General features: G+C 39.3%; 6 protein-coding genes across 9 annotated transcripts; 5 read left to right on the forward strand and 1 right to left on the reverse strand.

Annotated features, from left to right (window-relative positions):
• Nucleotides 1–9,725: 9,725 nt before the first annotated feature.
• On the reverse strand, nt 9,726–54,008 carry LOC121910233 (replication protein A 70 kDa DNA-binding subunit-like). Of its 2 annotated transcripts, XM_042431340.1 has the most exons (18): nt 53,902–53,940; nt 53,452–53,499; nt 53,260–53,285; nt 52,188–52,266; nt 51,959–52,067; nt 51,756–51,847; nt 51,565–51,663; nt 44,325–44,712; nt 42,240–42,342; nt 42,043–42,111; nt 38,412–38,604; nt 34,865–35,001; nt 33,995–34,143; nt 31,941–32,070; nt 22,930–23,106; nt 22,652–22,759; nt 22,403–22,489; nt 9,726–10,464 (listed from the first exon to the last, which is right to left on the reverse strand). In XM_042431340.1, exons 4-18 carry the CDS (start codon nt 52,216–52,218, stop codon nt 10,363–10,365), a joined length of 1,974 nt encoding a protein of 657 aa, XP_042287274.1. In that variant the 5' UTR covers nt 52,219–52,266; nt 53,260–53,285; nt 53,452–53,499; nt 53,902–53,940; the 3' UTR covers nt 9,726–10,362. The 2 variants fall into 2 exon arrangements, with proteins under 2 accessions (XP_042287274.1, XP_042287273.1); XM_042431339.1 differs by lacking the exon at nt 53,260–53,285 and having other exon boundaries at nt 53,902–54,008.
• A 713-nt stretch (nt 54,009–54,721) lies between these two features.
• Nucleotides 54,722–61,184, forward strand: smyd4 (SET and MYND domain containing 4). 2 transcript variants are annotated; one of them, XM_042431107.1, is made up of 10 exons: nt 54,722–54,938; nt 55,281–55,425; nt 56,125–56,214; nt 57,342–58,383; nt 58,560–58,826; nt 59,104–59,312; nt 59,463–59,610; nt 59,710–59,826; nt 60,617–60,740; nt 60,976–61,184. In XM_042431107.1, the coding sequence occupies exons 1-10, from the start codon at nt 54,805–54,807 to the stop codon at nt 61,097–61,099; spliced, it is 2,400 nt and encodes a 799-aa protein (XP_042287041.1). In that variant the 5' UTR covers nt 54,722–54,804; the 3' UTR covers nt 61,100–61,184. The 2 variants fall into 2 exon arrangements, with proteins under 2 accessions (XP_042287041.1, XP_042287042.1); XM_042431108.1 differs by having other exon boundaries at nt 54,847–54,938; nt 55,281–55,369.
• A 12,826-nt stretch (nt 61,185–74,010) lies between these two features.
• Nucleotides 74,011–76,195, forward strand: waif2 (Wnt-activated inhibitory factor 2). Its single transcript, XM_042431743.1, has one exon. It carries the CDS (start codon nt 74,257–74,259, stop codon nt 75,328–75,330), a length of 1,074 nt encoding a protein of 357 aa, XP_042287677.1. The 5' UTR covers nt 74,011–74,256; the 3' UTR covers nt 75,331–76,195.
• A 14,260-nt stretch (nt 76,196–90,455) lies between these two features.
• LOC121910532 (olfactory receptor 1M1-like) lies at nt 90,456–91,418 on the forward strand. Its single transcript, XM_042431774.1, has one exon. The coding sequence runs from the start codon at nt 90,456–90,458 to the stop codon at nt 91,416–91,418; it is 963 nt and encodes a 320-aa protein (XP_042287708.1).
• A 3,385-nt stretch (nt 91,419–94,803) lies between these two features.
• Nucleotides 94,804–95,924, forward strand: LOC121910533 (olfactory receptor 24-like). Its single transcript, XM_042431776.1, has one exon. It carries the CDS (start codon nt 94,890–94,892, stop codon nt 95,922–95,924), a length of 1,035 nt encoding a protein of 344 aa, XP_042287710.1. The 5' UTR covers nt 94,804–94,889.
• Nucleotides 95,925–97,706: 1,782 nt separating this feature from the next.
• LOC121910321 (cytochrome c oxidase assembly factor 4 homolog, mitochondrial) lies at nt 97,707–99,755 on the forward strand. Of its 2 annotated transcripts, none has more exons than XM_042431498.1 (2): nt 97,707–97,852; nt 99,205–99,755. In XM_042431498.1, the coding sequence occupies exon 2, from the start codon at nt 99,241–99,243 to the stop codon at nt 99,490–99,492; it is 252 nt and encodes an 83-aa protein (XP_042287432.1). In that variant the 5' UTR covers nt 97,707–97,852; nt 99,205–99,240; the 3' UTR covers nt 99,493–99,755. The 2 variants fall into 2 exon arrangements, with proteins under 2 accessions (XP_042287432.1, XP_042287431.1); XM_042431497.1 differs by having other exon boundaries at nt 99,208–99,755.
• The last annotated feature ends 1,996 nt before the right edge of the window (nt 99,756–101,751 follow it).

The following is a 101,751-nucleotide window of genomic DNA, read 5'->3' on the forward strand; positions in this document are numbered from 1 at the left end:
TCATACAGTTATACTAGCTATACACTAGTCTGGATGTGATATGAATAATTGTCATCCAACATGCTGCATTGCATACTCTGACATCCATCTGTCAGAGTGTGACATTAAACATGGACTGTGGTTTATGAACACTCACTGAATACAGGAAGTCAAACTGTACTTTTGCCACTAGTTCTGTTCGCCCAAATATCATCAAACTGTTCTTTATAACAGTTGTCCTTGAACATTAATGTATTATCTAAACTAATTTAATTTAAGGTGCCACATATTCACTAACAGCAGTTCTTCACCTCCCACACAAAGACTTCAGTTTCCTCTGGAGAGAGCTTTTTTTAGTGAATCCACTCCCAGCTGTTCTCTCTATGACTGAGCTCCATAATGCAGAGACCAATCCTTCAGAAAAGAAAGAAAAAAAAATGTAAATTGATTGATGATGACTGACATGAGCCCCTACCACCTCCTGCTAACATATTTATCATCTAATCTGCATTGGAGAAGCTGCTCTGCATTACGAGAGAACACTGGCGCATACCGGCTGCCGCTCTTCTTAGCTAAAGAGACAATTCACTGTGAACTTCACTGCTCGTGTGATTAACGTGGCCTTTCTGCATTTTGCTTGCGTTTTTCATGTTTTTCCGTTTTTCTACCTGTGTGTTTTGATTACTCCCTGAGTTGAAATATGTACTATCTAACTGATTTTTTAACCCGCTGCCAAGAGTTTAGGATTTTAAGAAACAGACCTCATGACATCCATAGAGACTCATGCCGTGGTTTCAATGTGGAATACGGATGCAAAACAAACTTGGGCGTCATCGTTGGAAACATTGCAAGACTACCCTATACCAGGCAAGATGCAAAATATGGAGTGGAGTGGACACAGTGTACCACGAAGTTTGCAGAGACTTCCATTCTCAGCTCCATCTCCTGCCACCATGGAACTATTTAATACACAGTCTCTCACTGATAAATCCCTCCTCATACATGACCACATCTTGGATAAGGGGCTTGATTTCATGTGCCTAACTGAAACCTGGCATAAACCAGGGTACTACTTGCTTAGTGAGTCCTGCCTTCCTGGCTGTAGTTACATGGAAAAGCCCACAGCTCTGGTTGTGGTGGTGGTTCAGCAGTCATACACCAAGCTGAACTGAAACTGTCTCCCCTGCCAATGCCTGATCTTTTTAAAATTGAACGCCTTGCTCCAAAATGTAAACCTCCAACTCCATGACGGTGCTTCTCATCTATGTCCCCCCCAAACCAAACTCATCTTTCCTCCCTGAGATACACGACCTCCTCACCTCACTCTGCTCAACAACATTGTCATTGTTGGTGGTCTCAATGGATTTGACATTGAGCATGGACCTCCAGCACATCACCTGCTGAGCTTCTGCATCAGTGGATGAACTAGTGGCACTCTACAATACATCTCTAAGCAGTGTCTTTGGTCCTCATGCCCCTGTCAAGACGTGTGAGGTCAATTTTTCATGCTCTGCTCCCTGGTTCACTGCCCTGCAAAAAATAAAAACAGCTGGACGTGTCCTGGAACAATGTTTCAGATGCTCTGGGCTCACTGTCCATAAACTGGCCTTCAGTGAACATCAAAGGACTTACTCAATGTCCCTTAAAGATACTTGGGTCACAGTTCTACTCCAACCTAATTAATTACAATCCTCGCAACCCTAAGCATCTTTTTTCTACCATGAATCATCTCCTGAAGCCACTATTATCTTCCCCAATTGAGGCCACAGAAGAGCAATGTAACAGCTTCATTGACTTTTTTTAAGAGCTGAGGTCAACAACATCCGCTCCTCTGATGTCCAGCTCTTCCTCTCTGCCTCCCCCTGTCATTGACACTCTGTCTGGGAGTATGCCGTCTCTACTTCATTTTACTGGCGTCAGGCAGAGCCACATTGAGGTAATCCTCGGGAAGATGAAACCCTGTACTTGTGCCCTGGACCCCATTCCCACAGCTCTACTCAAATCATACATCCCCATTCTCACCCCCCTGATCACCCAAACTACCAACCTCTCCCTTCAAACCAGTAGTGTTCCATCTGCCCTCAAGGTCGCAGTCATCCGCCCCCTCCTCAAGAAGCTCACCCTGGACCCAGAAGTTCTTGCCAGCTACAGACCTATCGCCAACCTACCTTTCCTGTCCAAGGTGTTGGAGAAGGTGGTAACTTCTGAGCTTCAGGACCACATTAAACACAACAACCTATTTGAAAAATTTCAGTCAGGTTTTTGTTTAGCACACAGCACTAAAACAGCTCTGCTCGGGGTTGTGAATGACCTGCTGATGGCACCTGAAGCAGGGTCCCATTCTCTCCTGATTCTCCTTGACCTGAGTGCCTCATTTGAAGCTGTGGATCATATTATCCTCTTAGAGTGCTTCCACACTACCCGTGAGGCTCTGCACTTGTGGTTTCAGTCCTACCTTTCTGGTAGGACTGAGTATGTCTCACTGGGACGATGCACGTCTAGATCACTCCCTCTCACTTGTGGTGTTCCGCAAGGATCAGTTCTCAGCCCCATCCTGTTTACCTTCTACATGCTCCCCCATGGATATGTCATCAGCAGATATGGGATGTCTTTTCATTGCTATGCTGATGATACCCAGCTGTACATCAAAACTGCCCCCAAACCCTGCAGCCATGTCACGCCTCAGCACCTAACTTGAGGAGGTAAAGGCCTGGATGAGCACAAATTTCCTCCAGTTAAACAGCAGCAAAACTGAGGCTCTCCTTATTGGCACTCCACACCAGATTCAGTTATCCCCCCATACCCCATCTCACCTTTGATGGCCAGGACATCCCCCTTTTCTCCTCAGTCACTAATCTGGGTGTTAGGTTTGATCCTCAGCTGACTTTTGATGACCATATAAGACATCTATGCAAAACCTCTTTCTACCATCTCAAAAACATCTCTAAACTCCGCCCCTCACTAATCCTGTTAGATGCAGAGAAACTTGTCCATGTCTTTATCTCCTCAAGACTGGACTACTGCAATGCGCTCTTCAAAGGGATCTCTGGCAGAAGCATCCAGAAGCGCCAGTACATTCACAACAGCACTGCCAGGATCCTGATGAGAGTGCGAAAACACAAACATACAACACCAATTCTGTTTTCACTGCACTGGCTCCCTGTCTTCTTCAGGATTGACTACAAAGTCCTGCTACTCACATACAAATCCATCAATATACATGCACCTCCCTACCTACGGGAACTGATCATACCACAAACCTCCACCTGCACCCTCAGATCTGCCAGCAGCTTGCTCCAGGCCCCTGGTACTAAGCTCCGCACTATGGGGGATAGAGCCTTCTGCTCTGCTGCACCACGCTTGTGGAACAGCCTTCCTAACCATCTGAGGGCAGCACAGACCCAAGACTCTATTAAAAAAAGGCCTTAAAACCTTTCTATTCAGGAAGTCTTTTTCATCTTAACTCTTATTACTATTTTCTTTATCACTATGAATGGAAAGTGCAGCACAAATTAAATGTATTATTATTTTATTTATTATTCATAATCGCACCCTGTTTCTAACTGCACTTCAATTGTGCCACATGCCTCCAGCAATGAAATTTCCAAAAGTCAGCCGCCACAGCGGGTGTGCAGCACTCCGCACCATTGATTCTTGAGAACAGAGCCCAGAGACACCAATTTGTCTGTCGACAGCAGCCACAAAAGACCAAAATATAATGCAGTATTTTGAGTAATGTCTGCTATTATTCACACATTTTTCTCATTCTGTTGCTTAAATTTCTGATTATCTTTCTCTCTTGATGTTGCCATTGATCTGTTCACCGGCATCATCAGGGCAACAAGTTCTCATCCTATCTCTGAGAGGTGCTGAAAGGCATTATGGGAAATCATTAACCAACACTGTGTCTCAGTTCCGTACTATCAACCTAAACTATAAGACACTGCACAATTCTTGACAGTGCATGATTTTGGCAATTAGTTGAGTATGAAAGACATGTGCCACCGAGGAACTGTATAGGTAAGCGAGCTGTCTGGAGAATAGTCATAATCACTACCAACTCAAAAAAGAGATTATAAGTGCATATTTTCCACTAAAAAAAGTGATTTTCTTATTGTTACTTGTTTGTTTGACCTTCACCGTGCAGAATGATGTAACACTAGAGGGCTGTTTTCACATTCCTCTGCTGAAGGGGGAAATTTTCTCTGTGCTCACCTTAATAATAATGTATTTTCCAATTTCCCAGTACAAAACTGGAAACATAAGACACAAGAAACACAACACAAGGTAATAACACCCTTCAGTACGAAATAATAGCTGCTGATCATAACAGAATAACAATATACAAATATCTAACCCCAAATTCACACTCTGACATGAACGGGATGAAAGCAGCACGGACTGCACCTTGACTTTTTCTTCAAACACAATCAAGAAGATGCTTCAATATTGTATATGTGATAAATATTCAACCTATTATGCCATAACAAGAGGTTGAATATTTTTTCTGATAAATATATAATAATGTTTGATGTATCTAACAGTGTCATTTTTCATTTCCAGTGAAGCCTGTGCCACTGTGACATTTAATCTAATGCTCCGACTCCCTCTGACGCCACTCACGCCCTTCCTGGGAGTGCTCTGTAATGTAATCATCCACCTATTAGGTATGCACACCATAGAAACATGCCAATGTCAGTTGAATCTGCCAGTTATACTGTACTTACAGGGATGGACCACTAATGTGTGCCTAAAACCTAATATGTCATTACCACATCCAATAATTTCACCATTTATGTTACAATCCATCCTCACCATTTTATAAACTGGTTTATATTGGCAATTCAAATCTTTCCATCTATGAAGAGTTATCATGCATTAGTGCAGGCGCATAGCGTACAGTACACTGTGCATGCTGGCCTTGGTTTTGGCATGGCCTCTGGCTCTCCAAGTAGAGCAGAAAAAAAAAAAAACGTACATAAATGCCCTCCGGCCAAATCTGTTTATGATGGAGAGAGAGAGGGCAAGAGGGAAGGTTTATTTAACTGGTGGTGGTGGTGGTGGTGGGTAGGAGAGAAACAAAGACAGGAGAAGATGAGAGGCAGCATGGAGTGGAGAAAGAAATCGATGAGGAGCTCAGAGAGAAATGATGATGGTGCTGTGGAAACAGCATGAAAAAACATCAGATACTGTAGGTGGACAGGAAGGCAGAGGAAAAGACAGATGAGGAGTATAATGGAAAGAGTAGGGTGTTGAAGGGGGATTGGGTAATTTATGTAAAGAGTGGAAGGAGGCATGAAGGGAGGGCTGAACAAAAGAAAGAATGTCCTCCTACAAGAGAGGAAAGTTAAGAGAGTTACTGAGAAAAATCTGTACCTGCGGGTCCCCACTATGAACAAGTAACATGAAAGACCACCGGAGAATGCTGCAGAGTACTTGTGCTGCTGCCTTGAGATCGCTCTTTAACTGGGAGATCATACATACATTCATACATCAGCACACACATACACACTCACACACGCATACAGAGCCTATAAATACCCTTGTGAGAGTGAAGTGTCCTTGATAACACTGTGATAACGCTGTGAAATCCTTGAGCAGAAAGAGGCAGTCAAACTGTCTATTAAAATGTTCTGTAAGACCAGCAGAGATGAAGTTGGAAAACAGACGATCACAGTCCTTGCTGAGCTTTGGGGAAAACACAATTTCTCCTTCCTGCCAGTAGATGCATGTTCTGGATTAAACAAGAATTTTTAAGTTATGCACATCAAAGCACAACATGTAGATAGCTGATGGGATGCTGTGTGCTGGCTGAATTCAGTTCTTCACAAACTTGAATGTGACCCCCCGGAGCACTTTTATGTTCACACATGTGTTTGAGTCTTTTCAGATATGAAAACAAAATATAAAGAGATGCGATATTTTCTAAAAGAACCAAGCCTGTGATATTTGCAGTTCACATCCTTTCTTTTTAGTGCGGACAAAGAAACATTCACATCAACTTCATTTACTCCTAACACCGCTGATTCAAGTTTTGACTTTATAGTCAAATATTTGATTACTGTCTTTTTTAATATTTTATTTCAATGCCTGTGCTTTGTAAATGCACTTTGTGGTGTTTATGTTTTGTCTTTTTAAGAGTTTATACCTTGTCTGAGTTAACATTTTTCTATGTATCAGATAATTACTTGGATTTTGGCTAGTGATCAATGGAATAAGAACAACTTAAATATGTGTTTGATTCAGTGGCTCAAACCGGCCGTTTACTGTGTTATAATACAAATGTCCTTGCTGCCATGAACCCGCAGTAAGCTATACTTCTGGTACAGACACCAATCTTTAAATGAAAACTATCCAAGAGAAGCCACATGTGGTTTCAACAGACTTCTGCCTTGGAGTATCTGTGGTGTGGCTGTGGGAAGACCGAAAGGAATCATTTCTCTAATGATGATTGCTTTAGATTCATGTGTAAGGTAGCTGAGGCAAAATACATTATGAAAACACATGAGGGGAATCATTGCAGTGCCAATCTTTGCCACTTAAAATTAAAGAGAACTGCACAGTCACTCATCATCATCAGTTTCTAGTATATATTTTAGCCTTTATTACTGAGTAAGTCCACTGAGCAGTCTTTCTCTTTTCCAGCAATGCGAGAGAAATTAATTAACATGGGAAACAAACGGCACAACATTAGATTTACACAAACATAATGAGCACATGGCTAAATAGGCCACTATAGCATCTATAACATCCATGAACTAGATTCCTTTTTCCAGCTGATTTCATATTGCATATGCATACTTAAAAATGAAATTAGGACACTGAACCTGGTGAGCCACTCCAGCCAGCTATTTTAATGCAATCATAAAGCTGTGCAGACTTTTCAAACGAATAACCATTCACTGTGGCATTATCATTCTGCACATGAATAGTGTGCGTCATACATTTTGTGCACTGTGTACAGTAAAAGCCCCTACAGACCCATAGTCCCCATTTACACACAGTCACTGCATGCATCTTGGGTGGTCAGATAGTTACCGGGAATCAAAAAAGCGTAAAAAGTGTAAATGGATCCAAGAAGCACTCGAGATGGCTGGAAATCCAATTTTTCAAGATGCATTCTAGCCAGATGTTGAAAAGGTGTAAATGCATCTGTCTCTCCAAGATGTAGGCATAATCATTACTATCTCTCCCAAGGGTACAGTACCCACATCAGTAAGCTGAAATAGCCTGCACAGGGTCTGTCCCCATGATGACATGACAGCAGCTAAAATTACACTGAAATTAGCTGTTGTTTTCCTTGTCTGATGAAAGCCACAGGAAAAACCGTCTCGCACGACTCCAACAGGTAAAACATACTGATTTAACTTTTATCTGATCCCTCATCAGTTGAATGATCTATGGGGATGAGAGAGCAGTGTGAATGAGAGCCTGTGAAGATAAGAAACCCATTGTTTTGCTTGTAGTTCATTAATATGGTGCATTCATGTTGTGAATGCTGTTTCTGAAATCACTCCCTTGTTCACTCATTCACTACTCCCTATAACAGACACTCAGTGGTTTACTCAGTAGTGAGAAGCACATTGAGATTTCGGACAATCACTAATCATCATCATCTAAAAAATGCATTAATTATGCGATTGTTTGCAGAGAATGGTGCACGTCATGGGCGTTACTTTTTTCGTTCCGTTGTGGAGTTTTTGATCTATTTAGTGCATAAATACAAACTCAGAATTCAGACACTCAAAATGTTGTATGGTAAGTAGAGTGAAATTATAGCAAAATTGTACTATAAATGCACTATATAGTAAATAGGGAGCGATTTTTGCACACAGCCTGGTATTGTTGTAACTAAACTGCTCAAGTGCATAAGTTATTCTCCTACTGGCGTTTCTGGTTGTTACCAAACAGCTCCAGGTGACAAGTGTAAATGGGGCCTTAGTGCAACCACCCAGGTGTCTCCACTTAAGCTGTCAGCTGTTAAAGCTGATCAGATCTCTTCTCAAGATCACGCGGGTGTGTGCAGACTCTGCTTGATTGACAGGTCCCTCATTCTCCTGTTAGTTTTGATGCATCGAGTGTGGGACAATTTACACTATTATTACTAGTCCATAGAGTTTTGGTGAGATCACAGTTTCCTGCACGACTTCCACCTGATCTGAGGTCTTGAATAGCAAGTAATTAAAAACACCTTTGTGAGTGTGCAGGGCCTTTAACTGCAAGCGTCTTTTACATTCTAAGCAAATACTATTTGAATGCCACATGTCAAGTCGAGTCAATTTAATTCATATAGCGCCAAATCACAGCAGAAGTTATCTCAGGGCACATGTACACAATGCCTCAATGAAAGGCATTATTCCAGTGTTACGCCTACGATACATGTCTCCGGTGTACGATAGATGTTTGTAAAGCGTTGGTCAGGTCAGGTGTGACTCTCTGTAGGCGTTGCAAATACCGGTTCTCTGGAAATGCCTGTCTCTTGCAAAGTCTCAGTCACACACACACACACACACACACACACACAAACACACACAGGAGGGCTTGAGTGAACTACAGTGTGTTTTAAGATAAGACTGCGGACAGATAGACTGTGATCAGGGCTATGACCTCTGCGATAACTGCAGCTCATTTCCATTTGCTGTCCTTTTAGCCTCACAAACACTCTGCAGATAGAGACCGACTGCACATTCACCAGACTGAAGGTCCCACATTCCCAGAGAGAAGATATGACAACGTTACCAGCAATTTAGTCCACTACTGCTTAGCATGTCACATTTAGATAAAGTTCTCCAAGGATAATACAAAAAAATGTATTTCTCTTAATCTCTTCACTATGTCCTCCTCTGTCCCACAATGCCTTGGGCTGCAGACTGACGTGTCTTAAGTCTCAATCACCAGCAAGGCTTTAAGTTGGAAATGACTTTCTGATCTCATGGACTCCCTTTTAGATTTGCTGAGCAGAATACGCTCACTGCATCTGCGCATGCCAGCTAATTAAAAAATGTCCCGATTAGATTTTGGACCTGGCAACGTTTCGGAGTAAAGCAAACCTCAAAAGCGGGCGTCAGTTCAGTTGTTAGTGGTTTGAATTGTGTGGTTTGTTCATCAGTGACACATGAATCTAAAGCATCCTTTAATCATTCACTTAATTCCTTTTTATAATTTTCACTTCAGATTTTAAAATGCTGGCTGATTTAGTAAATTTTGTGCCACTACTTTTAATGTATTAGGTCAGATTGTGTTGTTATTCAAATTAAAGGATGATTAGAGACTGCGGCCTCAGAACGTACTGAACAAAAGGAAGAGAAGGAAGAAAGAGATAATGGGGGAAAAAGTTGAGGGAAAGGTGACACTGGGATGAAAAGATCAGTGTGTGTGCACGTTTAATCTCCCAAACCTCCACACACAGCGTGCGGCTGGCAGCAGGCAGGAGGATGGTCGTGATGGTGCTCGAAGTGAGGGGAGCAGGTGGCATCGCTGCCAACATAAATCAGTGTCATGCCCTTGAGCCACACCTTTCTAGAGGAGCACATCACTGTCCTTGATTTCCAGTGTCTGAATGTTTACTCACAGCGAACATAAAGTAGTTTGAACTGCTGAGCTGTAGACATTTCATTTGAAAGTGAAACTGCTATGCATGGTGCATCTACAGTAAGAGCAGTAAAATGCATGATTTATCAGTGATATGCGATTCTGCTTGATTCTTAAAACAACATAACAAGGATGGATGAGAAAAACAAACACTGTTTTTATCTTTACATGCTTTTAATCAGTCTTTGCTTCTTTTCTTGGAAGCCCAGAAAGCAAAACCAGCATTTTTTTTCTTTAACTCAAAGAGTAATTTTAACAAGCAATAAACCCTGTGAAAACAGTTAAAACAAATGCCAACACGTGCATATCCCACGCACTTCTGCCACACTTTCAATTTAACATAAAACAAAGAAAATTTAAATCAATCAGACTCATCTCAGTCTTCTTAAAACAAACACTGCACAGATTTGACACCAAAGAAATTAATCACTTATTTAAAAAGAGAAAAATGCTTGAGCTTGTATATGATACATGAGATGTAAGCAGGTCTAAGCCACAGTTCTATGTAATCACAGTCAAACCGCTTTGTTAAAATGTAATTAAATTAAAAGGTTAAAGCAATTTCCATCACATTCGCAGTGTTTCACAACTGGCCTGTTGAAGGAAGTGAACAACTAAATATCAGTCTTTTGTTGGGCTGCCATTTAGTCCGATGAATCACTGGCAACCCCTCTGCTGCCTCAGTCAGATATGCTGTTATCTCGCTGAGTCGGAAAGAGTCGGACACCGGTAAGAGATCAGTTGAAGACACGTTTAATCACCAGGCAGCCATTTGGATGACTGGGATCGAGCTCAGCTGGCCAATTTGTGGATGTTACTGAGGAGTCTCCTGCTGTATTCCCTGTGGTCGACTGGCTGGACTTCCATTACGGTTACCTTCACTCTGGACTCATCCTGAGGAGGAAAAAGAATAGTCTTGAGTCGAGTGCAGAAACATCAGCATCATTCAAGTGTTGGCTCTCTAAAACAAAATAACAAATACCATAAGAAACATATGAAACAAGCAGACATCTCAGTGGGTTTAAATTTCAACCAAACCTAAATCTGTATGAAACCTGACGTCTAGTGGTGGAGTACAGAACTGTTCATCTGCTCTTGGCTGGTCTTTGATGCCAGCTGACGTCACTTTAGTCAGACCTGATGTTAAAGGATAGGGGTTCACGCTTTTCTTTGAAGTCTGTCTTAAAACAATACTCACATAGCAATATGTAAATTGAAAGAGCTTTTGTTTACTGGCCTCAAAGAGATCACTTCTTTCAGTGATCCACAGCCCTTGTTGTTTGCAAAAATGCAATCTCAAGTTCAGCTGAACTAATATGAGGCTTCAGCAGTCCGTGCTCCTTGTCAAGTGATTATCTTCCAAAGTCTACACGACTCAGTTGGTCTGATTATAATTTGGACTTGAACCGACTCATTTCCCAGGTTGAAGCCAAAAATGTATTTCCATTATTTCCACTGTCACTATAAGAAGAGTTAATCCTGAGAAAATTCATTAATCAATTAACAATTCAGACAGCATAACCAGCATCTGTGATTTACCATTTGCCCATTATCTCATATGTGATTCAACACCTCTATTAGTACTTTCAATTTGCATTTACCTGAGGACAGCAGGTAAATTAAATAGAGGGGGCCGTCAAGGCAAAGGTTCCACTTGACATAAGGTGACAGCTTATTTAAAATAATGGCCTTCTAAAGGACGGGGTACTGTGAGAACGGAGGCTTGTTAATTTAATGTGGGGAGACTAATATTCTAATCACAGTCACATCTGGAGAAAACAATTACTTAGTGGTCTAACATTCACCCCATTCTCAAACTCAATTTCAGATGGGGTGGGAATTTGGGTTATTCCCAGAAGAACTAAACAACATAATGTCTGGAGGACCGTATACTGACAAAACATGTAGACAGACACACCTTGCATGCAACAGACAACTAACTGACACACACCTCTTACAGACGCCACAACATGACTGAGAATAATTGAGACAATAAAATCAGATAAAGTGAGGATCCCTGCGGTAGAGCTGGACGATTAATCGAATTTTATTTTCAATTACAACTTTGGCTTCCAACGATTATGAAAACAAGATAATATGATTATTTTGCTGCATTCTGTTTCGCTCTCGTTGATGCTCTCGTTTTGTTTGATGTTATAAATCCAGCGCATCGTGTGTTGGAACAGCCGGACAGCGCAGTGAGAGACAGACAGAACGGAGTCTTACTCACAGCGTAAATGTATCTGAATTTAACAGCCAACTGTTCAGCGGTGGAAACTGACTTATTTAGACATCTACAGGTTACTTTGTCTTAGTTTCAGTCAGACTTTGGTTTCTATTATTTTAGATACGAAGACGCTTCAGTGCGTGTAATGATCCCTCCTTTCATCCAGCCGCTTGGCACTGTGCTTTCTCTGTCTGCAGTCTGTTATTGTGAACGTGCTTACTTGTAAAAAGCTGATTAGAAAAGAATTAGATTGGTTACATGGCAGAGAAATCGGTGTTCTGCAGGCAGTAAAATCCACCTGTGGGAACCAGGTTTCTCTAATCCCATACTCCGATTACTCTGATTACAGAAAGCAGGTTTATTGTTCACATGACAGTTAAGAAATCAGCTTTCTGGAGAAAACCGACTGTAACCTTGTTACTTAAGTGCATGTAAACACACTGCAGGATAATATAAGTCAGTGATTTCTGTCAAACCTTTTGTTTCTCAAAGTGCCATTATGAATCATCATTTTAGTATTGATCACTCTCCACACAACATGCATTCAACAATTACTATGTATCACAGTCTATCAGACTTTCATCGGAGCAGACATGATTCAATAATGAACAGGCAGGTAAAAATAACTAATCCCATTCTTATCATTGGCAGTATGCACTACACCTGTGTACACCCTGGTGGTAGAAGCTCCACCTCTTGGGAATTGTAGTTTTTAAGCGAGGCATACAAATGGAAGCCATACTTGTTATAGAGCACAAAAAGGGGTGGAACACAGTGAATATAGAAAAAACACATAATAATAACTTTATTTATATAGCACCTTTAAAAACAGAGTTTACAACATGCTTTGACAGACAAAGCAAAGTCAGTACAATACAAAAGCAAAGACACATGACACAGAAGGCAATAACAAGACTGACATTAAGAGGATGACATTAGACAAACAATAAAGAGATGACAAAAAGATGACAGAAAGACAAAACTACATAAAAGCAAGTCTGTAGAAAGGAGTTTTAAGAAGTGATTTAAAAGAAGTTACTGATTCTGTGAACCTTATCTCCTCAGGCAGGTCATTCCAAAGCCGAGGGGCCCTGATGGCAAAAGCATGGTCACCTTTAGATTTAAGCCTCGACTTTGGAATAGCCAGAAGGGCCCCACCTGAGGTCCTAGAGGCTGGGCTGGCTCGTACAGGGTCAGCATTTCTGCAGCTTGCAGCCAGACCCAGATGTGCTTTCTAAGTGATCAGTAAAATCTTAAAATCAATTCTAAAACGAACAGGGAGCCAATGGAGAGAGGCCAAGATTGGAGTGATGTGAGTGTGAATGTCGTCTGTTAAAACCAGTAAGAAGCCCAGCTGCTGCTTTCTGAACTAGTTGGAGGTGAGAAAGGGACTTTGTTTTATGCCAGAAAGGAGTAACAGTAGTCTAGTCTGGAGAAAATGAGAGCATGAATGATTTTTTCCAGGTCAGCTCACATATACAATCAGGAAGCACCTTATAGTAGTACCATACATAGATACTCCATCAATCAGTGATCCCCAGATCTATAGGAAAATAAGCAACATGCAGCACATCTATCAAAATGCCCATGTGATAAGATTAATATTGCTAAAACTGCACGCATGATGAAGCAAAGGATTAGTGAGCACAAGATCTCCGTCAGACGCAATGATGTGAACTAGCCTGTTGCCCGTCATTTCAATGAATTCTCACACCCTATCACCCCTCTATGATTCCAGGGTATTGAACACATTGAATTGCTAAGAGGGGGAGATATGGAAAGAAAGATATGCTAAAAGGAGCTCTAATGGATTGAAACTTTAGATACACTTCAGCCTATGGGCTTCAATGAGGATGTTGATATGAGTGTTATGCTGTAATTTCTAGTGTAGAATTTGGGGTCCATGGTTCATGATGACCCTTGCCTGATACCCTTCCATAGCTCTTTGTTCTATTTTTGTTTTGAGATGTTTTTTTCTTATAGATCTCGGATTTATGAATTATATATGTATGGTAGTGCTATAAGGTACTTCCTGATTGTATATGTTTTTTCTATATTCACTGTGTTCCACCCCTTTTTTGTGTTCTATAACAAGTATGGCTTCATTTTGTATGCCTCACTTAAAAACTACATACTGTATACAGTATTTTACATTTAAATGGATAATGTAAATGATCATATTATTAAGGCTTTGAATGGCAGCTTCTTGGAACATTTGTGTTGATGTGCAGCATCAACACCTTCAGCCACATAAGAATCTCCTCAAACCTCTTTCACATGCTCAGGGACAGTGAAAATACCTGACAAGACATCCCAAGACTGTGGTGTCTTGATGATATGAAGTGAGTGTGTTAAGTATGTGTGTGTGTGGCTCTCAATGGCCTGTCTCTTAATATAAGGCAGGAAAAACAGGTCTCCTCTGACACTAATGTATTCAATGAAAAAAAATCAATTCATTGACTTCAGACAGACAGATGCAGGCACACACAGATGCAACTGCACCAAGACACAAGCATATACACTCATCGGTCACTTTATTAGGAACACCTGTGCAATCCAATACAACACTTCTGCCATGAATTCTACATTTATGAAGCTTATACATTTTCAGTTTTTGTTGACATTGTCAGAAAGGTGATAATTCTGTACTGAACTGGAGTGTGTTATATTGAAAAGTGTTCCTAATATTTTGCCCTCCTCATGTACGTTAATTGAGTGGACAAAATATTAGGAACACCATTGAATATAATACACTCCAGTAGACCGCCAAACTTAAAAATGTATAAGCTTCATAAAAGAATTGATGGCAGAGCTGTTGTATTGGATTGCATTAGATTGCACAGGTGTACCTAATAAAGTGACCAGTGAGTGTATATGCACACACACGTTTGAGGCCCTCCTGCAGACAACCACACACTCATCTTTTTATACCTTTATGAACTACTAATACAGTATAATATCACAGATTCAACACGAACAACCATCCAGGCTTGAAGACTCCCTAAGATTTGGACTCAATATACTTCATCTAGTTACAGGGTGGAAATCAGATACACTTCCCAAATTCTCAGTGCATCAGTAATCTTGTATTTCCTTTTAAACGAATGCAAATGAGATGTTTATATGAAAAATGCACTCGTCTGCGCTCAGTAATCCTGCAGGCCAAATCTGATTTTCAGTATCATCTGAATTCCATTAACTTCACCTGTGGCAGAGTGAGAAGGACCTCTACTATACTGAAGTCTGCAGCACAAGTGTCTGATTCACTGCACACTCTCCTGCCTCTGTGGGACTCCACTTTAATCTGACACGGCACACAGTTAAGATGGAATTTTACTCAAATACAATAAAGTGGTTTTTGTCTGCTGGTTTAGACTTTCATCTCCCTCCTCCTAAGACTATTTGTTCCTTTTCCTGTTTAAGGTATAAACACGAGCAGCCTGTGAGGTGGCAATGCGCAGGCTAAAAAAAACCAAAGTGTGGATGGATAAACCAAAGTGTTGGAAAAACAGATATTTTGACCATATGATGGAGCTACATGAAGATTACTGTTGTGCACAAAGACCATGAATGTCTGCATTAAATTGTATGGTAATTGATACAATAGTTCATTAAAAACTAAGTAAAAATTTCACTCTGAACCACAGTGTCAACCTCATGGTAGATGAAAAGTCAGGGGATCATCAGAGTCATCCTCTGAATGTCCGTAACAATGTTCATGGGTATCTATCCAATATTTAATTAGATATTTCAGTCTGGACCAAAGTGGGTGACTGACTGACAGACCGAACCAGACTGCCATCCAGAGGACCACGCCACTAGCTAAAAACCTCAGCTACCATTACTACTGGCATCGCAATGGGAATTTTTCACCACATAAACTTTTCCAAGGAAACAAAACGAAAAAAAATGTAAAAATAAAGAGTTTTGACCAGAGGAAACCGAGTAAATTTAGATGCTGTAGGATAGTCCCAGTTGTTAAAATGTCCTCGCTCCAGGGTTAGTACTTTCCAAAGTTTCAGGAACATGGGATTTGCAGGGTTGATAGTTGCTCATAATTGTGTTTGCCCTTTTTAAATCATAATGATGACTGAAATCACCAAAATGGCCCTGATCAAAAGTTTACATACCCTTGAATGTTTGGCCTGATAATAAACACACAAGTTGACACACACAGGTTTAAATGGCTATGAAGAGTAAGTTTCCACACCTGTGACTTGTTTGATTGTAATTAGTGTCTGCATATAAATAGTCAATGAGTTTCTCAGCTCTTGAGAGACCCTGCACATTTCATCCACGGCTGCACTGACTGTACTGGATATTGAGCCATGGGGAAAGCAAAAGAACTGTCAAAGGACCTCCGAGAAAAGGGAGTTGAACTTTATAAATCAGGAAAAGGATATAAAAAGATTTGAAAATACCAATCAAGCTCTGATGAAGAAGTGGAAAATTAAGGGTTCTGTTGATACCAAGCCACGGACAGGTAGAACAAAGATTTCAGCCACATGTGCCAGGAAAATTGTTCAGATTGCAAAGAAAAACCCACATGCAACTTCAGCTGAAAGTTGTTTCAAGATGCACAATAAGGAGGTACTTGAACAAAAATGGGCTCCGCGGTCAACTTGCCAGAAAAAAGCCCTTACTGTGCCAAAGCCACAAAACAGCCCACTTACAATATACCAAACAGCACCTAGACAGGCCTCAAAACTTCTGGAACAAAGTTATTTGGAGTGATGAGACCAAAATTGAGTTTTATGGTCACAACTATAGACACTATGAATGGTACACTTCTTGCAGATTCTGCCAGGGTATGTAAACTTATGAGCACAACTCCTCTCAAGACCAAGAAAAGACTCATCTATGGAAGGGGGTTAGCCTTGAAGTTAGCAACAATGCATTAGCCTAACCTGACCAGGTTCACTTAAGGTGGACTGACCTCTAAGGTGGAGTAGCGATTCTCATTTTAGTGTCAATCTCAGCCGCTCTATCTGGCTGCTGAGTGTCTTCTGAGTTTTTGATCAGCCACAAACCCCGCCCACGCCCCAACCTACTGGAAACACTTAAAAATGAGAACGTGAACGAACTGAGAGCATGAGCGAGTTAGAATTAATGAGAAAGAGAGGGAGAGAGAGAGAGAGAGAGAGAGAGGGAGAGAGAGAGAGAGAGAGAGAGAGAGAGAGAGAGAGAGAGGGAGTGACGGTAAAGAGAACAAAGCGAGTGAATGAGAAAAATAAAACTTTATTTTCTGATGGTTTCACAGCTGTTATATTCTAAACCAGGAAAAAATAACCTTCAAACAGCAGATCATCTACTGTGGAGACAGATGCTCTGGAGTTTTCAGTCTCATCTTCCTTCTCTGCACTTCTCCTTTTTATTGATTCATTAAATACAAATCTGACAACAGTAAATACAAAGAAACACAGGATGAATATGTTGTTGTTTCTACATGTTCCTACGTTTTTAAAGTGCCATGGGCGTCATTTTCCTAATCTTCACTTTTCTTTGGATGTGGTGGAAACACAAACGGGAATGAACAAAAGGGACTTTTAGTTTCTAGTTTAGTTCCTATAATTGATTCTTCTGGTTCCTTCAGTTATGGGACTATTTGGTCAAAAAGGGCTAAAAGTATGAAATGCGACATGTTTATTTTTCTGGCAACATTATTGGATATTAATGGTCATTGCTGTGGTTATTGTACTAAATCTTCCTCTATCCTATTCTTTCTAAATGAAACAACGCTGCTGTTACCTTTGCTGCTGCTCCTTCCTGAATGGAAGAACATTTTATCAAAGAACGATGTACCTGGTAAACATTAACATTAGACATAAAACCTCTCCAACCTCCAAAGCTCACACAGAATACAACACCCTTAGCTAAGCAGTACTAACTGTTGACTATTGACTGTTATAAACTGAAACTGACACTTTTACATATTTTCTTCTTTAGTCTATGTTTACATAGATAAATACATAGGTAGGTATCTATCTATACCTATAGTTAGGTAGGTAGCAGGCAAGCTAGCTAGAAAGATAATAAATACCTCAAAAATGATCCATAAATTACATATAACACTTCTGTATATTCCATACATTTTGTATTTTTAGTATGTATATATCATATAAACTACAAACACTAAAGTTATCCTTCAGTATCTCTTTAACGAGTCACAATTTTACCTCAATAAGGCCTGTGGAGTTACACTACTAGACTCATTACTGCACATATATGTATGTATATAATGTATATAGCTTTGAATGTTATTCCTATAATGTCTTATTTTGTCGAATTTATTTATTTTAAATAGCTCTTCTCTGTTTTCTGTGTTAGCTCTTAAAACTGTTGTTTGTGCTGCTGTCATATGTGAATTTCCCCTATAAGGATCAATACAGTTGTATCTGTTGAATCACTATATCAGCAATTGAGAAGAAAACTGCCGTTTGCATGAAAATGTTGACTACTTTCAAGTCGAACAAATATGTCATAAACTATAGGCCGACAATTACAGATTGTCACGTTTTAAAATTGCAAAATTAAGTCATAACCTGAAAATAAAGAGTGGAGGCTAAAACTGCTGCGCTGCTAGAATCAGCAACAGCTCGTGTGGTTTAATAGCACAGAAAACTTTTGGGGATTTGAGTGCATTGTGCTTGTTAAGTCTAAAAGGTGGTAGTTTATCATTTCTGCTCTGCCCTAAAATAATACAAACTTGAGTTTATGTGCAAGAGAAGCGACTTTAAAATACAATCCTAAGCACGGTTGTTTTTTTCCCTGTGTGTTCTTGTTATGAAAAATGACAAAGCACAAATTTTGTTAGTTCATTAATCTTTTTAAGCTCTGACATTTCATTACATTGTTCTATTTTTATGAAAACGTGGTGGTAGATGTCTGATCTTTTCATCTTGTGTAACACTCAAAATTCATAGGAACGAACTGAGGCTGAGGTAGAAAGACGCACTGAACAAATGATTCATAGACTCTGTTCTCTGCACTCGTCTCTTTAGATCATGAGCTTTGAAATAAAACCAGTAAACTTTGACTAACAACCACTGAATATAAATTCTGAATACATTGATAAGTCTTGTGTAGAATATGTATCTGCTCAGAGCTCATTATCTCTACTTTGTGGAATACTTAAATCATCCATTTTACATTATGTTCTTGGGCTTTCAATCCTTGCCACTTCCTACAACACTACAAAATGTGTCAAACAATGAATCAATTAAAAAGGTTTTTCACTTCAATGCTGTTTCATGCACTTCTACCCCTCCCTTATGTAGGTACAACATCACCTCTGATGTGTGATTAACAGCTTATACATACAGGTGAGTTTTTACAAGAGTTTTTTTATAATAACATTTGTTAATTAGACAACTAAAACAACACATTTTTATGGTTAGAGCTGCAGGTTTGGGTGGGTGTAACATTAAATCTATGCACCTGTCTCACTCTGTCTGCTTCAAATACAGGTATGAGCTGCAAAACACAGGTTTTAATGACTAGAGCGAATTGTGCCTCATTATGCAATTCATTAATGGGTTGTTGTGTTAACCTCTTCCACTCCCATTACTGTCTTTCAGGGGCAGTTTTAAAGCTACAGTGAAGATACTGGTATCATATAAAATTAGATGATCTAAGGTATCCATTGGTTACGAAAGGTCCAAAGTTAGGCTAAACTTTGGTGAGGGAAAAACTGGCAAGGCCATTTTCAAAGGGGTCCCTTGACCTCTCACCTCAATATATCTGAATGAAAATGTGTTCTTTGGGTACCCACAAGTCTCCCCTTACAGACATGCCCACTTTATGCTAATCCCATGCAGTATTTGGCAAGAACTATGCCGTTTTTTGCATGCAGTATAAATGTGATATTTTTGCCTATTCTAAAAAGGGTGTATTTGAATATTTCTGCATACTGGGGTCCCTAAAGAGTCTTGGAATTGCATAAATTTGGTATGACTGGAAAGCTGAGACTCTTGTGTATTCAATGAGCCCAACCTTACTCTATAAAATGACCTATTGTGACCTCTAGGATACTCATAGCCTCATGAAACTTTACAATCACAAACTTGAGACCTTGGCAATACAGGGGATGTATGGCTTTCCAAAGTACATTGACAATAAGGGGATTTCTAAGCAATTTCCAGAACAGAAGTCCTCACCATCCAATCGCTCAAAAATGCAGTTCTTGCAGAAATCTGTAAGATTTTTGACCATTTTTATCAATTCTCGAATGGTCAAAAAATGGTTACATTGTGCACAAAATCTGTGTAACAAATGGTATCAACCCAAAAATTGCTGCAACAACTTATGAGACATAATTGAGCATGGGAATGGCCATCATATACTTCCATCTAAGCCCTTATACACTCTAAACTTTCAAAATTTGAATAGGCACCTAACCAAAAAACAATGTTTATTACAGATTTATGACTAGAACAACTTGACACACAGTGCTGAACTGCATCTCAAATTAATCTTCAGGTTCCCAGCTTTCAGATGATGTATACCACTTCTATGTAGCATATACTGTTGACCTATCATCTCCCCCTAAAGATCCCCTGCCTCCCCCCCAAAAAATGATCAATGGTATGTGGCGGGAGTGGAAGAGGTTAAATTAATTTGGTGCAGGTAATCTAAAGCTGGTCTTATTTCTAAAATGCATTCATAGTCAGTGAACAAAGTGATCACTCAGTTAATTGGTTTGAACGTGAGGTGGCTGCTTAATTGCACAGTCGTTGACTTTTAAACAGACGCTATACCATTGCTGACATGTTTTCCACTTCTTGCCAGACGGCGCCTACAGATTGTGTTGAAAGTTAGTCTGCACTTTATGTTCAGCTTTCCATGAAACTTGCTGTGTATATTCATAGTCCTCAGAGGATGCTTTGTTGTGCTTTTAGTGACTCCCTGACTTCTTCTCCTCTATTGTCTTTATCAGGGCAGATTTACACAAAAGGACTATCAGATCTAATGGGCAGATGTCTAATTTTGATGATTAACTTTACATTTGTGCTCCCAAAGTGATTAAACATTTATTTTAAATGACACCTTAATCTTTCCTGTAATGCAGCTGCGGGGAAAAAACTTGCCCTGCTACTGGCAGAGCTCTAATAAAAGCAAAATCATTAGTATGTTGTTTGTTCTTTCCATCAGTGCTGTATTGTGGGCTGTAATGAAAATTGCAGCCTCCAGCATCTGCTTGTGGAGCATTAGGCTTTTTTTCTTGTGGCATCATAAATGGCAGCAGTATGCTGACATTTACTGTAAACACAGTTAAGCTCATTTCGTTCCATAAGTGAAGATTCCTCTTCACTGCTTTGAACATCATCATATGTTAAATTAGTCTATAGCTATAGAGGGTGTGCACTAAGGACTATGTGGACTGAATTTCAGTACTTTCCCTTGACTTTGTGTAAGTCCTTATCAGAAACGTTTTACATTATTTTCCAGTCTATGAAGAAAGGCTTATAAACTCTGTGTAGCGTTCCATGTAGGTTTTCTTGAGGTTGGGACATAGGACCGCTCAGAGCTCATCCTACATCTCAATCACTCCACTCAGACTCTTGATATGTGCCCCCAGTAGCAAATTAGCTTCTAAATAATTAAGCTAATTAGGCTTAGACAGACAATAGCAAAATGCTAATTAGTGCCTAATTAAGAGAAATTAATCCACAGCTGTATTTGTTTTCTGTTATCCAAAGTGTACTGGCTACACAAGTCCCTCGTCACTGTGATACTAATTGAAATGATGTTGGAATCATGTTGTGTGACTGACAGTATGTTGTGATTATATTGCATTTTACGCATCTTGTTTTGTGGCTTTACATGCTTGGGTCTGCAGTTCAGTGGAAGATAATAACCGACGACAAGTCTGATCATTACAAATTCACGGATGACATGCAGCCAATTAATTAAAATAACACATTGCGATGTATCATGCTTTAACGTCAGGGGGAGATTTTATCAAGCTAGTTCCTTTACAACTTTTATTTCCACTATTTGGAAAGCATCCTTAACATCTCTGCCTGGAGCCAGCTCATCATAAAGATTTCAGCAAGCCAGTAAATACTTTGAGCCCATGAAAATACTAAATCTGTCAATCAAGTATCGCCGTCTCATCATTTTGTAATCTAGATACATATGTGACTAATCTATTGTATATGTTGAAATAAAAATATTTCACCATTAAAGTAGGAAGCGCTACTTGGATCTAAAAACAAAAAAACGACAAAAAATTACTCACGCACACCCACACATTCAGCCTACTTTTTGGTTTAATTGTGAAATAGACACAGATCATTTACTGTTTTTGCAACAATACCACTTGTTTGCAATCTAGTTATTTTGAAAGCCCATTTATCCAGAACCATTATTAGTGTACGGGAGAAATAAAATGCCTGCTGGTGTATTTATTCATAACAGACATGTGCCAGCCAATCAGTGTCGAGCATTCCTGCAAGGCAGAGATCAGTGAAAAAATTCTCACTGCTTGCAGGACAATGATGAGCACCATTGCACGTCATTATATACCGCTCCTTTTATTCCTGGGAAACTAAATTGCATTGCATTGTATCAAAATCTATTGTGCTCCCATTTATAGGTACTTACATTGTACGTCTCCAGCTTGACTCTGTTTTTAAAGATGTGAGTTGTGAAGCTGACTTTCTGGAAGACTTCATCGAACGCAGCCTCGTCCTAAGGAAGACACACACACACACACACACACACACACACACACACACACACACACACACAAAACAAGGTAATTACAAGGTCAGGGCCACTGGTTTACAGGAGGTAGTCTGTTAAAGAACTATGAGAGTTAGAGAGAAGTGTGTGTGTGTGTGTGTGTCTTACTGTATCTCTGAGCTGTCCCAGTGTTTCTGCACTGTGACCCAACAAGACCTCAGCTGTCTCCTGGAAACATGTCACCCACTGGTTATCCCCGAAGTCTCCTAAGTTAGCCTGAGAGTCAGACAGTCAGAGATGATGAAGGGGTGAGAGATTACTTGTGTGTGTAAGTTTGAGTGTGTGTATGTGTGATCACACAAATTTCAATATTCGTCAAAGTCAGCGGCACTTTATGTGTGACAAACAAGCATTAATGATGTACACTGTATATCCTTTGCACTTACAGAAAGTAGGAATCTGTATTTAAAGTCGGGGAACTCCTTGTTACACTTTTCACAGCGGTACAGCCCGTTCTGTTGGTCTATGACCTTCTTGTTGCAGTCTGCAGATGGACAGGCCTGGTACAGACAATTCTCTTTACGAATGTACAGCACTGTCGCCACGCAGCTGAAATAGTCCGCCTGAGAAGAGATAACATAAATGGGAGAGGAAGACATCAAATTGTGGGCACAGAGCTGCAAGATCGATAAAAACTACCAAATCACATCAAAGTGCTGCAATTTGAACGTCTGAGAGGCTGCAATTAATTTGCAGGTGCTGCCCCTTTACACAATGTTGTGCTGTGGACAAATTCAACCAGCAAATCAAGTAACATAGTGGAAAAACCAAGTGAACCTTAAGCACTATCATTTAAACACTGAACACTTGTGCAGCATTTTGTATATTTCATCTTACACTTTATGAAACTTGGTTGTTGCTGCGGAGGAAATGTAAATGATGCTGTCTGGTCAAATGTCATGCCACCCCAACTAAATCCTGACCAGACATATTTTAAGAGCATCGCATGAAATGTATCACTGTGACGACTGTAACGGCAACAGCAAAATCACTGGAGCTGGAGCTGGCAGAGCAGACTTTGTAGAAGTATTATTCGCCAGCTAAACAGCACTAGCCACTAAAAGCAAAATTCACATCCCTACAAACATGGTGACTTGACAGAATACAGAAAAACTGCTGCAGGAGAAAACAACTGAGGAGACAGAAAGAGTCAGAGTATGTGTAGATCATCTAGTTTCCCTGTTTAACTGGGAGCTTTCTCCTGTGAATGTGTTGGTGGTTGCTTGTAGTATTGGCAGATGTTGAAAACATGAAAGTAAAATTTAGAGGTCCTTGTGATTGCATTATTGTTGCATTGTTTCGTTAAAATTTCAAAACATACCCATCAGATGCTTTTTCTGGAGTCTTGAATGAAACTGAGACAAAGACGTTTCATGTACTGGCAACAGATGATTTTGGGCTTCTCCTCTTCAAGATTATTCTTAGTAAATTGCAATTTATGTAAAATGAGCCCCTTTACTGTTTACATTAAAACAACCTGTCATTTTTTAATGAGAGAGTCTTCACTGGCACTTCCTTTGGCAGGACACAAAGATGGATTATGGCACATCTGCTTAGAACCTGGTACACATTTTATTTTATTTTATTTATTTTCCTATTACAAATCAATAAATATTCAGTAGGTCATGGTTGAGGTACTATCTCTGTCTCATTTTGTGCCAAGAAAATGCAGAAGTGGATCCTCTCCGCCCATCTGTTCATGTCATTACATTACACCTTTCTCTCAGTTGCTTTGGGACAACCATTAATTGAAAATCATGAATCTCGAAACACTGTGTGCAATTCTCAAATTTATGGTTCCTTTTCTCATTACAGTTAATGCATTTTTCCTCAAATGTATAAATCCTGATATCAGATGACCTAGTGTTGCCTTTAAGATCAAAATGGATTAAGCTGCTTTTCTAACGGCATGTATAACTATCAGACATGTTCCTCATTATGTTTATTGTGTAAATACTCTCATGTAAAATATTAAAGCAAACTGTCACAACCTTTCAAACATGAATATTTTGTACATTTCAAAAAAATCTAGAGCACCATGTCGAATTTATCTTGCAGGTACAACTCTTCACCTATCATTTCTCAAACACATTCACACATACTTACATAGACAGGTATCACAGTCATTGAACATGGAGCAGACAGACATCAGGGAAGAACAAAAGACCATTCATACAGAGGGAAGATGTGAAAGCAAACCCTATATGATGTGTCTGGTCAGAGGAGGAGGTGGATCCAGAGGAAGAGAGACAACATGTTGCTGTATGAACATCACAGCAGAGACATGTGGGTGAGGGTTGAACTATGCGAAAAGATTTTTTGTGTATTGTAAAGAAACATTTTGGATGAAATGCTGTGACCAGATAGAAAGGAGGCCAATAAGGTGCTGGAAGATACTTCTATTTAGTTTTGGATTTCTACAGTAAATAGCTCCTAATTTACATGAATTTGAGATTTGCTTTTTTTTCTCCTTTCATTTGTGTATTTTCTATTTTCCATTACTGTTACATAAGGTACTTATAGTGGCTGAGGGACATGCCAGTAAAGTGAACACTGACCATGAGAAACCTCAAAATAGACTGTTCAAACTAGTATTTCTATGACATGAGTTTATTCAGTTTGTTGTAGAGGATACTTAAGATCCTCCTCCTGATGAGCTGATGGTTGGTCTGACTGGCTAGCCCCCGGAAGCTGCGTCTCAGCTGACTTCCGGCCGCATGAGAGGCTACATCAACAAACCATAAAACTAACTATAGTAGTAGGATTTCACTACTTTTTCTCATTCTTTACTTAAAATATCAACTCCTCAAATACATCTGGACCTGTTCAAGATGAAATCCATTCCAAAATATGAGTGTGAACAATGCAAACAACACATGGAAAAACTTCAGCAACAACCTTAGCAACAAATGCTACGGAACTGACGGCCGTAAATGGATTGTTGTGCTGCACAGTGTAAAATGATGCAGTGCTGTTTTAAGTGTTCTGGGAAATGCAGCGGTGTTTCAAAAAAATGTGCTTAACCAATTGACAAAAACCATAGCAGGATATAAAAGTGTGATTTTACAGACTTTAAAAAAGAAATGCTTTGGTGTTCCAGCCAGGAGAACAAGTCTGAGCATTGCAAAGACTGTCGCTTAGCTTTTCAAAAGCAGCAATCTTAAAGGTGTACAATGAATAGACCAGAACAAAACACCTCATCAAAGCGTTTGTTATGTAGGAGGCTGCACTTGGTATATGAACAAGACGCCAGATGGCTCTGGCTGTAAGAACACAATGAGTAATCACTAGTCCACAGTACAAGAGTTAAAATCACAAAACAGTGGCGGGGTACGATGACCAATTTCAGAGCACACAATGCTTCAAGCTCTTTCCTGCTGGGGTACAACAGCACATGACTTTGAAGGGTAGCTCTTATGACCACCAAAACTAACAAAGATGTTTCCAGAGGGCTAAGAAGCATCACCTACATGAAGTAATGCAATCATCAGCTAGCAGAAAGTATGCAAGAATGGCTAAAGGGTCATTCAGGTGAACTGTCCTTCCTATCAAACAGTGTTGGGATCAAGCCAAACACAGAAACATTCACTCATCAAAACTGAGCGTCAATAATCTTGGGTGGATGCTCTGTTCTCATCCAAATGGTACGACTACTCTATTGGCATTCTCTTGTGTTATCATTATTGGCATAACTGTGCCACACATAGCAAATGTCATAAACTAAAGCCCATCAGTCTGAAGTGAGAAAAAAAAACCCTGCAAGAAACAAAGTGGGGCAAAAATGCTCCTTTTAGTGCAGGCAGGACATCCTTCACTGTTTTAAGAATGCAAATAAGCTGCTTAGGGTGAAAAGAGAGGCATTAAGTAAAATAAAAATAAACTCAGATCAAACTTGGCATCATCAGTGAAACGGTTGCCAACAACTCAGTCCAGCTGGTAGATGCACGCTGTTTACACATCTCTATTTGACTTCCAAACAATCTTGGAACAGTTTAAAAAGAGAGCAAAGGGAGTGTGAGAATTCTATGCATAATAGATGTAAGATGAGAGCAACCTCTCTCTCCCTCTCTAATACATAAATTGTGTTAATGTACACACACACACACACACACGCACACACACATGCAACTAACATGCAAGGTTATATGCAAAGACCCAAACTTACACATTTGCAATACAGATACAATGAGCTAAACTTCTTTCAGTTATGAATTTAAATTAAAGTGTACACAGTCAAACAGAATCAAATTAAAATGCAGCGATGTTGCAGTAATTTAAACAGATATTAGCACCTTAGGCGGCAGAACTCACACTGGTAAAATCAACAGCTAAAAAGGAAAGAAATGCTAATTCTGGGGGAAAAAGGCTATTCTCTCATCCTGTGGAGAAGCACAGCATTGGATTTCCATAAATATAAATATAAAGAATGCACACAGCAGATGAACTGTGTCTCATTGGGAAGAGACACACACACACGTGTACACGCCTGCAAGCAAACAGACACACATGGATATAAATGGGCGCACATGTGCAAGCACAAGGCAATAAATACGTTATACATTCACATGTAACAAACCACAGAAAAAAAATCTGTTTCCCCAGCACCACCAGAGGGTATATCTTCTACCAGGAGAGCAGGCCTTAAACAAGATGTTGGAATTACAGCCAGAATTTAAAATGAAATGCTTTAAAATGCATTCTAAACAACAACTACAAGCTAGAGCCGGGCCAGACTCATTACTAATGTTGGCCTAAATGAGTCTATCAAAGACTCTCTCTAGGATGCAAGCCAAATTCACACACACACTGAGCAATGCAATGCTGTTCCTTCGTCATACAAACAAAATCCACAAAATAGAATCGGGAGTCCTGTTCCATTATTCCTAGTTGTGGTATTCAGGCGACCAGGCCTGCTTTGAACACTAATTTTTTGAAAGTAAACACTTCAGACCCCGGGGGACACTCAGCTAAGAGCATTGAGGGGTCATACACTTTCTGTAAAGTGTTCAGTAAAAGCACTGAATGTGAAAAGGCCATTATGTTCATCTTTTTTTTTTGAGATGCTTGATGTTGTCCTGTGTCCCCTCCGACCTCTACGGATACTGTCAGTCAGACTTAGAGCTCTCTGACACTTTCTTCCCCCTAGCTAACACTGAGTCACAGCCTCATAATCTGTCCACCCATCCATCTACTCACTACTCATGCCACACAGCAAGAACCCCTCCAAAACACTTACTAAGAAGGTTTTTTTAATTAGGAGAGTTTCTCCCGTTAGCAACAGCCCTCTCCCCCTCAACACTCCACTCCCATGTTTCCGCCCGTGTGCCTGCCTCATCACATTTTGCAGACTTGGGCAGATTGGAGCGCTGGAAGGCTGGAGAGGTGGGAAGGCGATGGGTGGGGAAGGTGGTGGGAGGGTGGTTATGGCGGGAAGAGAAGAACAGGATGCTTTCTTTGGGGCCTTGTTGAGGGTTTGTGATGTTGGCAGATGCTACAGTGAATGTGAGCATAGAGGTCAGCAGGATCTGGACCATAGCAATTCCATCACAACTAGTCCACTCTAAATGAATCCCCCCTTGTCATCATCGCTTCCTTTCTCCTTCTGTGTGTCTTTTTTTCTTTCCTTCAGTATTCCAGTATGTACACAGAAGCCTTGGGGCAAAGTCTTAACCTTAAGCACACTGAGGAGAACCTAGAGGAGCAGCATGACTAACTCTGCACAAGAAGACAGATACACAAAAACACTCACAGACATACAAACACAAAAATATAGGAGTGCAGACTTACCTAAAGATTCATACACACACACACACACACCAACCCAACATTCTGAAAATAGTTTTCATTCTTATCACACCAAATCCTTGTGTCACCTTCTGGCACCTAAATGCAATTAAAATTTGTATGTGGAAGGGCAACCAAGTGAAAATCTACTTCACATAATTGACGTGGCTGCACATGCCAACTTTAATGCTTTTCCCAAAACCCCAACACACACACACACACACACACACTCACACACACACACAAAGCTACATTAATTAGAAATGGTTTGAACACTTACATCCACACACACACAGGTACACAACCAGAGTCTCGGTCACGAACATACGTACAGGGAGGCAAACAGGTAGAATGTCAAATTAGATTCCTTCAAACTATAAGCTTATGATTGGGATTCCATTATTATTACCAAAGCTGCAGCCTTAGAGTATGTTATAGACAATCTCCTTAAAGCCATTCAATTACAGAGACAGTTGGAGGTACTTATGGCAGAGAATAGAAAGAGAAGACAAAGAGGAATAAACAGAAAAAGAGAATAAAAAACCCTTGAATTATTTACACATTCTCACCTTTCAACTCCTTTCCCCACATCTGCCAGTTAACTGTTCCTGTCTGTATCCTTTTCTCAATACCACCTTGTCACTTCACTCTTAGTCACCACACTCTTCACTCCTTTTTTTTTTTTTTTCTTTTTTGCTGTGGCCTTGTTCCCCTCCATCCTTCAATGCAGGTTTATAAGTGACATGAAGTCTAAGTGGCTCTGCCTGGCTTTTCTACCCGTCTCTCACTCTCCCACGTTCTCCGTCCTCGCTACTTCCCTTCTGCTAATGTTATGCCCTATAGGCTTCCTCCACCTCCAACACATAATTAGAATTTTTTATTAGAAACGACATTGATCTTGAAGCTACCCGTAAACGTGAGGGATGAGGGAGACTAGCTGGAGATAAACCTAATTAATAAGATTGAAAGTTTGTCAGTGGCACATACCACTTCCATGCACTCTTTTAGTCAAAAGCATGATATTTCTGTGCGATGGAGCTTCTTAAAATGGTTCACGGTCCAATTTGAGACTTCTCACATGTTCCTCTAATGGTGGAGTTCAGCAGTTCAATCAGTACTGCTAATATATGATCATCACTATCTCCCTCCTACAGCTAAAACAAGAGAACCATGACTCTAATCCATGAAGTCATACGTAGCAAGGCATAGCCTAAAGCTGCTCTATTTACAATGAATGGAAGACTAACTGTGGATTTGTGTTTGTCGAAACGCTTACATTCAAATGAGACTAAGCAGTCGGTTTTAAAAATCATTAAATCCATGCCTTTTCACAGAAAATCACAATTGATAGTTTTAAATAAAGGGCCTCCAGTGTAATCACTATATGGCTAAACACACAAAAAATAAACATTTAACTGTTATGTATCATAAGTCTGTAATGTTTAGTAATAAAAGGTATTTCTCATAACTTCCTTTCATGACAATCCACTGTGAACAAGCAACTGAGTTTACTGTATTTGTAGCTAGAAAAACCATAACCCTTACTAACAATTGTGCAGTAAGAGCAAATAAATGAACGAAGTCTAGAAAATGTGAGTCGTGCTCCCGACATCAAAGTCTGTCAACATGATGGATTCGTCCCTGTGTGACTGCTAAACTTCGCTGCAAAAACAGCGAGGCTCTAACCCTTTGATTCTCAGGGACTGACACCAAAACCTGGTGTTTACTGTGCTTGTCGTACATCACTAAAAGATCTTCTGCTCTATTGTTCTGTAGCCTTGCTGATGTTACGTCATCTGTAGGGGTTTCTTTCATTTTTCTTTAAACAACGGCCAGCTGCCCGAGTGAGAGAAAGATTTTCTGACTCACATATCAATCTGCTTCCAGACAAAGTTTTCACAAAGAAATATCCAACTAAAACTGCAACACATATAATATTTACTTTTTACTGTTAACACAACTCATGGCTTCATTTCAACCTGACATACTGTATATCACCTCTTTTGTGACTCAGGACATTAAACCAATATAAAACTCAAAAACCAAAACTTAAACCAGTAATTCGTTTTTTTTTTTTTGTTGGGAGCAGCGGAAACAAATTGTGAGCATGACACTGTCATATCATCACTTTTTAGGCTGATATGGGGAACTTGTTAGCAAACACTTGCTTATTTACACATCTAGCAGTTATGGAGCTGCATTATCATTCATTTGGAGTCGTGTCTCTGGCCACCTGATTAAGTCCAATATTCACTCTCCCTTAGCTCTGTTTTTGCTCTACACCAACTCCTTAGGGAAATATCTGGCTCTTAAACTGCTAAATGCTCCACTGTGTTCACCAGCCAGTGTCTTATAACTTTGTCAGTTTGTCGTTTGGTGCTGAGCAGGTAGTGTACAGTGGGGTTAGGGTTAGAGCTTTTTTTTTTTTTTTTTCGCAGAAAACAGCTGCCTGCTACAGCCGAAAATGACGCTGTGAGAGTGAACCATAACAGTAATGTTCCAGCTGGACAGCTAAACAATGAGTTGCAACTCGTTATAAAGCTCTGTAAAGCTGAGGGGAGCTGCAGAGTCACAATTCAGGGTGACAATTCTCTGTAGGTTCACCACGACAAGCAACCCCTCTCAAATTACACATTATTATTTGATTCATTGTTATTATAAAAATATTGAGTACAGATGCCCTGAGTTATTCATCCACACAAAAAAACATGAAGCAAAATAATGAGCATCAAAGCAGCTTGTAGTTCTCATGATGGTTCTTACATTCTGGTCCTTTATTGTGGACTACACTGAATCATACACATGCCAAAATGTATGCCAGTGAAACACAACTGCTGTATATGAAACACATTTAATAAAATGGAGACATAAACTAAGGCTCACTTTGTGCATTCCCACCACTTCCATGAGCTATTCTGTTTTTGAAGACCAAGTAATAGTGTATTCATAATGTGTTAATAATAAACTTGGACTTCTAACTCAGGAATAAAAAATACACCTGACTTATAGATAGATAGAACCATAGTTTTATTGTTAAGACAAAATTATAGTAGATTAATAAATTAGTCGATCAACAGAAACTTAATCAGTAACTATTCCCCGTTTATAGCTTCCCAGTTGTGAGTATCTGCATCATTTCTCTGTTTCATATCACTGTACACTGAATATTCTCCACACATTTTACAGACCAATCGATCAATCTATTGGCCAAGAAAATAATTGTCAGATCAGTCAATAATGAAAATAATCGTTAGTTGCAGCCTTACTTCATTGTGAGGCCACTTATCATCAAGAATACAGCTCCTAACACCAAATAACAAACCAAATTAAAAAAAGATGAAAATCTGTTTTTTTCCAGATTTTTCCTTCAAGGGTCATTTCATCCAAATTACACACCTCTAGTGATATTCAGTCATGGAAATATGTTTGGTTTAATTGTCCCGATTTCTATCTCCAATATTTATTTTAATTTGGGTGAACCAACCCTTCAAGAGGCAAATACAATTTTCTCTGTGATTTGAATATCAGTGTGTTTAATATTGAACTCTTTTTTTTTCTCTTTTATGGTTTATGTATGTATGTATGTATGCATGTAGGTATGTGTGTACTGCACCTTCTCTCCGTGTCCCATGTGTTCATTCTTAACATCACTCAGTGTTTTCCAGTTCGCCTTTGCTCCGCTGCCCGCTGATCGCGTCTCTGTCAGGGATTGGCTGTTCAGCGCATAGCCTTTCTGGTCATACCTATAGTGTGGACATTAACACACGACATACATTATTTAAGAGTGTAGGGAGATAGAAAGAAAGTAGAGAAAAAGAAAAGGAGGGTTTGTTGAGTCAAATGAAAAACACACAGAGCATACCTGAGGATGCAACTAATGATCCCTGGATACTGAGGTGATGAAACTACACAAGATACACCATCAATATTAGTCATCTGCGAACATGTACAAGAGTGTATCTATCTCTTTGTAAAGAGGGAGTAAATGTAAGCGTGTCAGCTTGTTTACATGTATGAACATGTTTTATTAAAAGGCTTTGATTTTTCCTGTGAAAGAGATACTGCACTGTATCTGTTATTATCTAAAGAAACCATCTTCTGCCATCACTGAATTACTCCCTTAATCTCTTAACTGATTTACAGTCACTGCATCTGTATCCCGCAATCTATTTGATCTGACATATGGCTGCCCATCATGGATGAATGCTTTCATACATCAATCAGCCTTTTATATCCACATATATCTATTCATACACACTGTGTCAAAAACAAAATTTGTCTAGCTCTCTTTTTGTCTAGCCCCTCCAATTATTCATTTATGTACCTTTTTAATATTCTTTTTAAAATCTTAATGCATCAGTGTGACTCCTGCTCTGTATTCTAGCAGAGCAGAGCGATCTAATCAAGGCATCATCCAAATTCATCAGTTTCCTTCAATTATGCAAGCAACCCTGGTCAAAACAATCCCACAAAGCACCACATCGCCACAGGAACTGGAGTCAGACAAACACTGTCTTTGTAAAGCACAGACCTAAATGTTAAAACGGAATGAAAAACACTGTCTGCTCCTTGAATAACATTCATTGTCATTCGTTCACTGCCGTCAGCATGTAAACTGGAGACAGGACCTAACAGCAGCAGAGATCAGGGGGGGAAAGCCAGGGATAAGAGAAGAATGGAAGGAGGAATGAAAGGAAGGAGGGGCACCGTTTTTTAGTTATTTAGCCCTTTGAATGTCAGGATGAGATGGTGTATTGACCGGAGACTAATAAGACCAAGATTAAAGCCGGCGCAATGGAGCCTGCCCCTCCTCTCTGTCCCTCTCTAACACACACAAGTAACTGGTATAACTAATGCAGTGCACACACAAAAAATGGCTAAAGCTACTGTTCATGGAGCAATTAGCCAAATTTATAAACCAGACGTTAACGACTGAAAGAGTGAGCAGAATAATGCCCACAGGTACCGACAAACACACCCCTGTATTTATTGTATTCTCACTTTGAAGCTGCGATTACACCATTTGACGCAATTTTCTGCCTAAAAATAGCTGTCAGTGTAACACTCAGGCAATCATATGCACACTGAAGCATTGTTATGTACACACTCAGAAATCAAAAAAAACACATTTATATTTCAGCCGCGGCCAGACTTGGGAACAGCCTTAATGAGTGAATGAGTCATAATTCAAAATCCCTCCACAGGAGCTGCTAATAAGAATCCAGTTTGATGCAGCTCACTGTGTCAGAGCTGGAATCCAGAAATATATCCGTGTTCTGCTTTTCTGTTATTCCCTCCATCCAATCCTGTCTAAAGTCCCTCTGGGATCGAGGAGGGACACGCCACCAGTCTCCTGACACGTGATCACTGGGGCTTTGCACTTAGTTTAGTTCATCGTGTGCATGTGTATGTGCAACATTGTTTAACATGAACACTGGGCTTCCATAGGAATGCTCAACTTTAGGCACATTTCACTGTGTATTGATAACTAACTAACTGTCTTTTTATACATACCGTGTCTTGTGTGGTGCTTGTGTGAGAACTGATCGGATGTCTATGTGCGCTTGTAAACATGCCAGCATGACCACAATAGTGTGAACAATTCTGTATTTGTTTATGAATGTGTGTATGAGTGCTGGTTGTTGCGTGGAAACCAGTGTGACTCACCAGGCCCTCAGTCTGAAGGCCTCTGGTATGTCTGGGTTGACCATGACGGTTGAGCTAAACAAAGCAGAGAGAGATCTGCCCCCAAAATCAGACAAGCGAGCTCCTTTGATGGCGACCACAGGCTGCCCAGAGCTGTCAAACTTCTCTGCCTGGAGAAAGAAGAAAAAAAAAAAGGATCCAAGACAGTAATTGAGGAGATAATGATGGCAAACAAGAGATGGCAAAAGTAGTTGTGTTATTGTCTGTTATATGTTCAGTCTGTGTCTGCAGCTTGGGGAGACCAGAAAGTAATATGTGGTATAGTTTGCTTTTATAATTGGACAACCTACAAGTTAATTTGAAAGTCGTTTTTGGATTTTGGCAAAGAGGAGGGATTAGCTCCTGCAGATTGAATGAGCTTAGAGAAGAATAGTGCCATTTCATGCACATTCGAGAGTTATTTAGCCTGCCGTCTCAAATCAGGGACTTTGGTCCAAAACACTCCTGAAGGTCACAGGAATGATTTGACCAATCCAAATTTTACAGCCCAGAAAACCTAATCAAACTGCTCAGCACGGAAGAGCAAACACAAAGATATGCGATGTGCACACGTTCGCTGACACGGATGCACAAGCACATACACGCATGGGCACCTTCATAAACACACGATTAATTACAGCCTGCTCAACATGTTTTTATGTTAAACTGCAAATCCATCCCTGGGTACAGAGGAAAAGCAAGGCGAGGGGGAGAGAAAGAGAGAGAGAGAGAGAGAGAAAGAGAAAGAGAAAGAGAAAGAGAGAGAGAGAGAGAGAGAGAGAGAGAGAGAGAGAGAGAGAGAGAGAGAGAGAGAGAGAGAGAGAAGAGAGAGAGAGAGATTATAATTATTACCTCCTCTCCCCACAGTGTGGCTGTCACCACTTTTCCAGTTGTGTCTATTAAGTTGAGGGCCCTCTTGGTGACTTCCCTGCTGGTCTTTGTGGTGATGCGGGTTGCTTCCTCTGCACTCTTGCACACTCCAATCACATCTACATGGAGAAAGAACAATTTCACATCTCCATCTATAGATATCTCATGCATACAGGTAGACAAATAGAGAAATGAAGCAATAGTATGTTATGCGAAGTGACACTTTTGAAATGTCTCTGCATGGTATAAAGTGTGAAAATGGCCCCTTGATGTACTCGACATATCATATCGTATCATATCATAAGTAGTAGAGATCCAACACAGCAGAGTGTTGACACCCCTCTGATACTGCCAAGTCACAGCAGACTGACACATAAATGCCATAACAGGCTAGCTAACACCAAGGCCCACAATCCAAATCACAACAAACACACTCATTCCTCATTTATGTTTCCTGTCATGCTCAAGGCCTAAACACTTCATTCGGGATCACTGCACTGAAGAGCAGTTACTGCTGAGCTCTAAGAAGGTGAAGGTCCTGGCCTACCATGACCAAAATTAAAAACTAAATCTGAACAAGTCGAATAATTCATAAAGCAGTTATTGTACAAGAAATAGGAATTTTCACACACAAGGTTAGAGAGAACAAATGAAGAAACAGATTACATCAAGTAAAAGTGTAAAAAGACAAAAATAATACACCTCAATGTTATGCTGCAGGTTTTAAAACACAGTCTATAAAACATAAAAACCACTAACAAATGTCCATCACATGATGGGCATTGATGTTTTAAAACACCTCTTGTTCTAGTGAATTGTTTTAAAATAAAAAAAGAATTTCACTGATATGAAAGAAGACAAAAGCAACCAAATTGGAGAAGCTAGGTTTGGTATTTTTACTTGATTTATAACATAAATGGCTCAAAAATTATTCATATTTATGGTTGGTTAATTGTCTGTTAAATATTTAATGGTGCCAAGACTAGTGCCCGTGCATTAAACAAAATGAATGAACAGAATTTCAATATAGATTTTGAGAACCAGTCATTCTGCGGACTTCATCCTCCTGTCTGCTATGTCTGCTAACCTTTTTCTAAACTCGCCCTTCCTCCTCCCTTCCTCTTTTGCTCTCTGTCTGTGCTCTCTCAGCCCTCCTTAATTCCATTATGATTGAGACGATGTCATCCACCTCTGAACTCCATTATCACCACAGGAACAGGCTGACAGTTCTCATTACCATGTTATAATCCCCTATTTAACAAAGGAGCAGAGAGAGAGGAGTGGAAAGAGAGTGAATGGAGAGACAACAGATGACACACAGGACATGTAACGATGCCCCTCTGCGACCGACGCAAACACAGTCCTCCAGGTAAACCACTCAGTGCATCTCTGAACTGTGTAGTGTTTATGTGCTAGCTTACATTGCTCATAGTTTACACTGATGTAATCATGCAATATTGCCACTGTGAATGTCTGTCCAAGTATGTTGTCTTAATGACCATTAATTTGTCGTCTAACATGGTGTGTCCAACACTAAAAGAGTGTATAGCCCTGCTTGTACTGATATCCAGCAATTGTTGCATAGCCTGTAAGCAGTTCGGCACTTCCCAATGCTACATCACAATTACAACAGACCTGACTGCACCTGAACTCATCCACCTGTGCTGGGTGTGGTCAGAAATACAACAGACTTGAACCTTTCAGTGTAGAGATGCCTTTCATCCAACATTTAGAGTGAATTTAGTGAGGAGACTATGTTCACCAGCTTGTCGCTACTAGGGATGCCACAGTGAGGAAATTTTCCCACCAACTAATAAATATTCGTCAATGACGCTCATCCGTAGAGTGCTTACTTTAAACTTCAACATTAGATTTTTAGTTTATATCTTCCCCTTATTTAAGAGTTAGTGACGGCAGGCTTCACAATGCTATGAGAGCTGCAAGAGTGTACCAAAACAGTAAAGTTGTGGGCCAGAAAGCCAAAACAATGAGCTGAAATTCACTGTAAAGCTCAGTAGAAGGGAACTGCAGAGTCAGGTTCATCATTACGAGTGACACCCCTCATGTGATCCATTGTCAATATAAAAACATTGATTATAGCTGCTTTTAAGTTCTTGTGCAGCACATTCCAATATTTTAGACATTTTGTTAAATTAAAACAAGGAATTTTGTAGAAATATATTTTTATATTTCTCAAAAGTAAATTATTGAAAAAATTATTTTTGTTGGTACCGAAACTCATGTATCAAACAGGCACTAGTATTGAAAACTTGTAAATGATACCCAGCCCTGCTACAAGTAAGAACAGTTATTGATAAATGTGATTCTTAAATGGTGACCAAACAACAGATAAAAGTCACCTGCAAATGGTAACATGCAATGTTATTCCCTAACTCTCCCACTTGCAGTGCAGACCAAAAGCAATCAATTAAAATTCCATCCTCATTGTCATAACTTCACAAACTTTTGTGTCACACCTGTACATCATCTTCCTAATAAGATTGAGTGACATGCTGAGAGAACACTCTTGAATTGCTAATTTCAACCCCAATCTACACTCGGATCATCCCAATTTACCTGTCAAAGAGATAAGACATTCATGTCAGGAACAGAGGGCAGCCACCGCAAGTAACCTTTCTAAAAACGGTGGAATGAACACTATTCTCTTTTTATCTCTCCTCTTTACTGTAGGCCTGAATTAACCTTCCCTCTGACCCCGTCATAATGTATTATTCCAGGACATCTGGTACACAATTGACTGACATGTGCTTGTCTATTAGGTCAGTTTTTTTAACCATCTATATCTATAGCCTTGAATCGCCTGGGTTGACTGAACAGTTGGAGGGATTATCCGGTTGATAATCCACATGTTCAAATCCTGACAACAGCTAGCACGGCAACGTCAAACCACACCTTTTCGGTTCTGTCATTGCGGACATGGCAGAGACATCGGTCGAAGTAACATGTACTGCAAAACATTACTGACAGTTCTTTTCTTCACAAATATCAACATGAACCTTGTCCTAACTATCCTGGACTAACACGTCGCTCTCTCTCAGACATACTTTACACGGCAGCCCTTCATGAATGTTGTCAAATTTCTCCATAGCTATCCACAAAAATCACTATCTGAACACATTTGTAGCTAAAATATGCCACATGATTGCTGAGTCACATGTAATTTTCTATCTTTAATATCTTGTTTCAGTAGCTGCTCACAAAGTTTGGAGAGGCGGTGAGTCATCTTAACACTCCAGTTTGCTGATTGGTTTGACATGTATCTGTCGAGATCAGGTGATTATTAGTCATGTTTTACAGCCTTGATTGCAAAAACTGAGTATGTGATATGTAGTCTGCCTCTATAAGGCAAAAAAACTCGAGCAGCTACGTCTCTTGCCTTTGCTTCCCGTCCTTTCCCAACTGTCCTTGGAACTGAAGCGCTACCTGCTCACTCACTGCTAAGTTGTTCTTTTATTGGTTAAATGGCAGAAATGTACAAATAGTCGAATTGGCAAACTTCTTCTCTTACCAATGATGGAGTCCGGGTCTCTGTTCTCCAGCTCTGCGATGGGCACAAAGTCACAGTGCAGTGTGGGGACGTCCTGAGTGTCATCACATGGCACAATGGAGGAATGAGCATGGAGGGTCATCTCGTAGTCATTCTTCAGTGTGGTGTACTGTTTGTTGGCCACCTTCAGTGTAGCTTTAGAGATGTAGTACACCTACAGAGAATGGGCGAGCAAAGTGTGCTGGCGTTATAAAATTAAACCTAATCAAACTGGTCATTTCCTGTAAATCTGAAGCAACTAAGACTGATCATAACCATGTTATTGATCCTGCTAAGGAAATTATTATTACAATACAACATGTTAAACCAAAACCTCATAATAACAATGTAAAAATCTTCAGGTCCAGCTAAGATGTGGTGTCATATCAGCGCCATCACTTCTCTAATTCACCAGAAAATAAGAAGCAGCTGAGAGCGAGTCTGCTAAACAGCACAATTTAAACCCAATCTGCAAGGCCCACTTCTTCATTTACTCCCCCAACTCTCCAATATCTTCTACTGAGTTTGTCTCAGTGGCTTACTCTCTATTCTTTCCTTACTCCCTATCTCTCTCTGATTTACCCCACACAGAGATAGGAGCATGAAACTAATGTGATAAGCATTCTGGCCGCTCGGAGCCAGTCACACCCACTCACTGTTCTGTCAATACTCAGATCACGAAGGGAAGACGGATTCATTCCTTTATTTATCTTTAGAGGGCAGAGGGCACAAATTGGATCTGGGGCTGTGTTGGGAGTCACTAACAGTGGCTGATACCTGAGCCAGTGTGACTAGCAAAATGATGGCTGGGGTTAATTGAGTTATTAAGCTCTGCGGGCCAGACTGAGCTGAGCAAGAGCTTCGACATGTGTTCTACCTGTCTGTAATTGCATAGGTGTACAGGGACATGCAAAGGGCATGTTCTCGCTGTTTAGACGGGGGCACCAACCATTTCTGCACAATAATAAGAGTTTTACCTCAAATAAACAATGGCTTGTTGATTGTTCCTCCAGCTGGTCCATGAGACTGGAGCTAAATGGTGCCAACACTCTCCTAGGAAAATGTTGATATCTCTTGCAGTCTGTCATCATGCATCTGTACACTTTATCTGACATTTTACTTTTTAATAACTTTTCTAATTATGGAGTTTAACACATGAATGCTGTACATATTTAATACTTGACTTCCCATGTGGAAAAACTGAACTTACAAGTCCCAACTGAGGGCAGCACGAACTCAGTGTCCTCAATAGTATTGATAAGGAATTTCTAAATGAATTATTCCTTTATATTCATGATTATTTTCAAAGATACTACTGTATATACTTAAATCCTTGTAATAATCCTGTTTGCAGCCCTCCAGTGAGGTCAGAGGTCAGCATCAGTTGTGTAACAGAAGCTGGAGCTGGTGGCCGCTATATATTTCTTACTAAAGGACAGTGAAGCAGCTTGTTGACACAGGGTCTTGAACCAGGGCCCACTGGTTAAAAGATGATCTTATTAACAAATGCTGCCTCCAAGGTTCTTTTAGACCAACAGGTTTGGCAAATAGATTCATATGTATTAGTGCTTGACTGACTTTCATTCTTGTATTACTATCTATAATAAAATGCAAGAATATATTACAGGATAGTTTAGGATTTTTCAAGTTCATCTTAATGCAATATTCACATACTAATATGTACAATTATAGAGTTATTGGTCACTAGGATCATTCCTCCTCTCCATATATCCCCTTGTGCTGCCACTAAGAGATGAGGGACAAAATCCAAAGTCCTCATTCTGTGCAAAAAGGGATTCTGAATTTCAGCCAAAGGTAATATGAGGCTTCAGCAGTCTGACTTAGCCAGTCTCTTGTGGTTCTCTGGACAGCATTTCCTTGCTCAGTCTCAGTTGAAGCCTCATATTAGTTTTGGACAAAGTACAGAATGCATTTTTGCACAGAACAAGGACTGTGTGGATTTTGTTTCCCCATTTCTTACAGTATAGTTTCACTACAAAGGGATAGGAAGAATGATTACAACGACTCATAACTGTCTAATCATACACACAGTAGGAGAGTATTGTATAAGGATAGATTTGGAAAGATGTGAACCTATCCTTTAATATCTTACAGGAATACTTACCCAAAAATTACTAATATTGTAAACATTTGCACATTCCTGGTCAATTTTTTGTGCATTCCCTTTCCAGTGTTTCCCCTGTATTCATCCTGAAGCAGCGCAATCATAAGCACCGCTGCTAAAATTTTCACACAATCATTAATATCAATGGGCTACTAATGATTTTCACTCGCACACTGTACAAGCACGATAACATCCTACATTATCGTGGAATTTTTTGAGTCATCGACTAGTGTATCAAATCCCAGAATCCTCCCTCTCCTCATTCTTCAAAGGACATCTACGTGAACTGTACTGTTATAAGAATAGGGTATCTGCCTTAAGAAACAGGGCAGTGCATAATGTGTGTGTATAGCGAGTGGAGAGAACAAGCGGCAGAAAAATGACAGTGAATGCGAGGGGAGCAGAGGAAAAGGTTAGCAGGCTGCAGTGTGTCAGTTAATAAATGCTACAGCTTGTCGAGAACAAGAAAAGTCTCGCCTGTTGTTTCCCCAACTGCTGGAAAAGTGAAGGGGATTAGCCCTGAAGTTAGCGACAATGGGTTAGCCTAACCTGACCAAGCTCACTTAAGGTGGACTGACCTTTAAGGTGGACCAGCTATTCTAATTTTAGTGTCAATCTCAGCTACTCCTGAACAGAGAAATGTTCAAACACTACTCTCCATGTGCTTTTCACTTAATATTGTAAATGTCTTTAAGATTACTTGACTTTCGTGGTATTTACTTACTTATGTATGTTTTAATCATTATACACCACAAGGCAAACTCTACTTAGCAAAAAAACCTGTTACTGATTCTGAATATAATCTCTGTATTACTTAAGCCCCATAGCCTGAAACGCCAGAAGAGAAACTTCATTCACGTATCATCTGTGGAGAACGCAGCCTGCACGACTGGCAGCCATCTCTGATGCAATTAAGATAACCAGAAAACCAGAAACCAATAAAACAATATAAAAAAAAAAGTTTTCACAAGCTGTAGTCAGCTAGATACAGTATTCCCATTTCCATATATCCACCTAAATGCTCAGTACGAAATATATATATTTCAGTAAAATATGACTTCATAAAATCCTCCACAAAATCCTCTAATACTTGCCTCTGGCTCATTCATTGGCCAGAAGTCCTGCAGGTATGAGAGGATTTTGCAGGGGGGTTTTATTGGGCAAAATTTTTACCAATGATACATTTGTGTGACGTACTCTGCGCATACAAAATGGATACCTGAGACTGTGCTTCGCAAGCAGTCAATGAACTTCTTATAGCCTTTAGATATTGTCTTGCTGTTGTCAAAATCAGTCTACTTTAATGAAGAAATCAAATTACAACCACATTAAGAGACTAAAAAGGACATCAGTACTAACATTTACTTGCAGCATTCCAGGTCTGGTTGATGTGGAGTACATACAAAAGTTATCATTTTTGACTGAAATTTCCAAGAAGCTCTTATCACTTTAAGTGTGGTTGGATATGGGTGAGTGGGATCTGCTCACCTTGCCTTGCTCCACTAGAGAGAAAAACTTGTCCACTTCGTTGTTGAAGGCTGTGATCTTGATTTCTCCCTGTTGACCAGCACATTCCCATTAAACAACATTTCATTTCATGGATAAAATGAAAAGCAGCCATGTGTGACATACTGTATGTTGACATGCACGCACATGTCAGACAGATATTCAGGCTTTTTACTCACACTTTCATCCACTATATCAAAAGAGAAAAGCTTTCCCTCTCCTTTAGAGTTACTCCACGTACGGACATTGGACTTGTTGGTGACTCGGGCTCTGATAGTCCACCTAGGGATAAAAATATATACTTGTAATAATAAATCAGCACTGACAGAAGTACAGTGTATATCAACAAAACTAGAGTAATTTGATAACATAATATACTGAACATGGAAACAATTTCACCTTAAATAGTAAAAGAAAAAACTTCCTGATAAAGAAAACATCCCCAAAATCTAAGCGTTGCAAATGTTTTACTTGAAAATGTTACATTAAGGCCTTCCATCATGTTTTCATCTTCAATTACCATCAACAACTTTCCATCATGTGGATTAAGAGGATTTAATGTATCAATTATAAAGAAAAAAAAAAATTACAGAAAAGTTTTCTTTGACCAGCAGTTATGTGCAACTTAACTAAAGGAGTTGCAGTCTAAAGGTCGGCACAAACAGTGAAGAATGCTGCAGACACACTTCAAAAAGCTTCCTCTTTTTGTTAATGAGCATCCCGACTCAGCTCACATCAGTCACCAAAGTGAAACACAACTGTGCAAAAGAACAATTCCCAAGGAAACTGGATGAGTGTCTTTTTAGTCTTTTTAAAGTTCCATGAAAGAAAAAAAAAAAAAAAGGCATCCAGCAACTTTCTTTTCTAAGACTGAACTAGGTGTTGTACATCTGCCAACTCCTGGATGCGTTTAAAAAGTGCTACTTGTTCTGTTTTTAACAACAGTCAGCCAAGCTCGGCAGTTTATGCAGCAGTGAGCTTTTTGACTGAGTTGATAATTGTGCAGTGGAGGATATTCATACCATAACTTTGCCTGCAATTAAATCCCCTATCATGAGAGCAGCTGCTGGCCCAGAGTGAACCCCATTTCCTGCTCAGTATGGATAAGACTGCTACACAAAGGTTTATGGCAGCCAAAAGCCAATTATAGTATGCTCTAGATGCTATTACTTAACACCAGCAGAATGGGATGAGAAAGCCATGCAGACGACCATAAAAAGACGATGTGCACATATACTGGATCCCTATATAATCTGCAGTACGTAACACTTAGCGCCACACGGACGCACATGCACACGCTCGCACTTTTTCGTTTCGTGCAAACATACGTAGAAGAACTACAGCTGCTGAAGTCATCGGTTTTACTCACTGTAGGTACTCCCCAACTTCAAAGTTAGAACAGTCATCAGTTTATTACAACACCTAGAGGCACAGTTATCTTTACAGCTTGCAATTTCAAACAGGGCTACATTATCAGAGCCCAAACATGGAGTGAGAGCTGACAGGGTACCTTTACTCCAATCTGGACAACTACATCTTGCTATTCTGTGCTCTCGTCTTTTTGTGGTCAACTTTAAGGTCAGAGACAGAGACTTAAGCCTAATGAAATGATAAGAAACGAGAGGGGAAAAAACAGCGGTAACATGGCACCCTGGAGGAGGTAAAGAAATTGTGAGAGGGAATGAAGAGGGGGAAAAAAAACGAGGTTGGCCAAATCCCCACTGGGCCAAATAACAGAATCAAAACCGCAGCAGCAGATCATAAAGACCCAGCAGTACCTGCCACCACAGTGTCTGTTTCTGAGGCAAGATCGGTCATTTCATTTCCATGCAAATGGGCTGACTAACATGCACATGCACATATCCACACAGACACACTCATTGATACAGAAAAAAAAAAAAGAATGCCCACACACGCATGCACACACCCACAAACACATATACACACACACACACACACATTTCCAAACATGCCCCAAAGTGCTACTCAGGAATGGCAGCAAAACAGGGAAGTGGAATCACAGCATGAGAGGAAATAGTTAAGCTGATGAATGAGCAGGAGCAGTAAGAGAAAAAAAAAACCATAAATATGTATAGTACAGGCTTTGCTTGGAATTTGAGAGGAAATACATGCAAGTCAGGTTCAGTGCTTTGTAACCGTCCACTGCAAAGTTTGGATTCTTATGTTTAAATTCTCTTATGGATATGTGTATATGAATGCATGTGAATGCAGATGGGGTGACAGACACACACACTTAAACTCACTTGCTTTGGTAGGGGTTGAGGCTAGAAATAGGAATCATTTTAGTTGAAGAACCCGGAGAAGCGCTGGCACCCTTCGTAGGTGAAGCCTTCCACGGTGACGTCTTCATGGGTGAACCCTTCGTGGGTGAAGCCTTCCACGGTGACGTCTTCATGGGTGATGCGTTCGTGGGTGAAGCCTTCCACGGTGACGTCTTCATGGGTGAACCCTTCATGGGTGAAGGGTTCCATGGCGTCTTCGCGGGTGAAGCCTTCATGGGTGAAGGGTTCCATGGCGTCTTCGCGGGTGAAGCCTTCATGGGTGAAGAGTTCCATGGCGTCTTCGTGGGTGACGTCTTCATGGGTGATTTTCCCACAAAACCTCTTCCACGGCCTCGGGAAGGAGAAAAGGCTATTGGGAAACAAAGTTAGATACTTTCAAATTAACAAGATTAATAGTGCAATTCAGTAGAGCTGAAAAGATCAATAAATTAACTGATTAGTTGGTCAACAGAAATTGACAACAATTTTGATGATAGATTTATTGCTGAAGTCCTTTATCAAGAAAAAAATATCAAAGATTTGCTGGTTCCACCATCTTAAATGTCAGGATTTGCTGTTTTTCTCTGTTATATCTCACTGTAAACTGAATATCTTTGGATTTTGGACTATTGATTAAGTGTGTGACAATGTCTTCTTATGCTCTGGTAATGATCTTACAGACTCACTATTTGTTGTCTGACATCTTTTCTTTTTAAGTAGAATCAGTAGTCAATGGTGAAAAGAATTGTGAGCCGCAGCCCTACAATTAAACCACTTCAGCTAGTGTGTATATGTAATAACAATACCATTTTTTGTCAGAACTAAATACTTAGTCATTCACGCCATTGTCCAATATACCATTTAATTAAACAAGTACATGAATGTTCCTTCATTATTACCTCAAAGTACAAAGTTGCCATTATCTGATGCTGACAAATTTATAAGAGCTGATAGTAATACATGCCTGGCAGAACACCTACCAGTTTGCCATTAGGCAGTACAAACTTAATTAAACACCCTGACAAAAATATTTAAGCAGTTATAAAACATTAGTGGTACTATTATCTGATCATGCAGGCAGCTGCCAAAATAATAAAATGCCTGAGAATAGCTGTTTTTCCTCACAAATTAAACTGTCCCCATGGACCTCTCTGTCGAGTTATTCATTTCCCCTAAACATCAGTTTGTGCCAATGAATAAAACTGTGTTTTTCTTGGGTAAGACTGCCAATCAATTATTAATTTCATAATTACTGTACTTATGCCTTTCAGCCATAAGGAAAAGAAATTAATTTAAGAAAGTAATTAGAATCAGTTATCAGAATCTAAGTCTCTTTGGCCACGACACAAACCCAAAAGACCAGTCTGTAAATAATCATATTCATGCATCACAACCACATTACATTTAGTTTGAGTCAGAGTTTAATGGCTGTTTTCAAAGGAAATGTGATTCTTTTGAATGTGCAGCACAGTATATATAGGAAGGAAGCTTATGATTACAGGTTGTCTCTCACAGTTGCTCCTATGAATTAATTGTTATATTTATTATATATCATATACGCTGAACTTATTACATGATCACCTGAAGGCTAATGTGTAAGTATTTAAGCTGTTAAATTTATATACATAGTATAGTGTGCTTTGTTGAATTGGATTACTGTGTTGACATTATTTGCCATGGTTACGTGCGCACTTACTTAACTCAGACCTAATATGAAATCTCACATATAAATGAATCAACACGACTAATGAAAAAGTTAGGAAAAACCTCCCTTTGTTTTTAAAACAACATAGTTCAGTTTTTATGTGTTGTTTTACAACTGACAATGACTGCTTGAACAGTTTGGACCAGCCCACAGAATCACTAGGTGTTAACTCACCTCCCACAATAAAGTAGCATCAGAGCCATCAGCAGTGATTCAAGCTAGATAGTTGTGTGCTGTCAAAATAAATTTCATGCAATGCTTCATTTTGGCATGGATGATCTGCCATATTGAGCAGCAGCATTTGGGGGAAGAATTGTCAAGCATAAAAAGAGGCAATTCCACAAAGACCATTCCTCTGATTTAAGCTCCTGTTCTGGAGCACAACAAATACTTACCTCTATGATACCCTCCTTTGCGGGTGTGTACTTCTGCGCGCGTGTGTATGTATATGTATATGCCTGTGTGTGTGTGTGTGTGTGTCATGAGAAAATTCCTCAGGGAAATCACAGATTGAACAGCTATTTTCAGGCGAGGGGTAATTAACATCAATATTCATACACACGCTATCCGGATGGAGTGTTAAAAGGAAGAAGCTGGTAGCGAAAGAAGAAAACGGGAGATGATAGGTGTGTGTGTGTGTGTGTGTGTGTGTGTGTCTGTGTGTGCAGGGAGGGGGTCTGAAGAACAGAGCAAAGAGAGGGGCATAGAGGTTTATCAAGGATCCTCATTTTTTGTGATTAAGATCAGTACAGGCTCCTTATATTTATGCCAATAACATATTTAACAGCCCCTGTTTATGACAAGTGCTTGATGATGAGGACGTAGGAAGAGAAAAAGAGAGAAACATATAGACAGGAAAAAAAAACAATATATAGAGAAATTTAACAAGAAAATGAGTGTGTGTTTATAATAACAATAATAATAGTAATAATAATAACTTTAATCTATATAGCGCCTTTCAAGGGATCCAAAGACGCTTTACACATAGTGAGGCAGACAAAACAAAAAGAGAGAGACAGAGAGAGAGGAGAAGAAGGGAAGAGCTGTGAGGACAAAGGAAACCTGCAGAGAATGGTTACTGATGAATAATGAATTTTTTTTTTTTTAACTGCACTTCAGCGAGTGCAGATCTCTTTTTGGAATTTAAATATCTGCAAAGCAGTTTGAAGGTAGTCTATTTCAAGTGATAGCTGCTGATGAATATTTAACTGGAAACACAGATCTGTCTGTGTCATGACCTCTGACTCTCCACCTACTGCTCAAGAACGACTACTTTTTTCTTTTAATTGTAGACTGTTAATAATAAAATTGCGACTCATATTTTGATGCTTTTCCATTGACGAGAGTTTGGAATGCTCAAACAATAGTCAATGCTTTTGACTATTTGAAACAAACATTTGAAATTTCCTGTGTTTTGTGAAACTCTGCTGATACCAGAGGAAAAATGCTCTCTGACCACATCTTCCCACTCCAGGGATGCCAGAGGTCAGCGCTCACAACAGAGGAGAACGCCTGGAGCTGATAGTGGATGCTTTCCATTCTGCTAATTATGCTTCATTCTGGCCTCACTCCTCCATCCTCCAGCCCGTGACCTGGAAATTGATCAAGGTCTGCCATCATCGAGGATGTTTCAATTCCTTAAATGCATCTCAGAGGAGAAGAAGAGCGAGGAGGCCTCCAATTGAGCGAGGAGACACGGGTTTATCCTAGGAGGAGGTTTTTTTTTTTTTTACAGGTCTGCTGATCTGATAGGACAGTAAAGAAGCAGCCGCACAAGCTCCTGTGGAAAACAGTTTTACTATAATATTTAATAGCATTATTATACTATTAATATAATATTAATTAGCACCGGTCATCCAGTGCCATGTCCACAAACAATGTATGATGAGAACTGTTCTCTGGAGAGCTTCTGCTGCCTGGAGTCTGCTCCTTACAGACATACAAAATCTTTTAGTTATTGTGGTTTTGAAACATTTTTCATTATTTTTATTCTGTTTTTGTTTCTATCTTGACAATTTTGATTTTATTGTTATTATTTAAATTTGTATTGTCTACCTTTTCAGGGTTATTTCACTTATTTTCTGATCTCTATATTTGGCTTGTTTGGGCCTTTCTTGTTTTATTGGTCAATGTGATTTTAAATCTCTGTTTGTTTTGTTGTTGCTGATGTTGTCTGGATGCCAGGAACATGACGACCACTTTGTGGAAGCTAATGGGGATCCAAATAAAGAATATAATATTTAATATTACTGCATGATTGTTAATACTGTACTATTACCCATAAAACAAATAACAGCACAACATTTTTCATGTTTATTCATGAATTAAAAATTATGAGATGTGGGTTTAATCTGAATCATGAATAAATCATAAAAACCTTTTCTATTTTCTTCATCTTTTCTTCCTTTTTTTTTTTAAATTTCTGTTCCAAGTGTACCTTGGCTCAATCTGTAAGAATGTTTGTCCTAAACAGCTGTACAATCATAGTTGTTATTAGTCCTGTAATATCCAGTCTGAGCCTGAAAAGGACCAACTTGCGATACGTGCAGCCGTTCACAGACATATTATAGATTTTGTTAAGAAAGATTTCATTTATAGCTGATTTTATTGCGCCCTCATGTCTGTTCTATTCTTTCAGTTATAAAGTATTTTTATTTGTCTATTGGTGTTATTTCTATTATTCTCTGATGCAGCAATAGACCAATAATCAGAATTGGAGCAGCAGTCATCAGACAGCAGGTGTTTTTCTTTGAAACAGTTTTATACTGTTATTATTTCTAGACATTATGAGACAGCTGCACAAGATGCCGTGCATCATGAGTAATTGCTGTAACCTCAAAATGAGGCCGCAGTGAGCAAGGTCCCATTTGGTAAATACAATTCCTCCGTCTTTGCTTCTCTTGTGACATCTCTCTGTCACATCCCTGTTTGGAGGAGCTAAAACTCGAGGAGGAGTTGTGAGTGAAGGACGCAAGGAGCCACATTAGCCAAATGGAAGCACCCAAGGGTGAAGTGTGTTACTCAAGGGCACGTCAGCAGGAGATGCATTTCTGCACAGGAGCTTGAACTCAGACCCTCTATAAAACAGCAGCCTCCCTAGTCATTACACCACCCACTGCTCATTGGAAACACTCCATTTGTAGCATTTAGCTATCTGGTGAACGCGCTCACATTTATCGACATACTGAAAATGCAATTTACAAAAATATTGGAAAGTAATCAAACACTTAACTACATTCAGTACGATAGACCACTTGAAGCCTTTACTCAGAAGGCTTGTTTTGGGCTCTAAAGATGAATGCAGGACCATTTCATCAACAGAACAATTAAAGAGCAGCAGGTTTTCTATATCTTGCTGAATCTCTGAGGTAACACAGATCAAAGGATCTAACGAGAAAAGAGTCTGACAAACTACTTAGAGCAGAGCCTCGTCTTTGCTGAGTCAAGTTAGTTGACTTTCTCTCTCTCTCTTCCCCTCCGCATGTATATCGCTACGAGGGGATTCAGTCCACAACACAATATTCATGAAGCCATGAACTGGAGGAGCCATCAGCCCACACAATCTCCCTCAGTCACAACACACACATACAGACACACACCTACACACACACACACACACACACACACACAATATATACCAAGCACTCATTATCCACCCACATGCCTACATCCTCCACTGAGGACTATTGGGTATGTTTCTGCCACATAACAAAATCAATGTCAATGCTGAGAGCAGTTGGTGGTATAAAACAACTGAGTGAAACAAAGACTAAGCTAATAAAAGAAGATCTGATAAAACAAAGGCTACTTTAGACATGATACATGGTACCAGCTCCTTTGGCAAGAAACCAAACGTCATTTGGAGGTCCTACTCTGTTATAAAAATCTGGTTGGTGGTAAAACAGTGAAAGGGGTGAGTTATAGACTCCACTAGCCGCAGTGGCCAGTGGGCAACAAGATAGTTTCCTGCTCTGTTAGCTGGGCAGTAAATATGATAAAAGTGCACAATGTGATTTGAAAAAAAGGCACTTGAGCTGAAGGAACTGCACTCTTTCATTAATTTAGCATTTCCTGTGGCTACCTTCAGCTGGTTGAAACCCAAGCTGTGCCTCATGATACTGTTTCATCTAATTCTTCACCCTCTCTCAGAATACAACCTTTGAACACTTGAGTGCTGTGAATATCAAAGGGATGGAAAGCGGGTTTTATTTTTGTAGTCCGTAGTGCTGGTTTAAAGTGTGGTATAGGCTAGTGCTAAATTAGATTGATAAAAAGAACAACAAAGACTCTGTTGGTGCCAAATTATGGCTGCGGAACAACGGTTTTGAGGAAGAAAATCAGTGAGATGACTGCAAATCATTTATCAGTGCATGGCTCCCTCTGCTGGTGACGTGGAGTCTTTTTCAAAATACTCAAATTCTCTCTAAAATATCTGGGCCAAAACTCACAGCAATCTGACAAACTCTCACAGTTTCCTGTTAATCTAAAACTATCATTAAATGTGCATAGCTGACAATGACTGTAAATAATCAACAAAATACAAATGTAGAGTTCTCTGATTAAATAATTGAGAAGAAGCAAAAGGTAATTTAAAATAAAGACACTAACTCCTCATTTAACAAAGAAGATAACATTTTATAAAGTGCAAAATGATGTTGAATTAGTTGAATTACTTGAAAATGATCACATGTATCCCTGACATCATATTCTTACTCATAGATATGGTTTGGTCCTCTACGGGCACCACATTTTAAGAGTTCCTCCTGTGTGACTGCACTCATTTGCTGGCAAAGAAATTCAGTGATGTCTGGTTGACAGAACTGTTTAGGATGAGTAAAGACCTGCTCAGTACATTCAACTTCGCTAAATGAAAAAACTTGAACTTGTTTATATTACTCAGGTACTTAATTACTGTTAATTACTTTAATCAGCTAAGTAAATAACTTACTACAGTATTTATCTATATGACATGTAATATCCATGAACAGAAAGCCTGAGGGCCTTTGTCTGAATTGTTTTAGTGTGTTTAAAAATGATTTTATTTCAAAATCTCTTCAGTGCATACAGTAGCATCCACATATATTTTTTGTATTACTCTCAATATTCCATAATTGCTGCTGGTTTCAAAAACATAGACCAGAGATTTTATATTGGCTCTGATAGCTGTATCAGCCGCATGCTGCTCACTTGTGTATTGACAAGCACAGGTTTCGCTGTAATATATTCTTGCTATATGCAAAATATCAGCGCTGTATTCAATAACGGCCTGTTTGAGAGATACCAATCAAATTTATCAAATTTGCTGGCTATCGCATGCCGTTTTTGTGCTTTAGTTGGGGAATATTTAGGTCAAATGCTGTTAAGAATCCATCACCTTTTCATAGCAAAATATGAAATTTGTTTTTGTCACTGCTGCTGAGAGTGAGGAGTCAACGACATGCAAATCTACGTCTAGACTGGATAATTGTATATACAGAAGTATGAAATCATAAACAAAATCTTTGACATGACACTCACTGCTATTGCTCTTATAGGAGGGTCCAGGTACTGCAGCAGATGGAGGGGATGCTGGGACAGAGGTGCTTGAGGCTGACTTCTCTGGAGATGAAGTCTTACCTGCGAGTTGAACAAACAGCGTTAAGGGGATTGGTGGAGGCTGCTTATTACTGTTTCTCAATTCATGCATGCGCATTTTAAGAGAACCATACCATCTGTATTATATGGGGTGGGATTTCCAATCTTCTCTCCAGTTTCCTCGGCCGACTTCAATATCTCCATGTCCATCACAATCACCACGCGCCTGGAACACAAGAAGAAGAAAGAAAATAAGGCCAAAGGGGGATTTCATGCAGCAAATAGAGAAGAGGCAAAGGGAAGAAAGAAAGGCAGGAAACAAAGAAGAAACACATACCTGCCGTCTGACAATGTGTTTGTGACGATCTTCTTCAACATACACACACAGTTCGGTACCAAGAGGTTCTCTTCTTGCAGGTTGTTTAGCTGGGTGGCCAACAGGAAGGCTGTATACACAAAAGCATTTACCTGATTAACTTGTTTGACTGTCAGCCATCAGTCAAAAGACGAGAGACCATGTGTACCTTTGGAAACTGAAAGTTTTCTGGCTACTTGAAGATACTCACAAGAGAAAGAGTTCAGACCATCACTCATCATAAGCCGGAACCTGGGTGGACCTGAGGCATTACTGATCTGAGCGATTTTCTAACAGAGAGGGAAGGAAGGATTATACAAGCAAAATGACAAAAAGTGAAGTCTCAGGATCATCATGTTTGATACTGGATAGTGGACAGTTCCATGAGGCCAATTTTAATTTTTATTTATTTATTTGAAAAAGGGATAATGTGCATTAATCAACATTCAAACAAATCTAATGTACCCGAGTTAACCAAAAGGCTAGTTTTCATCAGCAGTAATTGCTGGATATTAGTAATGATTTTCATATTAACATCTCTCACCAGAAGACCACAACATTTTTCAAATTCTGAGACTGACATTACTTTTTGAGCTGCAATCAGGATCCAAAATTTTTCGTCTGCCAGCCAAATGACTAGTGAACTTTCAAATTTTACCAGCCACTCAGTAGATTACCATTGTTTTTTTTTGGCTGATGAGTGAAGCAAATCTACCAGCCACTTACATATTTTACTGACATTTGGCTGGTGGCTGGTGCTAATTTGCTAGTTTTGTGCCCTGGCTGCAATGATTAATTGATTGGTTCCCAACTACTCTGGTAATCAATTCATCTTTTTGAGTAATTTTTTAAGAAGACATTTTGAAATTTTCTGGTTCCAGCTTCTCAAATATGGATATTTTTCTGGGGTTTTTTGTCCTGTATGATGGTAAACTTAATGTCTTTGAGTTGTGGACTGTTGATTAGGACAAAGCACAACATCTGAAGACATCACATTGAGCTTAGGGAAACAGTGATTGAGATTTTTCACCATTTTATGACATTTTATGGGTCAAACAACTAATCGATTAATCAAGAAGATAATCAACAGATTAAATCAAATCAATAATGATAATAATCATTAGCTGCAGCCCCAATTACTTCAATAATACTTGGTATTTTATAGAGTGGAATACCATGAGACAATACAAGCTTGTCTACTTTCAGAGGGTTTATGGAGGCAGCTTAGCAAATCAGACTGTGTTATGGCACTATTTTATTTTTGAAACAATGTGAAAAAATACCTTGATTTGTCATGAATTCAGTTCACCTGATTGACAAAAAACAGACATCCCCATGTACTTATATTATCCATAACCAGCTTCTAAAGTTAACATTATATGATAGATGATGTTCCACATCACATTCTCTTCTGGTGGTGTTTGAAATACAATATAGATGGATTGGTTGGTCAAGGACTCCTTAAATTCACTTACCAGAAGCTGCAGCACGGGGTTTTTCACCTCTGAGCCTTTGTATAGGGCCTGGACAGTGACATGGACATGCATGGACATGTTATTAACCACTTCCTGGCCCCTATCTCATCACATTACCATACTGCTACTACAAGGGTGCAAAGGTACAGAAATGCCAAAAAATGCGTTGTTCTGCGTCACTATTTGGATAACTTAAGCAACATGTATGTATTTAATCACAACATAAACACATGATCTCATTATTAGGCTTCTAATAATTAGCTCAGAAGCAAGGTTTTCAAAGTCGATCTGTTTGTGTTGATGCTGCTGTGAGGCTGTAACTTCAGTCTCCTTAGCTCACACTGCTAGCAACTGCAGCTAGTAGTCATGCACTGCTAAATGTCAGCCTCGAGAAACACAGTCAGCCAGAAGTAAAAACATTCATTCACTTGAATAAATAGTCATGCTTACTTCAACCGCCCCCCGTGAGAGTTGTACACTCATGTCTCTGATAAAGTTGTTCTCAAAGCCTGTGGACTAGCTTATTGCATACGTATTTAGGGTAATGGTATCGCGAGAAGAGCGAGGCAAACGATACTTTGGTAATTATGTCAATTGAATACGAACCACATCGGATATAGAACATTTATAGTTTCAACATAAAATAATGATGTTACCGATATCTCGGCATGGATGAAAGAACGCCACTGCATCAAATTCAAAGCCCTGACACTTGCTTACAAAACAGCAGCTAAAACAGCTCCCACCTACCTGAACTCCCTCATTCAGGTCTAAGCTCCCTCCTACTCACTACACCCAATGAAAGGCGCCTGGTACCACCACCACAACAGGGCCCTAAGTTGCTCTTCTCTTCTGTTGTTCCCCAGTGGTGGAACAAGTTACCCAACTTCATCCAATCTGCTCAGTCTCTCTCAATCTTTAATAAAAGACTAAAGACCAAGCTCTTTTGTGAACACCTCTGCACTTGATGGACTGAAAAAAATCTGCTTCTATGCACTTCATACAATCTATGCATTGCCTCTGTGCACTGCCTGTTGGCACATATGTCCTTTTGGACTCGAACTTAGCTTTATGGCACTTACTTGCATTGTTTTCTCCTGACTAGATCCTTCCTTGTGTTGTATCAACTCTAAGACACACGTCGCTTTGGATAAAAGCGTCTGCTAAATGAAATTAAATTGTAAAATTGTAATTGAGTAGCAATGTGCTTAGACGTAAAAGTTTTATTCTGAAGGCTCCTGGCGGAAACTATTCTGATGCACGCTTCCTTGACACCGGTGATCTGAAACTCAAAACAAACCCAGAAGTACCCTCAAGGTGCTCACTGCCCATGAGGTTTTGTTGTGCTTCAGAATGGATCTTCCGTGCGTCCAGTGGCAGGATCACGTCGCACAGAAATGGACCAGGCTCGATCCCGAGTTAAAGGATCGTTTTATATCCCTGCAGCAAATAGATGATGTTTTTAAATGCGCCCTAACTCTGACAACGTGAGTAGCTAGCTAACTACCTTACTACACTGCCTCTATCTTAGTCTTTATTATCTAAATGGAGGTCTTTGGAGGCCATATAAGTATATTAAACTTAGTATTTTGATCAACCATTGTAGGTCATAGCTTTATTTTTGACTGGATCATTTGAAAATATTTTCCTTTTCATCACTCAGTGTTGCAAAGTCTCCACTGACTTGTCTAAATGTAATTTGTAAATAAACTCTAACTTCCTTGATAATGCTGCTGTGGAAGTTTTTGAACAGAGAGGGAACTCGTTTAATTGTTAATCAAGGAAAACGTATTTGTTATGTGTCTGTGGTCTGTGTCTCTGTTTTCCAGCCAAGATGATCTGGACTTTGTGCAGTGCATGTCTGCAGGATACTCTTTACAGAAGGACCCAGAGCAAGCAACCAAAAGCAGGGAGAGGGGTAATGCTAGCTTCAAGACCAGAGACTACACCGCAGCTGCTCTGCACTACTCACAGGTGACATGAAAACAATCTCCCACAGTTCAGATGTTTCAGAAAATAGAAACTTTGATCCACGGATCCAATGGATCAATCATTCTATTCAAAATCCTAACTAGCTTTTGATTATGTCATGCAGTAATGGCAGTGTATCAGTTCACAGTACAAAAAAGTAACCAACTGTATTAATCAGAGAAAGTTGTCTAAAGTTATAGTCATGATATCAATCAATCAATCAAGTTCACATGCAGTTATTCAGGCACAATCAGTAAAATGCAATCGTGTCAGTTCCTTCAAATTGTGCAATAAAAATAAATTAAAAAGTAAGGATTATTAATAATTTAAAAAAGTTCCTATGATCCTAGTGGCCTGATTGTATTTCTGAGCCTCTCAGTTTTGGCCTGGTGTATCCAGTACCTTCTTTCCCAACCGCAGCAGGGAGAAAAGGCCACTATCCGGATGGTTGGGAACTTTAATGACTCCTCTAGCTTTATTCTTGCAGCACCTGGTGTAAATATCCTTTAGGCAGGGTAGAGCACCACCTATTGTTAATAACAATACAGATAAATATAGTATCTCTGTGAACTGGTTCAAAATCAAACATAGACATGAAGTTATGTCTTCTGTATTACAAACTGCAGTGTAAAAATCCATTATATCACTGCATGCCTCCCAGTACTAATTAATATGCGGCCTCTCTGTCTCTTGTCATGACAGGGCATATGTTTTGCTCCCCAAACTTCGGAGCAGCTGTCTATGTGCTATGCCAACCGCTCTGCTGCGCTCTACCATCTGCAGCACTACCAGGTGAGATGCCACCGTCTACAACAATGAAATAATGAGGTAGTGTAGTCCTTGCGGTATCATTAAAACTTTGTTTAAACCAACACTGCTTCTCATTTGCTGGCTGAAAATTTGCCTGTAGATGTTTAACAGATTGTGTTGCCATTGTTTGATCATTTTGAATAGAGCTTGATTTCAGGAATCCTGCAGAGAATCTTTTTGAAATTCATATGTAAGCAGGACCCACTCATGCTTGACATGCTGTCAAGTCCACACGAATATCAGATGATTTACAAGAGCACATAACGCCACCCTGGTGAGCCTGGAAATGCGACCAGTCCATTTAGCTCTAACCCGAATCTGTCACCCCCCCTCACACTGCATAAACTGACGCGCCAGATGGTTTGTGTGATCTCGTGAATCCTGCTGCCTCGTGAGGTAACACACTGCAGACATGTGGTCAGAAAGCAGCCTTCACCCCTGGGGACACCCGTCTCTCCCTTGTTTAGATGGTTTATACTGCAGGAACTTTTCCAAGAACCCAGGAAATATATAGACATAACTATAGATATTAATGGACCTTTAAAACCAGGGGCATCTGCTTCTATAATACCTCATTTAATTGAAGCCTATCAACCTTATGATTGCTAATTGACCTAATAATTCATTTTGACACTAAAAAAGCAAGTCAGACATATTCTAGACTATTTTTGTTACTTTTATACTACTACTAATAAAGCTCAGAGTCTAAATTCTTATATATGCTGCAATGACCACCCGGTTTAGAAGCACCAGCTGAGTCCAGTGTTGTAGCTGTCCCACTTAGAAAGGAAACCTGCATCATGGTTAGAGTCTGTCTGCTTAGAACCCAGAACAAGAGCTACTTCCTAAGATACTACTTTAAGATGTGTTGTTCCAACTTATCTGTATATATGTAGTCTTCGAAGCATACTTAAGTGTCCTCAAGTCTCAAGTGTCGCAAGTCAACATCTCCTGGTATATATTTAGAGCCATACTCGACTTGTTTCAACATTTTACAGCCAAAATGTTGACTTTAATAAGTTAGTAAAAATGTCAGGCATCTTTATGCTTTGCTCACAATCTTAGATTTTGTAGTGTTATACACTCCAGTGTTTTCTTTTTTTCCCCAGGAATCTCTTGCTGACATTGATAAAGCCCTGGAGAACAGCTACCCCTCCCATCTTGTACACAAACTAGAGAGCCGCCGCACACAGTGCCTCAAACACCTCTCTGTGGGTCAAAAGGCAAAACTGGATCATCACAGTCCTGCCTCAAAGAACCATCAAAGTCCAGACGCAACAAATGGACCATCTGTTGGACCCCTCACATTTGGGATTTGTCCTCAAGTCGCTGTCGGCTTCAGCCTGGAGAAAGGTCGACACCTGGTGGCTGCAGAGAGAATAGCAGCTGGAGAGGTGATCCTTAATGACAGGCCGTACAGTTATGTCCTCATACCAGGGAGGAAGGAGGTGAAAGTGAAGGGAGGAAGGCAGGAAACGGAGAAGGGAGTGCTGTTTGGAACAGAGCAAAGGCGCTGTCACAGGTGTTTGACTGAAACACTGTGTCCTGTGCCGTGTGAGGGGTGTAGTTACAGCCAATACTGTTCAACTGGCTGTCAGCGAGATGCCTGGGAGGAACATCACTGCTGGGAGTGTCCACTCGGAGCAGATCTGATGGCGATGGGTGTGATGTCACAACTCGCTCTGAGGGTCACACTAAAGGCCGGGTTAAAAAACATCCGAATGGCCAATGAGGCTAAGGAGGAGAACATAAAGTCCGAGTTAAGCTGTTTAAACAGTGACTGCAGTGAGTCCAGTAATTCCAATCAGCATCATACATATCAACCCAATCCTACATTATACCGTGGTGACTCTTACCTGAGCGTGTTTCACTTGCTGCACCACCTCAATCGCCATAGCCCTGGTATGCGTTTCCTGTGTGCCGTTACCGCCGCAACCCTGTACCTGAGGCTCAGCAAGGCTGGACCTCCTCCTGCATCTTGGAACCCCAGTGGATATTCAAGGGCAACTGGCCAATCACCTGATGGAGCAGAAGAGGAGGGCGGTAGCAGTGATTGGAGCCCGGAGCTGTGGTTGCTGGGAAGTGCAGTTCTGAGGCACATCCTGCAGCTGAGGTGTAACGCCCAGGCTATCCTCATGCTGCAAGATACAGGTGACTCTCAGTTTCAGTTTTCACAAGTGTTGTAGTTGTTCAGCGTTCACATCTTAGGCCCTTTAAATTCTGATTGTGCTTTTAATTTAGGTAGTAATTGCAAGGCTTTAACTGAGAGAAAGAATTTAAGAGTTGCATCTTCTTGACCTTTCCTTATCGGCTTTTGCATTTCACAGGAGTAGCAAACTCGCCAGTGCAGTCCAGCCAGGAAATACGCATTGCTACAGCAATATTCCCAACTCTTAGTCTTCTGAATCACTCCTGCTGTCCCAACACCAGCCTGGTGTTCAGCACTGGAGCTAGTGCTGATCCCTCTGGTTCAGATCTGCCTGCAGACTTCTGTGGAAATGTAGCTGAGTACAGTGGCTCGGCCCGTGGGGTCACTGTAACTGTCAGAGCAGCCAAAGCTATCGCTGCTGAACAAGAGATCCTGCACTGCTATGGTAAGAAAATGATGATGCGCCCATTGTATGAATCAGAATCACTTTGATTTGAGAACAAAAGGGTGCAAAGAAAACAGAAAGACAGTATAGCTATACATTCTGAAGGATAGAGGTGAGCAATGTTTAAATATAATATTGATACTGTGATATAAGAGTCCTGTTTTATTTTTTAAATAACTTAACATAGCTTAAATGTTATCTTAAAAGGATTCATCATATTGCAGTGTTGTTCTATAACCATCTTGTCATCTATCACTATCTATCCTCCTTCTTTCAGGTCCTCACAGCAGTAGGATGGCGACCCAACAACGCAAGCGTCTCCTGCAGGAACAGTACTACTTCCTGTGTCAGTGTGAGGCCTGTACCCAGCAGCAGGAGGAGGAGGAGGAGGAAGAGGAGGGCGGGTCAGAGGACAGACAGCAGCGGTCAGGTGTTAGTCAACACAAGTCTGGACTCCTGTGTGTCAAGTGCAAAGCATCTCTCAAAGTAAGCGTTCTTTAGTGTTTTTGTTGTCTAACAATTATAGAAGATGAATTGCACTACTACTTTTAAGGAAATCCTCTGTCAATATTTTCTCACTATTGTTTACATGTCAGTCCTACTCATTTGACACATCATCTATCATATGATTTTCAGAAATGCAGTAAGGACAGAGGAACAGGATTTATATGTCAACAGTCATGTTGTGGTCATCATATTACTTCCTCTGAAGTGAGCCACAGACTGCAGGAGATCAGGCTGGACCTTGAGGAGGCTGTGGACCTCATGGAGAGAGAGAGACCAGGTGCTTTTGAAAAACTATATCCAAATCCAAATGTATCATTGTCATTTGTTAAGTCTTTGGAACATCTTCATGTTACATTTCTGCCCTTCCTTCCCCTAGATGAAGCTCTGAGATTGTTGAAAAGTACTCAGCGTCAGTCTGGACTGATCCTTGCAGAGACACACCCACTACAAGGGGAGCTGGCAGATGCTATGGCCAGAGCGTACGCTACAATGGGTGGGAATAATAATGCATGTGTATTTGAATGTGAGCTTTGTGGTTAATACATTCCTGCTGTCTCATGTGGTGCTCGAACTGCCCATCCATTTAGGTACATATCTGTGCATATCTGTATTGTTTTAAGATACACTTGAAAAATGTGAATCTATCTTTTAATGGACATTTCCATAAATTGGTATAAATGCACTTTTACCATTAATGAACATCTCTACCTATCAGCTGAGTTTTATAACAATAACTTCCTGGATGGAAGCCACCTGAAAAGGTCTTGATCTAAAACCACAGTGCACCCTGGGAATTTGTTTTCGGCAGACATAGTTCAACAAAGTGCTATAGATGACTCAGCAAATTTTTCAACAAGATGTCACAATTGTCACAATTTTCATACCACTGTGTCCTTGATAGTAGTGGTTTCTTGGGAACAGTGTCACTTTGTGTGCTTTTCAGCAGACATGAGAACATTATTGGCCCTGGCAACAATATGGCAATGGAAAGCTTACTTTTAAGTCAGAAATAAGCATGCTGACACCCCTCAAAAAACCTTTTCCAGACTTGAATAGAAGAGTAGTCCTAACAGCTACTGAACAAGCACAGTGCTGATTAGCCACATCGTGTCAGAATAATCAGCTGAAGTGCTTAATAGTATCATTTAATTTCACAAAGCCAAGAAACCAGTAACAGAATATGCAAGAGAATCTGACTTGACTTGTGACGTTACTTAGAGCTCTGGGTAGAAATGATTTTGCAGTCCTCTTACTGCTTTGTTTCCTGTCTGCTGCTGTTGTAGGTGACTGGAATAATGCAGCTATTCATCTGAAGCATAGTGCTGTAGCTACTGGCTCTCAGTATGGAGAAGACAGTATTGAAATGGGTCGACAGCTCTTCAAATTAGCGCAGCTACACTTCAACGGGTGAGTAAGAGTTGCACAGACAGGAGGGAACATTTTTCAGACTTTTTTCAACATCTGATGTTAAATGTGTAGTCACAGTGCAAATAAATGCCCAAACATGGGACACTAAGTTTAATAAGATGAAGACTCTACGTGAGTCTATAAGGTAACAATCTTAAAACTCCCACTATTTTATTATTTTGACTGATAGGAATAGTTTTAACAGTTGTGTGACTTTTTCCTCTCCTTCTCCCAGTGGTGCCAGAGGCCCGGCCCTCTCTGTCATCCCCAAGGTCAGACGTCTCCTCTGCCTTCACTGTGGCCCTCACTGTCATGAATTACAGGAGCTGCAAGTCATGGAGGACTGTCTACGACAGTAGTCCTACACATATACCAGAATGTAATTCTTTAACATATGTATATAGTTTTGTACTCAGTGAAACTGAATAAAATCGATAAAATGTTCTCACTGTGGGCTTTGTTGGCTTTTGTATGCATTAAGGAATTGATTTTTTACTGTGTGTGTGTATATACTGATATACAGTTTATAAAAATACTGTTTTTGAAGCAACACACTGATCTGCACAGCTACCAAATATCCACAGGTATACATGGAGTTTATCGTAGCTCTCTGACCTCTTGGTATCGGACTGTATCCATCAATAATTTCAATTTCATGCTTCAGTGGTAGACTTTCAATGTGAGGCAACTTATCCACCAGGTACTTCCAGGTTACATGTACCTCTCTAAACAAAACTGTAAAAGAAAATATGTGCGTTTTTTTCATTATTCGGCTTGTCCACTTTTTATTTATAGCCCGTCAGGAGCAGCTTTATACTGTAGCAAGTTAATCAATCTATAAAATCTGCTCATACCCTCAGCTACCACATACAAGTAGCCCTCTGACCTTTAGGTGGCAGCAGTTATCCTCTGACAAATTCAATTTCATGCTTGGATGGCTGGAAAGCAAGATGTGGCTCTGACTCTTGAACCTACAGTACCCACTCTTGTGTCCTCCAAGACCTCTGTACCCTCAACTTAAAAGTCTTTATGGATCAGTCCTATTAAAGCTTTATGATACTGTAATTAGATTTTTTTTTTTACTTTCTCAACTAGATAATCTTTTATTTTGATGAGGAATAAAGGCTATAGTGCCACACAAACAGCTAGAAGATAAGGGTTCCACATGACTGTAAACTCTGCTGAGGAGGTTCATGGGTTTTCAGAGATGAGGGTGGGCTCCTGTTGAGCAGGGACAATAAAATCTTGATCACAGCTGGAACCCCTGAGGCATCTGCTAGTTAGACATCACCAGTATCTGTAGGGCAGCCAATCCAACAGACATGAATGCATGCAGAAAGTCAAGGTCACGGCAAAAACTTTGAGAGGCAGCTGGTGAAATGAGCTAAGGAGACGTAAAACGGTGAACCCAAAAGGCATCACGGGGCTTGTTCTTACTGATTATTGCAGTGATAAGGTTGCTGCAGGTCCAGGGGCAAAAAAAGACACAGTGATGGAATTAAACTGAGGTCAACTTTGAGTGACAGAATATGGCAATATCACAGGTTACTCCAAGACTTTGTTTTACTGTACATACACATACTGTATGTGATCTAACAGTCAGTCAGTGACTGAAGTACAGTCTGTAGACACACTGACAATGAATTCTTAAATTCAAATGAACTTGATATACAGTAGTAATTCCACTCCACCACTCAGATCCTTAGAAAATCATGAACCCATAAAATCTTGTCCTCTAATGAGCTACTGTATATCAAGAAAACGTCAGGGAAAGTCTTCCTACAGTGGGAGAGTCACTGATGCAGCTTAAAATCTGCATAGAGCCAGAGATAACATTGCTTACACAGACATAAAGTCTTACAGCAAACAGTAGGAGATGTTCACTAATGCAGAATGTAATGTGATCTGAGAGATACAGTATTTGAACGTGAAAATCCTGTAACGTTCCCCTCTAAACACCTTAATGAAAGACTGCTGATATGAAAAGGCCCACATTTCTCAAACTTTGAATTTTTACCACAAAGGTATATCATCAATCAGCTCAGGTTCCAAGTGTTTGTGTTTACACTCCACACGTCCCTGACAAAGTCTGCTCAGCTCGAGATTCAAAATAACACATGCTGCTCATTCTGTTTTCGGAGTTATTTCTGTTTGTTTGCTTGCTTGTTCTTCATTTTTGTAAACTAAGCTACTTCTATATCAGCCAGGAGTCCCTGTAGAAAATGTGAATGCAGATTCAAAAGGAGTAACAGTAAACTAAATATCGTGAAGAAGGGAGGGCTACAGTCAACAGGACAGAGAAATGAGAAACTGAGGGAAAAAAAGAAGCTGGAGATAAAGAGCACAGCCAAGATGAATGAGTCTGCAGACATCTCCCTGTTGCTCCAGTATCACATCACAGGTTTCTTTTTCCTTTTTTTTAACTGTCCAGTGCCATTTGAGGCCATTTACAGAGGCTGTGATCATGGGCTTATCAGATGTCTTGCTATACATAATGCAATCAAAATTGGCCAGACCACAAACAAAAAGCTGTTGCGTTTGTCCTGCGTCAATATCTGTAACACAGACCGACAGAGTTACTAACAGCTGAGTCAGCCTGACTTAATTCGTCTCCTGTAAGCCGCTGGTCATCACCATTACAACCACCCCCACATGAATTATACACACAGCTGTAACCATAACAATGAACTCTGACCTTCAGTCAGAAGGTGTGGCTGGAACGGTAAAGATGAAAGAAAATACCAACTGGCACATTTTAAATACTTGCTAACACCAGCAGTAATAATAGTAAAGTCACCAGCTGTCTCTATCACAATTTGGAAAACAGCAAGTAGCTAAACCTTGATCTATACAGAAATTGAGTAAATTATGTAAAATGCAACAAAATGTATGATAACAAACCAAGCTGCATTAACACCAATTTGAAACTATTAAAACTGTTAAAAACAGCTAAATATTTGAGAGTAAAGAAACTGGATTGACATCACAGTTTAAAAGGTTATTTCAGTAATTTGCACACTCATTAAGTTGGGTTTAAAAAGAGAAAAGTCAAAATTGATGCAGCAGATATCCTGATTTTTAGTCTCCAACATGGGTCGAGCTCCAAAAAGGACAGTTTCCACATTTTCCATGATAGTTCAATAGCTTTTTAGCTATGCTAGTGGAGTTTCTATGGATTGCAATGTCGGTCAGGTGGTCTATCCACCCCTTTGGTCCAGATATACCTAAACAACTATTAGATTAATTGTCATGAAATTTGGATGAATTATAATAACCTTTGCGAGCTCTTAACTTTTAATCTAGTGCCATCATCAGGTCAAATTTTTAATTTGTCTATGACTATATACCAATGACATTCCTGCAGCCTCAGCTGTACTTTGTGTTTACTGCTGAATACCAAATGTTAGCTGACTTTCTTTGAGTTTTTCTCTTTTTTTTTTTTTGCTTTGGAGTTTAGTGTTACAGGCATAAATGTCAATTTGTCTGACCAATATGAACAAATTCCCAATACTTAAAAACACTGCCCCTTGATCATTTGTCCAAGAAACACAAAGGTCAAGCTCAAAAACAACCAATAAGACAGCCCAAAACTAAAAGGCAAGCAATTCAGTCATGCTCGAACCTGTTCACCTTTATGCTTCCTCGTGTTTTTACAGCTTTTAAAGTTGTGAGTTGCTGTTCTAGTTTTTTGGTTTGTAATTTAATTTCTTTGCATTTTGGTACTTTCACCACTCTTCCATCAACCTGCACCTTGAATTCTCCCATGCTGACCCCTTTGGAGGGTCTCATCTTTTTTAGACAATATATCCCTCTTGCTGCCTACAGCACACGAACCCCTCACTCCTCACTCTGAGAGCTCGGACCCCCTCTAGCTCTCCGATGTCTGCATCTTGCCTTTAAGTGGATTTGTTCCTTCAGTCAGTTTCTTCCGATGCTCTATCTTTCAGCCCCTCTCCCCACAGCCGAGGACATCTGATACATGATGCAGACTATGGTAATGTGGCTGGTGCTCATGTAAAAATAAAATCCTCATCACTCTCTCACACTGGCAAGGTTATTACCAACTATTATGGAAATGGCTGACAGTAAATCATAGTCACTCAAGACTGAATGTGAAATGCAACGATGCATTTTAAAACAGACGACAATTTGTTCTAAATTTCAGAGCAAAAAATAGAAACATTCATTAGTTTTTACTCGCACTTGGAGAATATAGTTCCAACATCCAAATCATTATTGGAAAGAGAGAGAAAAGGCTTGTACGAATGAGAATCACGATCTATGTGTTTGAGGGCTGGTGTAATTTCAGCTGCAGACAGTGAGGCTTACTAAATTTGGCACATGTGTATGAGAGGTGTGTACACCACTGGACAAGGTGAGGGTCAGCTGGGCTGGCAGACCCACTGGCAATCACTCTGCTAAAACAGTCTGTTCACCTTGCTGGAACACAGTCACACGCCTATGACTAAGCAGCTCAAACCATGCAAGGTTGGAGTTTGATTAATCCAGCTTTTTTTTTTCCCCCCTTTGTTTTTGAGTTTGAGAAGTAAAGTTTGACCCGGTTTTTGTCATTTAAATCTTCGACGAGACTTGTATTTACATGAGTGGAGTTTTTATTTAGCATAATTTTAGTGTCAGTCTTATCACATTATCTTCCACAATGAGAGGAGTTGCTGTTGACAAAATCTACAGAGGAATGCTTCATCCCGTCCCCTAAATAGTGTCTGCTTTCTTGTTATGATGTTCCCAGATATGAAAGCGGAATATTGCTGGCATTATTCATCCCACTCCAGGGAACAATAACCCAGGTGACATACTTCGAACCTCAAAAAGCAAATAAAAAATATTGAGGAAAAGTCGCTCTTGCTGAAATTTATCTATTTACTTAGTTTATATTCTGTGGTGTCAGCATAGCCTTCTGCTGCCTGCGGTTCTAAATATGTTAACTGAAGAATGAAAGGTCTGCAGTTATTTCTTTTTTCATAACTGCCATAGAAGTGTATTCATCTGACAAACTGGTAATATAAGAGGATGTTTTCTTCTCTTTTGTGTGCATTTTATGAAGCAGTAATTTAACAGAGTTCTAAAACAGGCTCACATAAAACTGTAGATCCATCTTGTCCACAAGCCATAGGGGTAAAAGCTAAGAATAGGTCTCTGTCACTTGCTCTCTACTTTCCAGATAAAAATAATGACCTCCCCTTTTTAATTTGCTCCACTATAATAAATGTAAGATAATCTCCTCCTCCTCTTTGTCCATCTATCCACGCCTCCTTTTCTTTGCAAATGTCCCCCCTCTGTTCTCAGCTTTAATGGTATTGGAGTATTTTCAGCACTACGCTGTAACGTGGATGGATGATGAGGACATTTACCCCTATGACTGCTCACACTTCTCATTCATCAGTTATCCCTCCCTGTAATGTAATGTGATCCTTATTACTCTCCTTAGAGAAATTTTCTTTTCACTTTCTCCTCTCTCAAGAAGAGCCAAGGATCAGCTGCAGAACAGGTAGAGATTCGGTGTCTTGTTCAAGGACATTTCGGTAGGGATAATGCTTGCTGGTCTTGCTGTTGATAAGTGGTCCCCCTACCACCTCTCTTGTTATATAGCTCACATATCAACACCAGATTACACACACATGTGATGTGATTGCTTGAGGTTTTTTAAAGTCAAATGCGTCTGTCCTCGGTGTGACAATAATTTCTACAAAGATGGCATGAGTCCTAATGAGCTTTGTAAGTTGACTAACTTTTGTTAATGACCATCTTTCAACACACACAGTCCTGCAGTCCAGTCTCACATGGCACATCTCTCAGCAGCTACACAGACATTAATTATTGAATAAATGAGAGGCGAGAGCACTGGCCTCTGGTCGCTGGTCGTCCATCTCCACAGTGTCCTGCTGCCTGGGGTGCAGAGCAGAACAGCAGCAGTTTGCCCTGCAAAGTTCACCCTGTCTGTGGGTAGAAGTGATGAGTAGTCTAGCTACTGATGGATGGAGGGTGCTACGTCTCTGATTGCCTTGCCCTGCCAAACATAAATATCGTCTCTTATTTTGGCCTTCAGGACAGCCTGACAGCACAGAGGTTTATTGGGAGATGCTGAGGGAGTGGTGTCAGGATGGCTAGACCACAATCAGCATGCACATGTACACATACAGTATGACCTTTCTTCAAAACTGTGGAAGATATCCACTTTATTCGAGTAACTCAGACAGCTGAAGCCTCATGTTAACTTCAGTTGACTTTAAAATACATTTTTGCTCAAAATGAGGACTGTAGACTTTGTCCCTCATCACCTACATTGTAAGCACAGTATGAACAGGAGGAATGATTACAGCAAGTAATCTAACCCTAACCTGACTGATATTTTAAGACAGACCTGAACCTAGCCTATAATCTAGATCAAATATCTGTTGAATGCTTATCGCAATAATGTATCACTTTAAAGAAGACAGACATACTACTGACACCTTGTGGTTGCAAGTTGAGCATCAGCGCTGTTCTGCTGTATCTAAATATCATGTGACAAAGAGTTAATTTTTGCTCTTGTATTATATGGGACCATATTATTGAGCTCAAACGAGGGACTGACCACATTTTGTAACAAAAAAAGTGAGGACAATACAGTATTTATAGCGCAATTATCTAATAGACAAATGGAAGTAAATGCCTTTTTTCCAAAACATCCGTATAGTGAAACGGAAACAGGATCACCTACCACTGGGGCTGATTAACCCCTTCTAACAGGACTGGCGGCAGACAGGCGGTGTTGCCCTGACTCGAGCAGCTGGTTGACTTTCCAAGGTGTCACTGATACACTTCACCCTTCAGTATGAATGCCTTAACTGCCATAAGGGCTTTGGTATCATCGGCCAATGACAGCCAGAAGGACAAATAGCGGTCACCCAAACATCAGATATCAACCGTTTTGTAATTCAATCTAAACAGACACATTGCGAGTCAAGTATCCATATCATTTGTTTGTTACATGACCGTTAGAAACGTAATGTTCTTTATGGACTGAGAGGAGACATAAACTAATCCAACAGACAACTGGAGGAGTCGTTATTGTGTAATACTAAATGTTTAAAGACTTTTGGGGGTGAAAAACACACAGAAGAAGTCATTAGTATCTGTTTCTATGTACATCATCTCTTATCACCCCTGATTGGGTATAATTTGTGGTCAAATAGACAGGATGAATAAACAAAGTGGTAGCAGAGGAACTACAAAAACCTTTTTGACCAAGGTTTTGTTATAATCTTTAAAGTCAATATAATACAAGTACTCCTGGATGGCTCTTATACACTTTGTAAATCAATCTAAATATTCTCTTGGCAGGTCAAGTATATTACATGGTCATAACAAAACCAGTCTTCTTTAACTTACAGAGATCTCAAACATGAAAAAAACACTTGTTGAGGGAGACAATGAACCAATGACCCTGTTGGAATTGAATCAATTAACTTGTCACTACTGATACTGAATTACCTATATACGTAATGAATGTGAAGAGCCTCATATCTATTTAAAGAGGAAACCGTGTGAATGTGATCTTCAGCACTTTAGTGAACTGGATCATATTGCATTCAGACTCCAAATCAAGATGACGTTGGATTAGTTAATGTGATACATGACATTAAAGCACATAATCCCCAATCAAAACTGTAATGATCAATTTGTACATCACTGATTTAAAGATTCAAAAACATCCTTCATCTGAAAAATTGAGATGGAATATTGACTTTTCATTATATGCAGGATATTTGGTGGGAAAGTAAAATAGTTAATGGAATATTATATGATATGTCATTATATTCTTAAAATATTACACATAATATATATATATAAGATAATATATAATTAATTTACCTAGAAAAAAGTTATGACCTTATTTATCTTATATATCACGTTATCACCAGATTTACTTTATTTTTAATATTCTGTTTTATCCTGTTTTTTTTGTTTGTTTTCATGTATACTGTGTCTAAATTATTGTCAATTACTGCTGATGTTTTATAGTATCTTATATTTTGTTTTTTGCTCCTTGCTTTGAAAATTCTATACACAAATTAATGTACTATTATTATTATTATTATTATTATTATCCTAAATATGATCCTTTGTGTGTTTCAGAATCCAGTAGATTTTCCAGAAGAGAATATGTGCATCTGAATCTGTGTCATCACGGTATGTGTTTATGATCTGTTACAACATCTATTGTTTTCTACACTGGGCACACAGAGCGATCAGCAGCCACAGCTATCTCCTCTGACTGAGTGACTTAGCTTTTGTTTGGCAGGTTGTGTCTGTCTGGCCGCGGCTCACTCCATTACAACTCTAAATGACTAATTAATGGTCCTGAGACAGGTGACACCAGCTCCTCAAGATCCATTTACACCCTCATCCCCATAGGGATCTAACTGGACTCCACTGAACCAACTGCTGCACTTCTTCACTTCTTCCTCTCACTTCATCCCTTATTCCGTACCTCACTGTTTCAATCTCTTATTTTCACAAAAGCCTTTTTAGGTACAGGTGTTGCAAATTAGCATCTGCTATAAACACTATGATACTTGATTTGGATAGCTGTTTTCAATTTGTCTATGTACACTATTATCTGTCCCTATCAAATAAAAATAAATGAATGAATAATTAATCTGGTGGTGGAGTACTGTTTAAGGAGCAGGTCTGCGGATAGACAGATGGACAGATTGAGAGACAAGTGGACCAGACAGATAGAGGTGCAGACTGCTTTTGGGCTGGGAGGGAAGGAGAGGGAGAGATAGAAAGAGTGAGGTGGGTGATGTGTTACTATCTTTACTGGTCTAGTTTGACTGGAGGGGAGATAGATGAACTATGATCTCCACCTTCCTACGAGCACATTGCACCCACACTCCTCTCTGAAGAGTTAGATAGTGTGTTTGTGTGTGTGTGTGTGTGTGTGTGTGTGTAAACCGCATTATTAGCAGTCGCTACAGAGTCCTTCAATTTCTCACCCCACTTCCTTTTTTTAAGTGGACACTATCAAACACACACACACACACATACACACAAAGTGAAAGGAGAAAGATGAAGGAAGATTTTAGGTGGAACTGTTGTTACCTATGAGCATGCTGGTGTACAGTATCTCCCCTGGCACCCATTTAACAGACAGCAGCAGTATAAGCTTATGTGTGTTTCTAGCCAATAATGATCCTGTACAGCAATGCATACAAAGATCCTAGAGTCACTTTCTTAGCTCACAGACTTTTTTTTACTAAGAAAATAATTTTCTAACTTTTATTAAGGTCACTCCTCATCTTTAAGTTCTTTTCATGCAAAACTTAAGTGAACACTGCTAATCCGCCAAAGGCAAGAAGAAGGGCAGAATCCAGTCAAGATGTAAAACAGCAAGTTATGGCAGGGAGAAAGCAGTTTGACACAGTAACAAGACCAGTCTGTTATTTTAAGGTTGTGATTTTGGGATGGCTTTCTGAGCACAGCATGGATTTGAGCAAATATCTATAGACAAGAGCGTATCTCACTTTCCCCTCACAGCTATGCTCATTTCAAACAGCTCCAGCTACTGTAGGAGAAAATGGCAATAATGTAAATGTGCACTCCAGCACCCTTTGCCAACATACGTAAATGTGAGCCCTATCAATAAAGGTTTAGCGTAATTTCTCTGCTGCAGAATTGTCAAGTGTTGCATCTTCTCATAGTTTTCTCTCTGTGTGAAATAGTGCCAGAGAGATCATCAGGGTGCAGGTAATGCGTTTGCTGTACATAGACATTGTGTTGAGTCATGTTGGGAGATGTAAGCTTACACTGACCAAATATTTTGTGCACTGTAATTCCCTTAGGCTCTGCAGGATTTTTTTTCCTCCACTGTCTTTACATGGTGCTTGTGTCCTTTTCTTGGGTCGTGTTTAATTATGACTGCATGTGTCAGTGGTATGCCAGCTGCAGGGAGGATGATGGAAAAGACCAGGTTGGCTGGTAAAACAAGGTTAATGAATGACGAATGACGCAGAAAGGATGAAGGAGGGGATGAACCCAAAAATCTGGGAGCGGAACGCAGGAGCATTGCACCCAGGATTTGCAGTGAATATATAATTGTGCCCACAGTACAAATCAAATCATGCATACATACTGAACAGTACACACACACGCACACACACACACACACAAACGCAATAAGCCTCTGCTAATTTAGCATGTGCACTAGAGCTGTTAGAAGTAACGACACACCTGAGGATAGGAGGAAAACTCGCCTGCCAAGGTTACAGGCAACTGGTCACTCAGCCACAAGTGTACACGCAAACACACACACAAACTGTAGTGAGGAGATAGGGATGGGCAGCCTTGGGTAAATCAATTACGAGGTTCAGTGTCAAGTTGAAGGCCACGAGGAGGGCACCATAACAATATCCCAGCAACAGCCCATGAATAGTAGCCGCCACTAAATCAGCTCTCTGCAGCGGTAGATAGAACAGGCGCAGGGGTTCTGAGCGGAGAAGAGGAGGACTGAGCAGATGTCCTTGTGTGTTTGGAGGAAGAAATACTATCCCATATGCCTTAATAGGCAAAAACAACCTGATGTTAATATGGCCCTTTGTGCTTATCAGGAACACCAGCAGCGAGCCCATTTTCCATCACTCTTTATCTCTTCCTGTGTTGTTGTCTCTTGGCCTCAGCTTCTCTTTGTCTCCTCCTCCCAGTGTCCATATTTATATCCACACCACAGCACTTTCTGTCCAAACGCTCCTGATGGAGTGCTCTTGAGCATGACAGTGAACTGCAATCAGCTTCAGGTGCTCCAGTGCCTTAATCCGTGTAATAAATCATCAAAGCAGCAAAAATAAAATAAGACAACAATGTGCCTCCACCTTTGTGGCAACAGTTTGTTGAAGGATCTCTCCTGTCAAGAATTTCACTGCCCTGCACAAAGCCCTGACCTCTACAGCATCCAACACTTTTGGGATGAACTGAAACACTGCTGCGAGCCAGGTCTTATCACCCATCATCAGTAGCCGACCTCACTAATGCTCTTGTGGCTGGGTGTGAGCAAATCCCCGCAGCAGTTTCCAAAATCTTGTGGAAAGCCTTCTTAGAGGAGTGGAGACTGTTATTTGAGCACATTAATGCCTACGGTTTTGGGATGTTCAACTAACCCTGCAGTATGGGTGTAATGTTTGAGTGTCTGAACACTTTGAACTAAGTAGTGTAGCTGGCTCTGTGAGACTAGCATGTAGGCTCAATATAGCAAAATTTGTTTCAGTATTGTGGGTCTAAATTGTTGAAATAAAGAATAGCAATGTAAAATTTCCATGAACACAGCAATTAGGTATTCACCTGGATGATATTAAAGAATAATTCAAAAACTTCCTTATGAACCTGAAGAAAACTGACACGGTTGTCACTTCAGTACATGGCAGACTGTAGGTAAACTTTTGCTTTTCATGTATGTTATGTTCGCTTTATCAGGATAGACACCATGGTCTGGTCTCTTTGTCTGGATGTTTGCTTTCACCCACTCAGTAAACACACTCACACACATGCATAGAAAGAAAAAAAGAGCAGCTCATTGTTGTGTTCATTGTAACTGTGACTAGGTGTCAGTAAGGACGGTCAGCACAGTTTACTGTTACTCTGCAGCTGCTTCAATTCAGTAAACCCTCAATGGTGATTTGAACTTGGTTTGTTAAGGACAGGTCATCCTGAAAGTTATTTTTGTATTCAATGCGTATCTATATATATATATGTTTAAAAAGGGGCTGCATGTGACTGCACATGAAAGTAAGGAATAGATACTGTCTGTCTTTCTTTCTTTCATTCATTATTTCTTTAATCAACTATTTCCTGTAGAGTAGTGTAGTGCAATGGTTCTGAGTTTCTCAATCTGTGTCTTTAACAGACTTTCTTCCATTAGAGGAATTAAATCTTTCTTTCTGTCTTTCTTTCTTTCTTTCTTTCTTTCTTTCTTTCTCACTAACTGCATTGCACCGCTATTTAGAGCTATCAATGGTGCTCAACCTTTTACTGCCTCTGACTTTCCTTGACCCCTTCTTTCATTTATTTTTCTTCCTCAGCTCATGTTGTGTTTGTTGTTGGACTCAAAAAACTGTTTACGTCCTTTCATCTCTACTTCATTCCTTTCCTCCTTCATCTTTTTTTCAAGACTCAAAACTAAACAGGTTTCTTCAGGGCTAACTACAGAAGAAACGCAGTTAGCTCTGAAGCTAACGGAGCTGTCCATGGTTCTGAACCTTCTCAGTCCTTTTGGCTAATTTAGTGTATGTGTTGTTCACAAGCCTAATTGTTTACATTCAAGAATTATGTGGGTTGGTAGAGGAGTAGGCCAAATAAAGTCACTTAAGACAAAAGATGCATTAAACTTTTACTGTGTACTGTGCCAGCTTAGTGCTTAATTGGAGTATTATTCACTTCACTCTCATTATTTCCAGCCCACATTTAAAACGCCTTTGTTACATCTCCTTGTTTCTGAGAAAGTAATGAACAGAGACAAAATGACAGACTAGTCCCACAGCGGAGCAGCACCGTACGCCAATGCAAATCTCCGAGTTAGAAGCGGCTTATTTATTCAAGCGTATTGATTTGTTTGCCAACTCCTTACTGTAGACGTGGAGAGCGTGACCAACTCTCCAAAAGCGAGTTTTCTTTCAGTAGAGAAGGGATCTATCGGAAAGCATTGACCCTGATTTCACAGGCTTCACTGCTTCACTGTAATTACAGCTGCTAATTTGCAGCAAACAAGACAAATCCAAGCTATAATAATGAAAACATGATTTGGAAAGGAAACGAGCAACTGAACAACAGGGCGTTAAATTATCCTACAACCATCTATTAAATGATGCTCCTTTGTTGTTCAAACTGGGAGGGACAGGGTTTCACAATTTACTTTTCACACAACAGTGAACACTTTTTACTGCATCGCTTATTAGTCATTGGTATTGAGGGTTTTCCAAAGGCAGAGTGAAGCCACGATAACTCAAGAGACGATTTCTTCAGGCAACCCAACAGCACGAGAACAGTAAAAACTATTTCACTCTCAATAACTTTCCTGTGTCAATGTATCCATAGTTAATGACTCCCTGCCGACTATAAATTTGGAGTTCTTGTACTGCAGCGCGCATCTCTCTCTCTCTCTCTCTCTCTCCTCTCTCTCTCTCTCTCTCTCTCTCTCTCTCTCTCTCTCTCTCTCTCTCTCTCTCTCTCAGTGACAGGCGTCAAAAATACCACCAAGGGAGCGCGGATCAGCAGCTTTGCACGCAGCCACACTCGGCTTTTGTCCACCTTTCCGATGCGTAAATATCCCAAAGAAAACTCATCTATTCTCAAGACAGAGATACGGACCACCGACATGATAGTGGATGGAGCATTTTTTCTATTCTGATGGTTCAAAGTAGTATCCGATACCGAACTGATTTCGAATTTACATGCCTGAAAGGATTGCAGTAGGTCACCTTCTTTGCGAGACGCATCGGTACACACCTGCTTTGAGACTGAAATGAGGGAGAAGATGTGGATATTTTACAGTGCCGACAATTCAAAGTGTCTTTTTGCTATTTGGAATCAGTGGTGTTTGTATTACGCAGCGGTGGTGTGTTTGTTGTTTTCGCCTGTCAGGACGGATGATGCTTGTCCGTCGTCCTGCATTTGTGCCAGAGACTCGGGGACAGTAACCTGCAGTGATGGGGAGGACACCGAGGTACCGGGAGACATACCGGAGTGGACGTCCACCTTGATACTCAAGGGGAGAAACATTTCAACTTTACAGCGAGGTGCGTTCATGAGCAACGACACGGAATTGGAAATGACGACTCTCTCGCTGTCTTATAACGGGATACAGATTATTGAACCTTACGCCTTCCTGGGACTCCCCCGTTTGCATTTGCTGGATCTGAGCCACAATCGATTGGAGTCTATCTCAGCCAGGGCTTTCCACGGGTTACTAGACCTGCGCTCTCTTTACCTAAATCACTCTATTTTGCCTGAGGCCACGGCGCAGCTTTCAAATGCGCTCGGCACACAAAGTTTACGCAACCTCCACAGACTGGAGTTGGCGGGAAACAATTTGAAGTCCATGCCTCTGATGAGATTAGATATATATAATCTCCACGCGTTAGTGCTGATAAATAACTCCATAGAGAGCATCACAGGGGAAAACGTAACCAGTTTGTACCAGCAAAGGCGCTTACGCGTCTACTTGTCTTTAAACCCGTTTCGGTGCAATTGTGAACTGGTGGCGTTTTACTACTGGTTGAAGAACTCATCCCAGTGTCCGGATGCAGGGCGTCTCCTGTGCAGCGAGCCGGAGGCCAAGAGAGGGATTCCTGTGGAGAAACTCAGAGGAGAGGACATGGATTGTATGAACGAGAACCTTGAGGCTGTTTCGTACGTGTTCCTCGGTATAGTGCTGGCTCTGATCGGGGTGGTGTTCCTCATGGTGCTTTATCTGAACCGGGGAGGCATCAAACGGTGGCTCAACAACATCAGAGAGGCGTGCCGAGACCAGATGGAGGTCTACCATTACCGCTACGAGCAGGACTCAGACCCGAGACTGGCTAACGTGGCTGTTTAAGTTCCTGAAACATCAGGCCGGTGCTGTGTAGTGAATGAGAGGACAGGGGAGGATGGTGAGCTGGAGAAGACTGAGTCAGTGCCCTCATATCAACATCAATGAATAGTTTTTAAAACCAGTTTCATCATTTTCAGGAACTGAAGTGGTATTCCTCTCACACTGAGATATGCACACAGCCAAAGCCAGTTAAATGACTATAAAAGACTAATAAGTGTTCATCATGCCAGGTGAATATTGCAACTTCTAAGCAGTATTGTATATGTTGTAAATATATATCTCCTCAAGAGAGGAATGCTTTTCACGCATCATGTGGACACCGTCTACAGCAGCTTGTCAGACTAACCTAGTATTACTTTATTAGCTTATTAATCAAGTGACAAATATACTGTAAAGGTATATAATTTCTGATTTTAAAAAGAGCTGAAAGGAAACAATGAATCAATGTAACTACTGAAAACTGCAGCCTTTTCAAACTGTTTAATAGTCTACATTCAGTTTTCCCAGCAGGGAGTATTTCTGCTTATAATTTACCGAGGGACTCCATACTGAGAGAGAGCAGTGTTTGGGAGGGAGGCTGGGGGAGGTAAGACAAGGCAAAGAAGCTGACATGTTGGTTGGAGTGCCATGTTCGTGCGAGCAGGGGATGCTGAAGTAAACTGTCACATTTCATCATCAACCCCATGGGACACGTTATCAACCCTGTCTTTGTGAACAGCCTTTGATCTCTGAAAAAAAAAAATAAGACACACACACTTGTATCATTTCACACCAGGTCAGTTTATCAGTAAAGGGCAGCAGAGGAAGAGACAGAATCTAACCATGCATGTGATTGTTGTAGGCATAGACAAACCAACCAAAACATTAATAAAAGGTCAAATAAAAATGGTGAGTAAGCAGTGTTCTTTACATCAGCACATTTTATCATCGCTGTCAAGAAATGTTGACTTCACGCAGCAGTGTGCGAGCCAGAAACAGTGAAAATGTTTCCTTGTTGTATATTTATTCTCAATTTTTGTTGTTATTGTAAATTTTAACACAATCACAAGAAGCAGATGTGAGTGAGTGCATTCTCCCTGTGAAAATTTTAGAAAGTGTAACTCATAACTCTGGACTACAGTAAAAGGTCATATTGTCACCACCCGCTGAATTCATCAGAAAAGGTCGAGACTGTCTCGTCTGCTTCTTTCTAAAGCACCAAAGGGTGAAGGCTGGCAGAGGTCTGCATGGGGAGATACGACAGAAAGGCATGGCAGTGTTAATCTCCTCAGCAGCGTGACTAATAAACCGCGGAGAATGACGAACGACCTGTGAAGTCAGTATCTATGGCCCGTAGCTCATCAACCGTCTTAACTAAAGGTCTGCATTACGATCACAGTAATTTTGGAACCAAGGTCGAACACAAAAAGCTGAGAAAAAAGCTAGAAACAGTAGTGTGTATGTGTTAATGTAAGTCATGTGTAAATTTGTAGTAGCAGAGCTCAACTGATGCAAGTTAGGCAAAAAAATTCAAAACAACACCATCAGGGCTTTTTGTTGACAATAATTCGTTTCATAAACAAGAAATTGATCATTTGTTCATGACAAAATTATCCAGAATCAGTGTGATTCCCACCTGCTTTCACTCTCCTGTGGATCATAATAAACATGATTACAGTAATACACTAGACAGAGGCAAACAATTAATCATTTAGTGTTGATGTACAGTGGCTTGAAAAAGCCCATGAAGATGATTAGCACTGGACACTTTCAGCTGCAAAGACATATTAAATAAATAAATAACTAAAATTAAAGGAATACTTTTGAAAGAAAAACTCGCTAAAAATAAGCATTTCTGTTTCATGTAACAGTCTGCATTGTGAGTATTTCACTATGTCAGCAGTCTAGGAGCCACCTTCACATGACAATGACATGAAAATGTGACACACTGTCACTCGTTATGTCAGGCGACATGACAGTGTACCATGCACTGTCATGTTGTATATGGAGGCTGTAGAGATCAACCTAATCATTGGGACAGCAGTCTTCGAGGAAAAATGTATGTTGCATTAACTCATTTTGACATAATTTTTGTTGACGGCTCCATATATTTCCAGGACTGTTTTTAGTTTGAGTTTTAAGATATACACACAAAGACATCCATGAAACTGAAAACAACAACTGAAGCATTAACGTATATAATTAAATTGCAGGTTAAACTTAAGGTAACGTTGTAAGTTAAGGTAAGGTAAGGTAGGGTCTCCAGAAAATTAATGTAAGTCAATGTAATGTCCTCTGAAGTGATGGAAACATGACTGTGTGTGTGTGTGTGTGTGTGTGTGTACTGTATATGCATGTCCTAGTGGAAAAAAATAAGTCTATACACTTTATTTAAAAAGTCCAATGTTGATATGCGACTTCCTACAAAGTGTCTATAATGCGGCACATACTGTACTAACCCTAACCCTAAATCTTAAGAGTTTGGGGTTAATCACAACTTTTTGTCATCAACCTTCTTCACGGCATTTTAACATGTCATACCAGAGTAGCATAGGTGTAACTGATAACATGAATCATGGTTGCATTCAATTTATATGTGCAGGTTTCAAGGCCCTTAAATTGTGCATTGTATCTTACTGGAACACCTAAATGGAACAAAGCCATTGTTAATGTTATTAGTAACACCTGTGCTTTTATGACAAGTCAAGATTTCAGCTGTAAAAAAAGATCTTTTAATGGAGTGGGAAAAACTCATGACATATGGCTGATAATGTTTATGTTGTACAGACAGAGAGAATGAAACAAAGGGATCTCAACTTATATGCTCTTGTTATGATTGATTTCAGCATGAGTCCTGGGATTCTTGCTTCTGTTCTGTGCTTAAAACCTGGAAATACAAGCCTCAAAGACACTAAAAACACACAGATACTTGAAGCCATAACCTCTCCCCTGCACAGCTTGGGATCAAGTCTTTCCAGAATATTCTCTGGTGTCTCCCCCTCTGTCTAAAACAAGTTTATTGTCAAAAAAACACAATCTCTTAAGCAATTTTGCACCCTATGTTCAATTAAATGGACACTACTGTATATAACTGATATTTAATTATAGTTCCTTTGTTTCTTAATACTTCAACCTGTCTTTGCTGCCCTCTCCTCTCTCTTTCCCCTGCATGATATTTTTCTTTTTACATTTTTTTTTTTTTTTTTACAATTCTGGGACATAAATAAAAAGGTAGAACAACACAATGTTCTGTTTTTGGTCAGAAAGATAAGACTTCATTTGTCTATTCAGGCTTCAACTGTGCACTCTCCGTACACTTCACTTGTCATTGCTCCTTTTCTTTGTTCTTCTTCCGTTCTACTAAATTCTCCTCACAAATACTGTATTTGTCAAAGACTTCCTCTATGCCCTCACCCACTCGCCCTCCCTCTCTCTGTCTATTCCCCTCTCTCGCTCCTCTTCATCCAGGTAAATGACTTTATCCAGTTGAGTGACTTTGTAAGGACGCAGGGACAGGGTTTAAGCTGAGCCCAGCGAAAGGAAAGAACCGCAAAAGAAAGATAAAGAAAAGGGGTGTAGAGAAAAAGATTCATTAGTGTTCTTTAGTCCAGGCACCAAATGTCCTTGCCTTATGCAAAGCGATGACTCATCGTCTTGCTCTTTATATGAACGTCTGGGAGGCCAAAGCCCAACTACAAACTGGGGGAGATGTCTGGAATGAAGGTGAAAATATTATCTTTACTGTTGATCAGTTGCTCCTATCAGAGAATTCAATCATGTCTGAGCAGCTACACTTCAGGCCACTTTTCAAATGGCCTATATCTTTTCTCCATAGGAGCATGTTCAAAATGTTTTTATAAAGTGTCTGATGTCTCACAGCCCATCAACCACTGATTGAATAGTATGGTTATTTGGACACATGCAGTCTGTCAAATCTAAGTAAATGGTTGTTGCTTGCTCAGGTGAAATTGGTGTCCTGGGATGGCGAATGTGTGAAGTTTGTGACGTGACAAATGGAAATGAGATTGTAGATTTGTAGTCTGAAGATAACTGTTTATTGATCGGTGGATGTGCCACGGCTGCTGTCTGAAGATAAGAGAAGGGTTTTGGAGGTGTTGTCGTGGGACAAGAAGTGTAGGGTCATATCTGACTGGTCACTTTCTGTGATGCCCAAAAGTAGAAGCAGATTAATTTTTCAAACTACATTTTCATCAGTAAAACTTTACAGAATATGAGCTCAACAGCAGGAGGAATATTTAAAATTACCTCTCCACTGGAAGGGAACCGTGTGCTAATGTATGAGGTGAAGTGAACTGGAAGCAAATTTCTATTTCTGTTTCTGACTCGTGTTCTTCCCTTTATGTCCTTCACAAAAACAGCAAAACCAGAAAACAGAACTTTCTCTTGCATCTCAAAGTGACCTCTTTCTCTCTAAAACATAAATCTTTAGGACACTGTCACAGCGATCAGAAATGTATTACCAGAAATGTTCATGCACAGAGGGAGACAGCAGGTGTTAATTTGAAGGAAAAAATGGGTCACTGGAGGGACGTCATGCTGTAATAAGAATGAATCCTTTGCCATTGCCTTTTATTTCTCCTCTGCACCCAGTAGTACAGTAGACCATACACTGCAGGCCACACAAGTGGCCACTTACAGAATGAAGGAGCAGGGTCTGAGGGGCACAGTGGATTGAAAATTCAATGCACTTGCCCTTGAGGAGGGCAAATTTTTTTGGAAATGGTTAAAACCATTTCTAAGAGTAAGCAATACATTTTTGCAGATGGGTTCATTTCAATTATACAAGTCCTTATACATTGTCAGTTTTCTTACATTGAATGCAAGGAACTGAGCTTCAATACTTTTTGGGTACTGACCAAAATGTGTATCTAGCACCAAGCATTGAAAACAAATCTTAGTCTTGTTTACTTATTGTTTGGTTAGGTGTTTCCTGATTCACATATTAACTTTGCTCATTTTTGACCATATTTCATTTAGGCAAAGTTCTTGTATGGCTGCTTTGTGTTCAAATTAAACTCTGATGAATTTGAAAAGATTGGCTTATTTATTTTAATTAGAAAATAGGCTTTTGTTGAAAAATGTTTTTATATTCCTCAAGACGAGCTATTGCAGAACACATTGTTTTCGTATCTGCACTGAATTATAATATAGTATATCACTTGTTATTCCACCCTATAGAGGAAATAACAAAGCATTCTGGGTAAAAATGCTCCTTCAGTGTCCTGCATTGATCCCTCTCTCCCTCAGCCCCTGAAGGGGTTGATCTCACAGACGTTCACCAGAGATTTAACTTCAGATTTCTGAGGATTGGAACGTCATTTACGTTGGTGGCGGGGATTCCCCCGGAGATGAAGTGCTGAGGGGAAGTCAACAAAGGCTTGTTAAACCACCACTGAAACTCACTCAGCTCTGAATATGAGTCAGAGTGGGGTTGACGATTTGGCAATTACCATGTTTATTTTAAACTAAATGGCTTTCAAGTCCAATCTTAATTACTCATTATTAGCGTGCACCTCCACAAATTTCCTTCCCGTTTTAATTGTTATGAGTGCAGACTGGGGACTCCATAACAGGTTCTTATGAGATTAATTAAGCTTAAATTTGAACAGTAAAAGGTTTGTTTGTTACAGACAAGGTCATTATACCAGCATCCTGCGGTAATGACATCACAAATGAAGTTCATTAGGGAGACTCTCAATAGTCAAAGAGGAAGGAGTGAATCCTTTTGTCTGGGGTCACAATGTCCTGTTTGATGATAAATGCACCCTTGGGGAACACTATGTATTTGGCATGTTATCATATCATTTTATTGAGTACATATGGTATATTATATCATTTTATAAGGTATCAAACAAGACTGAATTAATGCAGTTTACATCTCTATGAAATAATGTATCAATTCCAGCCTCTTGCTCTACTCAATATTTCCATTACCAATGGTTCTGGTTATTCTGCAGTGTAATTACAAATCATGGGAACCAATATACAGAATCTGAACCTTTGTCTGGCCTCTTAAGCTCAAAGGTCTTGTGGGTTTTGATCAGGTTTGAAAGAAGATGACTGCAGTTCTGGTCTGGGTTTTGATTCATCCAGGATTGTGGATAAACACAGTTGGCTGGTCGATCGACCTTTGACCAGGAGAACAGATTCTGTCTTAACAAGCTGTACAGGTGTCTCAGATCTATACGCTAATTAAACCCATTGACTTGTATGTCAATTTCTAAGAAACAGTCAGCGCTGTATGGAGTGAGTTGATGAGAAAAAACACACAGAGGGAGCGCTCTGACCTTAATCTCCTGCTGTAGGACAAACATTAATTCCTGAGATTTCACACGTTCATTTCAATCATTTTCTTTCCAGCTGCTCATTTTGTATTTGGATAACAAGGTTATCATAAATATCCTTTCCATGCCAGGTTAATTGAATGATTGAAAAGGTGACGTTGATGCACAAAATATGATCCAGGCACCATGGCGGTTATCAAAATGTGACTCTCAGAGATCCTATAGACCTTACTAAAGGCCAGTCGTGGGAGCTTGCATCATCTGTGCATCACAGACAAACTTTCTGATGACCTTATGGCTCTGTCATTTCATAAAAGCCTTATCCACAGCAGTTTTTACAAGTTACTGTCTGTGACCCTGAATACCCCTCAGCAGCTGCCTCGCTGCTAAGAGGTATTTAATTAAGGTTTTACTGGCTGGTCTGTCCTCTCAAGGACAAGCAGGAAATATAACCAGAAATCACTCCATCAATATTCAAATGAATAATTAGATGTTTTAGAAGCACATTTTAATAACACAATCAGTTTGAAACATGCATGCTCTCTTGAAATCAGTTGATCAAAGTTAGAAGTGCCCAGAAAGAAATGGCCATACATGCAGGTGTTTGTTAATCTATTTAGGCTACATCACTGTGTTTTATTCAGTATGAAAAATAATTTAATATTCTGTGATTCTAAGACACTATTAAGATATCCAGTTTAAGAAACCATTGTTTCTCAGATCAAGAGAAATTTTTACTTAATTGGATAGCAAAAATATAGTTTATTGGTAGTTTTGTGTCTTTCACAGATCCCATTTTACACCCACATTTCAATGCATTCTACAGTGACTACACAGCATTCATGCCATAGTTTTCCCTGAACAGAAAAATATATTACACAGCTCTACATTTCTTACTTAGACTGTAGACTGTAAATGATTTGCTCATTTTCTGGGGTTCATTGACAAAACCTTCGATTCTGGCTTCGGTTTAATTACAGTCATACACAACTGTATTTTAGCGGTTTTTTTAAAGAGTGTTTTTAAATACCGATGCAATTCTTAAAAAAAAAAAGATAAAGCGGTTAGATACCTTAAAACAATTATTCATCCTAATTACTTTGAAATGTTTAGTGCTCATTAAATATTATTCCCATTAATCATATAGCCATCTACTGCTGCTCTGATAATTAGCTGCCAGTGAGTGTGTTTTAGCAGCATGTGTGTGTGATGGGCTGCTTCTCATTCAAATGGCTGTGAAAAAAAATAAATGCAGTCTCAGCAGTTTGAATATTTCATGCTGTCCTTCACTCAAGAGGAGCTGCAGATCCTCTGACCGGTCATAACACTGGCCCGTTACCTCAGCGAAAACAGCATCTGCTCTGACAACCTGTCTGTCACTTCTCGGGCATTTCGAAGAGCTCTTTCCTCTCAGTGCAGTCTCAAGCCAACTACTGCAACCTGAATTTCAGCCTGAAACCATACACTAACCCCTTTTCCATTTATATTTGTATTAGACATTTCATCAGAAACCGAGTCCTGTAAAACACCTACAAATGGTGCTATAACTATTATTGCATAACAACCCTGACAGCAAAATCCACCCACAACAAGACAAATTTTGTTACTAATAACAGAACATTGGATACATTTGGATCTTCTACATCCTATAATGCTAAACTGACGCAGACAGGATGAACATTATTTTCTTAATGTGAGCTGTAATTTACTTTGTTGAGAAGAGTACAACCTGATTATACAAGTCAGCCAGCAGATGAATGCACACTAACTTTTTACACACTTTTAATGGAGTCCTGTTTTGGCCAGACCCATAAAAATCTTGAAACTGTCAACTACTGCTCTCATGTGGTCATTTGGCTACAATGCAGCTGCATTATGGATACAAGCAGCAACATTAAAGGATCCCTGTTTGCAGGGATCAACATGTTTGCAGAGACACATTATCAGATAGCATGTATTGCCTATCACAAAAATAAAATTCAAAATCTGTTTTACATTTTAAGGCAAAACAAACACCACTTATTGTATGGTATGTACAGTAGGCCAATAAATATATATTGCAATATAGCATGAACAGACGCTATAACCTAAAACATTCCGATAGAGATGAATGAACATCTGTCCGATAACATCTCAACAAGAACTAACTTTTATTTATTCAGAGAAGTTTCACTGAGAGCACTCACTCACAGCTACACACATTCACACCTTGTTACCATTTGTATATATTACTTAAGTTTCTGAGTCGGTTGCACACGGTCCAAGTGGATGTTGCATAAACTCTGCAGTTTAAATTACGCATCAACAGACTTCTGACCTGAAAGAGACCTACAGTATGAAGCTTAATGGAGGCTTAGCTGGTTGACAGGATGGGAGTTGGTGGGTCAAATATGTTTTGGCAGTAATTATAGATAGAGGCAGGAGAGCGTTGTTTTCTGAGAGCAACTGTCTAATGATAAAGGAAGCTTAAGGGGACGCTACATAGAATTTCATCATATTATGTTGGTCAGTAGTCATATATGTAAACTTTACAAAAGGTCATAAAATGTTTACGTTACACAGTAAGAGTAATGAGAGTGCATGGGATAATACGTTTAGTTGACACCTGTCACATTAATATTCAAGTAAATTAAATAATTGTATTGTGGACAGTCCAAGAGACCCTGCTGGTTTAAGTTTCCATCATGATGAATATGAACATTTACTGGTTGACAGACTTCTGAGGGCTGAACCTGAAAAACGTCTTCAGGTTTCCAGCTATAGTGAACATATGCCATAGTTAATTGTATGTAAATAGGGTACACTAGAGGTACCTCTCCCTTTAATGTCACTGGTTGTTGCAAATCACTGTGCAGGACTACTTTACGACAATACAGATATTACAAATATTTCAGTAACATTGTGATGAAGAACACTGATTTGTCAGATATTTCATTCACTTGATTAGCAAGAAATATTCCCATTTTTTATCCTATCTATAAGTGGTTATCGATTAAGTCTCCTGGAGATTAACCCTATGGCTATATTGGGGTTTTTTTTGTTGACATTGAGATGAAAGTCATCTCCTTTTATGTCTTAAACACATCAGTCAGCAAAAGTTCTAGTCATAGATGTACTATTACTATACAATATGTATATATATTATTGTTTGGAACATGAATGTTGTTATTTATATTATATATTGCATTATTATGTGTCATGTAATCCCATGTGGGATGGACCATTTTTAATGGTATGACACGAAAATAAACATTCATTCATTCATTCTTACTGTAAATCTATATACTGTATATCTCTCTATATATATTTTAGACCAAGAGCAGCAGCGTTTTATCAGGCAGAGAATAGCTGTCACCACATATAAACACTATAAAGCCAGTATTGCAAGACTTCCTTTTAGAGACGTTAGTGTAGAACGGTAGGTAAGGAGTGTGGTGGAGCTCACATAGTTGAGGGACACCCGTGCTGACTGTCACGTTGCCAGAGAAACTTAATTATGTTTTAAGTTTCTGACATCAATTTCAAACTGGCTCTCTGTAGCAAGGACACAAGTGCTCATTTCTTATCCATTACCTTGGAGTGACAAGAATCATGAATCAGTGTCCGGATTAGAGAAAATGTAGTTCAGGCTGTTTATGCGCAGCCATAAATCATATAGTGTTAGTTAACAGCAGGAAAGGAAGTTTGTTAAAATGTTATTCTCCCATAAAACCTGGTGATAGTGTTTCATATTTTGACAATGATTCATGTCCTTCCCGGCCTGTAGCTCAACTGTTCCACTAAAATTGGACTACAAATCTGTGGTCCTGAAACTCTAAATCCACTGTTGGAGCTCTCTTCTCTACTCATACATGGGTTGTTCCTTTTCAGGAGCCTGCTGTCCAGTCATCTATTTTCACCTAGTGACTTACATAAATCAAATCCCAGCCCCGGCTCATAAGTTTGCTCCTGGTGCAAATCATCAAGAGAAGGTTCGTTTGGGTTTATTGCTCTACAAGTTAGTCAAGGTCAGTCAATTCTTCAAATATGGATTGACTTGAACAAACAGCACAGTTGCATAGCAGGGAACCCAGAGGACATAATCATATCCATTTTTAGTGCCTCATGTTAAATGTACTTAAATTTAGTCTTGTCTGGCAGTCTGACACTTTCATGAGATTCCCCTTGGAATTTACAACTTACATTCATTTTATTATCAAAAAGGACATAATGACCCAAGACAAAAGGATCGTTCCTCTTTCACTCCTCGGAGTACCTCTAATGAGTCCCAAATGTGATGGGATCACCGGGGAATGACGCTTAATGACCTCGCTTGAAAACAAACAAACCCTCTACTGTTGAACCATTAACCTTAATTAATCTCTTCCTTCCTTCATTCATTCATAAGAAGTGGAGGGGAAATATGGAAATATAGTCAAGCATTTCAAGAAACTTTTTTTTTAAACTTATCAGATCATAGTTGTTATTGGCAGACACCTTAAACTGAGTTATCAAATTTGATACTGGGAGAGAAAATGTTGGATTGGTGTATTTCTAATCATTAGCCTTCACAAACCCAACTGTATTGTTCGTGCTTCTTATATGTTTACTCTCATGGTGATCACACTAACAACTTTACTGTGAGACCATAATAATATAATAATGTGGCCTTCATCAGAGAACACTTAAATAAGATGGGTGTGAAACAAAAAATCATCATAGAGGTTAAAAATATATAGAAGACTTTTCTTATTTAAATGGTCTTTGTAGTGTGTTGTATGCTGACCCCGATGAAGCGAGCTGAAATGTGTTAGTCTCATAATAAAGTTGCTCTTTATACTACAGGGCCCAGATGAATAAAACTGTGTGGATTCAAGACTAAAACTGTGTGTACGCACAAATGATGATGAATGTAATCAATGATTAGTTTGTAGCGCTCATATCTAAACCGACTTTAAAAGCTGTGTCACAATTAAGGATAAAACAAAGAGAATATAAACAGCAAAACAAAATATTGACTTCTGTAAAATAAATGAAAAGAATGATAAAATTAATCAATTTATCAAAAATTATCAATATTACGTTTGCACCTTTGTGCATTTTACAAATCTGTGTGAAAGCAAAATAAATCACACAATCAGTGCAGGTGATTGTCAACCTAAACAATGTTTTACTAAAAGGTTCCTCTCTCACCTCATATTTCATCTCCACCTCATCACATCACCCTTAGATTACTTTGGAAAAATGTGTACGCCTGGTCTAAAGTATGAGTGAAGTGTGCACATTCTCACTGCATAGACTGCATTCATAAATGCCAGTTTATGTGCGGGAAATGGCGTATACATGGTTTTTATGTGGACACACTAGGTGTTGCTGGAGTTTTGACCCCTTCAGATTTCTTTGTTTCTTTGCTGAAGTTGTGCCAGAAACTCTGCATGAGTTGGTGTTACAGCAGTGCTTGTGCCTCTGTTTTTTGCCATTTTTATACCATATAGCTGATTTATAGGAACATTTCTGAAAGTAAAGACTAAAAGCCTCACGTACACCTCACTTAAATATCCTAGATAAGCATCATTACCGGCATAAGTCTTCTTTTGTGTGAGGTAATTTAGTAAGTTTTAATTTTCTGCTGCTGCACAGAAGCAATGTCTAGATGTCTTGTGAACTGTTCTTTTCAATGAGTCATAGTTTGTGTCCAATGCCAACTCAGCAAATGACAGTGAACACAATCTAAAGTTTAATGTCACCTATTATTTGTCACACTTAGCCTACTGGTTATAGGAAGGTGATGTCAGAGAGGGAGTAAGTGGTGTGTAGGGCCTGAGACTACAGGTCTATCTCAGAGGAGTGACTCTTGGACAATTAGGAAGTTTACTTGGAGTTAAATGGCAGCCTTTCAAGAACACTAATGACTCATTAATATCAGTGTACACCCCTTCCCATTACCCTACAGTTTTAATTGCGACGGTGCAAAACCTCCTAATGGATGCAGACGAGATTAATTAGGCTTAAGTCTAAACAGTAAAAGGTTTGTTTGTTACAGGCAAGGTCATTAACCAGCATCCTTTGGTAATGACATCACAAATAGGGCTCATTAGCAGGGTTCCCGGGAGTCAAAGAGGCAGGAGGGAATCCTTTTGTCTGGGGTCGCTGTGTCCTGTTTGGTTATAAAAGCCCCCTCTGGGAATACTATTCATTGTTAATGTCATCATATTTTGTTGTTTATTTGCTTCAAGTTTATCCGAAGTTTATCTAAAGTATGAAAGTTTTCTGAAGAGACCCATTAAATTGTGATTTTTTGGTGTGTGATTATAGCATTGGGTAACTAAAATAGTAATAGTGTACCAATTATTGACCCATCTATGTTCCAAGTTTATATTAAAAGTCAAGGTGTATTAGCATGTGAGCCTACATGTTACACAAATACACTCTAAATACCTAAAATCTGACTATAAAATTGCAGCTTAAATCATTTAAAACTATGATTTGAATTATTTAAGCACAAGCTATTATGTTTCGAGATGTAATTAAGCCTCTACAATATCAAATTAAGTGTTACTGTATAGTCTGAAGAAACATAACTTGTTATTTCAGAAGAGGTACTCTTGGGGGGAAAGCTAGCAGTGCCCAGCAGCCCAATCCATTTCTCTCCAATTGTGCAAGATTTGCAAGACCCACTAATAGATGCAGGTGAGATTAATTAGGCAAAGGTTTAAACAGTAAAAGGTTTGTTTGTTACAGGCAAGGTCATTAACCAGCATTCTTGCATGATGAAATCTTTTAGTCTGGGGTCATTATGTCCTGTTTGGTGACAAATACACCTCTGGAGGAAATGATGTATTAGGCATGTCACTATATTTGATGTATTAGATATTTCACTATATTTTGTTTTAAATAAGGTCTAGACCAGAACCACCTCTGGTCTCCATGGGACAATTATGTGACCTGACTAGTCAAGAGGCTTCTGACCTCAGGTGACTCAGGTGGACATTAAAGAGAAGGTTCACAATTTTTGAAGTCTTTCTTAAAACAATAATCAGGTGCCCAAAAGAACAGTGAAACAGGTTTCTCTTGCTGTAATCGTTCCTCCTGTTCATACTGGCCATTGGAAGATCATTCATAATGCATTTACAATGAAAGTGATGAGGGACAAAATCCACAGTCCAAGCTTTGAGCAAAAATGTATTTAAAAGTTCATGTGAAGATAATATGAGGCTTCAGCCATCTGACTTAGTCAAATAAAATGCATATCTTCCACAGTTTTTTAGTAAAGAATTCCCTCTATGTGCCTTGATGGACGGTGTTTTCCTGTTCAGCTGTAGTGGAAGTATTGTAAAAAAAAAAAAAAGTATTTGACACTAAAAAGACTGTAACTTTGAAAGATATTGACTTGATTTAACTAATTTGGACAGCTACAGCTACATGTTAGCTTCAAATAAAGTTTGAAATACATTTTTGCACAGAAGGACGCTTTTGGATTTTGTCCCCCATCACTTACATTGTAAGTGCATCATGAAGGGATCAGGACAGGAGGAACAGGAGGAATGATGATGGCAAGTAAAACATATCAATGTACATTTGGGCACCTTACTATTGTTTTAAGATAGACTTGGAAAATTGTGAACCCATCCTTTAACAGTCAAGCTGTTTCATTTATCAATCCGTTTCTAAACTGGAGTGCACAGACTTACATAAAAAGAGGTCATACAGAGCAGAGCAGTCTGTGTGTATACATCTACTTTTCTGTACCTGGTCAGTTACTTTAGAAGTTTTCTGGCTCTTTTGGCGTCACTGTCTACTAATGCTTGATTGCCTTCCCTAGCTTATAAGTCACTTTGGATAAAAGCATCTGCCAAATGACAAATTGTAAATGTAAATGTAAAATATACTTTTCACTCTGTTTCACTGCCACTGACAGTAAAGTCAAGTCTCTGTCCGTGGTCCTGAAAGCATATCAGCAACCAGCCAACAACTATATAAAATTCTATTTCTATTTGCTTATTAATTTCTTAGTGAAAGGCACTGCCCCTCTCTCAAAAATACAAAACACTAGATGGGAACCTGTCATCACTCCCAAATGAATTCATAGGCCTTTTCAGTTATTAGTGTTTTCTGATGCTATTGAAGGTTTGTTTAAATCACTAATATTTGTACAGACAAGAATAAAACTGGTCTTTATTTTGAGGAAACTTTATGTGAAACACTTTGATTATATATGAGAATGTAGTTTTAATTTCTGTTCCAAACATTACTGATTGAGTGTGAACGTTTGCCTGTTTTTTTTCTTTGCATGTTTTCCTGCTCTGGAGATGAGGAGTGATGAAGTGCTTAGAATCACAAAAACAATGACTGAATGTTTGTTTTGTCTGCAAGATGCACAATACACAACTCTCACTGCATGATACCTTCATTTCAGTAATAGGCTACTTCTCATTACTGTATTGTTTATATTATTCTTAATTAGAAGTCTGGATGTTATCTCTGGAGATCAATGAGGAGGGTTTATTTTCTACATAGGCCAGTCATGCAGACATTCAATGGCTGCAGCTGAAGTCAGCATTGTATGGAGTCACTTAAGAGTGAAAAACGATCATCAAAAGAATAGGGGAGCTAAAAGTACACTGTATTTTGGCACAGTAGTGTTTGTGACTAATGATAATAACACATTATATTCACACAAAAATGGTTTCCATAACTTAATTGCCGAATGAGTATACATGTGTGTGTTGTCATGTCAATTTCTTTGGAAAGCTTAATTGTGATAAGTAATAGGATGTACTGTTTTCCTCTGTTTTCAGACTTGAGAGATTTCAAACACCGTGGACCAGAGGCCGTGCTCCAACACGCAGCCTGTGGAGTTCAACTATGTCTTTTCTCAGGACTGTTTTAAACAACTCTGTCATCATTCATCCTCCAGGCTTCTATATCATTGGATTTCAGTCATTTCCCTACATTAGTGTTTACATCATCTTTCTTGCATTTGTCTATGTGGTTACACTAGTGTTCAATAGTTTGTTGATCTACATAATTGCCTGCGACCGCTGCTTACACACTCCAAAATGTCTGGCTGTTGTCAACCTCGCAGTGACTGACATATTCTTAAATACAAGCACTATTCCCAGCATGATAAAGACATTTCTCTTTAAGGACAACTTCATCCCGTTCAACCTATGTTTGTTACAAATGTATGTCTACTATGCTTTTGCATCACTGGAGTCGTATGCGCTTGCTGTACTTGCCTACGACAGGTTAATCGCAATATGTCTCCCAATGCATCAGAACTTATTCAACACACTAAGGATCATGTCTTGCATTATTGGCCTGACTTGGGTTTATAATCTGGTGAGAGTCGCATATAGCACAGCCATCATGACTCGACTGTCTTTTTGTAACTCTGTCAGAGTGTTCAGCTATTTCTGTGACTATGCACCTGTGTTTAGACTGGCCTGTAATGATTACACAATGCAGTGGTCCATGGCCTCCACATCTAGTATGATAAACCTAATGGGGCCCTTTACTTTTATTCTTCTGTCATATGCCAGCATCCTGGTGACTGTGTTCAGGATGAAATCAGTAAGCAGTAGGATGAAAGCTCTGGCCACTTGTATTGAGCATATCATCCTTGTCGCTGTATTTTTCATTCCAATATTCAGCATTTTCTTGATGGGACTTTATGTGCGATCCATTGACCCGGACCAGCGTGTGCTGAGTTTGTCGCTAGCCTCTTGCATCCCACCCTGCATCAATCCTATTGTATATTCTTTGAAAACTAAAGAGATCAAAATCAGAGCCCTTGCACTTGTCCACAGAATGAAAACAAGCCCATGACAGCTTCTTTTTCTATCCAAAAGCAATCTAAGGATGTTTTTTACACTTGCAGGAAGATTATGTGTGTGTGTGTGTGTGTGTCACTGTGGAAGAGAGAAAGCAGGGATGGTTTTATCTGATCTGGGAACAGCCGGGTTTCCACACACTCGCAGTGTCATATTATTCCATAATTATTCCTCATTATTCAACCATCTGTTTTACTGACATTTCAACAGCACTGATGTTTTAATCTGTATTTGATATTCTGCTGTTATTTTAACATTCACCAATATCAAGTGTATGAATACATGTCCTGTCTCTTTTCTAACAATATGAGAAAAGACTTATTCAGGCATAAAATGTACTTGGTTGTCTTTGAATATAATTGTATGATATTTGTTCTGTTACCTGTCAAATGAAAATAAATGAAAACTGAAACACTTCTTGACTTCATTTTAATATGTCTCACATTTATTTTCCTCATAAATTGTCTGTCTCATTATAGTGTTTACCTGAGGTACTTCCAGAGTTTATGAGCCAGTGTGCTGGTTCAGGCATTTATTTTCAAGTCATACTAAACTAAGTTTAACTAGGCTGACTCCCAGACTTCATTACACCACAAACAAGGCACAGCCATCTATATACAAACACAGGTTGATTTAAATGTTTTTTAAGAAAGTTTTTTCTGTCTAATTCTGGCTATGTGAAATTATTTAAGACTTGTAGGAAGAAAAGGAGTTTGTAGAGGATTATTGGGCTCAGATAATTGAATAGTCAATATTTCATACCACTCACTGAATATTTAAATTTTTTGACATTTTAAAATGTGAAAATTACTACTTTACTATTTCTATAAACACAGGATGGATGAATATTAAATAACAGCACAAAATGTTCACATTTGTGCAAGGTTAGTGCATTTGGGAGGAGGGTGGGTGGGGGGCTGATGTTTCAAGGGCATCAGCAGTTTCAGGCTGACAGAAAAGACTTTAATGATTAAAGATTTATCAGTGATACCATGAACATGTGTGGATTGTTAAACAACACGCAGTCATAATGTATGTGTTTCCAAAGAAATAACATTCTTGGGATGAACCGGCTATTATTATTTTTTTAATATTTTGTTTTTATCAATTTACAAAGCAAGGATTTAATTGCCAAAGACCTCTTGACAGTGCTGAGGTGAAAGGTTTTACTCATTTACTGACTATCTATCACAGGCATGCATTGCTTGCAACTAGTGTTTGTAGTTTTTATGCTGTTTTTTATCATTTCTACTGATTATAACATATGATTAGGATTATACAGAGGCACAAAGACTGAAAAATACATAAGTGTAGCTAATTTTGTGTCTCCCTTACTATAAAGTGACCCAGTGAGTGTAAACCAGGTTAAAATAATCAAAGCTTACTATTAACAACATATGCAAGTGGTTCAATGAGCTGATAGTACCCATATCACTGATAACTTTCTCTGTACATCTCTGATTCAACTGAGCATATGTTAGACAAAATAAGATAATTATAAATAAAATATTTACTGGAATCAGACATGTAATCTATAGCTTTAGATGAAGGGATTTGCCTAATATAAAAGACTAACAATGAATGTATAGTGACCAGGGGTAAATTGAGTTTAAAGTCTAAATGGAGGTTAGTGATAACAAGACCTTTAAGAAGAAAAAAATTAGGAACCTCTGAATAAACTTGCAGAACCAGAAGATTACAGTTTAGACATGTTGTTTGGTTAAGACAGAGGAGACTTGGGGGAGTGAAGAGGCACAAGAGACTACTGGCCTTGAAAGCAGATGTACTTTGAATGTTTTGCCTCACAAAAACAGTGAATGTACACTCCCACCCATTACCCCTCGATTCATAATTATTTTTATTCATAATAGGTGCAACTGAGATTAATTAGTCTGAACTTTAAACAGTAAACAGTTTGTTTGTTAAAGTCAAGATCATTAACCAAAATGCTCTGGTGATGGTTCACAAATTGGACCCAATTAGAATCATTTTGTTTTGGTTTACTGTGGTCTGTTTAATGATAAAAGTGCCCTCAGGGAACAAACTCTTGCCTATGCAATATGCAAGTGATTACTGTATATTGCACTGTTTAGTCACTTTATATAAACACAGTTCACAAAATGTATTTTAACTTCTTACAGTTCTGTAGTGCATCTCATGAAATCACAAAAAAATGTGAAATGTAAATTTTCATACAGCCTAGTCAGGAGCTTAATTATGCAGTATTAACTTCTGTACAAGCCTCCTCCTGCCTCCTCTACATTTCCTGCACCTGTTCAAATAATTCAGTGATTTCATTTAGGATGGCCCTCAACTCCTTGCAGTGTGAGGAATCCTGTAATCTAACGGTTACTAAACTCTCTGTAGTCTGCTGCTAACTTGAGGTCATAGAGGTCATTGTGCTCTTTTACTGATTTACTTCAGCCTCTCTCACTTCCTTCACACTCAGACACTAACTAAAGGCGACAAATAGGTGATAGTTAACCATCATCATTTATCAACATTCAGTGGAATAGTAATTATACTATAATATTACAATTTTACAAAATTCTGTTGTCCAAATATGTGATTTTGAGCAAATTTTAATTAAAGACTAACTAAATGAGTTTAAATTTGAAATTGTAATGTAATGCATACCAGTGGAATGTTTGGGGTTTTTTTATATATGATTTTTGCATACATTTTTCATTTTTCATTTTCCATTTTTCATTATATTGACATAGGAATATATCAAATTCAATTAAAATTAATAATATTTAAAATCATACTACTAAGGCTTGGGCACAGTCCGGTTTATTTAAAGTGACAAGAATTGCAAATGCTAAACACTGCAGCATGCATAATGTAACACTTTCATAATTATTGTCAAATTCAAACATTCAAACAGTCTTCACCTTCAACTTCATTTAGACCGAGTTCTTGTCACATATTTGTCTATGACCTATAGATTTTATTTTATTCTGCCAAGTATCAATACATCATCATTCAAGCAATAACTGAATGGTTGCATTACCTATAGCACTACTCTCTAAGGATCAAATTAATTTCATTGATAGAGTATTGCACGATTACTTTGTCAGTCTCTGTTGAAAGTTGTTGCATCTGATTGATCTCCAGAGATCAATCGGGAGAGTATATCTGTTTCTGTCCACAAGGCAGATGTGCAGCCATCTGCATGCTGCTTTTGGAGTCAGCATCACAGAGTGAAACGATCCATAACAGAAAATCAGGTGAGCATCACTGACCAACTTGCATCATGTTAACTTACTGAGAATTTTATATATACTGCTTGAATTTAAATGTGGTGATCAGAATGGAACGAAAATATGCATTTACGTTAATAATTTACAATTTGTCAATGGTCTGATGTACACAATGATATGATTTCCCTGTTTTTCAGACTCGAGAGCTTTTATGCGCTTGGGCCAGAGGCTGTCCTCCAACACACAGCCTGTGGAGTTCAACTATGTCTTTTCTCAGGACTGTTTTAAACAATTCTGTCATCATTCATCCTCCGGGCTTCTATATCATCGGATTTCAAACATTTCCTTACATCAGTGTTTACTTCATCTTTTTAGCATTTGTCTATGTGGTTACACTGCTGTTCAATAGTTTGGTGATCTATGTAATTGCCTTTAATCATTGTTTACACACTCCAAAGTTTTTGGCTGTTGTCAATCTCTCAGTAATTGATGTGATTCTAAACACATGCACTATTCCCAGCATGATAAAGATATTCCTTGTTAAGGACAATTTTATTCCTTTCAACTTATGCTTGTTACAGATGTTTGTATACTATACATTTGGGACTTTGGAGTCATATGCGCTGGCTGTACTTGCCTATGACAGGTTGATCGCAATATGTTTCCCTCTGCGGCAAAACTCAATCAACACTGTGCGGAGCATGTGTTGTATTGTCGGCCTGACTTGGTGTTTTTCTTTGGGAATAATTTCATTTTCAGTAGGTATAATGACTCGACTGTCTTTTTGCAGTTCTGTCAAAGTGTTCAGCTATTTCTGTGACTATGCACCTGTGTTTAGACTGGCCTGTAATGATTACACAATGCAGTGGTCCGTGGCCTCTTTGCTAACTTTCTTGCTCCTTGTAGGACCCTTTACTTTCATTCTTCTGTCCTATGTCAGCATCCTGGTGACTGTGTTCAAGATGAAATCACTGGACAGTCGGGTGAAAGCTCTGGCCACATGTGTTGAGCATCTCATCCTTGTGGCTGTATTTTACATTCCTCTTATTACCATCTTTACTATCGGGTTTTATCTGCGACTCATTGACCCAGACCAGCGTGTGCTGAGCCTGTCGCTGGCCTCTTGCATCCCACCCTGCATCAATCCTATTGTATATTCCTTGAAAACTAAAGAGATCAAAATCAGAGCTGTTGCATTGGTAAGAAAACATAAAATTGGCACACAACAACCAGATCAACTTAAGAGCAAACCTTGGGGGATTAATAAAACCTTGCAGAAATTTAGGTCCTCAACGTGAGGCAAAGTGGTTCAAAGTTTGTTTGTTTTTTGTTTCTTATAAACTTGGCCTTTTTGACTTTTTTATTTTAACAAAAGGGTTTAAAAAAACCTATTATAATAGACAAAAATATTAAGAACTTCTTCAAACAAATCATTCTGGGTCAGTTGATTTAACTAATTCTTCTTCTTTACATATACTATCATCGTTTTAATCAAGGTTATTCACCACAATGAGACAATTTCAGATGAGTCGGTGTATGTCAGTTAAGTGAAAATGGAAAATAATGTTGTGGGACGTGTTCTCTGTAACATGGCTGTTTACCATAGTTGAGAAATTGAAGAAAGAGGGTTTTGTCAAGTGTATAAGAGTTTTTGTGCACAACAAATGTTGCTGATGTGTTGTGTAAATTGAGAAGAACACTACATTAAGTTCCATAAAAAGCATGTCCTTGTGTTGTATTCTGTGCAGTTGTTTAACAACAGAGGAGTGAATATTAGAGCTAAGGAACATTATTTTTACCTGATGTGATACCGCAAAGTAGTCTGGTGTTACTGGTGGCAGCAGTGACAAACTGAAGCCTCAGTGTCTGCAGGCAGATTTGTGCCTAAATATGTGATTTGTCTTCAAATATTTTGTGCATCTGTAAGATGTCATCTACATTCAAAATTTTGGGCTGTTTGAAATACTGCTGATCATGAGTCATTGATGAAAACTACTGAATTATTACTCTACCAGGGCATCTAAAAACAAGGACATATGGGACACATTCAAAGCAGAGGATGATTGTTTCATCTGACTTTAGCAGAAAGACTCTTGACTTTCCCCAGAACCTATCTATATATCATCACAGAGTCAGAAGATGATTTCAAACAAGAGACTAGATGCGCTGACTTTTTAAATATTCAATCAAATCTTTTTAGTTTTAGTTAGGTTAATCTATCGTATACAGGACACCTTATAGGCTATGTTTTGAGTCACTGACATATTTGTTGAAATGTGGAAATGTGGAAAATAAAAAAATAATAATAAAAAAATGCTACAACTGTACAACTATTGTTCTCTTTTTTCCTCTTGGAAGATTTCCCACATTAAATGTGTGCACTATCCATTTATCGTCTGTTCGAAGATAATCTAATCTAATTTCGTTTCAGTGGTTTAGTTCCCAACCCAGTCAACCCAATCAAACAAATGTTTGCCTGTGTTGGTTAAACTAAACAATTACTTGAAAGTAAAGCTATAAGATATTTTCATTTAGCTCTATAAAAAGCCCACTTCTTAGCAAGATAGTCACATCATAGCATAGGATATAACAGGCCAGGTTATTGATCTTTATTATTATAGGCGTATTGATAGATTTATTATTAATATGTATTAAAAATTATAATTATCTGAGGTAACTACAGGTAACAATGTTTTTCTATATAGTTTTCTACAAGTTAACTCAATACTTTATAAAATGGGCTACATTACCATATGAACTTTAAACACATTATGCATGGCAGATCATCATACAATTAAGCTGCCACAAAGTGAGGGGATATGAGCATAGACTGAATATAAAGATGTTAGCTATAAAATAGTAAAGCGGCCTGCCCTCTGGTGGCTTTTAATGCATATGAACCAACTCAGTGGCATTTGCACTTAAAATATCAATTCCAGGATATGTACGGACATTATGTCCACACTGCTACTTTATCTTCACATGTAGGCTACAATTTATTATTTTCTACGACTTCATTATCAGTTGTCACACATTGTTGTTTTTACGTAGCGGAACTGATGTAGGCCTAAGTATCGACGGAGCTGTTTCACGGCTACACAGTCGTCTTCTGTTTAAATGTGTCCTCTACAGCGTGTTGTTGGTTATGAAAAGTCCAGAGTTATGCAGGTTATGGAAACTTAACCTCGGTTCTTCGACGGACAGAATCACCCAGAGAGAAAAACAGGTACGGTCAAGCCAGATAGCCTTATTCTGGACAGTGTTAGCTAACCTACAGTGTAGTGTGATAGTGTTATTCTGGACAGTGTTAGCTAACCTACAGTGTAGTGTGATAGTGTTATTCTGGACAGTGTTAGCTAACCTACAGTGTAGTGTGATAGCGTTACTCTGGACAGTGTTAGCTAACCTACAGTGTAGTGTGATAGCCTCATTCTGGACAGTGTTAGCTAACCTGCAGTGTAGTGTGATAGTGTTATTCTGGACAGTGTTAGCTAACCTACAGTGTAGTGTGATAGTGTTATTCTGGACAGTGTTAGCTAACCTACAGTGTAGTGTGATAGTGTTATTCTGGACAGTGTTAGCTAACCTACAGTGTAGTGTGATAGTGTTATTCTGGACAGTGTTAGCTAACCTACAGTGTAGTGTGATAGTGTTATTCTGGACAGTGTTAGCTAACCTACAGTGTAGTGTGATAGTGTTACTCTGGACAGTGTTAGCTAACCTACAGTGTACAGTGTACAGTCAATATTTATTTCAGAATTATGCACTCTTTCACACCTTTGCACTATTTGCATCCTTTTTACAAAAATGGTTCTACCTGTCTAGACATTGTATGTTGTTGTTTCTATATGTATGTATCTATTTTTTCACCCACTTGCTTGTACATAATAGTGATATGTTTATGTTTAATTATCTTTGTTTGGCTTGTTGTCCATGTACATCTTTCTGAAGATTTTTGTGAGTAAGCTCATTGAGAGCCACTAGAAACTGGAATCAAATTCCTTGCATGCATATATACTTTCATGGACAATAAACCTGAATCTGATTCTAAATGTAGCAGCTGGTCGAGCTCACATTAATTGTACACAGTAGCTACAGTACAATCCTTGAGTAAATGTTCTTAGTTACATCCCACCACTACTGGTGTGTAGAGATGTGGGATAACTTTGTACTGCTGAAATAATATAATCATTAATAAAAATACATGCTATTTCAAGAATTTTGTGACATGTAGTTACTAAGTACCTTAGGAGACAGGATAGATTTACAACACACACAAAAAACCATAAACACTCATAAAAGATGAGAAAATAGGATTAAAACTAAAATATAATGCAAAGTTAAAGATAAGACGGAGCAGTACCATATCTAGTTACTATATAGGTCCTTTCATTCTCTAACACAAAGTTTTAGAAAGTGCGTTAAATTACACAGCTGGAGATTTAGAGAAAAATTGCATCGTCAAAAGGCCTGGACAGCCAGAAAGAACAACTAGGAGAAAAAAGCAGCCAGGAAGTCCTGTATTATTAAAGCTGCATTATTACTTGTTTACTTAATAACATCTTGTGTTGTCTTCAGCAGACTTCCTGAGTCAATACCGTACATTTACACAGGATGGCATCCCCTTCACCTCATGACCGCAGCCGTAAAGACGATGAGGATGACCCTGTTGAACGGATGATATCGCGCACAGGCTGTGCCGAGCTACACTATGCTGTGCAGGAGTGCATGGCTGAACACCAGGACTGGCGTGTGTGCCAGAGCCAGGTCCAGACTTTCAAAGACTGTATGATGAATTTCCAGAACATGCGGAAAAAACAGCTGATGAAACAGCAGCCAACCTCCACTGAGTCCGCACCCAGCTGAACTCACAAAACCACACAAACACACACACACACACATAGAGTGGTTTGGAGTATTGAGGACCTGTTTGATATGTTTGATGTGGAAAGACTGTATTTAATGTAATTATTTGTAATGAAAATCAGCAAGTATAAGCAGCTAAAAATAAGCCTGACTTGGACTTTCACGTATGTGGTGTAGAGCCTGACCTGTAAATCAGATATATCATCTTAGCTGTATCTGTTTATATGTTGACTGATAAATAAAAATATTTTTGAGTACAGAAATTCCAAAGACATGTTTGAGGTCATTTAGAAACAAGCTCTTTATTACATGGTTTGTCCAAAAAAGGACAGGTCCACATTTTTTCAAGTCTGTCTTAAAACAATAGTCACATGCCCAAATTAACATGTTTTTCTTGCCATAACCATTCCTCCTGTTCATACTGGCCATTAAAAGATCTCTTCATAGTGCACTTACAATTTAAGTGATGGGGATACAGTCCTCCTGTGCAAAAATGTATTTAAAAATTTATCTGAAGATAATGTGAAGCTTCAGTCATCCAAATTAGTCAAATCAAGTAGATATCTTTCAACATTACAGTCTTTTTAATGGCAAAGTCCCTCTTTTTGTCACTACTTCCACTGCAGCTCAACTGGGACACACTGTCCGAGGAAACACAAAGAGGGAATTTGATGCTAAAAAGACTGTAAATATGGGAGCATATGAGCTTCGGAAAAATATATTCAGAAATACATTTTTGCACAAAATGACTGTGTGGACACACTGTGGATAAGCACATTTGAAGGGGATCTTTTAATAGCCAGTATGAACAAGAGGAATGATTACAGTGACGAAAACTTGTTTCAGTGTTCATATGGACAACTGTTGAAAAATTGTGGATCCTTCAATTTTTCAACTGTGAAATGTCACACTCAGTACATATCTTAATGGTCACCACTGTATTATTTATGAAACAAATTGAAGCAAATTTAAGGTTTTTTAAATGTCAAATTAAAAAAAAAAAACTCCCATATCAGTGAGGCTCTTGTGTGGGGTACATTTGTGGTATCACACAGACACTTCTTTCATAAATGTATCACAGAACACTTAGGTGTTAACATGCACGTCCCCCAGTACTTCTAAGGAGTAATATCAAGGACAAAAGAAAGAAACACTTGCACTGCTGGCTAGATAGCTTGTTCAGAAGATAACCTTGAGTCACTCAGGCTTTAAACTTCTTTTCTTTGTTCTACGCATCAGTCCCCATCGAACTGGGTTTGAGTGAGTGCTTGGAAGTCAAGATTGTAAGATTTTAAAGATGCTCTATATTATCTAAACCTTAAATTTCTCACCTGATTAAACAAAAGGTAGACAGGACAGTTGGCAGAGCAGGCAGTTGTGGGGAGTTAAAAGACAGCTCAAGTTCTAATTGTTAAAAGTGGTAATAGGTGCAACTGAGATTAATTAGTCTGAAGTGTAAACAGTCAAAGGTTTGTTTGTTAAAGTCAAGGTCATTAACCAGAATTCTCTGGTGATGCCATCACAGGGGCCCATTAGTATCATTTTGTGTTGGTTCACTGTTGCATGTTTAATGACAAAACTACCTTTAGAGAACATTATGCAATAGGTGAGTCATATTGCGTGTTTTATTCACTTTGTACAAGCACAGTTCACAAAATGTTTTGTAAGTTCTCACAGTTTAATAGGCTGTGTGATATATTCATATTCAATAATCATTACATACAAATGTCTGTGCCTCTTCTTAGTTTGCACTGTGGATGGTACAAATCTCTGCAACATGAGGAGTCTTGGGAGCTCACATTTACATCAGTTGTTAGACTCTGCTTGCTCTCACAAAAGGTCATGGAGGTCATTGTGATCAGGGTGGCACAACAGTGCTCTTTGGATTCTCATTTATGCAGTTTGGATGAAGAAAGTCATTGTGGAGGCGGGCAGGTTGTGTGTGTTTGTGTGTCTGTCCCTTGTGGGGGTGGAGAGGTTGGCCTTTTCTTGCTCTCTGACACATACTGACACTGACATTTTCTAAAAATACTAAGAGTGACTCCTCTATGTTGACAAGAATCATAAATATCTTTTCAATCCCATGATGACAGAACTGTATAGACCATCAGTGTAGGGAAGACTACAAATACTGGACACTAGAGTAGTGGTTCCCAAAGTGGGTGCCATGAGGATGGGCCAAGGGTGCTGTGAGAATAAATGTATCATTGTTCATCTATTGTGGGTTTTTAATAACGTTTTACAGCAAAAATGTGCAAC

The sequence above is a fragment of the Thunnus maccoyii genome, chromosome 13 (assembly GCF_910596095.1).
Source record: "Thunnus maccoyii chromosome 13, fThuMac1.1, whole genome shotgun sequence".
NCBI lineage: Eukaryota > Metazoa > Chordata > Actinopteri > Scombriformes > Scombridae > Thunnus > Thunnus maccoyii.

Bases quoted from the DNA above. Each gene is read 5' to 3' on its own strand.
- LOC121910233 (XM_042431339.1), bottom strand. From the start codon at position 53,934: ATGAGTGTACAACTCTCACGGGGGGCGGTTGAA. The intron at 32,071-33,994 runs GTGAGTCACACT...TCCACACTATAG, and splicing joins GCCTTCAGACTGAGGGCCTG to GTATGACCAGAAAGGCTATG. The intron at 22,760-22,929 runs GTAAGTGCAAAG...TCTGACTCTCAG, and splicing joins AATACAGATTCCTACTTTCT to GCTAACTTAGGAGACTTCGG.
- smyd4 (XM_042431107.1), top strand. From the start codon at position 54,805: ATGGATCTTCCGTGCGTCCAGTGGCAGGATCACGTCGCACAGAAATGG. The intron at 56,215-57,341 runs GTGAGATGCCAC...TTTTTTCCCCAG, and splicing joins ACCATCTGCAGCACTACCAG to GAATCTCTTGCTGACATTGA. The intron at 59,611-59,709 runs GTGCTTTTGAAA...TCCTTCCCCTAG, and splicing joins CATGGAGAGAGAGAGACCAG to ATGAAGCTCTGAGATTGTTG.
- waif2 (XM_042431743.1), top strand. From the start codon at position 74,257: ATGAGGGAGAAGATGTGGATATTTTACAGTGCCGACAATTCAAAGTGT.
- LOC121910532 (XM_042431774.1), top strand. From the start codon at position 90,456: ATGTCTTTTCTCAGGACTGTTTTAAACAACTCTGTCATCATTCATCCT.
- LOC121910533 (XM_042431776.1), top strand. From the start codon at position 94,890: ATGTCTTTTCTCAGGACTGTTTTAAACAATTCTGTCATCATTCATCCT.
- LOC121910321 (XM_042431498.1), top strand. From the start codon at position 99,241: ATGGCATCCCCTTCACCTCATGACCGCAGCCGTAAAGACGATGAGGAT.